Consider the following 144,179-nt stretch of genomic DNA (forward strand, 5'->3'; position numbering starts at 1 on the left):
GTCACTGGCTGGGTGCCCCCACCAGTCATTGTTGGGGGGGGGGCACTGACACCAACCCACTATACCCAGGCCATTCAGGAGTCGAAAGGACGTCTCGTGGCCCAGGAAAACCCTGGAACTGCAGCTGGGTACCTCAGCCCATTGCTGATGCCATTGGGGGGACCACTGCCACTGACCCCTATACCAGGGCCATCCAGGAATCAAAAGGACATCTCGTAGCCTAGAGGAACCCTGCCTCTCTCTCCTCGGATCAAAGGAGCTTTGACGCTCGCCAGAGCACCTCTTGTCAGGTTGCAAAAACAAGCCGGCAGCAGATGAGCTCCACAGCTCCTTTCCTTCCATATTTCAGCTCCCTAGCAGCTAATACTAGTAATAAAAGTCATTAAACAGTAGCAGCACTAATACCAACTAACGTGCATTGGTCCTTAAGGTAGCAAAAAAACTAGGTCTGAAAAATAAAACTAATTATCGGAGCTCTGGACTAACGTTCTGCTCCGGGCGCCAACAGTTCCTGGTACTTCAAAGGCTTGTGGTTCAAACTGGATGGCAAACAGCAAAGCTTTCCTCAAACCTGTAGCATAAGTTGTCCTTGACTGCTTCCATCTTACTCACTGCTGCTGCCACCATGGTGTGTGGCAGGGGGGTGCTTTCCAGCTGCCATTAGAAACAGCCGGTGAATAGCAATTTAGATCAGTGGATCAAGAAAACTCAATGGATTGCTTACTGTTTTACTTTAAAATCATCTTCCTAGCCAAAGGTGAATAGACATTAGCTATGGCCATTGCATTTTTGTAAAAAGGAAAAAAAGTTGCAGAAATTTCTACCAATTCCCTACCCCTTCAGTACTTGGGAGGGCCCCCAAAAGGTGCTGGTACTCAGTACCTGTAAGTACCACCATACAAAACATGTCCTGGTTATGGCTACTCATTGATGAGAGAAAAGTACTCCACATCTTCTCAAAAATGGCCTTTGTCCAGGCAGCATCTCCAGGCCAGGCAGAGGATGATAGACAGACAGACGGATAGGTATCCCTACAAACTGGTTTAAAGTTAATAAGCCCTGCTTGAAATGAAATACTAATGGTTCTTCTGTTGTTCCAGACATGAAAGTAATGTGGCCAAAAAGTATCAAGCATTTGGGGGCTGAGCCTTGACTGAAAAACATGCCATGAAGGGCAAAGCTGCATGTTATGTTTTCCTCATACCCTCCCTGGCTCTTCATGATCAGATGTGCATTGAACATTCTGTGCTAAGAACTTTAATCCTAAAGGGGCCCAGTTCAGAATGAGGTCACAGCACATGCAGAGAGAGGGCATAAACCATCACCATGCCATTGTTCATACTTGAAAGAGCGCCAGGATTGGTACTACCTACCCCACTGTGGAAACCACATATAGCATAGGTGTCAAACTCGCGGCCCTCCAGATGTTATGGACTACAGTTTCCATCATCCCCTGCCAGCATGATGCTTGCAGGGGATTATGGGAACTGTAGTCCATAACATCTGGAGGGCCGCGAGTTTGACACCTGTGACATATAGTGATGGGCTGCTTGTAAGTTTCCCCAACAGGGCAAATAGCACCCCCTAAAGGTGATTCAGGTTGGGAAAATGGTCAGTGGGGAGGTTAAGCACTGTAACATCCCAATCCAAATCTACCCATATCTGGCTGGAAATTAAGTGCCCAGGATATAACTCATATTACACATCCTAATGACATGAACCCAGACAAGGAAAGCATAACCTATAGTTCGCTATCTAAAATGGATATAACAGAATTTTACATGGTTTATTGCAAAACTGAATGAGAAAAAATGGAAATTATTTATCCTGACCTTTAAATATAAACTTGTGTATTTTTAAAATCTCTTTGATGTTTTCCTAGTTGGGAAAAAATAAGACAGGAGAATAATTTGTCACTGAATTTGTCTTTTTTTAAACACACACACCCCTTTCTAAATACCAAGAGTAGATTTTTGCACAGCCAGCAGGGCCATAATGAGAAAATCCAGATCTGTTGCAGCTCCTTTTGTGAGCTTCCTCATTGAGCTTATGGTCCCTGTTTAAAGGGCGCATGGTGAGAACATGTGCATGATGACAGACAGCTCATGTACTGACAGCTTTTGGCAAAGCTGCATTATTTCACAGAGGACGCTCCATCTGTTACTACATTCAGCCACAGAAACTGACCTCGTAGCACTAAGAAGCCCTGGAAGATTAACATTTAACAATGCTTTCAGCTTTAGCCTGTATCATGTTTCATCTTTCAGGGGACAGACATATAAGGGAAGGGGGGGGGAGGCAGAATGCCATGAAGTGTACTAGCTAGCAGTTTCTCCCATTCTTGCTAATGTAGTCTGAAATCCTCCCTCCCCCACCCCAGCTGATTCAATAATCTAAGAAAAATCTGACTCCTCCCACTTCCCATTTATAAGGGAAAATGTACTGCCTTTCTGAGGGTTTGCGTACACAAGCAGTGTTCAGAGATTGTTATCTAAAGGCTGTTTCCCCAAGGATATTGCTCCAAGACTGTAAACTCTGCACACATTAGGAATTCTCTTTGGCTACCATGTGCCAGCCACAGTCTAGTTAGTATGAACTCTACAGTTCAGAAATGGTAATGTTTCTATTCAGATGCAAATTGAACACTATCAAGCTTAGACTCAATAAGGGCTGGGGGAGACCAGCTCTCTGCAGAAAGTTGCCATCCCTCTTCTGAGGCTTCTTTTTTAAAAAATATTTTTATTGAAATTATAACAACAATATATGAGTCCGACATCTGACTCCGTTCAATTTTTAAAAAACATTGCTTACATAATATAACTCAAACATTATACATAAATTTCCTTGCAATCATTTCTAACTAGTAAAATTAAAATTTTCTAACTTATAAGCAATAACCTTGCTATTTGTCTTTATTTGGCTTTACCCTTCCCTATCCTAATCAATGCATAAATCCCTTTTAACTTACTTAATTATCTTACATATAAACTATTTTTATTTCAGATAGGTATTTTTCCTCTCACGGTTTTGCTAGAAAATGGTTATCTTTCCTTTAATTCTTATATAACGTTTATCTTTTAAGGTAGTCTAGGTACGGTTTCCAGACTGTTTCATATTTTTCGGGAATCTCTCTTAGTTTCCACGTCAATCGATTTCCATGGTTTCCAGTAATTTATTCTCCCATTGAAGTAAAGTCGGTGCTTCTTTATCTTTTTGAGTATTTAAGCTTCTATTTACAGTTCTTGCTGACAGTGTTTATCATGTAAAGAAAAGGTTTTCATTCTGTTTAATTGAACATCTTCAGTCCAATCCCTGGCCAGAGAATTTCTGGTTTCAATAAAATTTTTTTGTTTTTTAGTATTTTTGTTCATTTTCATACAATTTTCACCCAATATAATTTTATCTTTCACAATTCCACCACATTTGGATAAATGTTCCTCTATCTTTTCTGCATCTCCAATACTTATCATGTGTTTTTTATCGATTTTGGCTAGTTGGCTTGAAAGTATTTAAGTACCATCTGTTAAATAATTTTACAAAATTGTCTTTTTTATGTTCATTGATAGAGTGAACTTACTGTTCTTTCCATATTTTACCTCAGTCCGGAAGCCGTAATGAAATGTTTTTTCCTATATCTTTGGCCCAACTGATCTCATCTCTTTTTTGACCACTTCCTGCTCTGTTTTATTTCTAAAAAGAGTTGCTTGTATATTTTACTTATCTTTTTTCTTACTATTTGTCACGTTATTTATAATGTCAAATTCATTCGGTTTATTTTGGAAGCCTAATTTTTTCAGATCTTTTTTGAATACTTCTGTTAATTGTTGGTGTGTAAACCAATGACATGGTTTACCGTTGTTCAGAATCTCATCTCTATTTTTTAATTCGTAACCTGCTGCCGTTTTTTTTAGAATTTCTGTATATGTGGGCCAATTCCAATCTTCATTAAATTCCCGTATTCTCAGAGCTTCTGCTCTTGATAGCCACCCCGGTACATGATCATATATTAATCTTCTATATTTTGTTCATACTTTGTAAATGGGAGACCTAATTTTATGATTTTGGAATACTTTTTTTTGTATTTTACTATCGTCATTGGCCCATCTATAATCGTGCCAACCTTTTGGTAGGTCATGTCCTTCTAGTTGGAGCAGCTTTCGATTTTTTAGAGTGATCCACTCTATTGCCCAAACCAACATATTTGTTTCATAGTAGAGTTGTATATCTGGGACCCCATTAATCCCCCTTTCTCTTTCGATCTATCATATTATTATAATTTATACTTTTAAGCTCTTTTTACCTTGCCAGATGAGATTTGGTGACTATTCGTGTCCATTTAAGCTAATGTTTTTTGCTGTGATCATAACTGGAATATTCTGGAATAGATTTTTTGTACATCAATTTTAGGGAGGATGATGTTCTGTAACTATGCTAACTACTATCCTTCCCGAAAGGATAGTTTTAAATTCTTTCATCTTTCCAGATCTTTATTAATTTTTTCCCATGTTTTGTTATAATTGTTTTCGGATAATGTGTAATTTTTTTCTCCTATCATAATCCCTAAATATTTGACCTTCTTTTCTACTTGGAACCCTGAAATTCTTTGTAGTTCTTCTTTTTCCTTCTGTGATATATTTTTTGCTATTATTTTAGTTTTTTCTTCATTAATTTTTAATCCTGAAATTTTCCCAAATTCCTTTAGTTTTCTAATTATTTCACTAATGTTATCTAATGGGTCTTCAACAAACAAAACTATGTCATCCACAAAGGATGACATAGTTTTGTCTTCTGAGGCTTCTTTCATCTTTTTTTGCTATCTCTAGCTGTGGGATTAAATTTAGATGAAGGTGTGGTGAGAATTGTGGGGAGGAACATTAACAATTTGAGATATGCTGGTGATACTATATTACTGGCAGAAAATAGCGAAGGCTTGAAATGACTTCCATTAAAAGTTAAAGGAGTGCCAAAGCAGAACTACAACTGAACACCAAGAAGATAAAAATAATGACTATTACTCAGCTATGTAGATTTAAAGGATCCCCACACTATCCTTCAAGCTAGGGTAAAGGGATCTTCTTATTTTACTTTGCTGCCACAATAAAAAGAAAAGAAAACTAGAAATCCCCCAAGCTGCTGGGACTGGTTTGAAGCATTAAGGATCCCACCTCACATGTACACACACTTGGTCTGAAGGGAGATGTCCTTCAGAGTCCTTTTAACAAAATGGAGAACTCAAAAAACTGGCTACAGGAATCAGTTACACAGAACCAGGCACACACAATCCTCTGCACATAAGCATGAGGCTGGCACAGGGGTAACTTAAACATAGAAAACAGAATTTATTTTGAGGAGACTAAAGAAAGGTTTCTTAAAATACTGACTCAAAGAAGGTTCTTAAACTTAATGGTTTCAAGGGCTTAAGATGTTACTTCAGATTCATATGCACACAGACACAGGCAGGTGTCTCTTAAGAGGAAGATTTAGCTTTAGACTAATAAATTCCCTTACACACAGAGACACTATTCCCCTCCCTTTCTCCAGCACCCACTGATCACCCAAACACTGGTCCAAGCCCAGGAGATTCCTGGCACACTTGGCCTCCCTCTCCCACTAGTCTTAATGAAGCTTCACTGCTTACTCTGGACTGGCTTCTCCCAGACTGGTGATTCTGGTGATACACACACAGAGGGCAAGAGCAGACTAGATAGGTCTGGGCAGTTTTAAAACAGCCAAGCTCTACAGAGTGCTTCACCATCTACACCCCAGTCCAGGACACTCCTCTCTCCAGTCAAGCATGCACCGCTTGAACTTGGACTGGACTTCATCAGCCAACTCCTGCTGAGACAGAATCCTTTTCTTCCAGAGCTGACAGACTCCTCAGACTCTGCTCTGACCTGATCTTCAGTCTAGACTGCTCTCTGACAGACTCCGATCTGAACTTCATCCTCCTCTAAGTGCTGTAAGCACACTAGCTCCTAGCTTTGGCCAAATGTTGTGGTCCTTTTCCCAACCAATCAGGTTGGTTCTCTGCTTAATGAGCCTTTTTCTCTTACTCTGGCTGTTGCCAAGGCCTTCCTCGAATTAGGCCTGTTGGCCATGCAACCCTTCAGGAGTGGGGCAAAGTTAGATTACAGTGTGCATATGCAGTCCTTTGAACATCTTCCTTTGCAGATTGAAGGGATGAAGCAAGAGCCCAGGTGATTTGAGAAAGGATTAATCCAAACAAGGTGAATGCCCCAGAAGAAGCAAACCAACAGCAGGATCTTCACCTGAGGAAGGCAAATGTCTCAGGAGGATGCTGGTCAGTTAATGGAAATAAGATCAGTTAACAAAAGCCATGGCAGAGTGTTTAAAATGACCTTGCAGGAGAGACAAGGATGGATGCAGTCTCTTCACTTCTCCTTCTCAACACCCTGAAACTATAGCCAGCTGTTAGGAGAAACAAGTGCTCTCTGGATCCAAGCCAAAGAGAAATAAAAGGCTTTAATTTCTGCCCTACATTGATTTACTGTGTGCATCTGGCCAGAAGCCTCTTTCATTTCACTAGCAATTCAGGCGTATAAGTTCCTGGGGCTCTCTGCTAGGAAGCTTCTCCCTTTTTCCCCTGAAGGAAGAATGGAGTTGAAAGGATCTGAATTTTTGCCTCTTTAGAAAATGTGCAGCAAATGCATTATCTATAAATACAAAAACCAACATTACAGTGGAAATAGCAACTAAACATCTGCTTCTTAGTATGTTTTTGTAACTGAGGAGTAATAGAAGACAGCACCAGGAAGCTTGGTTAAAAAAGCCCCTCTGCTTAATGTAAAGCCCCGCCGCCTTATCCCTACCATGAAAAGGCCTTGCTCATCCTTTGTTACAGGAGGCTGTGAACCCTGCCAGGACTGGTCTTGGCCACAAGGCATCTGGGGCAGTTGCCCCAGGCCCTGTGCTGTGGAGGGCCACACTGGAAGCCCCCACCACCTCACAGCCGGTGCCCCAGCCACTGCCCTTAAGCCCTACCACCATGGAGTCATAGTTGATTCCCGTGCTTCCTGAGACTCAAACAGTGTGTATGTGTGGTGGGGGACAGGGGGGGCAGGGGCAAGGGTGGGATCAACTGTTGAATGGTCAGATACATTCGTCACCCTACTCTTCCACACTGCCTAAGTGATTCTTGGGCCCCATCTTTAAGTTTGGCCCAGGGCCCTGGAACCTCTGACTACTGCTGCTTCTTATATGGTCCACTTCCCACTTTGTGCCTTATTGATCTGAAATGCAATCTTGTCCACACAGCTATGCAGATAAATTTGTGTTAAGAGCAAGGAGAGTGATTGATGTCTAACCATATGCATAAGTACACCCAGTTTGCATTTGCAACCATACTGTACCAGTACAAAAATTATTGCACACTAATTCAGCATTCCTATTCCTAGCCAGCGTCTTGTGATCTCAGGCAGCATTCATTCACAATGCCTCACATTCAGTCATATTTATTGCAAACATGTGGATATGAATGTGGAGAGATTTGTGATTGTGTCTGATTAGGTCATCATGAGTTGCACTGAACTGTTGCCTGTGAATTTGGCCCATGCTTTCCTGGAACTGTTTGGGAGGTAGGCTTTGATCTATGGACAGTGGCACTTGGTACTCATAGTTTTTAATACTTAGATTCTTGTTCTGTGGTTGTCATGTTGCCTTACTTCAAGGGTCACTCTTCTTAATGTGAGTAGAACTGCTTTCACTGTGACACTGATGCAACATTATTGGCTGTTCTGATGCATAACAATATCACCAAAGAGCTGCAATGTTCTTTACAGTAACAATGTTGCCAAATTACTAAAAAACAATGCCTTACACAGCAGATCACAAGATGAAAAACTAGGGGACTGTTAACAAAGGCACTTAACTGACACAGACATAATTCCCAGTGTCCTGGTCTGCTTTTGCCAATTTCAGTGTCCTAAGGAAAACATTTACCCGGCATATCTAAATGTGAGATTGGTAGAACTGTGCCACTAGATATCAGTGAGCACTTCAATGGAAGGACCAGAAAAAGGAAAATATGGGACCCCCCACAAAAGGCAAAAGGTCGACCCCATTATCTTTATGGTAATTAGTATAGCAACAGAGGTACTGCTCCAGGGTCTGGTTCGTACATTCGGTCTGGCTGTCTGATTGGGCGTGGTATGGTGACGTCACAGCCGACTCCACCCCCAACAATGAAAGAAAAGACTTCCAGGACTTAGAAACAAATTGCAGACCCCAATCGGAAATGATCTTATCAGGAATGGAATGCAGCCTATAGATGTGTTGAATAAACAGCTTCACCAAGGCAGGGGCCGAAGGAAGTGTGGCGCAAGGAATGAAATGGGCTTGTTTGGAAAAAAGATCCACCACAACCTACAGCACCGATTTGCCTTTACTGTCTGGGAGATCAGTAATAAAATCCATTGAAATGACATGCCAGGTATCGGCTGCAGGAGCCCCTGTGGCTTGCCTGGGGTGGACTTTGCTCCTGCGCACATAGGGCAACCCTGTACATAAGCCTCAATGTCCTTAAGCATAGTGCACCACCAAAACTGCCAACATAGGAAATGTAAAGTTTTCACAAAACCATGTTTCATGTTAGGCTATGGGACAGAGACAACTCTACTAGCTCTAGTTGATGACCTCTGTCTAAGCATAGGCAAAGGCCAAGCCTCTCTGTTGCTCTTTTTGGATTCATCTGAAACATTTGATACAGTGAACCTTCCATCTTATTTAGAGACACCCTGTTCGAGAAGTACATGCCGGGGATGTTTGTTGAACTGGTTCAAATCAATTCCTCATGAGCTGAACTCAAATGGTTGGTATCAGAATTCAGTTGTCATTGGTGTAGGACCAATCTTGTGGGGTTCCACAGGGTACAATTCTAAACTTCATGCTTTTCAATCTCTAAAGTCCTTAAGACAAATCATTCATAGTTCTGGGGTTGGTTGTTATTAATATGGTGACAATACTCAGTTCTATATATTCATATCCAAATCTCCTGATGATGCAGTAGAGATCCCGAATCACTGCCTGGCTGCTGTGGTTAACTGGCCAAAAAGTGAACAAACTGAAAGTAAACCCTCTAAAGAAAAAGGTAATGCTGGTGGGAAGGAAGAGTTCTTGAAGAACATTATGCTCCCCACTTCTGATGGAGTTCAACTGACTCTTGCTGACTCAGTTAAAAGCCTAGTGATTATACTGAATCCAGCTTCATTACTGGAGAAGCAAGTTAATGTAAGTGAAAAAACCATTCTGCCAACTCAACCTAGTCCATAAAATGACCCCTTACCTTGGCCAAGTGCTGAAAGTTTAAGGTTTAAGGATTAATATTCATTGCAGAAGAAACTGGAAGTCTCTATGAAATAAGTACTTTTTAATTTGGTCAGTTTTTGTTTTTATGGGTGTTTTGTATTTTAACTTTAAGTACAAATAAAAATTGTTATTGCAAAAAAAATGGTCTGACCTGGATTCATGCCACAATAACATCAGCTACTGTAACACACTATACATTGGTCTCCCCTCAAAATCAACTCAGAAACTCCAACTGGTCCAGAACACAGTGACTCCATTATTACTGGGAAGTAGACAGAGCATGCATGTTACTTGCATTCTGCAGATTCTCCATCAGCTGCCTGTTTGCTTCAGGGTTAGGGTATTGGCTGTCATGTACAAAGGCCTTCATGACATTGGCCCCTTTTATTTGCAGGACAGCAGCTTCCCTCCCTAAGCTCTGCCACAGAAACCCTGCTCATGTCAGAAGGGTCTTCTATGGGCAAATGGGCAAAATCAACAACAGTCTGTACACATGCTTTCTCCATTGTGGTTCCTGCCTTGTGGAATGGCCTGGCCAAGGAGATGAGGAAAGCTGCTACTCTTCTGGCTTTCCACAAACTATGCAAAACTGAACCATTCAAGAAGGCTTTTCTGCACAAGAATTGGGGTTGCACTGAGTAAAATGGTTTTACAAACTTGCTTGCATACATGATTGGGACTGTGGTCTATACTGTGGCATATAGCTTTTTGTAAGTGGGATCCTATTATGCAATTTCTGTACCATTTAATGTGTCTCGTTAATACTTCTGCTATGTTTTAATTCTTTTTCATGGTTCCAAACTTCTAAAATCCTAATGCATTGGTTATTGAATGTCTCATTTTATTGATTGCACTGACTCACTCTGTGAAATCTGCTTGGAGATCTTGTGGGAAAGGGGGACAATGAACAAACAAACAAACAAATAGAAATCCCATGGTCTTTCTTTGGTTTGGGAACAGCTGAATCTGACAAATGCAAGATTGTTTCCCTACAATTATTCTCTTCTAGAACACCACTAAAATGAACACCCATAGCCTAGGTCACCAAGTAGATCAGACAGACAGTTAGCTGAATATCAGCCAACTGAATCTTACTTAATTCCAGTTCTGCTGGAATTATCAGCAATCACTTTACTAGCACAGATTGAAATATGACAACTTTGAAGAAGAACATAGTTTTGTTTGCTTCCATTTATTTCTATAAGGAGTTAACCCAGAAAAAATAATCTGACAATGAAGTTGTTGATGGCACCAACAGTATTCCCCTTCCCTTTCTTTTGCAGGAAAAGTTAATGCCAGCCTTTTAGTTGCATTTGCGATAAAAATAGAAGAAATAATCGGTGAAAAATATCCCAGTGTAGTTAGGATCTGTTGAACAGTCTGCAAGATCCTGTTGAAACAAAACAGATATGATTAAGACATATCAAAGCAAAATGTTTTGTTCTCTTTTTCTCTGATTGACTTTGGAAACACAAAGACTTACTGGAACAGCAACCCGAAAATGATATGCACTGTCATATGCAGAGGCTACAGGAAGATCCCAAATGTGTTGGAACCCCTACAGAACAAATGGGGGGAGGGAAAGAGACAGAAAGAAATCATAGGCAACAAAACTGACACCATTGTTGACTTTCTTGTGATTACACCTATTTGATGCAGCGTACAGTAGTTTTCAAGCATGTGTGATTATGGCAAAAATTGACAATTGTGAAATTAATAGCCGCCCATGAAATCAACCTGGACATATTCTTACTGTATAAAGTGTGGAGCAACCTTATGACAGCATATGTTCACACATAGGGACATCGCTGGGGTTAGATATGATCACAGGCATTGTGAGTTAAAACAGGAAAAACTTTATGCAAGCTTAAAACCTGTCCCATTTTAGAATGTGAGTGCCAGCACTGTAGACAGAATATAGGGTAGCCTGATCCTTTGCTGTTTCAGGAGGCGAAGGCATTTACTCTTTGCTTTTGGGTGGGGGGGATGTTATTCATCAGAGGCAGGACATGCAAATCTGCTCAGTATAGGATGAACAATGGCTATCAGAAAAATATCACAAGAGACATGTGTTTTTAAAAAGCAGCCAACAAGAAGCCTAGAGCTGTCTGGTTTGTACCTTGGTGGGAGTTAATAATCATCTGTTCCTGTCTAACAGAACAACATTTTTATCCAAAATTTACTTCAGCTTTATACAGAACTTTCATTCAAGACTGCCTTCACATGGGGATCATTCCCCATTGTGTTCTCATTGTTCCTCAAAATGAGAGGTATTTCCAGAGGCAACAGAGGCTCAACACAGAGGGATTCTCCATTTTTCTCCCTCCCACTGACCATTTCCCCGCTCCCTCTGCTGGAGTGCTTTCTATCTGGCTTTAAAAATTGCGGCATGTATAGCTATGGTACAATGATGCTATAACAATGTATGACATTACTGGTTTTTAAAATGGCAGAAAGTCCACATGGGGGAGGGGTAGACAGAAGTTGTTCTGACTCTGCTGGCTGGGCTTTTCTGCAGCATTTACTAGGAGACTGAGGAAAACCCTTACTGCTCAGAACCTGATAAAATAGGGCTGCCAACATCCAGGTGGTGGCTGAAGATCTTCCAGGATTACAACTGATCTCCAGATGACAGAGATCAGTTCCTCTGGAGAAAATGACTGCTTTGGAGGGTGAACTCTATGGTGTTACAATCTGCAGAGGTCCCTCCCATCTCCAAACCCTGCCCTCTCCAAGCTCCACCCCCAAATCTCTGGGTATTTTCCAAGTGGGGAACCCTATGTTAAAATCATGAGCCCAGCCTGCATTAGAGGAAAGTAAAACCATCCAGGAAAAGTTACAGTGATTACAGAAAACAGCTTTCTAATAAAGTCATTATCTCCATCAGTCTATGGTTTCCCTCTTCTTTTGGTTCCACCCAGCTCCTTAGTTTTGTTTGAACAACCAGGTTTTGCAATGGGGAGCCCTGTTATTGTGTGGCATATTAAGATTTTTTTTAAAAAAACTTTTTTTGTCTTTTGCTTCATTTTCACCAAAGGAATTCTTTTTCCACACTAATTCTCCTCTAATACAAATTTTAGCTTTCTTCCTTTCATGATCTGTCATTCCTCTATCTCCTCTTCTGATTAGAGCCCCCCACCCCAAGCTTTCATTTTTGGTCTCAACTCCTCATATATCCTGGCTGGCAGTTGATAAAATATTTAATAATAGTATAGTTGCAAACCTTTGATAATATTATGAACAGAAGAAGGAAGTTAGTATTTCCCATAATCTATCAAAGCAGTAAAAGGATGCTCTTCCCACCCTTTACATACATAATAATAGAATGTTAATCTGCTTTAGTGGTAAAAACTGTGGAACAGAAGTTAGAATTTAACTTTTCTATTGCAAGTAGCGGAAGTGTCTAGAGATAACCTGAGTCAGGATATTCCAATTCCTTTAATTTTTGACCCCAGAATTCACACAATCATCCTGAAACTGGTGGCCAAGTTTGAGATTCCCAGTATTATTTTCTGATATATCTGCCACAAATGGACAGATAGATGGATATACAGGCTTTTTTAATTATTACAGATTATTAGTAACAGACATCCAAGTGATTTGTTATGATATTTGGTTTGGATCAAGGTCATATGAGGGTGCCCAGATGAATCTTTGTCCAGGTGCCTGTATTGTAGACTACTGGCATTTGCGGGCGTACTACCATCCGTGCCCGGATGACCCTGACCGACCCCCTGCTGCTTGCTGGGGAGCACAAGCGTTTTTGCCTAGGGACAGTACCTCTTGTCCCCAGGCTATCCATTTTGGTGTGTAGTCCCGTGGGGAAGCCAAAGCGTCCCTGCACAATAACAAGCTGATTCAGTAGGTCCTTAGCAAGCCAGGCACTGGAGGCAGCGACTGTTGCAGATCGCCAGTGTTGTAGCCCACGCCCTTCAATTTCTGGGTTGCCGCTGGAGTGTCCCAGGGGCGTAGAAATCCCACTGTGCTCCCAGAGGAGCAGGACTGGGAGTGCTCCGCCTCCCTCCCTCTGACCCAGAGAGGTGCCTTATTCTCCCTTACTCACAAAGCCTTCTAGGCAGACTGGTCTCGATAGGCATAGGAGAAGTGAAGCTGAGCTGGGAGCCCAGCTTAACAAGAACTGATGATGATGCTGGCATTTGTTTGGTAAACCTTCAGATGGGGTGATTTGTAGGAGATTTATATGCTTAAGGTTAATTTCCCCTTTGCACTGGCTTGGAGCTGTTTCTCAGGCCAGCCTACCTCTAGGGTTGGTGTGAGACAAAGAGTAGGAAAAGGCAGTTGGTGGGAGAGGCCATGTATGTTTTGCTGGGGGTGGGGGGGGGGTGTTTGTGCAGTGGTGCAAAAAAAAAAATCATTGTTTGAGTGGAAATTGAGTAGGGAAGGGTGGCCGCCCATGCCGGAGGGAAGCCAAATTCAGGTTTTGTCCCCTCGAACTTCAGTTTGTATATAGATACACTCTGCTGGGGTAGAGCCTTTGAAAGCCTTTGCAGGCTGGTTGCCTTGGCTGCCGGGCTGCGGGGAGCTTCTAAAAAAGCCTCAGCCTACTGCCTGAGGCGCAGGTGTCGCGAAGCCCGCGAAGCCGGTTGCGCCAGCTGCGGCTGGGGGGCTTTCAAAACCACCTCGCCTCCACAGCTTGTTGAGCTGAGGCGAGAAGCCCCGCTATTGCCTTGGCTGCCGGCTTCATGGCTTCATGCCTCTGTGCCTGCTACGCTGGTGTTTAAGTCTCCAGAAGCTGGTTGCCTTGGCTGGCCGGCTTCTCTTGAGGGCTTGTAAAAAAGCCTCGGCCTCTGGCTTGTTGGGAGGATGGCCCCGCTGCAGCCGCCGCCTTGGCTGGCCGGGTTTCTGGCTGTGTTTCTCAGCCCCTGAGGCAAGCTGTGTCTTTGAAAGCTCCACAGAAGCCGGTTGCCTTGGCTACCGGCTGCTGGGGCACCTAATTCCCTCGCCCTGCAGTCCCTGGCCCGGCCCTCCACAATATTTTCTGTTTCTTATGCGGCCCCATGGAAAAAATAATTGCCCACCCCTGCTGTATTGGCTCTTGGCAGCCCTTTTGGCAACAAAAAGCAATACCTGTGTAGTTTCCTGGAAGGATTCCCTCTTCTGGCGGGTTTGATGATGATATGAACAAGGATTTCCAAAGGTGATTTTGCATTGAAAGATAATCAATGGCTCTGTTGTACTTCAAGAAAAAAGGATTATATGAACAGCTGTAATGTCCCATTGTACCATTGAATGAATATTATACTTTAAAACTGAACTGTGGAACTAGCAGTGCCATTCTAAGTAGAATAATAGTCTTCCCAGAGCCAAACTACTTGTTATCTGTAACATGCTTCAGGCTGGGTGTGTCCTTTTTTTTTACAGACCAACAATGGCACCAGGGAACTAAGGATCCTAAGTGTGCTGGAGCCCCATTCTGCTCAAGAACATGACATGCAGAGGAGGGGATTCAGCATTCCCTCCCATGCCATTTTCCTGAGCAGGTCCTGGCTCAATTCGACAGGACTGGCAAGACTGAAACATCTTGCCAGGTGTATGGTTGAGGAAAGTTACAGTTTTCATCTTAGCTGGCCTCCCTAATTTTGCCTGCACTGGTTTCCCTTGTGACTTTTTTCTATTCCTTCCTTTCCCCTTTTCTTCCTCCCCATTATCTTTGTCAAGTTATCCCAAGTTATCCTTTGATTGGTTATCTCCGTTGTTGTTGTTTAATATTTAGGGCACCATCTAGAATTTTAAAATTACTAAAAAATTTAAGTATCATTTATATTATATTGTATACATTTTAATATTCTTGTATTTTATAATTATTAGCCACCCTGGGGAAAGGGCAGGATAGAAACTGAAAAAATGAACAAACGAATGCATGGATAGATAGATGAATACATAAATAAAGGTGGTGCCATTTATAGCAACCCAGTTACTCCGATATAGAGTCAAGGACATCAGAGAGATACAAGAATGTTTCTAATACAAAACTTGTTAAGTACAAAATTCATTGCAGACGTTATTAAGTTTAAAATCTAGGGCCAATCATATTTGCTGGATTTGCATTTAGCAGATGAAATAACATATCTCCTCATACAAAAAATTGTAATGTACAAGTAGAAAGTTCATTCCAATGTTGCCACTCAACTTTAGCGAGAACACCATTAATGGACTTGCCTATTCGTGAAAGCTGACCTGTAGCATTATGCAATTTCAATTATGCTGCTTGTGTTCAGTCAGAATCGTATTGCTCTGATCGCATTGATTTCAGTGGACTTAGAAGGGTGTAACTCATCTTAAGACTGCACTGACAATATCAGTAGCAAAATTACTAACTGGTTTTAAGGATGCGACCCAATTCTATTAAAGTTAATAGAGGTTTTGATATGAATGACAGTGAGAGTGAAAGTAAATTGACTCTTGATTTTGTTGCAGAATGTCTAACCTTTTCCATTGTTACAATATGTGAAGTCTTTGCCCAAACCATGACCTAAATACACAGTTAGCTATATTATGAAAAAATAGTTTGTCTATAGTTAAAACTGCCCCTATACTTACTTGATTTCCAGTGAGATTTTTACTTTGACGGGTGTGTATTTGTTAATAGGAATAAAATAACTATAATTTCCAGACCTAAAAAGAGAGTAACATCAAAAAGACTTAAAATCATTAAAAGTAAAAATATGTATGCAATTCACAAAACCGTACGTGGTCCAATGCACAATGTTAAGTTGATCGGACAGTTGAATGGACAGCAATGATGAACAATATCCCAGAACTGGGGACTGTAATAAGCTTCTCAGCTGTTTAAAAGTGCATTAGTGATATGCACTAGCAAGCCAGTTAACTATTTGAACAGAGAATAATAATGAGGAATAGTGTTTTATTGTTCACACTAGTCAGTCAATCCATTGCTAATTTGCTAACATCTGCACTAAAGTGCAGAATAACAACTTTGGAAAATCTTTCCTTGTGAAAATGTCACATTAACTTGTATAGATAAACCTATCAAATGCTCAATGACAATGTTTAATGAAGCAGAAACATCCACAGAAATTACTGGAGGATTTTGTGCTTCCTGAATGAAAGTAGATTAACTAAATTATGGTAAGAAAACAATATCTTTTAAGTTATAATAGAGTATTAGATGGATAGAAGTATAGAGTTGTGAGGAGGATATAAGATGTTTAACTGGAATGCTTGTTTTATATTTGCTCAATAAGTTTGTTGTATAAGTAGTATTGTGTTATATTGTTACAATTTTATAATGTGTATTATCTGTTAGAGGTTAATTATATCTTTAAAAATCTGAATAAAAATTAATATGGGAAAAAAAGATTATGGTAAGACTGACTAAAGTGGACCTTCTGGTTTTTCCAATATTGCCTAGATACAAAGAAAGGTTTTGGTGGTGGTGGATTAACCTTGAGCCCAACCCAACACACTGAGTTTTGCGCTCCATCAATAAAATCATGTTACCAACCCACACTGCAGATTTTTGCTGCAATAGCGATGATCAATTTTTTGCTGTGTCTGTAAGATCTGAATAGATGTCATTGTTGTATCAATCCCTAAAAAGGAAGAGAACCATTTTTGTCTAGATTATTTCTCAGAGTAATTTGACATTAATCATACTTTTAAAAAAAGTTTAAGTGTTAAAGAGTGGTTACATTTTACATGTAAAAGGGTTTAGCAATATAGAGTTGCCTACTGCTCAAGAAACGTGGAAGCAAAAAAACCCTGTGGCCTGATTTAAAAGCCACACTGGTGGGCACTTCCAGCTTTGTGGTCATGCATGCATGCACCATCAGTAGTTCAGCAATTCAGCTTTCGTCTCTCACATGCCAGTGATCGATTCCACCTCCTCAGCAGCACATCTCACTCCCTTTTTTTATCCCCTATAATTTGTTGTGCTCATCCTTCAAAAAGTAGTCCAACCCATTTCTTCCTTCCTCTTCTAGACTCTTACCCTTCGTGATCGTAGCTGTGCCCATCCCTGTACCCATGACAAATTACCAGCCCAAGCTACAGATTTTTAGTGTGTGACTGTTGCATGTGTAGCAACCAACAGCTTTTTAAAAAGACACTGGGCATGTGCCAACATTGCACAAGAAAGTTCATCTTGCTCTCCAGTGTCTGATGTAAGCCTGCCACACAATTTGCCATTTGCCTGCTTCCATCGTCAATTGCCCCGGCATTTGCTGTTGCTTCCCAGCATGGCCTGTTTGTTTCATGCATCAACACTAAGCCTTTCAAACAAAAAAGATGGGCAGGCACCAAGCCACTGACAAAAATGTTATGCATGCCCCACTCAGAGTAATAAGGAATGCCAGGTGAAGGACTTTATGTGGACTGGTTGCCTTCGGTGAAAAGAACACTGAAGGCTTTAGGCTTTACTTGATTAACTAATATGCATGTAGAGTACAGGTGAAGGTACAAAGGCAGAAGATCCACTATGACATGTTAGCTATATAGAGAGGGAAATCCTGCATTCTCCAGGTGTTTTTAACAACCACTTAAACAAATCTTTCCCCAATACTCAGGGACCAATAAAAGGATAATCAAGATACTTTACCATTCCTTTGGTCACATCAGCCAAACTAATAAAATGTTAAGCCTATAACAGTAATGCTGCAATGCAAGGGATGAGAGAGGAGTCCAGATACTAAATATGCCTCAGAAGGCATGGAATTTTGAGAGTAGCTGAAAAGCTATTTAAAAGAAAGAAGGGGGGGGGGAGCAGCCTAATCAAATCCCTGAGAAAATCTTTGAGGGGGGGTATTGAGTGGGAGTATCTCCCATGCCCCCCCCCACCATGAATTCTTCATGAGCCACAAGTTTTATCTTTCCCTGAAAAAAATGCATGCAAGGGAATTACGATGGATCAGATAATTAACAAATGCACAAGACCTTCTAGCAACAGGTGGTATATTCATAATCCCATAAACCAGATCTACAGATGTGTTAAAACTGAAGTGTTTTTAAGGAATTTTTAAAAAGAAAATAAACTCACAATCACTTCCAAGGTCAGGCTTTTCAATCCAGTTTTGTTCCAATAGTCCTTTTCTTTTATTTCCTAGAAGAAGAATGGATATCTATCTCCTTGAAGACAGCCTTCACAAATTGAAACAATTGTGTGACAAAAGCAAATGTGTGACAGACTTCAGAACAAGGTTCTATATTTCCAGACAGTCAATCCAGGACAGGTTTGTAGTAGAATTATGTTACAAGTTCTCTAAAGAGGGTGTATGATAGCCTTATGAAAAGACACTGTTCCCTCTTCTGCAGTATTTGGTAAAATTTATAGGGGCATGTAACTTTGGAGAGGGAGTGAGAATGTGAAAAGAATAGAGTAAATAGATATGAACACAACTTGGGGATAGCAACTGTTGACAGGAAAATGGCACAAACCGTTATATAGTCCACACAAACATACACCATACTAGTCTCCCATTTTTAAGTGACAGTCCCTCTGAATGTATTGTTGAAGGCTTTCACGGCCGGATTCAACTGGTTGTGGTGGGTTTTCTGGGCTGTGTGGCCGTGGCCTGGTGGATCTTATTCCTAACGTTTTGCCTGCATCTGTGGCTGGCATCTTCAGAGGTGTTATCACAGAGGGAAGTCTGTTACACACTGTGTCCTGAGAGACATACCCTTCTCACAGGGCACAGCATGTAACAGACTTCCCTCTGTGATACACTTCTGAAGATGCCAGCCACAGATGCAGGCAAAACGTTAGGAATAAGATCCACCAGGCCACGGCCACACAGCCCAGAAAACCCACCACAACCAGTCCCACTGAATGTTTTCTATTTTTAGAGACTGTCTGCTGCCTGCTGCCTGACCCTTGATTTATAAGGCATGTTCAGATCTAAGTGTATTAGTGAAGTGAACCCTTTAGCAAGTTTGTGGCGTAATAGTCCCAAAACACAGATTAAGTGAAAGGGATGTCAGGGAGACCATCACAATGCAGGATGAGAGATGGAAGCATACAAGACGAAGACTCCCTCAGCAAACATCATATCCCAGTTTGGCCCTGCATTTACATGGAGTCTACATGTCCAGGAAGGTTGTAGAATTTCTTTCCTTGGAGGTTTTTGAGAAAAAGAGAAGTCAGATACTGGAATGCAGTAGATGACTGGAACCATACAAGTATGGGTCGTTTACACTGTCCTTTTCATTGGATTTCCCCCTTCTCATATATTTTCCCTTGGGTATGTGCAGGAATGTCACCACCAAGGGAAATCTGTCTTCATTAGCAATTGCCACATCATGGCTCTAAAAAAAATCCCCATGGTTGTAAAACAAACTTTGCTGCAAACATGCAGCAAAGACCTGATCATTAGTAATGCAATCTTAGTTCATTATTTAACTTACTGGTACTCTCCTCCTTTGGCTTCATATTCTGATAATTTAGATCTTTCCTTACTGCCGGATGAAGTGGACAGCAGTAAGCTTTATGACATGGCAAAATACCACAGAAATTTACTTCAGGTATGACTGAAGTAGGTTTGGAGGTTGAGGACACTGTAGTATATCTGGCCGCTAGAAAAATAACACATTCATTAATCATATTCACATAATCAGAGTTTAACAAAATCAGTTTCTGTGTCAAAGCAATCTCAATACTACAACTTGAACACACACAAGCAAATCATGTTTGCATAAATTTGCTTATCATTAAATTCATTAGAAAGTCAGAAACAGCAGCAGAAGTAGCTTGTTCTGCTTCTGTTATCCATGAAAAAGTCCAACACACTGTGCAATGCACTGAAGCCTGGCTACCAGGTCTTAATGCTCCAATCTCCAGCTTCTGCCATTTTAACCAGCACTATTTGTTTATTTTTAAACTTATATTTGAGGATTCAGGACTAGCTTTTAAAATACAAAAAAAGTAAGCTAAGAGTTGATTCTGGACTTCATGGTACAATTTTATATACATCAATAATATTATTTATTTCAGTTGACAATTTTCAACCTCAGAGAATGGTTTACTGCACAGTACCTATAAGGGTGGTAGATGGAGGGTCAGTCATCTGATTAGTTGAATTGCTGGGAAAGGATGGTAAAACAAATAAAAAATTTAAACATCAGACATTACTACATCACAAAAGCAATAAGAGTCGCTATTTTATTTATCTGGTAAGTAAACTGCTCCATAGCAAAAGCTTTCAAAGTAGCAGCAATAAAAGCTTAATAGTGAAATTGTCATCATTAAATTCATTAGAAAGTCAGAAACAGCAGCACAATAATTAAACAGCACAATGTGCTCTAGATCAGGAATACCCAACTTTTCTGAGCCAATGAGCACTTTTGGAATTCCAACACAAGATGATGAGTGCAACCACAAAATGGTCACCATGGGAGGTGAAGCCAAACACAAAATGGCCATTGTCAGAGGTGGAACCACACACACTCACATAAAGTATGTCCAAGTGTAGTACAAGGGAGAAGAGGGGTAAATTGAAAAATACACAATGTGAGAGAATAAAACCAAATTGTGGTGGCAGCTGCCACCAACACAATGTCATTTAATCTGCACAACTGATTGAATTTCCAGTGGTGAATCAGAAGTCCTTCTGGGCAAGATTCCTACCTGACCCCACCTTAACATTGCCAGGCCTCCCAGTGTATTGGGACACACTACCTCCATCCTCTGCTCTTTTTGCCCACCACCCTTCAGCTGGGCAGCAGGATGAAATTGACCCATGAAATGAGCAGACGTGAGATTAGCATATCAGACACAATGGCACTGCTTCTACTGTCACCCAGAAGTGAGGACATCACGCTTCAGTATTCATCCAAAACTCTATGGTTAAATTACAGAATTTGTACAGCATCACTCTCAGCATGAGGACATCACTTCTAGATCAAGCTGAAGTAATATCATTGTTCCACAGACCCTAATGACTCCCTCAAACTATGAGGCCCCACCTTTTTGGCTATGCCTGGCAACCCTACCCTATTCACTTCCTACAAACACTTGGCAGGCACACTAGGATCAGTGGGTGCCATGACACCAACAAGCCCCATGTTGGGGGCCCATACTCCAGATCAATACCCAATATCAAATGCTTTATAGTAAAACACGTATTTGACTTTCCTCAGGCAAGAAGGAAGGGCAGATGATCATTTTGCAAAACTAATTTTTTTAAATGTCAGGATGACTACTGAAAAGATTGCCCCTGGTCAGAGTCAGTCTTTCATCTATATAGGACTGGCAGATCTTAGAGACAGGAAGCTTTATGCAGGAGCAGATATTCTTTCTGACACCATATTGCTTATTTATACATTACAGAGAAAACAGTTTTAGTTCAGGAACCTCACCCTGAGTCTTGCATACCAATCACACTATAATGCATAATCCTCAGTTCCCTTGGGCTCAGTGACCTAGTAGGATCACAATTGTGACATTCCATTGAGAAGGGGTTTGAACCTTCCCCATATCATTTTCCCAACCTCAAACAGTTCATGTGGATGCTATTCAGTCTATTGGACAAGCCGACAAGTATGCTCAATGATTTTTCCAAAAGACCAGATGGTGCACACTCAGAACCATTGCAGGTCAGGAAAATGGCTGGGGGGGGGGGGGGTTAAGCACATTCTTCATGCATGCCAGAGGTCTGATAGTATAAGGCAGAATTTTGAATCAGGCAGCACATTATCCGAATCAGGTAGAAATTGAGAACTTGCAAATTCAGAATGACTGTGACACAAGACACAGGGTGGGGGTCCTGGACTCAGTCTCTGCATTGTGCGTATTGGGACTCTAACCATTTAGGGCTTTAAAGGTCAAACCCAGAGCCTTGAACTATGCCCAGAAACATAAAGGTAACAAATGTAATCCATGAAGCACAAGTACAATATGATCCCTCCTGTTCATGCTCAACAACAGTCAAGCAGAACTATCTGGATAAGTCTTCAAACCCCATGTAGAGCACATTGAACTAATCTAGAAGTCAAAAAGGCATGAATATCAGTGGCAATCTAGAAGCTTCTGCAAGTGTCCAATTCCGACTCCAGGCCCATAAGACAAGACAGTGTTTGAAACAACAAATGCTATTCAAGAGTACAATTCCACCCCTTGAGGCTCTGTCAATTTCCTTAAGGCTAGATAAATTACGACACATTATATACTTTAAATATGCTGATATCTTCCCAGAGTATTTAGAACAGAAAGGAATTCAAGTACAAATGTGTAAACGAATAGCAGATAAATCACTTGCCTGTATTCAGAAGAGACAATGTCTTGCTCTGGTATGCTAAGTACATAAAGGGTGGACATCGTTGTAACACTGAAATGAGACATTTATTCCATAGATGGATAGCCAGGATAGAGCTCAGAAACAGAACTGGAAAAACACTCACTAATTTTTAAAGGTTGTGTCATAAAGACTTCAGATTGCCTGGATAAACCCATGTTAAACTGCAGCAGAGCACCTTTCTGGCCAGGTTTTTTTAATCTGTCCAGGCTTTCCCATGTGCTTAGCTAACTCCTGATTTTCAGTGGAGCCAATCCACAAGCACTGAAATCTATTTGGGCATAGTTCTTCTGCACATTGACCTGCCTGTGCATTTTTACAATTGTAGAGTCAGTTTATTTTCTTGCACACAAGCCTTCAATAATAAGGATATTGAAGGGATGGTTCTGTCATCATGAGTCCCAGCATAACAGCATGCCCCCACCTTTTTAAAAAAGGCACTAAAATACTGCTATATCACTGGACTGTTGTCACAATAGGCTTAGCAGGTTCTCTGAACTCACAGCCTTCATGGGGTGGGGGAGGAGGGCAAGTCTCTAGCCTCTTTTCTTACAGAAATAGAAGGGGGCATATCTCCACAAGGGAAAGGAAATACAGACTCACTTTTTTAAAAAAAAGGGAAGAAAGCTGAGAATTCCAAGAACCTGCTAGGCCTATTGTCACAATGCTCCGGTGATATATCATTATTTTTGTGCCTTCAAAAAAGAAAGAATTCATTTTCAGAGTGGGCAGGAGAAGAGGGTGTGATTCAAAACTATCCAGTCATTTCTGGAGGAGGGTGGGACAAAGAAAACCAACAAAAACATTATGCCCAAGAAGAAAGCTGACAAAATAAGATTCCAAAAAAAACACTGAGGCAAAAGTGGTCTCAAAAGAACCAGAAAAAAACTGAAATAAAAACTAAAGGCACAAAAAGGCATGCAGAAATCAGGGCATAAACTGAAGCACTATCATGACAGAACTGACAAAAAAAAGCCCATGCAGAAAAGTCCTCCATGTTTATCAGAGGATAGGGACACCTCTGTGGTAGAGCATCTGCTTCATATGCAAAAGCTCTCAAGTGCAATTCTTGGCATGTCCAGTTAAAAGGACCAGGTAGCAAGTGATGTGAAAGACCTCTACCTAGATTAGTGATGGCAAACCTTTTTGAGACTGAGTGCCCAAATTGCAACCCAAACCCTGCTTATTTATCACAAAGTGCCAACCCAGCAATTTAACCTGAATGCTGAGGTTTTAGTTTAGAAAAAACTAGTTGGCGCCCTCTTCCTCCGCCCCACCCGCTTGAGCAGGGGCCAGCCTGCTCTAGCCTCCAGCAAGTCCCGCGCGCACTGCTCTGTGCCTCTCTAGCATCTCTGTCTTCTCTGCACCCCCCACCCTCAGGCAGCAGCCACCCAGAGCACAGGCACCAGGCCCACCAGCCGAGTCCTCCCTGCTCGCTGCGGAGCGCGCACGTCGTGCTCAGTGGCCCAGGCCAGCCTAGATGTGTGTGTGTGGGGTGTGTGTGATTTTCCGACCCCCACATGATGAACTCTGTGTGTGCGTGCCCACAGAGAGGGCTCCAAGTGCCACCTCTGGCACCCGTGCCATAGGTTCGCCATCACTGACCTAGACTTTGGAGAGCCACTGCTAGTCAGAACAGACAGTACTGACCTCGATAGTATAAGGCAGCTTCATGTGTTTCATGCATTCAGGTGCACAAGTGACACAGAACCTCTGCAAACCTGCAATGGATAACCCCTGGTAGTTCTTGGGGATTTGAAGAAGGGGAGGGGGAAGAGTCCAAGTAATGGATTCCATGCTTCCAAAATCCTAGTCCAGATCTTTCTCCCCTCTCCTTGCTCACTTTCTGCACTTTTGTGTGCATGCAGAACCAAGAACACAAGAGCCTGGGAAGCTCCCATACAGACTCTGAGCCTTGACCTCCATTTGTCACCCTCAAAATCCTTGACTATCATTGATTTAACTAAATGGGTATTTATTATTAGGATTAAACAAAAATATCCCATTTTTCTCCCATTCATTTGAAGCAGTGAAGCAGTGCAGGAAATATTTTTTAAAAACTTGTTTTACCAAATCTGGGGTATGAATGATAATAATTTTTAAAAATTAATAGAAAATAAATTTGATTTAAAAACAAACAAACAAACAAACCAAACACCCGATTAATGTGTTTCTCTTACCAAAGTGCCATAACAGCAACCAAAGCAATTACAGTTATCTGGAAAATCCTGGTGCTGGTCCATGACTGCTTCTTCACTGGAAAACATACCTAGAGGTAGGGGGGTAGGGAGAGCAGGGATGTGGGCTCAGAACAGCAATGCCTATATGGAGAAGTCACTGCACATTTATAAAACCTCATAAAATATTTTGTCCAAACACACACTGACACCAACATTAAGATGTTGATATCTGCTGTGGTGCAAATAGTTGGAAGAACAAACAGGCTAGCACTTTTGTATGTGTCGAAACTGCTGTGGCAAAAATGATTGCATTTTCCCATACTGGGGTAAACCATACTGTGATAAACCAATATGGATCCAATCTGTACTGGGTTGTTTTTGAAGAATCCCAGATCCATCATTTTTACTGTACCTCACATCTGGGAAGTTCAGAGACATGTACATGGTTCTGTATTTTATTCTCATAGTATCCCTGTGAAGTAGGCCGAAGAAGAGTGACTGCCCCGAGGTCATCCAATTTGGTGACTGTGAGGGGATTTGATCCTTGATCTCCCAGGTTCTTGAGCAATACTCTAACCACAGGACCATACTGGCCCACAGTTGCATGCACAGAACTCTTCCCATGTCTACAAGGTTCCTAACAAACATGGTCTGCTTGATCATGGTACTTGGTTTTTTAAAAAAAGAGGCATTTCTCTGTTTTCTTTGATTTTTGGTTTTACCTGCAGCAGGTGGTTAAGAATCTAATTCCCTAAACCAAGCTGTTTGTCTAGCATAGGTGTCAGCTTTCTTGCTCTTTCTGCCTCTTAAATAAGAAGTTAACTTGTGATCAGGGATAACATGTGGCACTGTGGTATCTTAGTAGAGTTAAGTTCCTATCCAGATGAAAGGTTGCTCCAGAACAAGTTATTTTCAATGTACCTTCTAGTTTAAGATACTGTTAATGACAAAGGAAATACTTCCCTCAGAATTGCTACAACCTTTCTAGGAATACAAATTCTTAGTTTTGCTCACCTTGCCAGGTTTTGTGAGAACTGGTTTTCGTAACAGTAACCAAGAAGAGGCTTGGCCAAATTTCCTGAAATATAAAATATTCCTTACTTTCCTAATAATCAGAGCAAGTATTAAGGAGGGAGGGAAATCCTAGGAAAATGGGGACAAAAACCTCGCAAGTAGAGAAAAAAGCCTCCCTAAAGTTCACTCCAGTAAATGTTTGATAGAATTAATTATCTAAAAAGTAATTGAAAAAATTGCTTAGAATAATAAAAATCCTAGATTTTCCAGTGAAGCTGAAGTGCATACCAGAATCCGATTCCATTCACTTCAAATGACTGAAGAATGTTTTCTCTCTACTCAGCCTCCAGAAATTATTGGTACCTCAGTGCCATGTTGTTCACAGTGATACTTATTTAAACCGTCTCACTGCATTTTAAATTCATAATATCCCAATTAAATAAAGCCCTATGAAAATAAGCCAGTAATAATCAGAAATTGCTTTTACAATAATTCTCAAGTCCTCTTGGCATTCAGGATGTTGTCCAATAATTTTGTGTTGAGTAGAAAATGTAGGTACCTCAGTGAGTTCTTTTCACTGGCTGTTGACTTTGAGCTGTGTATCCGTTTCTGCGTGGCAAGTTTTTTATTCCATGATTCCAACTGGTCTATCCTAACTTCAAGATTGTTTGTTAATTTGCAGAGCTGCTTAACAGCACCCACATTCTCCATAAAAATTTGGTCCTGCAAAATAATACAGATAATTCCATTAGTAAATAAAATGTGGCTATAGCAAGGAGCTGAATTTGTTTACTAAATGACTTGTGAGAATTTTTTTATCTTATTGCTTAAGTAGCAGATCCTCTTCCTTTTCCAACCCTACCATATTGTATCACAAGATTTGTAAACTGTCCTCAGTTTCAGAGGTGGTTTGTCAGGCACAGAGCCCAAACATAATTTCTGTGGGCCAAGTCCAAAAATATAATGCAGGCCATTCCCTAACTACCTTCAATATACAAGGATTCCATGATCTTATACTTATAGCATCACTAGTTTCATATGGAAAAAAATACTTCTGAAATGACAGACAGTAGGCTTGCCATTGAATCTTCACATCCATTAGGCAGGGAGCAACACTGTTATGTCATTTACGGTTTGTACCTAGCAGTGACTCATAAGGCTCTAGAAATTTGCTCATCTGTATGGAGATGTGCCAATTTCTAGAGCATTGTGATTTCATTTGTGTGTGCAGACATAAAATGATATTGAAACTTCATGCCATTGTGCGATGTTGCTCCCTGCCTGTGCCTCTTGTTCCTGCTGCAATGAAGAGGTCCCACAGGGCCTGGAACCTGGAAGGCAAAAGCTTGCCCATCGCAACCTTGCAGGATAGCAACCCTAATTTGCAGCTCAAAAGGTCATTATATCTATATCTCCATTGCCCAAACTTGGGACTCTTCATGCAGCCTTGGTAGGTGCCGGTAAAACACTTTCAGAGCTCTTTGGATTCAAGTCTTGGCCTATATTTCCTCACTACTACCCTGAAGACAGATTGAGTATATATGACACAAATATAACTTAATTCAAAATAAATAGTCAACCACTTTGCACCACCTCAGTTCCATTGTAAACTGCTAGACCATTTGTAAAAAAAAATCTTTCTACAGTAAGCAGGCAGTGAGCCCTTTGTGTGAAGGACACAAAAACCAACTAGACAGTATCATGTGCCATGCACATTAAAACATTTGTTTTGAATTAATGTTGAATCTCCACACTAAATATATCACAGCAGACATCTGAAGTTTTCCAGTGTTTGCCTCTACAAACTGTTTCCTAACATCAGATCCAGAATCCCCCAATCACACTGTTTGTTCTGTGCACATCAGATGGTGCAAACAGGCTTAGTTGAACATCTAACTTGAAATTCCAACACAAGGGACGAAAGACAGATGGAAGTGCTGAATCCCTTATGGTATTTCTGCAGTGGAAGTCAGGGAAGGATTGTGCTGCTGTGGGATAAATGCCACTGTATAGATAGCACCAACTGCAGGTCTTCTTGTAGAACTCCTCTGATCTTTCCATTGTTTTCTCATTTATGAAGTAGATCAATACATCAAGCCCTGAAAGAGGGTTCATGTATGAATAGTGAGTGAATATGGGTTCTATTTAATCACACATAAAAGCAGTTATGGCTTGTGGCTATCTAGTGGCAGGCACAAAAGCAAACATTTCAGTGCACTGTAGAGCAACACATTTCCGTGATGTCCAAATGTAGATGGTATAATAATCTAGGTTATGTTGGCTGGCACAAATTCAGAATTACAAACTAGAATTTGTAGCCATTGTTTTATTATTGAAAACATTTATAGGCTACTTTTCTTTAGTTGGGCAAGAGCATATGAAAAAGTCTCCATATCGCCATACTCTTTATTATGGTGCATTTTATAAAACTACTGTCCAACAGTACCACAAAACATGAAAGCTCCCATTTAGACTTTGCATAATATTGGTACTGTTTCATATGTTGCTAAGCTGCTGCACTATGTTGTAGCTACACAGAACACCATTGTTAATGATAAACAGAGATTTTATTTTTAATCCAGTGATGCCCATAGCGTGCTGCTGCATAAGTTACATAACATAAACAAAAACCTACACAGTGTGACAAGCCCACACAATTAACTAACACAAGATTTTCTACAATTTGTTTACTGAATAGTATCTTTAAGGCACATATGGTTGAAGCCATGAAATTGATTTTATGTCCTTGTGTTTCATGTAGAAATGATACGAATCTGTGGCCACTTCCAATTTGGCTTCAGAGCTAGTCTAGTTCCTCATAAAATTAGATTTGTTTGAAAAGATGTCCCCCTAAATCCTGAAAGATCCTATTCATATCCTTTGGATAGGGTGAAACCTCGCATTAGCATCTAATTTAAAAACCTAATGAGCAGAAAAATTTAGTAAATTTTATCTTAACTGACAGAAATAAGGTTATCCCTTCTCCCCCATGCAAGAACCCCCTCTATAAAAATCTAGAAGATTAATTTAAAAATTTGCTTATTTTGAAAAGATGGAAGTTGCCTTTTACCTTCTTCAATAAATGTAAGGTCTAGCATTTTAACAAAATTCACCAATGACTCTGTTGAGATCACTGGCAAATCTAATACTTTATGCCAAGAACACGAACTCTGAAAGGAGTGCTTTGAATGTGTGTTCCTGCATGGCAGGGGGTTGAACTTGATGGCCCTTCTCGTTTCTTCCAACTATGATTCTAGGCCGCACTGGAATTGGCACCATTGCACAGTGGCAGTGCTGACAACATCAGTCGTCCTCTCCGCCATCTCTTGCTGGTTGTCAGTCATGAGCTGACAGCCCTAGGTCAAGTTGGCAATCATAAAGAAGTACACTTAGGAATCTCGAAGGCTTTCATGGCCGGATTCAACTGGTTGTTGTGGGTTTTCCGGGCTGTGTTGCCATTGTCTGGTAGATCTTGTTCCACAGCAGGTTAAAACTTAATCCATCGAAGACGGAGATCCTCTGGCTTGGCCGGGGGGGAGAGATTGGGGAATTCCAGCCGCCGGTGTGGGAGGGGGTCACATTGGCGCCGACCTCCTCCGTCCGCAGGCTGGGGGTCCACCTGGATTCGTCTCTTTCAATGGAGACCCAGGTGGCCCATACAACCCGGGTTGCGTTTTTCCATCTTCGACAGGCCCGACGGCTGGCTCCCTTCCTCTCCAACGCTGACCTAGCCACTGTGATCCATGCAACGGTCACCTCCAGGCTAGACTATTGTAACTCGCTCTACGCGGGCCTTCCCTTGCGTCTGATTCGGAAGCTACAACTGGTCCAAAATGCAGCTGCACGTCTGCTCACAGGCAGTGCCATCTGGGATCATATCCAGCCTGTGTTGCACCAGCTGCGTTGGCTCCCAGTGGAGTTACGAATCATCTTCAAGGTGTTGGTGTTGACCTTTAAGGCCTTACGCGGCCTGGGACCCTCGTACCTTCGGGACCGCATTACCCCATATGTCCCGAGTCGACCTCTGCGCTCAGCAGAGGCCAATTTACTGGAGATCCCTGGCCCCTCAATGATGCGGCTGGCCTCCACTCGGGCCAGGGCCTTTTCAGTCTTGGGCCCTGCCTGGTGGAACACTCTACCACCAGCTGTCCGGGCCCTCGCTTGGGACCTTGGAGAGTTCCGTAGGGCCTGCAAGACCGAATTGTTCCACCGGGCCTTCGGAGAGACCAGCCGCTGAGGGTGCCCTGCTTTCATCCTCCCCCTGCTGTATAGGGTCCCTAACATCATCGGGACCCATCATTCTTCTTGGGAGGGTTGCATATGGGTTCGTGGGATACTGTTTTAGAATGAAAATTTTAAACTTTTATATGTTTATGTTTATATATGCTTTTATATTGTTCACCGCCCTGAGCCCTTTGGGGATAGGGCGGTATATTAAATCAAATAATAAATAAATAAATAAATAATGTTTCACCTGCATCTGTGGCTGGCATCCTCAGAGGTGTATCATAGAGAGAAGTCTGTTATACACTGTTTCCAAAGAGAAGTATGTTATACACTGGACACAGTGTATAACAGACTTCTCTCTATGATACACCTCTGAAGATGCCAGCCACAGATGCAGGTGATACGTTAGGAACAAGATCTACCAGACCACGGCCACACAGCCCAGAAAACCCCCAACAACCAATACACTTAGGAACGTTCTCCAATGTTAAAACCCCGTGCCAATAAATCAGCACAGCAAGAAGAGATGGTACACCATTTCTCCCTGTTGTTCTAATTTTCTGTTGGTGAGGAAGTGTTGCTTTTTGTTTGTTTTTGTTTTTTAATTTGAATCAATGTTCTACACTGGAATCCATCACACTCACAGTCTGACAGTTCAATCCATTTCACTGCCAAAGGGCTCTACCACCTTCTGCATGTCTGGACATAATGCAGAACTCATTCAGATGAAAACTGTCACAATCCTTGGCTGATTACTCACCAGTGCTCTGGCACACAGTGGGACCAGAAGCATGTCGGGGCAAGAAATCTTGTCCTGACGCATTTCCTCTATGTGGCATGCTGAGAGAGGAGGCACATCGGGGCAAGATTTCTTGTCCTGACACGTTTTCTCTTGCCCCACACATGCTTCTTGCTTTCCACAGGGAAAGCGAAAGCACTTCTGGTGCAACTTTTCATGCCAGAGTGGGGCAAGAGTGGGGAACAGCTGGTTGTGGGTAATCGGCCCTTGTTAAGTTAAAGGGTAAGAGACATGAAGGAGTTCCCCCCCCCAACAGAAAGACCCCAAAATCACTGCGGAAGGCAAACCATTTAAACTGCCTTTCCTTGAAGGATTCCAAAAGTCAGTATAGACTGTGATACCTACATTTGACTTGTGGAAATGAGATGAAACAGCCTGCTCACAATAATGTCAGCCATCTAAATCTGCTAAAAATATGCTCATCTGATTTGAGTTTGGTGGTTCTGTTCTTACCTATCATTCTACGAGGAACCAAAACAAAGGCCAGAATTTCTCATCTTTTAAAGGCAAATATCAAAAACTGTACGCACATTCAATCATGAACTTTGGTTTCATGACACTGAAAAAAAAACTTTTTTGCAGTGCTGTAGAGTACCTTATCAACCATGAGGAAATTATCAACTCGCTCTCCATTTTCACATACAAAGTCTCCAGCCTCTCTTATGGCTCTTGGCAGAAGTTCTTGAACTTCCTGGGCTATCACTCCTACTTTAAAAAAAAGGACATCTGCATTATCAAAAATAACTTTAATGACTACAGACTACAATCTATACTCTCTCTCTCTCTCTCTCTCTCTCTCTCTCTCTCTCTCTCTCTCTCTCTGGCCATTTCTGCACGGGCCACGCTGCGGGGCTGCGTCGGCGTAAATGATGCCGACGCACCCCCCCAGGACCGTTCGCATGGATGGTCCCGGTAGGAGCGGGGAAGACAGCACAGCCTGCACAGAGGCTGCGCTGTCCCCCGAACACCTTACCATCCCTCTGGCGTGTCGCATATGCCAGGGGACACGCCCCCTGCCCTGTGCGACAGCTCTGGAGTCGCAGGGTGGAGGGGCGTGTCCCCTGGCCTGTGCAATGCACTGGAGGGACGGTAAGGTGTTCGGGAGACAGCGCAGCCTCTGCACAGGCTGCGCTGTCTTCCCCACCCCTACCAGGACCATTTTATTTTTCCTGTTCGACTTGCTACAGCTCTCACTTTCAGTTTTTGGGCAGCTCATGCTCATTTTCTACTGCTTTGGGCAGCTCAAGCTCATTTTCTGCTGCTTCAGGATTCTCCATGGAGTCTGCCATTTGCAGAATGTTTCCACAGATGTTTCCTCTGCTTGCAGCTCACCGGCCTGCCATTTCAGTGTGTAAAGTACATGAATCAAGTTAGTTTTGACAGCCATTTCTGTGCATGTGTCATTTTTCCTTTTTCATTTTTAATGAGATATTTTTGAATCTACACAGACTTTATATGAGAATAGGCTGCAATCCTAATAGCTCTGACAATATTTCATTGAAAACAAAAAAGAAAGAAAAAAGACATATGCATGAAATTTGCAATCAAAACTAACTTTATTCATGTACTTTACACACTGAAATGGCAGGCAACTGAGCTGCAAGCAGACAAAATGTCTGTGGGAATATTCTGCAAATGGTGAGTGGTACGGAGCATTCTTAGGCAGCAGGAAATGGTGGGTATGAACTGGTCAGAAAATGGAAGGAGAGCTGGGGGAGCAAAGGCAGCCAAAATAACCATTTTCCCTTGAAAAGCTTTCTAGCACGTTATGTGGACAAAAAAAAAGCTAAAATGATTCTTTTTAAAACATCTGCAAGACATTTTATCAGTGTTGTGCAGAATGGGCCTCTCTCAGTTTGTACACAAATATTATTGTATTTGTTTCTAGGGCCATTTCCAGATCTGAGGGCCTTTAACAACATGCCCTCTGATGAGACTCCAGCTCCACTATGGCTCCTCACCAGGGGCATATCTGCCAGAGGGACATGTCCCCAGGAACACACCATCTAATCACATGGGGGACACTGGGCCTGGGCCGTGCTCACCGGCTCTGGGCAGTAGACCTGGGTGCCTCACCGGCTCCAGGCAGTAGACCTGGGCACCTCGCTGACTCCGGGCAGTAGATCTGGGCATGGGGGGGGGACTCAGATTTTGCCCCGGGATCCACTTTCCCTAGACATACCTCTGCTCCTCAAACACTGTGTTTGCTGTTGCCACAGCTGCTCCTTATGGGAGTTGCTGGCAACAGTGGCCATGCCTGCCCTAACAATGGCAGCAGCTGCCTTCTCCTCAGAGGTGCCAAAGGGGTGTGTACCACTGCCTTGTCTGTCAATGACACACATTTTCCTCATGAGTTAAGAAATCTGTTTGCCCAGCTTGGTTCACAATGGGTTGAGATTGCACAGGAATAAAGCAACTAGAATTTGTGCCCCACCCCCCACCCCTTGGCCAAGAATGCTGATTGATTCTTGACAGCTGACTAAGAGTGTTGACCCTCAAAGACAAGCCTATTCTTCACCAGTGTAAATCATCTTCATCAGCATGTAATGTCTGTTTGTGACCTTAGGGTGGATTTCTCCCACCCATGGCTCACCCTGCATCTCATGCATCTTACCATGTGTATTTGAAAAGCAAGGCAATGTTACATTATTATTACAGAATGAGAGACCAAGGTGTTTTCAGGGCCATTCTGCCTGAGATACTAGTTGAATTGAGTGGATACCTGTTTCATGGGTCTGATTAATTCCCATAACAGATGCAAACTCAGGCTTGTAGTCATATTCAACCAGCCTCATTTGTGCTATTCTTCTCAGCTGCTGAAGTGTATCAACCTAGATCACCAAAGACAAGCAATTTCATATTAAAATATTTAATATATTCAAGGCATATCAAGGATTTAAATGGGCACATACTTTTGATAACTGGCATGGCTGAAATTATTATCCTTCTTTTAAATTAACTTGTTTTCATTTTTACTCATATTCCTTCTTGGATTTTGGGGTGAAGGCAAAAATTGGTCCATTACCACTTGTCACAGAGACAAATGCCAGCAAATTAAATGCCATATGAGCTCTCTGTTTTGCGCCTTTTGGATCAAATGGTCTGTCCCCTTTTAAAAGGTGATAAATGTACACTGTTTTTAAATAAATGTATCCACCTTTCCTTATTAAATTCACTGGGAGTTAAAAAACAATTGTAGAATTTCTTCAGAGATTTGAGGGTCAGGAAATGTGCTGGTAATGCTCCAGGCACTAGATAATAGGCAGTCTGCAAAGTGGTTTTCTTTTTCCTTCACCAAAGCTGAACAATCCAAAAACCTGCAGAGTTAAGTTTACCACAATTATTCCCAGGAAAGGGGGTTATGTTTGTTTATACCTGCAGTTGCAGCACAACCAACCTGGTCTGCTAGTCTCAAAATGCAACAGGCCTTCACCCTTAATTGAGTTATTCATTTTCAAGATACACAATACTTCCAGGAGTAGGATATAAAAGGTAAAAGACATGAGCAGAGCAAAGATTTGGACAATACAGAACCCGAACCAGAGCAAATGAGTTGTGAAAACAGACACGAATGTAAGGCTCACATATGTCATGCAGTTAGTGATATTAAAGGTAAATATATTCCCCTGTGCAAACAGTTGGTAATTACTGAGCCATCTTAACCACTACGCCATATTGAAAGTGATGCTGTTTCACGATGGGTGATAATCCACCCCAAAACAGCACCACTTTCAATGTTGTTTAACTGGGGACCCCAGATTCTTCCTTTAAGGTGGATTTAAAAGAAGAATTTGGGCTCTCTAAACACCATTGAAAGTGATGCTGTTTGGGGGTGGATTCCAGCATCACAGAGGCTGACTGGGGGGAGAGGATGGGACGCAAAACTCAGATTTTGCACCGGGGAGGCGCAGAAGGAACTGCCAGCTGCCGGCTGGGAGTCCAGCTGGTGGGGGGAAGGGGAGGGCAGGGTGGGGGAGTCTGCTGTCCCCAGCCTTGGACAGCTGCTTTTATAAGCACTAGACCGGGGGCGGGACTTTGGGAGGCATGGCCATACCCTGGGGTGGGTGGGGGTGTGGCCCCACCCCCGACCCCCCCATAAAAAATCTATACCTACGTCCCTGAGCCCAGGAGGATAGCCAGACGGAGGCAGCAGCAAAGGGAGCACCCAGCAGGGGAAAAAAACGCCCGTTTGTGTTGTAAATACAAGTAAAACGGGGGCTCGTGCAAAATTAACTGGAGTACTTCAACTCGATTCCTTAATGGAAATGGACAGCAATGCAAAGGGAGAAACAGAGATACAAACAAACTGTATGTATGATCCTGGTTCTACCCCGGGGTAATTGTGGCGTACAGAAAACGCCTCTCTCACACACACTTTCTCCTCTTTGGCCATTGGTTCATCTATCTTGATTTTAGTCTTCAAGAATAATGAAGTAGACATTCTTCAAACAAAATAAGCATTTAGAGCGTTCCCCCCATCAAATGAACATCATTACACTTATTTTATTTATTTGCAAGGTTTGCATGATGCCTTTCTGCTCAATAAAGCACAAATGTAATCTTCCACCCAGATACCATGCTAGTTTCAGCAACTTAAGTTGTCATTCTTTTTTTTTACCATCAAGTCCCATCTGACCTATGCAGCCCAGTAGGATTTTCAAGGCGATACATTCAGATGTGGTTTGCCATTACCTGCCTCTGTATAGTGGTCCTGGACTTCCCTGGTGGTCTCTCATCCAAATGCTTATCAGGGCCAACCCTGTTAGCTTCTGACATCTTCAGAGATCATATTAGCCCTGGCTGTCCAGGTTAGGACAGCTTGCAATTATAGAAGCTAAACTTTGGCTCCTTTGCAGTGTCACAACGTCTTCACAATCCTGACTCAAAACATGTTTGTGTGCTACCTTTATCACAATGTTCATACACACATGTGTGGCTCTGGTGCCAATTTAACAAGCCTTCATTGGTCTGCTTTACTCACCTCTTGGATATTTTGCTTGGCTCGATGGTCAGATGGATGCATGACTGCCCCCATCACTTTCATGTTTCCACAGACAACCAAGGCTTCATCTGGTGTTTCTGAGTTAATTCCTACTCGACCATGACAAACAACAGAGTCTGGAACATGTCCTTGCTGCCACAGCAGATCATTATCATTCTCAAACTGTCCAGGGTTTGAGGCCTGAAAATGTCATATGTTAAAAGAGTGCAAATGGAAAGACTGGAGACAAAGACTAGACAGAAACACCTTTCTTAGGGAATGCATTTGAATGCTTCTTTTAGAAGTGATAAAAATCAGTCAAATAAAATAACTTCACAAAAGGGAGCTTGAACATGCTGCAGCACCTCGTCTGAGCTGATGGGACACATTAAAGAACAAGAGTGGGAAAATGGCACAGAATGTTTCCTGCCATGTGCTATGGTCTCTATCCAGACTGGGGCCTCCCACTGGCAGCTATTTATAGGGTAAAAATACTCCACAGATCTGCTCACAGATCTCCCACTTTCTCATAGGGTTTGCCCAGAGAAGTGTGAATTGGCTGGAAGCAAGCCACCTCAAAGTGGAGTAACTCTCTCTGAGGAAGCGACAAAGGGTTTTGAACTTGCTGCATGCTTCTAAATTGCTCTATTTGTGTATTGAAAATAAAAGAAGTCTCCAGCGATCTATCAAAGGAAGGCATTCGGAATTTCTCACCCTCAGGGAAGCAGAGTAAGCATGGAATAGAATGTATCACCCTTGGCCATTTGGTAACTCCAGTCCAAATTAGCAGTGGAATAATTTGGTCTTTTCTTAGTCTAATTCTGAAACTTGATATTGGGTGCTGGGAGAAAAAAATAGAGGTGTTCCCGAAAAAGGTGCCAGAACAATAACCCTAGACCTGGTTCTGAATCATGGTAGGGGAAGCCTGCCCGCCACTAGTTTGTTTGGATGGATGGGAACTATTAAATGGTGTGGACAGACTGATTCTTCATGCTAGGAATGAGAGCAGGAAAGCAGAGAGAAAGAGAGGAGACACCTCCCTCCCTGCCACAGCATAGGGTTGCCAACCTCCCAGGCAATGGGTGAAGATTCCCTGGGATTGCAACTGACCTGCAGGTGAAAGACATCAATTCACCTAAAGAAAATGACCACTTTAGAAGATGGGACTCTATGGCATTACACCCTATTGAAGTCCCTCTACTCCCCGCCCTCCTCAAGCTCCACTCCCAAAATCTCCAGGTATTTCCCAACCAGAGCTGGCAACCCTAATACAGCAGCAGCCAGGTGAGTGAATGGGTTGAATGGAAGGGAGGATTTTTCCCCCTAGCAAACCTGATGTTTGAACCCTGTGGTGGCAATATTTAGCAATCTCTACTCCAAACTTAATAGATCAGAGGCAAGCAGTGAGGGTGTTTGCAGGTGCTACTCTTCTTGAAGCGATATTTCCAAATTTATTTTAACAGGAACAGCAATTCATATGAATTTCCAGTTTGAATCTAGGGAAAACTGTATCCAGCAGGTCAAAATTCATTCAAGAAGCTGCATGCCTGTCTTTTTTTTTTAACCCGGCTCTACCATCTGTGGTACACAGAGCCAAACACACTACAATTAGAGCATGATCTGATATGCCTGTTAACCACAATTCAGTTGGTAGATGTCTAATCTTTCCCATAATTGCAAGCAAAGCAGAGCTCGAGTTTTGCCCTTACAAAGCTTGCTGGTTTTTGCTGCACCAAGTGGGGTAAAAAAAAACTGGCTGAGATTTTATTCATAGCAGAAATATGAAAGAACAAAGACATTCTAATTTGTTTTGACTGTTTTCTCCAAGGACCTCAAAACATTATACATGACTTAACCCATTTCATCAGATTAGCCCTGTGGGGTATGTTAGAGTGAGGAATAGTGGTCAACCCATGTGCTGGCCTTTGTCTGTATAATAAAACTGATTTGAACTGATTTGGTCATCCCAGGAGCTTCATGGTCAAGTGTGGATTTGGGGGGTCTGATTTTGACAGAAAAGCAGGCTAGTATGTGCATACATAAATATCAAAATCCCAAATCCAAATCCTTTTGGGATACAGAGTTTGTTGGGAATGTAGAAACCTTTTGCTCTCAACAGGCTTCATGGAACACCTTTTGTTAATATTTTGAATTCATTTAATAGCACATTTTTTCATCATTCAAAGTAATTCACAGACAGTATTTGAGTAATCCTCACAACAGCCCCACAGGGTAAGTCTGCTTTGTTATCCGTACATTGCAGATGGGGGACTTAGGCTGACTTGTTTGTGGCCAAGATAAGATTTGAACCAGAACCTTCCTAGTTTCCAACTCATTTTCTTAGCCACAGTGTTCCACCAGTCCCTCTCTGGGAAAGATTTGTTAATTTCTTTATGCTGAAATAATATGCATTAGGACCTACCCTGACAATGATCTTTTCAGAGACATGAGCAATCACCAAATGAGACTGGTCTTGACTGACGGCGTATAATCCAGCTACCAGCTTGAAGTATCTAAATCAATTTATTTTAAAGTTAGATCATTATTATAGACATATGAATTACCGGTCCATCTATAGCTAAAAAGATCCTGTTGTTTTGTACTTTGTTTGAAGACACTGTATTGTTATTTTTGTTCATTCCTCATCTACTGAAATACTATTTTTATTTCATTCAGTAACGTTAGCTTCATTTATCATTCTCAGTACTCACTCTTTTTTTTACCAGGCTTGACTTTTCTACATATTTAGGTTTATTTTCTAATATGTATTTCATAGCAATCATGGATTAGATGCATTATAGACACAGAAGTGACACATAGATGTGTGCTTCAAAAAGTTTTGTAATAATGTGAGATTCAAATTAAACATAGGGCAGTATGTTTCATTACTCTGATTTTTTTGGAAGTGTTCTTACTTGTTCAGGGTTGGGGGTTTTGGCGGCGGCAGCAGGGGGGAGGGGGTCTGCCTAATTCAGGAGCATTATTTTAATCTTTCTTCCCCTGCTCTCCCCCCCCCCCCCACACACACACCCCACTCCAACAGGAGGAGTGGGAAGGGAGGAAAGGCTTGCCATGCTGGAATCATCCCTACTAGAGATTCCCCTTGCCACCGGCATCAGAGGCAGCAGAGTCCACTTGAAACACTCCCCAAATGCCAGGAGGTGAATTTTTGCTACTCCTGGAATTTCAACAGTGCTTTGTGTCGCCTAATTTGAGGAATAGTTTCTGCTTGGGTATATCCAAATGCACACAACTAGTACATACCCAGAAGCCTCCTAGTATGCTTCTGGGAAAGGATTCTTTAAGGTCTGGAATGCTGATATTCAATGCATTCAATACTTGTAAGCCATAAAGGGACTTTTGCAAAGTCAGGGCTGATCTCTCCCAGTGCAAATAGCAGATAGGGAGACCAGCAGAAGTATCACAGATTGTACAACAACTAATTTCAGGTTACTGGAGATTTGTTATTTCATTTACTTCATTTATACCCCTTTCTTCCCAGTGGGAACCCCAAAGCATTTTGCTCTTCTCCATTTTAACTTCACAGCAGCACTGTCAGGTAGGTTAGGCCAAGAGTAGAAGCAAGGCTGGTAACGATAGGTCATTTTGGAGGACATTAATTCATAGGGTTGCCAAGAGTCAGAAGCACCTTGATGGCTCTTAACAAACACACACACACGCGCGCGCATGACTAGCCCAAGATCACATAGTGAACTTCCATGGGTGAATAGGATTTCACACCTGGATCTCCCAGATCCTACTCCAGCACTTTAATCACTGCACCACACTAGTGTCAGGACTACAACTCCCAGCATGCACCAGTTCCCGCCGTCCTGGTCCCAAAGCGGGAACACGACCACCAATGAGAGCCAAGGATGGGGGAAAGGGGAAGAGGTGATTAGATCACTGCCGTTTCAAACCTGCAATAAATGCTGGAACCAAGGACAGGCTCCTCAGTTCCAGCACCCTGTAGCTAGGGCGAGCCAAATCAATAAAGTTTTCCTTCTAAGTAAACTTTGTCCGAATGGTTTCAGTCTTACAACTAGGACACCAGCTCATATAGCTAGAACCTCAAATGGAACCTCAGGCAAAGAGCATCTTTAGAGTCCCTCCTCTCTTGGTCCACTTTTGAATTTCTGATGCTTTTCCAGCCCATTTCAAAACTCTGATGCACAATTCATCTGTATCATTTGTCCATCAGATAAATGACTAAATTTGCACACTATAATCTGTAAATGTACAGATGTGAAGAAATTGAACAGTATACTCACATCACGTGGAGTAGTATTAAAAGAGAGTTACATGAAGTCTTAACCCCTAATCCTTCATTTGTTTGGGTTATTGAGTGGATATCTGAGTAGATTATCCCCCACAACCCTGTCTCTCTAGAGATGCTTCCCCCATTCCAATCCAGCTCTCATAGGTCTCTCTTAAATTTTAATAAGCAGTGCAGATGAACTTCTATGGGACACAGAAAAAGAACAGGAAAGATAACAGAGAAGATTAAGGGTTGGGGGGGTTGTTTTTGTTCATTTTGCAGACAAGTCAGTCAACTCATGGCAATCCTGTAGGGTTGTCAAGGCAAAAGGTGATTCAGGGGTGGCTTGCCATCACCTGCCTCTGCGTAGCAACCATGGCAATTCTTGATGGTCTCCCATCCACATACTGACCAGGGCTGATCCTGCTTAGCTTTCATAATATGAGGCTAGCCTAGTTATTCAGGTCAGGGCAAAACTAAAGGTACAAAACTTTAAATGTACATACAGACGAGATGTAGTGATCAATATGTCTTCCATCACAAACATATTACCTTTGATCAGGGTTAGGTTTTCCTTTCTTTCTCATATTATTTCCTGTAGTTTCACTAAAGTGCAGTCTTGCCAGTGTTACTTTGGTGACCTGGTCTTCTGGCAGATCAACTCTATAAGACAAAAGCAAAAAGCAGCACAGCAAAGTACTGATTCTTATCTCACCCATAAAATGCCCAAAATGTCCTTATTTGAGGCAAATACTCAGACCTAAGATGAGCAGAACAGTTTACCACTTCTAACTATTTTTTAAAATTTGGGCATGTTCCCCTTAAAATAATAGTAAAAGACTCTGCTCTCCCGCCTTCTCAATCATTATTGCACCTCTCCAATATTCAGCAGTTTTAACATGGCATTTGCGATTAGGTATAACAAGACAATTGTGAGATAAGGTCAGATTTTACTAATGATCAGTAGTGAAATGTAAACTGTGAGTAGCCATTCATGATAAACACTGTGTTGAGGACTTGAAGAGCTGGATTTATGTAGAGTTTGGGGTACCAGATTACCTATTACTTATATATTACTTATATATATTAAGAGTACAAACACTCTTTGGGAGTCTAAATCCTAAAAGACTGTCACTCTGGCCATAAACTAACATGGCCTTCAGGTTGGCCTAGTATAACATGTAGAGCACAGGGCTGTTCTTGAGGATGACCCAGAAGCTGTAATTGGTTTTTTTAAAAAAGGCTGGCAATCAGGCTTCTGTCTGGGATTGGATGTTTAAAATGAATAAAACCTGTGTATTGTCGAAGGCTTTCACAGCCGGATTCAACTGGTTGTGGTGGGTTTGCCAAGCTGTGTGGCTGTGGTCTGGTGGATCTTGGTCCTAACGTTTCACCTGCATCTGTGGCTGGCATCTTCAGATGTATATCACAGACGGAAGTCTGTTACACACTAACAGTAGCAAAATGAAAGAAGCCATTTCCTGAACAATGTCTAGTTGCAAGGACTATGGAAGCCACTGTTAGCTTTCTAAATGCAGAATGCACTATTATATCAAATATAACACTTGTTGAGAACATCCCCCCCCCCCCCCACTTACTTAAATAGATAGAAAGGTCTTTTGGTTCGATCAGACTGAGATTGTTCAACTACAATCACTTGATTGGGTGCTTCCATCTGCCATAAAGAAACAAGAGAATTAAGACATAATTTGAGAACATTTTCAAGAATATTTTTAAACCCTCCTATCTGAGGATATCAGTCCATTAGAGTGCATTCTGAAGAGTGCATATGCAAATTTTAGGACATTGTTTATTGGGGATATGCAGAACCATATCAGATGGAATTCCATAAGTAGAATTTGGTCGCTTGGAACAAAATGTCAATATGAAAAATACCAAACATTTATTACATTCTCATCCCATATGTCCTCATAGAAAACCAGGACAGCTTATATCAGGAGTTATCAAATTTTACCATCAAAAATATCATATGAAAATGGTTCAGCACAAAATAATGGCTGTCCTATGGGCCTCCTGTAAGCTTAAAGGCTACATACGGAATTGAAGTGAGGTCTCCTATAGACTGTACCCTGCACATTACTCAAACGCCATGTTAGATATTAAGATGGTACAGAGACTTTCAAAGATTATACATTAACCCATCAAATGGAATCTTGAGGATAAGTTCTCAAGTTCTATCACCTTCACTTCCATCTGCAGGCTTCTGACAGTATTTTAATAACTAAATACAATTTTTGCCAGGGAGAGGCTGCCAAGGGTAGGGAAGGAGGCAATGCTGATGACAGGGGAGAGAACAGATAAAAGTAGTTTGCCCGGTAGGTGGGAAGGATAGAAGCAAGCAAACAAAAGGAACAGGCTGGGGGGACTCGCAAGAAAGTGGAAGAGGAAATAGTGGGAGAAGGGGGAAAGTCCTTCAGGGTTTCTCTTTTGTATGCTCTATTTGTCTGTTCATTTGTGAAAGTCGGTCCAGAGTGTTATAAAGGCATGGCCGAAGTGTTGTGAACTCAATTTGGTGGTTATGTCTATCTATTCCCATAACTTAAGGTGGCGAGAAATTATGACCCAGATCATCTGGACTTTTGACAAGGGAACAGAAAACCAAGGAGATATGTGGGAGGGTAAAATCCACTAGAAGACATGTCAATGTTCTTATTGGAACAGGATCATGAGAACAAGAGAAATCTATTAGAAGAGCAAGTCACTATAAACAAATGTCAGGTAGTAAAAATCAAGGAGCCAAGAGCATGGAATCAGTTTATCTGTACACAGTCTGAAAGAACACGGAGAGGTGTAAGGCTGGCAGTTTTTGCCAATGACAGACAGAAGCAGACTGAGTTAATATACCAGAGCAAGGCCTGAAAGCTCAGTCAGGCATCACCTTCTCACTGAGTGCTTCCTGAAAGAGCCTGCATTGGTGTTTGAAGTCTTGTGCTACTGCACCACTGGGAATCACTTGATGGACTCTGACATTGCTGATGAGCAAAGCTGAGTGCCTGAAGTATGTGGAGCAGATCTTTAGAGGGTTATTGTTGACTGACATATGGATTGGACTATCTCCAAAGTTCAATTTGAAGGTGCTGTTTATTCCTAGAATTTTCTCCCCACAATGGGTCACTGGCTCAGGTAGACTAGGTGGAGCTTCCATGGCTGCCTCAGTCTTGTCCGTGTAAAAATTTGTATTAGAGTCTAGAGACATTGGGTTTCCTCCTCTTTGAACTCTGTGTCCAGTTTGCTGAATGGAACTATAACATTCTGAGTATCATTTACCACCAGTAGTTCCCTCCCACTTCTATTCAAATCAAATCCATTTATTTACAGACTGCAACCAAACCATATACTACTTTTGTCTTTGAATAATTAACCTCCATGGTACTGGCAGTGATGAGTAAGTGAACATATAGCTCTCATTAATCCCACTTCTGTTCCTTGTAATTACCTTGAATTAGTGCCATGGTTAAACCATCACATCAAAACAATTACAGTCAGTGGCACAACATCTGCTTTGTGTGCTGTGGGTCCAAAGCTCAACATCTAGTATCCGCAGTTGAAAGGTCAAGTAGTAGGTGACATGAAAAACCTCTACTGGAGATCCCGGAGGCCACTCACAGCCAACCCTGATAGACCAATCATCTGCTTCAGCATAAGGTAACTTCATGTGCTCATGAATAGAAATCAGCACTTGGGAAACAGAAGAGGGACTTGTTGACCATTTCCTTAGCAGTAAGAGGCTGGCAACTATAACTATTGAGAAGACAATGTACTTAGGAATATGAAAAGATGATATACTTGCCTTAATTCCAAAAGCCTTTAAGTAAAAACTTTCTATAGGTTTCAGTCCCAAATTGGTTTTGACAAATTTTGGATCTCCAGCAACACAAATGTAGACAGTGATCTGGAAATGGTTTTTCTTCTGACAAACAAAAGCATCATCAGCTGCTGAAAAATTAAATCCTTTGTCTGCAACCACATGATATCCCATATCCGGGCTACAAAAACAGAAGTAATTTCAAAAGTGAGTGGAATAATATTCCAGCAATAGTAGTGGATCACATCATTAACTTTAACCTATGAGGTAACAACGAATTCTTACAGTAGCTTTTAATACCACTCCCAAATGGATATGTATTTGAAAATCATCTTTTAAAAGTTCAGAGTCATTTCCAAAGTTATATGCAGAGAGTCTTTCCCCCTTTCCTGTTTTGTCAGGAAATAGAAAAGATTCCAGCCCATTTGCCATGCCTCCTGGCAGTGGAAAGATGTGTAGTAAGATTATCCTATGCTAGCAGCAAGCTGCCCTTTTCTACCACAGACGGTAAACTTCCGCATCTTGTTAAGGCGATTAAATGGCTTCTGCGTTGGGACACAAGAGCAAAGCTGTAATTCTCTCTGGTGTCTCTGGAGTAATTGTAACTGGTTCCAACCACAGGGAAAAACAATATCATATGAAAACACTTTTACAGGCATTTCACATATTGTAAACTGAAGTCATGAATCACCCAATAAGGGTATGTATTATAGAGAGCCACAAGAGCTCCCCATAGCATATCCCCATATATGTAACACCTGCTCTACCATATACATTTGCAAGTACTATATACTACAGTTTGGGTCCTGAATACAATTAACCATATAACTCTTTCCTTGCACACGAGGTAGTATAAATTAGTATCTCCTCCCAAACCAACCAGAACCAGTCATCTTATATGACAAGCCACTTCTGAAACTCAAAAAGGATTGCCACTGAAAATAAAATGCAAAAGCATCCCACTGGGCATATGTAACACATGAGACTCCAGAGGCGTAACTCCAAGAGGACGGAGGGGTGCGTGACACACCGGGGAAGCGCCCCTGTGGGGGTGTGGCGAGGGCTTTCCGGGACAGGGCCAGACGGGCGTGGCAGTGGTGGAGGATGCACCAGTGCACCAGGCGCTTTCCCCCCTCACTCTGTCCCTGTGAGACTCACACTCAAAACAGTTATTTGGCTCTCAAAAATTGGGTTGGAACCAACAACTACTTTCTGCTACGAAAGAACAAAGTCTTCTTCCAACAGAAGGTGTCATTTCCTTTGGAGGAAAGCTTCTTATTTAGCAGAAAGGGGTCACTGGAGCCAGCCCTTGGTTTTTGCAATACTTAATGTAAAGTAATTTAGCCCTGAGCGTTATGAGTGCACATCAGACTACCCTTCCACCAACCAGTGCAATACAGAAGGATGTTCTATAGTGCTTTTTTATTACTGATTGTTGTTGGGTTTTTTGTTGTTTGCCACTGTATTTTTCTCAAGATTTGCCTCTGTAACATTAGATTGAGAAGTTGCTTCATCGGAGGCATCACTCAGAAATAATTGCTGCTTTGCATGAACAAGAAATCCTAGCCATACAGTTTTGCTAACTGTCTTAGATCATTCACATGCTTCTGCATTTCTTTAGAGAACAAGATAGAGTGCTGTTAATCAGAAATATTATCCATGCTATTGTTTATTTGATTACTCATTGTGAGATGAAGGAGAAAGTGTTGCCAGGTTCCCTTTCAGCTCTTCAGCCTCTGAAGTTATTTCAACAAATCTCAATTTAGTGAAACCCTAGAGGATATAATTCAAGAATGCAGGGATATTTGAGATGCAGACAGGTTTAAATGTTGCCTACTTCTACTTTTTAAGACGGAGGACTGACTGGGGGGAAGTGAACTCAGAAGGAAATGTCATACAGCCATTTATTTCTTACAGCTGAATACATAATTCTGCAATAATTAACCGAAGAAGCATTTTAAATATTGTCATGTAAATTAACAAAGAAAGGTGTTTTGCATTTTAATTCCCATCCCCAAGACAGATTCTGGAGAGGATGTAGAATTCAGCTTGCAAAAGATGCCCTGTTACTGATACCTTGCAAATTCATTTTGAGCATTGTTACTACTCATGTAGGGATCCAAAGCATATAACCAAACATGAGACACAAAATGCATTTGTTTCCCTTATTTCTGCCATTTCACAGAGGGGCAAAGATGTCACAGTTCTTCTTGAAAGAAGCAATGAATTAGCTATCCAGACAATCACGCCTCTCTTTGCATGTAAGTAATACATCATTCCAAAAGCTGCAGCACAAGATACCAAGTCTTCATTATATAGAGAGCTATTTCGTTCATAAACAATGATCTCTTGTCACATGACATTGTGAAAACCCTCATTCCATACTGCCAATCAAAGGCAGTTCTTTCAATTCATCCTTTCTCTTGACTGTTAGAGGTTAGAAGGGTTTAATGTATGGATTTTACGAAAGATATATATCAACTTTGTTCTCCAACAGAATGGTGAAAAAAGAGCAAAAAAGAGATTCATCCTTTCACTAAACTTGAGTACACAGAGAGAACTAGTTCATAAATGGAAGATCAATCATTTCTGAATTTATAAAGGGTGTGATGAAAAGAATATCTGATTTCCAAAATATAAAAATAAGTGAAAACAAGGCTTTAAAAATCTGTATTTTAAAAGATTCTGCATACACACAGATGATTATTTTTGAAACATTTATAATCCTACTAATTAAAAAAAGAGATGTAACAAAGCCACAAATAGAATGAATTCTGAAGATATGGATTGCATTTTAATTTACTTTAAAATTATTTGTTTCATATATATAATAATAGCGTTGTCCTCCAGATTCCTGAAAGTATGTTCAGATTATTGTTTCTAAAACAGAGAAAAACAAGAAAGCAGAACCAAAAGAGAGTTGCAGCATGAAAGAAAGAAAGAAAGAAAGAAAGAAAGAAAGAAAGAAAGAAAGAAAGAAAGAAAGAAAGAAAGAAAGAAAGAAAGAAAGAAAGAAAGAAAGAAAGAAAGAAAGAAAGAAAGAAAGAAAGAAAGAAAGGGGATGATACATTTCCAAGAAATAAAATATCTTATTCATAAAATAGGACATTAATATAAGAAATAACATTGACAACCTACACTTAACAATAACTACATTAAAAATAATTTAGACGTGGTATTAACAGATATAGAAAACTGTACTGTAGAATCATCACAAATCTTTATTTGCCTATCTATCTATCTATCTATCTATCTATCTATCTATCTATCTATCTATCTATCTATCTATCTATCTATCTATCTATCATCTATCTATCATTCATTCCTTCATTCCTTCCTTCCTTCCTTCATTCATTCATTCATTCATTCATTCATTCATTGTTTCGTTTTCTATACCGCCCTATTCCCAGAGGACTCAGGGTGGTGTACAACATAAAACCTATTACAACCAAACAGGGAGCATGATTGATCAATTACAAATATACAGGCTTTAAAAACAGCAGATTAATACGAAGAACAACATTTGAAATCGTTTATGTACCTACAGATGATGAATTAGGAATATGTTATATAATATTCAAATTCAGAACACAAACAGCAAGAAATACTGTATAATTTTAAACTGTTTTAAACATTAGATTAAAATTAATACAAAAAAAATATTCTCTGCAATTACTGGGCACCTGGTAGATTTCTTAAGCTGGGGCTATCTGATTAGGATAGATGTTAGAGATGTAAGCAGCTAAGAGCAAAGCTGACACATATTTTATGGGTATGTCCAGTTGTCATGCCATTTTGCTTACCTAATTTAACTCTGCTGAGCAGTGAGAAGAAAATTATGGGAAGGGGGCATCATCAATATTAGACATGAAGCCAATGGTCCGACCACAATATTCTAGAAATTGACCAAATCTCTAAAGTATTTACCAGATTTGAAAGATTCCTAGTGTTGGGGAGGGCAACAACATCACTTTTGAGACTTTACTCAGAAGTATAGTCAAAGTATCAGAAATGCTTTTCCCTCCCAAGCTCTGCCTCTAAATAGCCATTGGGAACCCAAATCTAGATTGAAGTAATGTTAGGCCTTGTGGTCAAACAAAGAGTTGCCTTTAAGAGAAAAGAAACAAATGTGAAATATCATTACATTTTGTTTGGATATGTGGATTTATTTGGACATTAGCATGCATATATGTTAGGTTATATAGTATGGCATTAGCTGGTCACTTCGGGGCTGGGCAGTCTCTAATTCACTATGAGAGATTCCTTTTTGCCTGCTTCTTACTGTATCAGAAAGCTTATTTAAATAGCTTATTTAAATTAAGCTTATTTAAATAGATGCCAATGAGGCCCTAACTGAGGGGTAGATATGAAGCTAGCAATAATGTTGGCCTGATGCTATTAGTTGCTTCTGCACAGGGGTTATTTCTTCTGCTATGCAAATACAAAGGCATCCTCAGCAGGAACAGTACCTCCACATGGATATTTACTCTGTGCTTTCACCAAACTAATTTCTTGCCCACCATTCTCCCATCTCCCCTCAACACTGGCAGCCTTTTTATCTTTATTCATTATTATTATTTATAGGAAGCAAAATGCTGTAGTAATACCCTCGTTACTGATGATTTTTTAAAAACCGTAACAAACCTGCCAGATGGGGAAATGGCAGCCGCTGTGAGCAGGAGGGTACAAAAATCCACACCTTCCCCTCCACACTTTTGCAAACTGGCTTTTGGTATGATCTTACAGAAAAGACTGTACTGGTGCAGGTTTGAAGAAGTTTTTAGCAGAGCCAGGGAAAATCTGGAAGGTTAGTGGACACATGATAATGCTGTGCAGAAGCCAAAATTAAATATGCTGTTATTGGGGGCAGATGTAGAACAAAAGATCTGTGCAGAGTGTAGTTTGGTCTATTCATAGTCATAGAGCAGCAATATTACAAAAAATAAAATCAACAAGGAAGCAAATAATACACAGTATTCATATATCATGCATCAGAGATTTCTGCACTCTGCTAGCAATATAGCAGAACTTCACCACTATATTAAGAGATAATAGTATCTTTATTAGCTCACGAGCACTTAACTAAGGCATCATCAATTCGAGGAAGCCTGGATAACAACAGCCAAATCAAGTGGCTCATAGTATCCCTACAGAATTCCCAGTGAAATGAGCAGTTGTCTCAGTGGCACCAGAATTACATAGTAGGTCCTTCACAGGACGGTGTTGAAATCTCCCCCTTAGCAAGACCAATAGGAGAGCATTAGTCAGGTTCTTGAAAAAGCCCAATGAATTTAAATATGAGTTAGATGTGGAGCAGTTGATGATCCTATCCAGGTCTTTAATGGCCTATATGCACTTGGGGGAAGGTTGATTTCATTTTGTAACTTGATATATGTGAGTCATTGACAAGTCAAATTTTGATCTGCACAGAAGCAACCAATGTCAGCCCTTCTAGTTCAGACTGAATGTCCATTCAGTTCAGCATCCTCTTTGCAAATGGCTAACCAAATGCCTCTGGAAAGTTCACTAACAGGGCTTGAACGCAACAGCACTTTTGCCCATCTTCTTGTTACTACCACCAACTTACATGAAAATCAGCTTGAAGGCTAAATGCCTTTCTCTGTTCTCATCGTTTAGTATACAAAAAAAAGCCTTGGGATCTACAAAAGATTTTTGTCAGCAGAGCACAACTTTCTCATCTCTACCCAGTGGTGGAATTCAATCTATTCGTGCCAGTTAGGTAGAACTGGTAGCTAATTTTTTATCTAGTTCAAAGAACTGGTTGTAATCCCATCTCTGAGTCCTTTTGGAACAGGTTGTTAAATTATTGGAATCCCACCACTGCCTCTACCCTCCTGCTGAGCCCAAATCACACCCTTCCTCTTGTGTTTTTCCCCTGTCAGGTCTAACGATTACTATGGAAGTGGGCAAATTCTATCCAGGAAAATTCTCCAGTTGCCATAACAGCAATCTAAAGCACCCACACCTCTGTGAGGAAGTAAGACAGATGTTTTTTAAATGAACTAAAAGATGTCAGGAGATCAGGTCATGGATCATTCAAAATCACACATACAGATAGACGTAATTGACCATTAATATAGCAGGAATATTGGAAAAACTCCCACATGAAGCTATGACAAGGCACCAGATGGAAGACTGAAAACAATTTCCAAAATAATGGTACTATGCAGATAGAGATAGAATTAAGGGAGAACAGAACTTACATAAAATCAGGAAAGTCCTGTTTTAAACCACTAGTAACTGGTAGAAAAAACTGTTGAAAGAGCCATCAGATCATCTCTCTTCTATTAGCAGTGGCGTAGTGGCTAAGTGCAGGTGCACTCTGATCTGGAGGAACCGGGTTTGATTCCCAGCTCTGCCGCTTGAGTTGTGGAGGCTTATCTGGGGAATTCAGATTAGCCTGTGAACTCCCACACACGCCAGCTGGGTGACCTTGGGTTAGTCACAGCTTTTCGGAGCTCTCTCAGCCCAACCCACCTCACAGGGTGTTTGTTGTGAGGGGGGAAGGGCAAGGAGATTGTAAGCCCCTTTGAGTCTCCTACAGGAGAGAAAGGGGGGATATAAATCCAAACTCTTCTTCTTCTACTACTAGATGTTTAACAATGATGGTTGGAAGAGTTCCATCTCTCCCAATTTCTCCCCCCCCCCTCAAAATCTGAACTGTTGTTGAACTGTGTAAACCATACAGCCAGACACTACAGAAATGAATGAAAACAAATTAATAATTACCTTGTTCATTAGTTTATCCATTTGGTTTTTGTTATCCAAATGACAGAAACAAATACGGCTTTTCATTTTACATTTTCACTCATTTTTAACATGAAAACACAGCTGTATTTTATTTGTCTGAGACGATTTTGGTTAATGGGAAAGGTACAAGTATGTCAGATAAATAAATATTTATTGTTGGTTTTATTAATATAATAAGCCTGAAATGTTTAGTGGAAACTGAATTGTCACTTCTGTTATTTTGGCTTAGCTAACAATCATCCTCTGAATAAATGTTAAATTAGCCCTCTGAAAATGATAATCCCTTTTTATTTTGAGATCTTAAATTATCAGAAATTTGTCATTTTAATGCATTTTAATTTTATCCAATTCTCTATCTCTATCTGTGAAAACAGAAACAAAGGAAAGATTTTGGATGAACAGGAAAACCATTATCCAGTGTAAAGTACATTCACCAACAGCATGGCCATTGGCCACCACTTGAAACCATCTGACAACTTTATACAATATTTATCTGTCAGTCCTTCAACCAGTTCTCTTTAAACCCAAGGAATGCTAAAAGCTGTTGGGGGGGGGGGGGGGGTTCTAGGAAGAAAGATGCTATTAGGAGAGGAGAAGAGAATGCTATTAGGAAAACCAGCAAATCACAGCTATAATCAATGCAACAATGAATATTGCTGAATGCTTAACATTAACATTTTACCAATCTGGCATGTGTGTAATCTCTGCTTGTTGAAGGATAGATTTATAGCAGACACTTTTTAGGTGTTTTGCTATTCTCTCTCCCTTTTTTTATGAGCCATAACTAAACTGGATTGTTTCTTAGTTTGCCGCAGAGGCACTGCAGTGTCAGCAACATGACTTCAGTTGGCATGGAATCAGTGGTGGGATTCAGCAGGTTCGCACCACTTTGGCAGAACCGGTTGTTAAAATGGTGCTTGTAAACAACCAATTGTTAAATTATTTAAATCCCACCACTGCATGGAATGTCTTAACTGTGCCAACCATGACAGGTAGTAAAAGACTGGAACATCTTGCAACTGCCTCACTCCATGAACCCAGTATCAGGCAGCATCTTAAGTGAACTTACCTGATTTTAAACCCACTCCACAGTTTTGGCTACACTCAACAAATCCAACAAATCTTTCTGAGGTCTGTCAATTTCTGTTCTCTATTTGTGGCCTTAATTTCCAGGATAACCAAAGTGGAAAGAGGCGGGCCAAACAATCTAACTGCTTTGAATATGTAGTACAGACATGTGTTGCATCTTGTCCACAAGAATATACATATTATGCCATTTATTTCTGTACTATTTCATACCACCTGAGATCATAACAAAGGGGAACAAACATGATCAACACTTACAGTTTTTCGTAACTGTGGTTTAAAAGGCTGCTCCAAGTTGATATTCGATATGGTTGCCATGCCAGAGACTGAAAGTATTTCTCAGCAGATGCTACATTCTGGCCATCTCTGTTGTATTCTTGCACAGTGGAAGAAGAGTCCTTAACTGCCGCTACAAAGATACCAGTTCCTTAGTCAAATGGATAATGGCTGGTGGCACAGTGCTGCCCCGTTGCCCACTGAACCACACAGACATCTTAGTACTGGAATACTATTGTGCAAGAGCTTCAGCTAACAGGACATAATATTGCTGTGCAACTGTGAAATTATTTTCATTCATGCACAATTAGTGGAGACATCCAGATAATATTGTTGGCAACCAGCAATATTCCACTGTTTTCCCTCTATCTTTTTCCAGTTTTGTGCTGATTTTTTAACATAACACACAATTGCAGCCATTTCCAGAGTGGGCAGTCAAAGTGGCATCTGGGATATTTCCCCCTCATTTCCTGCTGAGGAAGAGTCAGCATGGCTTTTGCAGAGGCAAATCCTGTCTTACAAACTTACTAGAGTTCTTTGAGGGTGTAAACAGTCATTTGGATAAGGGGGAACCAGTGGATATTGTCTACTTGGATTTCCAAAAGGCTTTTGACAAAGCTTCTCACCAGAGACTATTGAGAAAACTCAGCAATCAAGGAATAAGAGGGGAAGTCCTCCTATGAATTAAAAACTGGTTGAGAAACAGGAAGCCAAGGATGGGTGTAAATGGGAAGTTCTCACAGTGGAGAGATGTAGGGAGTGGTGTTCCCCAAGGATCCGTTTTGGGACCACTGCTCTTTAACTTATTCATAAATGATCTGGAAGTAGAGGTGGGTAGCATGGTGGCCAAGTTTGCGGATGATACCAAACTATGTAGGGTGGTGAGAACCACATGGATTGCGAAGAGCTCCAAGCGGACCTTTATAAATTAGGTGAGTGGGCTAAGAAATGGCAAATGCAGTTCAATGTAGCAAAATGCAAAGTGATGCACATAGGGGCAAAAAATCCAAACTTCACATACATGCTACAGATATCAGTGCTATCAGTCACAGACCAGGAAAGGAATTTGGGCGTCTTAGTTGATAGTTCCATGGGAATGTCAACTCAATGCATGGCAGCTGTGAAAAAAGGCAAACTCTATGCTGGGGATAATTAGGAAAGGAATTGATAATAAAACTGCAAAGATTGTTATGCTCTTATATAAAGCAGTGGTGCGACTGCACTTGGAGTACTGTGTTCAGTTCTGGTCGCTACATCTCAAAAAGGATATTGAAGAGGTAGAAAAAGTGCAGAGAAGGGCAACGAGGATGATTGAGGGACTGGAGCACCTTCCTTATGGGGAGAGGCTGCAGCATTTGAGATTCTTTCGTTTGGAGAGAAGATGTCTGAGGGAAGATATGACTGAAGTCTATAAAATTATGCATGGGGTAGAAAATGTCAACAGAGAGAATTTTTCCTCTCTTTCTCACAATACTAGAACCAGGGGGGCATACATTGAAAATGCTGGGGGGGGGGGGAAGAATTAGGACTAATAAAAGGAAACATTTCTTCACGCAACGCGTGATTGGTGTTTGGAATATGTTGCCACAGGAGGGTGATGGCCACTAACCTGGATAGCTTTAAAAGGGGCTTGGACAGATTTATGGAGGAAAAGTCAATCAATGGCTACCCTTGTCCCTGCAGAGCTGCACAGGGCAGAGAAGGTAAGTTGGTGACCAAAATGGAGACACCGTAAAACAGTTCAAAACGCTGTTTTTGAAAAGACTAACACATTGAGTAAGTTTCAAAAACAGAAACCACCACCACCACCACCACCACCACCCCCCCGGCAATGGGGGGAAAGTACGGTGCTGCCTCATTGCAGAGGCAGCAGCTGTGCGAACTGCGCCCTGGAACTGTTTTTTTACCGTTCCAGGGGTGCTGTCTCTATGAGACTGTAGATAAGAGTATAGGAGTACCATGTTGTATATATTCTACATGTCTAAATTGAACACTCTTAAGGCTTTTCATCTGTGTGTTTTACTTACTTGGTCCTGCACTGCCAGTACATGTGAGAAGTTCAAGGGAGTCCTCCAATGAACGCTTTCTCTTTTTAGACACCAAGGAAAGGCTGCGGGGGGGGGGGGGGGGGGTAGGACCATCAGTATCAATAACAAAAACTGTAAAACAATATCTTAAAGATAATCCAAAAACAATCCTTATTCCTTTCTGAAGGAATTCTCCTCCCCCTACCTCCCCTTCCCTTGCATGGCATCCCACCCCCTCCCTCCGCTAGGGTGGTTGGGCCATGTCCAGATGCTAGGCCCCTCCCCTCCCTCCCCTCCCTTGCATGACTCCTCTTTCTTTCAAGATTAAATATAGTTCTAAAACTATGTGCTCCATCCAGGTGAACTCCTTTTCCAATGATTTTCCTTTCAATGCAGTCCTGGATACAGCCCCTAGGGCTGCATGGAAGTATGAACACAATGAAAGGCACTCTGACTATCTGCAAGACTTGCTTTTTTGCAAGACTGAAGCATTGCAGTAGTTAGTGAGTCATAGCAAGATAAAACAATCTTTCCCTCTCTTTCCCAGGCAGCCCAATCCAGGGGGCAGCAAATCCCCCTCTGGAACCAATGTGCTCCTGCACCGGTGGAAATACCCTTTCTGCCAGTGCAAGGGGCAAATGCTCCAGCAGAGCGGTAACTTACCTGGGCAGCCGACCTGGAAGCATCCTCCCTTGCCCAGGCCTGCTGGAACAGAATGCTGTTCTGGTATAGCTGGGGGGGGGGGGCGTTCTGGGTGTGGAACCCACCTTAGTTGGCCTCAGGAGCCTAATCGGCCTCCATGCACTGACAGAGAAATGCCACAATTTTGTTTACTTTTCTTTATTTCCTGCTGTGGAGGATTTTCGCCCTGCTTTTTAAAAAAAACCTTTTGGACTTCCCCGCCATGGGAAAGCCCTTTGGAGGGGAGGAGGGGAGGTGGCACCAGAGTGGTGTCATCTCCCACCCACCTGACACCTGTGGATTGGGCTGTTGATTCCTCTCCCCCTTTTCCACTCTTTTTTCATTAATTTCTCTGTCTACCTAATTTTTCTGTGTCATTTTCAACTCTTGGGCCCTTTCCGCACGGGCGGAATATGGCGGCCTGGGGACGGCAAAAACGCCGTCCCCAGGCCGCCATTCGCACAGGGGGCACAGCTTCTGCACAGCTGCACCACCCTCGCGCCACCCGACCAGCGTGAAGCCGGCGTTTCCAAACCACGCTTCCCCAGCATGGTTTTTTGGAAACGCCGGCTTGGAGCCGCTGCCGTGCGAACGGCAGCAGCTTCCAAGCACCTTCCCCCCACCACCACCAGGCGACTCACCAGTCCCGCGGCCCTCCGGCGCGTTGCCGAGGCCTGGGGACACGCCCCCTTTGCCCTGCAACCCTGGAGCGGCCACGCAGGGCAGGGGGGCGTGTCCCCTGGCCTCAGCAATGCGCCAGAGGGCCGCAGGACTGGTGAGTCACCCTGACGACGGCACAGCTCTGCGCCATCGTCCCTCCGTGCGGAAGGGGCCTTGGTCTCAACTCTATCTCATCTCTTGGCCACTTAGAAAGTACACAATAGTAGTATAGTAGCAAACCTTTGTTAATATTACAAACAGAAGTGGGGAGAGGTAAAATTTCCCCATAATCTAACAAAGTGGCAAATGGATGCTTGTCCTCTCCTGCATGATAATGGAACATTAATCTGTTTTAGTGGTTATACATGTGGAACAGAAGTTAAAACTCCCATTTTAGGTACTGGGTTGTTACCATTATTATTGTATTGGTGGAGGATGTAACAGCCCTTTCTAACAGCTGCTCTGCAAAATGACAAATGACGTAACTATTTTAAAGTCATCAAAATTAGATTTTTAACAAATGTGCTAACTAGTCTTTCTCCCCATTGGGTACCCAAAGCTGCATTGTTCTCCTGTCCTCCATTTAACCCTCACAACAACGCTATGAGGTAGGTCCAGCTGAGAGTGGGTTACCCAGCAACCTTCTATTGCAGATTGAGGATTTGAGTATTAGAGATACATGACAGATTGTTTAAATCTTTCTATTACATGTAGCCTACAGTGAAGATCACCCGGTTTGGAGTGTTCTGGTTGTCTTCATTTTTGCCACTTCAACTACTATCATCATTCAAGAACTGAATGCAAGTTTTCAAACCTGTAGCATTCTTTTCTGATGAGTTATGACTGCCAAAAACAGAGCCTTATCTGCCATTGCAAATAGTTTATTGGGGGGGGGGGGTGGTATTCCCATGTCTTTCAGGTTAGTCCTGGAACCCCCCACAATTATCCTGGACAATTTAAAGTCTCCTAGCTTTGTTGTCTGATGAGTTATGCCTGCCATAAATGCTCCATTGATATGTATATATTAGACTGGATGAAATGCCTGCAGTTAAAAAAAAAAGGAAATAGGAAGACAGAGCAAGTAGGCTTTTGCCATGCAGTCAAATATTCTCTTTCCTTTTCCCCATTATACTTATAACTATTATCAAACTATTGAAGCTGGAGCACGATTAGCACCACAGCAATGAATAAATAAAGCTAAAGCAAAATCCATCCTGTCACTCTACAAAATTAATAACTGCTGCTCAGCCACCACAGCAGCCAAATGAAGAAAAGAACTATTTGGGGATGCTATCACCACCTTGGGAACTCCATCCAGTTGGAGAGGTGGTATAGAACTGTGTTATTTAATTTTTTAAATCACAAATAAACCTGTCCTAATCAGAGAGGGAAGTTAACCCAAAGGCAATAATCAAATCAGCTTTCAAATCTTGGGAAGAAAAACAGAAACAATAAACATTTAAATACTGCCACCCTGTGGAGAGATGTACATGCCAACTTCACAAGTCTCTAAGATGCTACAGTTTAAAAAATATTTCACTGCTAACGTTCTTCTCAAAAGGGACTTTAACTGGTTAAGAGAGAGATTAGGAACACTGTGGGGAACTGTTACTATGGAGCTGCATTGTTTGACTGACTCTTGTTCTTATGGCCCATAGCCCACCAGCAACCTGATTCCTTACAAGTCAGGATTCATAATCACCTTTGCCCGCCAGAAGTTCTACCATAGCCTTGTACAAGAAAGTCCTAAGATCATGATGTCCTGAAAAATCAGCTCCCCCCTCTTTTTATTTTGTAACATCTGGCTCACACTGTTGTATATCAATGAGTTGGTCCTAATGCCAACACCTGCCAACCTCCAGGTGGTGACTGGAGTGTCCTGCTATTACAACTGATCTCTAGGTGACAGAGATGGGTTCACCTGGAGAAAATGGCCACTTTGGAAGGTGGACTATGTGGTATTATACCCTATTGAAGCCTCTTCCCTCCTTAAACCCCATTCTCTTCAGACTCCAGCCCCAAAATCACCAGGAGGTAGCAAACCTAATTTTATATAGATTGTGTTTTTGGCTTTTTTGGCTCTTATTTTTAGACTATCACAGCTGTAAGCGACTTGTTGAAGGTCCAACAGAGGCCCCTTCTACACATGCAGAATAATGCACTTTCAATCCACTTCCACAATTATTTGCAAGTGGATTTTGCTATTGTGCACAGTAAAATCCAGCTGCAAAGTATATTAAAGTGGATTGAAAGTGAATTATTCTGCACGAGCAGAAGGGGACAGAGTCATTCTTCTGAAATTTAAATCCTAGTAATTTTTCTAAGGGTTTTTTTTAAATGCCATTCACCACTTACTTCTTTGAATTACAATATAAATTTTTTTACCTTGGGTTGAGAGAGTCTCTTAAAGCTGGATGAGAATAATTTGAAGAATGGTGTGCAGAAGGCATAAAACAATTCCGGAGAGTTACAGTATTGCTTGTCTTCAAACTACAATCTTGATGTGCACCACAGACTTCCCCACTGGAATTCATCTTAGAAGAAGACTCCAAAAACATGCATGGAAATGTGCTGGTGCATTCTATGGAAGGATAAGATAATGATGGTTGCATTCCATTACAGCAGGAAATAGGGTAATGTGCATCTGAAATGAAAAAAATAATGCACCATTCATCGTTAGTGTGCAGTATGAACACTGTAAACAAAAACAGCTGCAACAGAATACCAAGAAATTGGGGCCATTATACCCACCTTTGGACTGTGGTGGTGAACATGGCTCTGATCCAGAGTCTGGTGGTGAATCTGGTAGCTTGCTTGGCCTGGAATTATAGCCAGTGGATAGTGAAGAGAAGAAAGACTTTGGTGGCTACCAACAATGTAGTTTTCCATCGTGATAAAATGTTGTATGTTAGTTTTACAAGATCATGTGAATCTTATTTTGGATAGTCACCAAGTATACCCAATAATTAGATGTTAGCATAACATTAATTAGAAATAATAAACACTGCAAGTTTATTAAGTTACTGGTTAATGAGAAGTGAATATAAAAGCAGTGTTCTCACTCATTCCTTAGCCCATGAACTGGGACTGCAGCTCCCTTAACATTAATCACCATCAGTTTTCTGGAATTATGTGTTCCTGTAGAGGAGCAAACAGTGAAAACATGGCTAACATCTCTGCATTAGCAGTGTCCCATTAAACAGAAGCTCAAAGCAAATAATCCCCTTCTGCAAACCCTTTGATTAAACCTTTTATTTTTTTTGTTTGGAAACATTGTAAAAGATTCCAATTTTGGCTATTTGGCTCCCTTTCAAATAATTACATATTTCTGTACAAAGAGGCTGTAAATCCAATTGGTAAAAAGAATCTTCATACCAGAACAAAACTTGAAATTTCATACTTCAGGTAGATTATACTGGGATTTTCTGTGTACAGGTATAAATAATCGAAACAAATAGAAAATAGCAAAGAAAATGGTGTGTGTAGCTTTTCATACTTACCGATTTCCAAATACTTCAAGCTCACTACCTATAAATTCTTCTAACATATGAGTATCTGCAATTGCATCCTCTGATGTTCCAAGGACATCCTGTCCTACAAATGTAAAGTGTGAATTTAGTCTGTGATTTCTTTCTCGATTCATTTACTTAGATTTTTAGACCAGCAATGCTCTTTTTACATTTGACTTTAGCACCACCACATAATTTTGGCTTCAAAAGAAAACCCATAATTCCCAGTGGAAAGCTATGAAATCTTCAGCAAAGAAAGCACTAACAGCTTGCTTTGGAGCATTTTCCTTCATACACCAGGGATCCAATACACCTATCTGCCTCTTTCACCTCACTCAAGAAGTTCACCTGCAGAGACATGCAAATCCATAACACAACTGCTCTCAGTTCCAAAAAACCATGTTGCTTTAGCTCTGCATCATTTCACTCCCACTTCCCACAAAACTCCACTGCCTTTTTTTAGCCCTTCTCATCCTGTTACAACTCTCTCCAAGAAGTTCCTGTATTCTGATGTCCAGCTGAACAACTTTTACTCTCACTTACCTGTGCTTTGTACTGCCTGTTTGCCTACAAAGTCCACTCATTCACCTCATGTTTTCCCTACACACATATGCACTGCAGTGCATGCCTTGTCAGCACCCTAACCAATCCATGCTTCCTGTTTACCAATTCCCTTTGCACACTCTCCTGATGCATTATCCTCTATTTCTGTCCTCTCCTGCTGGCACTGGGGCTAGAAAAGGGAATGTCGCTCAATGTGTTCAAATGGACCAAGGCATGCCTTGGGGATGAATCAGGGATGACCCCAGCCAGACACAGAGGGATGTGAATCTCTCTAGCAGCAGGTGTGGGATGGACGCTCAGTGAGCTTCATGGCCCGGTAGGGATTTGAATGCAAGTTTCAAAAATTCTAACCACTACTTCACTCTTGTTCTCCTCACCCTACATGAGATTTTCAGTTTTCACAAGAAGAGAACTTCTTATTGGCTTTCTGGGAAAAGTATAACCAGCAGACCAGTTGTGACTGATGAACTTCACATCTCCCCACACAACCTCTTTCAGGGTTATCTACTATTAAGGTTTCTTTTCCCTCCAAAGCAGAAAGCAGGGGTATCACTTGAAGGTTTATTGCTTTCTTACTTCTTCGTTTCTGCTTTTGTTAATCAGAATATTTCATACTGGGTTTTTTTGTTCCAAATATAAATTAAATGCAAGCTGCCTTGTGGCTCTTTTTCAATAGAAAAGAGAAATGTCAGTGTTTTAAATAAATAGTAAGCAAAGACTCAGAGCATAAGAAAATGTCGTTTCACCAGTTGAAAATAATGGTTCCCAACTATTGTGAAAGTTATAGGGCACAATCTGATAGAAGTAAAACTCTTAAACTTTTACTGGTTGCCAGAGAATCACGATGCAAGTAGCTAAGTTTCTGTTCCCTGATATGAAATTATGGGCCGAGATCATGTCTTGTGTATAATTTATCTTTATAACCTCCCATCCTTCTCATTGTCTGATGTACTGTGTGCATGTTTTTGTTAACGGCCATCAAGTTGCTTCCAGTTTATGACAACCCTGTGAATTAATGACCTCTAGTACATCACATGAAGATTCCTATGCAACTTATAATAATTAATAACTAAGAATTCCTTTTGTAAATTCCAGATTATCATATCATCATTAAAAATCAATTGTAAATAACGCAGTACACCCAAAAGCAAAAAAGACTCCTCAGAACCAAAGAAGACTCAATTGTCAAGTCCTTTTGAAATAAGTACATTGACATACTGTGGAACATCATTAGAAAAGGGGTCTATCAAACTACCTGCAGGAAGGCACTTCAAAATTCAGGAGCAACTTCTGGAAAACTGCATAAAAACTCTCATAAAAGTTAACGTTAACAAGCTGGTAATGCCTGGAACAAAGTGTCTCCAACTAATCTTAAATTTCAAGGAGACTCGTATTATTTATTTTCGACCATCAATGTACTTAGCAATTCCTGAAAAGTAGAATTCTAAAAATTAACAATGGATAAATACAGTAGTTTGAAATATATTTGAAAGATGTTTAGGACATTTAATGATTTAATGTACATGAGCAAAGTGTCTTGAAGATCAAGCTCTTAGAAGATCAAGCAGTATTTTCAACGGTAAATAAACAGCACCATTTTGATTTTACTTGGCACAGGGATTAATCTGTCCTACGCAGACAGGTGCTATCTAGATTGTGCATTACTCTAAAAGAAACAATGCTCTCACACATGGAAGGGGGAAAGAAGGTATGGCTCTACAGCTGTACAGAGAAAAAAATACAGTCAGCAATTAATTTATCCACCTGGCATGAAGGAGGTAGTAACGTTGCCACTCATATCTGACAGGCATTGTGACAAAATTGCTTCAAAGTACTAAACTGACAGAAGCAGAATAAGGTATTTAGGGTGCCCCTTCTCCCTGTGTGACCTCAAGGGAGGGGGAAACGAAGTTTCACTTACCTGTTACTGTTCTTCATTGAGTGTCTTCTAGGCAGGAATGCATGAGGACTACACAGACTGACTACAGAGATCTGATCAAAAGGCTCTCCCTCCTCTCCTCCAGAGCTGAAAACAGGCTGGTTTCCCTCCCAAATAGTCACATGAAAGGAGGTGAAGAGAGCACTCCATTCTCCCTTCGCCTTTGTGGAAGAGCACTATTAGAACAGACAGTAGACCACATGAGGGAAAGGACAGAGGGATGCGTGCCTGCATAGAAGACACTCAAGGAACAACAGTTGCAGGTAAGTGTAACTTTGGTTTTCATCAATGTGTCTTCAGTGCAGTCCCACATGGGAGAGTAGCAAGTTCAGGTGCCATGGAGGCAGGTGTGGGCTTGTCATCAAAATAACAACAGTAACACTGCTGTCCCAACAGCTTCGTGACTACTGGAGCCCACATCAATGGAGTAATGTCAGAAAAATGTGGTGAAAGCAGATCAGGCTGCTGCCTTACAGATGTCCCAAAGGCCGGCCCTGGCAAGGAAAGCAGCTTGGGCCCTATTGGAATGAGTCCTAACTTGAAGAGGACAATCCACCTGGGCACTGGCACAGGGTAACCTATTGGCAGAAATCATTGATCTAGAAATGGTTTGAGAAAAGGCAGCTTCACCCTTCTTGAGACCCTTAAAGCAGATGGTTAAATTCTTGTAGAAGTCAAATAGAGTACTTTCTTAACATCAAGTGTGTGGAGTGATCATTCACCCGTCGACTGGATTCTTGGGAAAACACCAGCAGGGTAATGTCCCAAGAGATATGGAAGTGGGAAACTACCTTAGGCCTAAATTCTAAGGTAGGATGTAGGAGTAGACTCTCCATTCTTATTTGGTGAATGGAGAGTCTACTAAAAAAAGGCAACTTTCCTACTCCCCTGGTGAAGGTGATAGCAATTAGGAAGGCAACTTTATAAAGCAAAGTGACAAGTCAGATGTTGCCAGAAGCTCAACAAATTTATGTATAATCTGTGACAATACCCAAGACAAACTCCGAACAGAGAAAGAGGTTTAATATTGAGTAGAGGTTAGTTAAGCATCTCAAAAATCTTTTGGAATCAGGGGCTGAAAATGCCAAACAAGAGCAAACAAGTATATGAAATGCAGAAATTGCAGAAAGGTGAACCTTGACAGAAGTGGCTAAACTGGTATCTTTTAAATACAAAAAATGTCAGATAAAGTACAGGTTTCAGACCATGTACCTTGGGGCTGAGACAAATGGACAAAACATGACCAGTTGGATCCATAGAATTTTTGTGTGATGGGTTCATGATGCTCTCAACACCTGTGCAACCCTGCATAAGTCTGGCATATGGACCGAGTCAGCCACACTGTTAGGTGTAAGGAAGAGACGTCATGGTGGAGAACAGTCACTTTCCTGAGAAGGAAGTCCTTTACCAGGAGAACCTGAAATTCCTCTGAGTTATCCTGAAGAGGGTGGGAAAGAAAAACCTTTATTGGCCAGTAAGGGGCTATGAGGATCACAATTGACTGGTAAGAGACCACCTTTGCTATTGTCTTGTGTAGAAGAGGGAAGGAAGGGAAAGCATAATACAGGTGACCCAATCAATGCATCTGAAAATATCTCCCAGAAGCTGTTCTCCATTCTCACCACAGAGCAGAAGAGGGGGCATTTTGTATTGGTTTATGTGGCAAATATACAAGGACATCCTCATTCTTTGAAAAGAGGAATCAAGTACTGAAGATTCAGGGACAATTTGTGAGAAGAAGACACCTGCCTGAAGAGGAAGTCCACAGTAGTGTTGCTCTCTCCAGCCACATGAATGGCCCCCAGGGAAATGTTCTGTGGTATGGCCCATCATCATAATTGCAAGGCCTCTGCACAGATGGATCTGGAACCTATATCCCCTTGTTTGTTGATGTAACATTTGGCAGTTCTGGGTTGGGAAATACTTGGGTATTGCGGGGGAGGGCTAGAACCTGGGGAGGGCAGGATTTGGGGAGGGGAGGGGAGGGAAGGGACCTTGGTAGGGTATAATGCCATAAAGTCCATTCTCCAGAGCAACTATATTCTCCAGGGGAACTTATCTTGGTAGTCTGGATATCAGTCATAGATCTCCAGGTGCCATCTGGAGATTGGCAATGCTACCATCTGCATTATAGAATAACTGAGTATAAAACAATATTTGTACGTTCCTGACCTTTCCCTTTTTTAGTATTTATGAATTGTTGGCCACAATCCAGTGAAGCACTTTAGAAGCTCAGATGAGCTGTGGCTAGAAACTGAGTGCAAGGAGCTAATTGAAACAGACATGAATAACAATTACTAGTTGCACTTGCAAAATGTGTTGGGATTGGAGGTACCAGCATTGATGAGTTTCAGCATGCCCTCATCAATCAGATTCACAACTTTCAAGCTTTCCAGAATCATCACTATTGATCATAACTGTGCAGCAGTGACAGGAGTATTTTCTACCACATTTGGCTACATTAGAAAGCTGTAATACACAGTATTATGTGGGTACTACTATTGGCTGTACAAAGGGAAGGCAGCATGGTAAAACTCAATTTCTTAAAGTTTTGGAAGCTAAGATTCCTCAGTAATATGCACCTACCTTGATTCCTCTTTTGTATGTGGTTGTTACAGGTAATTACATGAGTGTAAGGGGCACTAGATGTGATCAACAGTCAGCATGTACTGTGTCTACCCATTCTCACCTGAAATGGGAATGGGATGTCTTTATTTTTAATAAAAAAAAATGGAACATGCAGAAAAGGAAGGACCATTATCCCTGTTGCATTCAGAAAGTGAGCTAAAAGGCAAGCAAGAGAAGAAAACTCTTAAAAATGAAACACTCAGCTCCATTTACCGTACCGTTCTTAATCCATTAAATTCTTACCTTCAAAGAACTCTTGAAGGCCGTCAATTTCATCCAGTACATCCATGGTCAAGGAGAGAAAAAAAGCAACTTTCCCAAGGACTTGGAGCAGTCAAACTTGCTCACGACAGTTCATTGGTTTTCCAAGATAGCTATAAAGCTGTTTGAAAATCCATTGCCTCATCCTAACCAGTCAAACATTGGCTATCTAAAATGGAATTCCACACTTTCAAATGTCAAATTAGGCCACAACTTTTGGGCAAAACATTGCTTCTTACAGCTATAGAAAACCTTAGTAGAAGATTACTTCCTTGTTTAAAAGACCTTTACCCCTCAAGTTTATTTTATACAACATGTGCAATTAAACACAAAGGTTACTTGTTCTCTAAACAAGCCTTCCTCTCAAGTTCAATATACAAGATTTTTTTAAAACCTACCTTTAAAATACAACTATGTTATCTGGTGTGTCAGTCAGTTTATATATAATACAGAGCTCTGGGCCGATCTTTCAGGATGCATGTTTAACTTGTTCATAGTGGGAAAATGGGCTGTTGTAAGAATCCAACAGGAAGAATTCATTCTTGTATACTTCTGTTTCTTTGCAAGATGACCTCAAATGTTACACAACTGTTTCTCGTTTTGCATTTATAGTAGGAGTAACTGTGTTCTCAATTGAAATTGAAATAGCAAGACCTTTCTGTTCTCAATTGTGTTCTCAATTGAAATAGCAAGACCTTTCTGTTTAGGTAGGCATATTGAGCAGTGACAGACCTATTGCACAAAGGTTGTATAATGGAGTTGAGGCATACATAATTAGGCAAATAGTTGTTTCACACAGCCTATAAAGGCTTCAGTTGTTTCACACAGCCTATAAAGCTCAGAGTTTAAAATGTATATTTTGACTCGTTTTTTTAAAAAAATAACTATTCTTTCTAGACTACATTAGAATAAATGTGGAAACTATATTGTTGTTGAAGCCTAAGATCCTGCTTCCCCAAATACCTTGCTGCATAGATGAACACTCTCTAAATTTTGGGTGCATTGGGACACCATCAGGTGGACACTGCCTCAAAAGTAAATTGTGGTATTCTTTAAGCAACCGAAGGTAAACTTTCCCAACACTTCCAGTAAGCATATTTTAAGCTGAAGTATCTTCCACAAATGTTCATAACAGATTACAATATACACTTCTCTTTATGTATAATATGTATATATTTTCTGCTGAGATAGCAAAATGATTAAACTCCACACTCTGTTTATGTTGTCAAAGGAGCTCAAAGAGAGCATCAATACGGAGGTGGTTTTGAGAAAAATGAACAGCAAATGAACAGCAAACAGCAGAAGATTCTGAAAAATGATCATTGTTTGCACCTGCAGTTTCAGAGTAAGTGCTGTACTTTCAAGCCTGCTGTACTTTCAAGGAGCAGCAGTGGCGTAGGAGGTTAAGAGCTCGTATATTTAATCTGGAGGAACCGGGTTTGATTCCCAGCTCTGCCGCCTGAGATGTGGAGGCTTATCTGGGGAATTCACATTAGCCTGTATACTCCCACACACGCCAGCTGGGTGACCTTGGGCTAGTCACAGCTTCTTGGAGCTCTCTCAGCCCCAACTGCCTCACAGGGTGTTTGTTGTGAGGGGGGAAGGGCAAGGAGATTGTAAGCCCCTTTGAGGGGCTTTCCCCACTGACAGAGTTGAACTGGTTTCTACCTAGGTTCGCCTCAGTGAATCCCCACTGCCACCGAGCTCAACATTGTTTTGTCTCAGTTTTGTCTTGTCGCAGTTATGAATTACCCTTTCCTGCCGGAACAAGGTTGATACCGCTTCGAAGTGGGGAAGCATCGAAACAACACCTCATCCGTTCAACCAATCATGAGCTGCTTTTGTGGCATGCGCAGAACGGGACAGTTGTGGTGGGCAGAAAGCGCTTGTAACTGTAAACTGTAAAAACTGTTTTTTAAAAAAGAACACTCCCGTTTCCCGCCATAACACAAGCGCCAATCACGATCGAGGAGCGAAACAGGCACCAAGATGATCCTGCCCACTTAGCTCGGTTCCAGGGGGCCAACTCAGTTGCTGTGGGGACAGCCTGGAATCACCCTCCACTGAAGGGAACTGAGTCGACCTTAGCTCCCTTCTGTAGTGGGGAAAGCCCCCAAGTCTCCTGCAGGAGAGAAAGGGGGGATATAAATCCAAACTCCTCCTCCTCCTCTTCTTCTTATAAATACAGGCAGCCCCACAGCATCTGTGAAGCAGCACTAAGAGAGATATTCCCCACACAGAACTGCATGTGCAGTTGCTTCCCGTCAAGAGCCAATTTTCACTGCTATCAATCACTTTTTGTGCATTTGGAGAAAATGATGGAAAATCAGAAACCCACCTTCACAGCAAACAGAAGTGCAGCTGTGTCACACAAAGCAACCTTCCCAAAGTTAAAGCTATTATCATATGTTCATTTTTGCAAACTGAGGCAGAAAGGAACTACACTTGTTTTGTATCAAGTATTACTGCAGCACATCTCATTGTTCAGCATCAGTTTTGGTACTAGTTGGCTCATTCAATTATATTTAGCATTTTTAAGGCAATACCTTAACCAATAGAAGAGGAAGAACTAAATATTAATAGTTAAGTCAGCCAAATCTGACTTAAATTCAGTGACTGGAGCGGTGGATAGGCACAACAGATCTTTCTAGAAACCTGAAAAAAGCCCCATGTTTGCAGGAACAAAATGTAAAATCTCAATCTATCTGTATAATTAAAGCAGCACCTGTAAGCAAGAGATGCCCTCAGTGGTTGTTGCTAAGCTAAGAAACTAGGCTCAGTTTCTATGAGTCAAAAGGCAAGGGAAGAGGCCAGGGCCATTTCCGTTCCTAATTTGGTATTTGAGAGAGGACTTATTGGGGCCAGGCCTGAGTCCCAGGGTTGCCAGCTCTGGGTTGGAAAATTCCTGGAAATTTTGTGGTGGCGTCTGAGAAGAGTCTGAGTAGGCCCGTCATCTAATGGGACTCGCTGCCCTCCCTCTCTCCCGGGGTTGGCGGACGCCTCTATTATTGTTATTGCTGTTTTAAAGGTTTTAGTAATTTATTTATAATCATATTTTATGTTGTACACCGCCCAGAGCCCCTTGGGGATGGGGCGGTATAAAAGTCCAAACAATTAAAAAAAATAGAGCCAGGTTTGGGGAAGGGAGAGGCCTCAGCTGAATACAATGCCTTAGAATCCACCCTCCCAAGCAGTCGTTTTCCCCAGGGTAATAGATCTTTGCTGTCAGTAATTCTGTTAGTATTCTTGGAGATTTCCATGTCCCACCTGGAAATGCGCAATCCTGACCCTGGAAACAACCTCTGGGTACCGTAATACTACCCAATTTGTATTACTCAACTAGGCCTGGTTGTTTGCTACTATTCAAGAGCAACTATCCTATAAAAGCCAATGAGGTGTAGCAGTTAGAGCTTCAGAAAAGGGTCTGTGAGACCCAGGTTTGAATCCCCATTTCACTGTGGAAGCTCACATACTTCCAGCTTAACCTACCTCACAAGGTTGTTATGCAGATCAAAAGGCAAGGTGAATAAAGCTGCTTTGGTCCCCACTACAGAGAAAGTTGGGATATAAATTAAGTAAATAAACAATAAAAATAGCTGAAGATGGAAGGCCAGTAAAAGGTAGTGAATGACTGAGAAGGAGAGAACAAGGCAGGGAAAGCAGAGAGGACGCGGGGGTTGCCAGGAGAAAGAAAAGAGGAAATAGTTATGATATAATTATTATTTTCCTTTTCCCCTACTTTTGGCAACCTCCATATCCTCTCACCTTACTATGTCTCATTCTCTTCTTCTCAGTCATTCACCAACCTATTTTTTACTAAACTTCCATCTTCAGCTATATCTACTTATCTTCTTTATATGTAACCTTTCTACACATGGGGAACTAATCAACTTACATCATTCTCCTCTCCTTTGTCCTCCCAGAAACTCTGTGAGTACATTAAGTTGAAAGTAAATGACCGGCCCTGCATCACCTCATGCACTTCCATGGCAACTGGTGGTTTCAGCCTGGGTTTCCGAGACTCTAGGATGAAGCTCTAACTGCTACATCATTCTGGCTTTCATTTGGTGGCTGTTGTTGAATAGTAACAAGCTGCCAGGCCTAGGTAAATCATGCAAGGAGGGTAGTATCAAGTCACCCATTTGATGCCAGGTGAACCCTGATGTGTCCTCCCTCAAAGGTCAAAAAAAGCCCTGGAAAGGGTCCTGCCCCCGCAACACCCCCCCCCCAGCACTTTTTACTGATGAAAACTAAATCTAGAATTATGTTGTTTCCAAGCAACAGCCACTTACGTTTCTTAAAGATAAAGGCACTCTTTTAATCATTTGGGGTCTTTTAACCAATATATATATATACAAACATATATATAACCCATATATAGATACATACATACATATACATACATATATACACACATATGTATATACACGTACATATATTCATATATGCCTATGAATATATACACACACACACACAAATTTAAGTATCCTCAGATTTGGTTGTATTGACCATTAGAAAATACACTTGGGACCCTAAAAGGACTTGAGGGAGGCATCTCATTTCCCCTATCTTCACTATTTCTTCTTTCTCTTTCCTGAAATCTCCCATAGCTGTCTCCCCCTTTTTTTTTGCTTCCTTCTCTCTTTTATTCACCCAACAGCTAACCTACATTTATCTGCCCATTGTCTGCCCTCCCCACAGAAGCCTCTACCTAGGAAAACTATGACCTAGTTCTTATTCTGCATTGCCTATTTATCAAAGACAGATTCCAACAAGTTTTAGTAATGACAATACACAATATAGAAAGTTATTTCCATGATCTGCAGACAACATATTTCAAATATTACAGGGCTCAGGTTTTTGAGCTTTCATTTATTAAACTGAAACTCTACATTAAAAATCTCCAAAACAGAAAGAAAACACAAATACTGAATAGCATTTATTTAAATGTGCATTTCTCAACTGCAAATTACAATCACTAGTACACCTGAAAATGCTCTTGTATTTGCTTTCAATGGAACTATGTGCTTCATCCACACACAAGTTCATTTTGTTGATCTGCAAGAGTACAGAGTGCAATTTTCACAAAAGAAAAAGCCTTGGACCCGCTTGGAACTAAGTATCAGGTGACAAGGATATTCCGTCGTTTCGAAGATATGTACATCTATGAAAACCTAAGTATGCCTCTAGATTACAGCTCCTCTTTGAAGTATCCCAGTTTTGCCAGTGACATCTCTTTCCTTAGCTGCATAACCTCCCAAAACATCTGATCCACTGCACAAAAGGAAGACAGAAAAAGGACACTGCTGAAACAAAATTCATTTCATTAAAGGCTTTCTCTGCTGAATATGTTCTTTGTAACTACTGCCATACATTCCATCCTTCTACTAGAAAACACCCGACTTCCACCATTCTCCTTACTCTTGCCCCAAAATATTTAACACACTGAAGTTTTCTCAGACATATATAGACACTCCAGAAAATGCTGTTAATATTGTACAGCTCATATTGAATCAAAGAAGCATTGTGTATCTGGAATAGGATTGCTTACACTACGGCATTTTAGCAACTCCCGGAAAAAAAATGGGAAGGTATAGGGAATGGTAAGCACTGACATGTTTAATCTGGAACCAAGATTTTTGTAGAGAAAGAATACATTTGAGTTCTTGTATATACATAAAGGCAATACTTTTAAAAGAATTCAGCTGACAACCTCAAAAGGAGCTTTGCCACAAACTCAGGTCTAATGCATTTAGCATTAGGAAAGCATTCATCTCTCTGGAAACTGCCAATACTTTCACTGCCAGAAAAACAATTTTCTCCTAGGTCTCATTATTTGCACTGAAACACCCTGTCAAATGAGACCAGGGCCCTGCAGGACTTATCTCAATTCTGCAGAGCTCTTCCACCAGGTCTATGGTTGAGGGAAGCAACAGTTGAGTTATCTTGCTGGCCTCCCTCGTGCTTTTCTTTGTATTCCCTTTTTTTTCTTGTTTTTTTCCTTTGTTTCTTCCACTGGTATATACACACCATGTTGGACTTAATCCGGGGGTATTTTATTGTTTATCTTTATATTGTATTCCAGTGGTTCTCAACCTTCCTAATGCCGTGACCCTTTAATACAGTTCCTCATGTTGTGGTGACCCCCAACCCTAACATTTATCCATTTTACAGATGGAGACCAGTGATGCAGAGAGTCTTAGGCGACCCCTGTGAAAAGGTTGTTCGACCCCCAAAGGGATCACGACCAACAGGTTGAGAACGCACCAGGGGCGATGCACTAGGGGCACGCACAACGCACCAGGGGTGACGCACGAAGGGTTAATCTAATGTTGATCTTGATCCCTCCCACTGCTCCACCTCAGCTGCTTTTAACTAAAAATAGAAAAATACAGAAAGAACCATTAACAGTTTTTACAAGAAAGTAAAAACTATGGAAGAGTGGAGAATAATTCAGATCAGGGCTGTGGTACAGAACATGGAGTTTTAACATTTTTTTTTCACAGCGAAATTCACACACTGTTAGCTCAGGCGAGGTGGGGAAGTCTCTGCTCCCCCCCCCCCCCGGAATTACAGCACAGAGGTGTGTGCCAATTAAATCAGGAAAGTGATACAGGGGAAGGATTAAAAATTCACCCACTCCTACAAATGGCTCTGTATGGGGGCCTACAGTGGCTATCTACATCCCACACATTTAGAAAGATTTTTCTTACCATTTGCAGATAAACATTTTTAAAATATAGAACCTCAACAGTGAGTCACACTAGAAAGCCAACAATCCATCCTCTGATTCCTTTACCACACAGTCTCCCCAACAAAAAAGCAAATGAACTTCTTATATAGCACACATTAATATTCTAATTGTTTAAAAGTGAACACCTAATATACTTCCTATGAAAATCTTTACATTTGTTAATAATTACCAGATATAAAACACCAGAGTATTTCTATTTGCAAAAAATCTCATAAACCCTACTTCAGATTTTGACATGTCTTTAGCAAATCAGTTTGTTCTTGTCAGCTGTATGCTGATTTTTGGTGTTTCCAAATCAAGGTCAAAGTGAGCCACAGCCTCAGAGCAGATGTTAGTGATTTACAGTTATTAAGGACACAAATGTCTAAGATGTATTGCCAATAAGAACACAGGCAGTTGGGAGGTGATGGAATCCTCTAATCTACTGACAAGAGGCGATTTTGTCCTGCAACATTTTGTTAATGGTGATCAGGAAAAAACTAATTTCAGTCACTACATTTGTACTAGACGCAAATCCCGGCTTACCATCTTGCTGCTTCACAAGCCCCTGCTGAATATAGCGAATGTATGTAAAGAAGTTACATACAGATGTGATCTAAAAAAAAAGACATGTACTATTTTAATTTGAACTCACTTAATACCTTGAGTTACACAACTTTATGAAATACAAGCTCAGAATTCCATCACAGGAAAGCTTATTACTTACCCGATATCTACAAAAAGGAGAAACATAGTAGTAATTGCTTGAGTCTCCCAACTTGATTCTGTGCTTGCATATTTTACTTTGTCCACTAAGAGCACATTTCCTGTGTAAATGAAAATATAATTAAATCTACATAATTAAGAAACAGGATAATTTAAACAGTGAATCCTCCACCTGATTTTGCACTGCTATTTGCAGCCATGATTTGCAATTTCAAACCTACTGGATAATACCGTTTTCACACCAGTTCCCCATTATGCTCGTTGATTCCAAAAACTTTTAAAGCGCTTCAGGGACAACCTCAACTGTCCTTGATCTCTGTTATACATTTGCCTAATTTAATGTGCTGTGGTTAGGCTAAATGTATCCTTGAACAATGGTGCTCAGGACAGCCAGCTCCTCAGCTGTGAAATACACTTTTAGATATATTTCCAGTGATGGGATTCAAATAATTTAACTACCAGTTCTGGTGGTGGGATTCAAATAATTTAACAATTTGGTTGTTTACAAGCACCATTTTAACAACTGGTTCTGCCAAAGTGGTGCAAACCTGCTGAATCCCACCACTGGATAGTTCTATCTCATGACCAATATTTAAGAGCAACTGTGCTACCCACTGCCCTCAGCGCTTGACAACATGAGTTGCCTGCTGCATATACAGTACAGAAAAATCAATGGTGTCCCTTCATGAAGCGTACTACAAACTTTATAGTACAAATCACACAACTAAGTTTTTAAAAACTGACAGATAAACCTTGATTTTTTTCTTAGTGATACAATACAAGAATACTTGTCAAAATGACGAAATCAGAATTTTAGATGCAGTCCTTTTTTTTTTACTAGGACATATGGACTTATGAAACTGCCTTATGGGTAGTTAAACCACTAATCCATCTAATTTAATCTGCTCTAAGAAGCAGCTCTTCATCCTTTACTGGAGGCAGTAAAGCAGGGGTGGGCAGAACATCACTTGGGAGTAAACAGTCACACCAAGCAGTTAAAATAGCAGGACCACCCTTTCCCCATCAGCCTCTCCTTCTCCTTCATGTGGGCACTGCTGTTCCTTTGCTCTGGAGGAGAAAGGAGTGTGCTACTGACTTTTCCAATCTGCATTGAAGCAGCTATTTGCCTTTTCCAGGGAGAACACATAAATGTATTTTTTTCCCCTGCAACTTAAATTACAGTGTGGGGAAACATTTTGCTTTGGGAAGAGGCAAGCAGAGGCAAGATTTCCCTACCCAAGCATGACAGGTCTGCTCTGAAATGCTGTTATTTTATGCCATTTGGGGAGAAGTAGCTCCCAAATCATTTTAGGAGATAAACAGAGGCCCACTCCACACAAGCCAATAAACACAAATAGAAGGGGGGGGGGGCATTGAACAGATCCCACCCGTAAAGCAAGTCTGCCTCATGTTATTTCCCCCAAACTGCTTTCAAGTGAACAACCAAGCAGGAGGAGCTTTATTCAAATGAGCTTTCCTTTAAAAAAATTGTGGCTTACATCTGCATAGCCACACAGGTACAAATGGTCGTATTGTGGTATCATGAGACGTCAGCATGGCTGTGGGGGTTCATTTGTGCATGCCTGCATAACCACACATTGGTGGGAGATCAACTTAAAAAAAACAGGCATGCCTCCGTGCGAAGGCGCAAGAGCAACCCACATTGTTTCAATGGGCTCCAATCGCCTGCCTGCACAAATGCATGCGAACACAAAAACAGGAAAGCAGGTTACTTTATCCCGACTGCAACCCGTTATATATTTGCTGTGCGAAGGGGCCTAAGTTATTCTTAGAGACATAAAGTCTGCCCTCCCCCATGGTCCCCCACTGAATCTGGGACCTTCAACATGCAACATACATGCTCTGCCACAGAGCAATGGTTCATGGCTGATGAGAAGTATTTGCCTAAATATGCATGAAAACGTTACAGAAGTTGCATAATCTTTCTCCAGTCCCATAGAACTAGACCTACAATACTTTACACCTCAATTAACCTGTGCTGGAAAATTCTTCTTAAAAAGAAGGAACTATTTTTACATAGGTTACTATTTATTTTAAATTTTTGCTCTTGTTCCATGGAGTTCAATAGACTGCACAAGTCTACTTTGGAGAGCACAACACACTCAAACCCAATCCATATTCCTACTCTGCCACAGTGGCTGCCATTAGCACTGCCACGCCTACAGATGCTCCCTGCCTTAGTTACCACAGGACTGTGGCCAAAAGACTCAACTGCAAAGGGAATGATGTGGCTTTGACACCCTTTATAGCATTCTGTGAGCTTTCAGGAATGGCCAAAACCCATGTCAACCATGTCTTGTTAAAGGCCAGAATTAACGCCTGTCATCCACATAACAGGGTTCCTTCCATTAACACCTACTTTGGTCCTCCACATTCAACTGCAGAAGCTTTCACAAATCGAACAGGTTGCAAGCCAACTGGTTCAATGCTTAACGTGTTGTTTTCCACAGCCTCCAAGACAGCAGATGCCAACTGAAAAAGGTCCACAAAGAGAATTAGCAGTTTTGACACCACAGTTGAGGTTGCCTTTGTAACAGAGAACATTGCAATGCTCTGCTCAGAAATTCTCACTACATAGCAAGTTATTCAGGATAAAAAGCTGTCGTGCAGTGGGTAAGGACATAATTGGCCATGCAGTAAATCATTCTTTTTCAGCTGCAACCTATCCTTTCCAACCCCCACCCTGCAACTGAGATACTGGTCTTCTATATAGCTTCATTGTACCTTTTACTAAGACAACATAAATAAGAATTAGGAGTGCTTGGAAAAGCACTATTATAAAACCTCACACACTCTGAAAACATTTATGAACAGTTTCTTAATTCTACTTATCAGGCACATGCATAGTCCAAAGGAGGCCAATTCACATTCAGAACCCCCCCCCCAAAACATTCTGGCCAAGAAGCCCCGGCTGGAAAACAATAAGTAAGATTTTGTAGACTGAGCAGAGATGGAGCAAGGGGGAACTGAGACTACGCCACTGAGGCCGAGTTACAGGTATCAACTCAGTTTAGTGCTCAGTCACTCTTTGGAGGCAGCCTTTCTTTCCTAGAAAATACTCAGGTAACACCTTCATCCCAGCTAGCACAACTACTTTCAGAAAGTCCCACAAAGAAGAAGAATTTGGATTTATACCCCACCTTTCTCTCCTGTAAGGAGACTAAAGGTGGCTTACAAACTCCTTTCCATTCCTCTCCCCACAACAGATACCTTGTGAGGTAGTTGAGGCTGAGAGAGCTCTGAAGAACTGTGACTAGCCGAAGGTCACCCAGCAGCAATGTAGGAGTGCAGAAACACATCTGGTTCACCAGATAAGTCTCTGCCACTCAGGTGGAGGAGTGGGGAACCAAACCAGGTTCTCCAGATTAGAATCCACCTGCTCTTAACCACTACATCACGCTGGCTCTCCAGCTCTGCTTCTGTGGCAATGGTGAATTCTCAACCATACCCAATAAGCGCACTGCATGTTACAGGATTTTGCAATCAGACATGCAACAGAAGGCATCAGCAGCCAGCTGGAAATGCTGGGTAGTTCTTCACTAAGGTACAGTGTAGCTGGTCTCCCCAAGATGCTTTGCTAGCACAGGAATGAAGAAATGATGTGGGATGGGCAGGATATCAGCAGAAAAGCCACCCTAGATTACAATGCTAGGCATGGGATAGATGACTCTGGCACAGTTTCTACACCTGATCCCACTTCTCTCAAAATAGTGCTTACATTTCTGTGAAACCAAAGTATTTTGGGAACAAACACCAGGAACAAACACCTATGTTACTCTATTTTTTGTCCTCAAGTCACAGCTGATTTACAGCAGAAATTTTTAAATTGAACTATATTATTTAAATTGAACTATTAATTGAACTATATTATTAGTATTATTCAAATCTCATACAGTCACAAGGACAGTTTTTGCAAGACGTGTTCCCTAACAAGCAAGAATGGTTATTGAAGGTGTGGAAGACTATGAGAATGATGGGCGGTCCAACCCAGATGAGTGAGGGGGAACTCCATGGTGGCTGGAGACAGCATGGGGGAGGTGGCACCACACTGTCTCCAATGGAGCCGCAGGTGGCGCAACAAGTACCCGGGAAGAAAAACTCCACTGCCACCCAGAAAAGCTCCATTGAACAAAATTTCTTAAGCCATGTGTTTTTGTGGCATAAGTCAGAGTGCTGTGCCTGGGTATTGTTGGGCTAAAAGCCCAGTAGAAGCCAAGTAAAGTTGGCTCCACCCCTGGGAATGCCCCTGACTTATTTACTCCTCCCCACGTTGGTGTTCAGATTTGGCTGCCACGGTGCCCCTTTCACCAGCTGGGAAAGGACAAATGCTCTGGTACGGGCCTCTACCACTCCCAGAAGTAAATTCGGGCCACTCCATCTGGATTGGGCGGCAAGTTAATTATATTTCAGCAAGCTAGAAGTATTGAGTATGTAGATATAAGTTTGGTTCAATATTGAGAGGTAGATTTTTTTTATAAATGTTGCAGTCAATTTTTGAATGGTATGTAAAATATTGATGCTACTGGAACACGGAGTTAAAATATTACTGAGTTTGGATTTTGTATCTTATTTTTGTATTTGTTGGTAATTAACATCATGTAATGACTTTAATCCAAAGTTTCAGTGTTTAAATCTTTACCAACATTTAATCATCTGACATAAAAACAAAGACTGGGATTTGATGTGTTGTATATAATAACATGGCTTTTTTCCTGGTTCTCCTTCCTGCCAAAGCTCTGGTCACTAAAATGCTTCTCCTGAGGGTCCATTTGGAAGACGTGCTTGATGCAAGCAATTTATGCCCATTCACAACTGTGTCCTCTGCAACTGTGCCCTCTGCTGGTTCACATGGCTGTCTGGGTCACTGTCCTTAATATTAAGATGGACTATTAAAAGATTAGCTTTCCTAATTCCTCCGTCACTTACATCATCAGTCTAAAATAACAATGCAGGATTTTAAAACATTACCTCACTTTTTGAGAAAGTTAAACACGGGAAGATATCTTCATGGTAGATTTTGTCTAGGAAAGGGCACGTCCTGTCCATAGTGGGATCATCCTTCCAGGATCTGAATTCATTATACAAAGCTAAGTCAGCCTAACATAGAAACACAAAACCGAAAGAGTCAAAGTTTATCAACCTTCTAAGCAGCACCCGTTGTACCACTGTCTCCGTATTTCAATATCTAAGCTTAATCAGCACAATTTAGATGGGCTCCCATTAAGCTGTAAATGTTTCATTCATTATTGAAATCAGTGTTACTTTGGCTGAATTGCCCAACTGCAGATTCCAGACTCGGAGTTGCACAGCAGCCATCCTTTCCTACTACACCTAGGCTTTACAAAGAACTTTGGCAGGGCTTACTGGTTAGCTTTTTCGCTCTCCTAAAATCTTGATACATTTAGCAGGAACCAATTTACATAACTATGCAGGTAAGAAATAACTTTTTAACACCTCTGATTTTCTTTTTAAGCATATGGGGCAGCAATATTGAACAGGTAAAAATTTTCTTAATTCATAATTGGATTAAACCATTTTGTTCATATATCTGATGCAACCAAAGAACTTTGAAGGGAAAATGAAAGAAATGCCTTAGTTAAACTTCAAATATTCAATGCATACTTCACTAGATGCTTTTTTCCTATCCATTCTGCTGAGTTCAAAATTGTAACTGGAATCTATTCTAATTTCAACTTTATTAGGCATTTATGCAGACGAAATTGCTAGCTGCCAACTTCATTAAATTAATGTAAAAACTATTCTTGTTAAGTCAACATGTTTATTATACAAATGAAACGGACTTCCCCTGAACAGTCCATTACCATGAAGGGCCTTTCTCCTGGCAGGTGTAGGGCATCTCTATGGGTTGTTCCTTTCCCTTGCTTAGGAGGCAGGACTTTACTGGTTTTTTCTTCCACTTCCTCTTCACTCCCCCCCCCCCCCACCTTCAACTGCCAGTAACGGATTGACCACGCAAAACATGAACATGCATTCAGAAAACAAACTAGGAACTTGGATACAAACACATGAATACACATCCACTTAAACCTCTTTTTTTTTTAGCCTCAACTGTATAACCAACTCTGACTCATCCTTCCGGTAGACAACCTCAGGGAGGGCTGAGATGCCCTACGCCTGCCAGGAGAAAGGCCCTTCACGGTAAGTACCAATAGACCGTTCTCCTGGAGGCGTAGGGCATCTCTATGGGACATATCAAAGCAGAGTCCCGCTCCCTGGGTGGGAAATTAGTCTCCGGAATCATGACTCAACATCCTGGTGCCGAAGGCAGTATATTGCTCAGCCCAGGATTGAATCTTGTAGTGCTGTACAAAAGAGGACGTAGAGGACCAAACAGTGGCTTTACAAATGTCCTCTACCGACACCTGATAGCTTAACGCCGCATTAGTAGTGGCACTCCTGATTGAATGAGCCGTAATGCCCGAAGGCACTGACAGGTTTGTATTCTTGTAAGCCTCCGCGATGGCTAACTTCAGGTTCGCACTGATGGAGGCAGTGGACATCATCTGGCCAATATTTGGATGTGACACATTAATGAACATGCATTCAGTTTTCCTAATGGCTTCTGTCCTATGGATATATATCTTAAGAGCTCTATGCTCGTCTAAAGTATGCCACATTTTTTCCCTGTCCCCCACTGGGTTGGGAAAGAATGTAGGCAAGGTAATTTTCTGCGGCATGTGAAACCTGGAACAGACCTTAGGCTTAAAGGTAGGGTCGGTATGGAGTACGACCCTGTCAGGGTGGAATTTACAAAGGTTGGAACTAATGGACAATGCCTTAATCTCTGAAACCCTTCTAGTGGTTGTTACTGAAATAAGAAATAGTAATTTCATTCTGAGCCATCTGAGCTGAATAGATTGCAATGGCTCGAAGAGATGTTTCGTGAGTCCAACTAATACGGTGTGTAGATTCCACGAGGGAAAACAGTGCACTACCGCAGGCTGAGATTGACTCACTCCTTTAAGGAACCTCCAGATATCCCCATGGTCTGCCACTGGATATCCCATAGATCCCAACCATACAGTGGAAAGTAAAAACTATTCTTGTTAAGTCAACATGTTTATTATACAAATGAAACGGACTTCCCCTGAAAGGGTTATTTCCCTACTTTTTAAGCAGCATGAGGTTTTTCAGCCATGGAGATCAATTACTTCATTCATACCATAAAAACAGGTCTCTTAGACAACTAAATGCTAGAGGACAGAGGAAACTGCAAACATCATCTTCTGCACAATTATATTGCTAGCTGAAAGCACATGTGTGGAATAGATATTATGAAGGGGAACGTGGAAGTCATTGTGGCATGTTTATAATTTCCTCCATGTGATGAATGAACAGTCATATGGAAAGCCTGCATGCATGAATCAAACCTTTGACGAATTACCAGCTTCAGTTCTCAAGCAGCTGTCTGCTATTCACACAAGGATACATATTGCTCTAATAGCACATTTTTTCCACTTGTCACAACTTCAGTTGAAAAACTGCTGAGGTGCTGCAGCCGTATCCACAGAGAGCTGAGTCAGAACTCTATGGCTTTCCACATGAATACACTCCAGGGGACAGTGAGGGGGCATCCCGTGGGGTCTGGCCACAATACAACCATCCCTCCTCTTTTTTAACTCTTCCTTTTTCTTCATTTAAACATTTTTCTTCATTTTGTCTAAAGCAGGGGTAGGGAACCTGCGGCTCTCCAGATGTTCAGGAACTACAATTCCCATCAGCCTCTGTCAGCATGGCCAATTGGCCATGCTGGTAGGGGCTGATGGGAATTGTAGTTCCTGAACATCTGGAGAGCCGCAGGTTCCCTACCCCTGGTCTAAAGGCTTTCATGCTTTCCAAAATAACTTTATTGACACAAAATTGTTACCCATGAGTGGCCATTTCTGTAACTAGGATATATTCTGGAGTTATTTAACAGATATTTCTATAGGCTTTTAACTGTTTTAAAAACAAGATATCTTAAGTCAAATCAGAAACAAGCGTTTGTCTAAAAGTTTTTGATTAGACTCTACTGCATTTCCAAGTTAGCCTAACTCTTCACTTTACCTGTACAATTACACAACTGCATTAACAACTAATTATTTGGAAGCAACCACATGCTGTTGTAATTGCACATTCCCTAGAGGTCTTCCAATGCACTCTTACCATACATTCCATTATTCAGTCTCCACAATTATCAAAGTACCTCTTTGCAGTCTTTCACAATTGGCTGTACCATGGCGAGGTCCTGGTTATTGAGACCCATTGCACTGCTTGTACTCTTGTTCCTCGTATGGCCTTTTTTGAAAGTAGTCTTTCCACCAGACTCAAGTGTTTTTGTCGGGGAAGTTGGGGAAGTTGACAACACTAAGGTTTTCAGTGCTGCTACTTCAGCTTGAAGGACATCAATCTAAATGTTAAGAGAAAGACCACTGATTTACAACCTACACAAAATTGATGAACTGTGTCCAGTTCTGGTCGCCGCATCTCAAAAAGGATATTGAGGAGATAGAAAAAGTGCAGAGAAGGGCAACAAGGATGATTGAGGGACTGGAGCATCTTCCCTATGAAGAGAGGCTGCAGCGTTTGGGACTCTTTAGTTTGGAGAGGAGGAGGCTGAGGGGGGATATGATTTTGTCGGGGAAGTTGGGGAAGTTGACAACACTAAGGTTCCAAAATTATGCATGGGGTAGAAAATGTTGACAGAGAGAAATTTTTCTCTCTTTCTCACAATACTAAAACCAGGGGGCATTCATTGAAAATGCTGGGGGGAAGAATTAGGACTAATAAAAGGAAACACTTCTTCACGCAACGTGTGATTGGTGTTTGGAATATGCTGCCACAGGAGGTGGTGATGGCCACTAACCTGGATAGCTTTAAAAGGGGCTTGGACAGATTTATGGAGGAGAAGTCGATCTATGGCTACCAATCTTGATCCTCCTTGATCTGAGATTGCAAATGCCTTAACAGACCAGGTGATCGGGAGCAACAGCCGCAGAAGGCCATTGCGTTCACATCCTACATGTGAGCTCCCAAAGGCACCTGGTGGGCCACTGCGAGTAGCAGAGAGCTGGACTAGATGGACTTTGGTCTGATCCAGCTGGCTTGTTCTTATGTTCTTATGTTCTTATGATGAGAAAGGATGCATTTGTTTTTATTGTAATGGATTATTTGTGTTGAGAAACATCATGACATATGATATTGCCCCAGAAGTTCTACAACAGGAATGAAGTATGGTATAGGTACATGTCCAAGACCAAAGAAGACTTGAAAGAGTCACAGTCAACAAACCAGTGGCAGGGCTATAATCCTAGGGAGCAACTCTGCAGCAATTCCAGTACCACTCAAAGAACTCTGAAATCAGTCACATGAAATTTAAAATGAAATTTTACAGTTATTTATTTAGATAGAATCATAGAATCATAGTACATAGATGTATTTTAGAGTTATGAGTTAAACTAATTATAGCGATTAGGGACACCACAGAAAAGACACTGTTGTTGTACAGCATTGTATAGATGAACAAGCAACAAAGAAAAACTAACATTAGCCCCACAAGAGTATACATTTTCAAAGGATCTCCATGTGTGTCCAATCTGATTTGTCCCATTCTCTGCCACCTGAACTTGAGCAGTTTTCCCTACTGCTTCATGGGTGAACTTCTATGTAAAGCAGGATGCTGACAAAACACTAGGTCCTAGGAGGACATGTTTGAGCAGTATTCCCCAGTACTAATAACAGCAGGTAAACCCTCAGAGTTTGGGAAATCCCTCTTTGTGCAAAGTGTTCCCAAAGTGAACCATTGTATTATTATTATTAGTTTATTATTTTATTTGGGTTGTATGCTGCCCTTCTCCTGACAGGCTCAGGGCAGCTTCCATCATATAAAAAAATAACAATTTAAACATAGATGCAGCAAATATATCACCCCTGCAGAGATTCTGACCCATGGCAATTTTATACTTTAAGTGTGTGTGACCTTTCCCAGAACCAGAAATAACTGGAGCACATCTTAATTTCAGAGTTGTTAGAGCACAACAGTAGAACCAGTGTGTGACATAGTGGAACTGGGCTACCAGAGAGAGATGGCTCAGTATTAAAGCTCTCCAGGACAATAACGCTGCAGGATATCTGCCAAGGTGTTCATTAGGGAGCAGAGTTGCTGGTACATCAACAGAATGTCCAGCCTAACTAGGTCTCAATCCCAACACATATATTCAAGGCTGGAATTATCGTCCCAATAGAAGTCTCCAGAAGTAGTGAGTTTTTTTAGACAATCAGTTCTGATTCCATATTATACTAATACAGCAGTAAGATTCCAGCTGAACCCAAATGGGCTAAAATCAGTCCCCAGTGTAAACTACACAGTGAAGCATACCAGATCAGCTGCTTTCAGATCAAATTGTGGAGGACAGCTACTTTATTAACTATGATAACATCCCTAGTTACAGACTGAGATAATAGATTCTGACATCACTGAAGCTGGAAAGAAAATGAGACCCAAATATTTTCTCATGCACAATAACCATAATCATAGCCCCACAATGCTGAGACTCATTCAAGGTCCTCTACTGTATTCCTTGAAATCCCTGTTTGTTACTAACACTGGAAGAATGAAAGCCTCTCACAATCCTCTTATTCTTTAGGAGCTTCCTAACTCCCACTTATGCTATTGAAACGAACATGCCTCATTCCTCTGCAGAGAAAATCAAGTATCTCTGTTCCAACACTGGTAAAAACATATTATCAGGCAACTCTTTCCAAAGCTGTGGTAAACACTGTGAAGATGGGCCAGGTCTATAGCTTTCTGTCCAAGAGACTTGTCCATTTGTCTCTCACTTGCATAAGATTAAAAAGAAAAACTTACGCTTGAGGCATTATTTCCCTTCAAGAATTCTCTAGCTGTGAACAATTTTAACAGAGTTTACTACTTTCAACTTGCCATTGAACAAGAAAGCGAGAAAAATCTCTAATGGCGAAAGCAACAAGAAAGAAGCATTCTAAATAAAATCCAGAATGTTCAGATGAGACTACTCTCCAGCACTAGCTGTGAGCATAGCCTGGAACTTCCCACATTGTTCAAATACTTACATAGGTTACAGGGATGAGAATTCAATATGAAGTGGTTCTTCTGAAAATTAACATCATGGAGAAATACTATGTACATAAATAGAAGTTTCTTTGTAAACTGCTTTTGCATCTAAAATATATCAACATGCTTCTTTAACCTTCACAAGCTCAAACAGAGGTCTGGGGGCCTTCAGGGAGATCATACTTGAAATTATAACTCAGAGCATGCATGTGAAACTCTCTGGAACCCAGCCCACAACATTCATGAGCAACTTTGCCTTAAACAACAAGCAACCAAAACTCACTTTTCCTTGTGCTTCTTTCAACTGCTTCTCTGCTGTGGCCTGCTTTATGTTTGCTTCTCTCACCATTTTATGCGCTTCCTATAAAGCAAAATGTCTACATTATATTATTAACACAAATATCCTGAAAATAGTATTCGATGACAATAAAGAATGTTATTCCTTTGTTTTTTTAAAAAACAACTGAGACAGGAAGCGTTCATTCAGGGTTACTGAGTGCTGGTCACATGACATATGACCCTTGTGAGGGAAGCTACCTGGAAGAAAACATAACACTGGAACTATAATACAAGAGTCTGATTCAGATAGAAACACCACTTTTTGGCTTGTTTATGTGGGAAACCATTAAGTTGTTTGAAGAGGCTCTCCTACAGGCTTTCAGATTTCATTCGCAACACCGTAACCTCTCTTTCCAGGAATGCATATGCACTTCAACACGATCTGAAGTCTCCCCACCTGTGGAGTGAGCGGCTTCCTTTTTTTACAAGCTATTTTTCATACATGCATTTCGAAGGCGAAAACACCCAAGTGCTATGCAGAAGAGCCTCCACGTTATTACATTACACCAAAGTGTTCAAACGCACCTCAAATAAACTAGCAGTAAGTTCTTCCAATTCCTGTCCAAGTTGGTCACGCACTTTAGAAAGTCTTTCACATTCTTCATCTTTTAACTTCAGCTCCTACAAAAAATTGAAATTTTAGTCCAATAGTGCAAAAACTATGGCATTTCAAAACTTGCAGAAGTCTGTGGAACAGTTAAAATTACCAAATAAAGGCTTTTCACAGCCATCATAAAGACTACTGGTGCTGGCAAATAGTTTTGGCATGATTACACACTTTGAGGCATCTAAATGTCTAGCCACAGACATCCAGGAAAACAGCCAATCCTCTCACAAGGCCCACCTGGTATCACAAGAAGGCAAAAAGTATCCTGCAGCAGCAGGGATCAGTGCAGCACCAACTGTTCCCATCGCAAGCTGTCACAAGGTGATGTGAAACCGTCACTATGGATTGCTACACCCCTGCTCTTAAGATGATTCTGCATGCAGTAAGAAGAAGAAGAGTTGGATTTATATCCCCCATTTCTCTCCTGTAGGAGACTCAAAGGGGCTTACAATCTCCTTGCCCTTCTCCCCCTTACAACAAGCACCCTGTGAGGTAGGTGGGGCTGAGAGAGCTCCGAAAAGCTGTGACTAGCCCAAGGTCACCCAGCTGGCGTGTATGGGAGTGCACAAGCTAATCTGAATTCCCCAGATAAGCCTCCACAGCTCAAGCGGCAGAGTCAAACCTGGTTCCTCCAGATTAGAGTACACCTACTCTTAACCACTACGCCACTGCTGCTCTCTTAAGCCATTCTCCCCTCTCCCACCTCTGGTGGATTAGCTGGCACTGAATACATCATCCAGCAGCCCAATCAGGGATGCAAATGGTTATCTTCTTAGTGAACCATGATTTACACACAATGGGTCTAGGCAGGTACCAATTAATGCCACCCCTACCAATCATCCATGCTACATATGGGCAGAACAGACACTGGACCTCCAAAACAGCAGTTATGTACAAGTACAAAATTACATGGAACAAGGAAAGTTGGGTTTAGGGTGGCTAGATTAGCTCTCAAAATGGCAGCTGAGCTATGGGGAAGGAAAAATGAAAAAAATGGAAGCTGCCTGACATAGAGTCAGACCAACAGCAGCTCTCCCGGGTCTCAGGCAAAAGTTATTTCACATCTCCTGCTACCTGACCTTTTAATTCAAGATGCAGGGGGCTGAACCTGGGACCTCCTGCAGATTGCCTACTGCTGTGCCATAGTGCCCATCCCCTCCAGGTGGCCCGGCTTACAGCATGTAAAACACAAGTATCTGTGCTCTTACAGAGATCATTGGTCAAAGCAGTCCATTGCCAGTTGTTGCAGTTGCCCACAACTCTAGATGCTACTGTCCCCATCACTGTATTACTTTTGTCATTGCTGCGGTTGACTAGACAATGGATCCCAAAGAGCTTGTGCCCGTCCAAACAGCTGCTGTTTCTTGCAACACACTTAAGTCAGAATTCTATTCATATTTTTGTATATCTGCACAGTCCGAAGCCACAAATTGATTGAGTAAAAGTGAAATAATCACATTTTTAAACTGCCAACACAGGTACAGCTAAAAATATACAGCACTAGAGGGCAGTGACAGACCAATCCCAATGTAATTACAAGAGAAGGCTGCAGATAAAGTATTCTGAATTCACTCAACAGAGAGCAGAGTAACTACCCAAAGAGGTAGTAACTACCCAAGAGTAACTATCCAAAGATATAACAAAGAAGGACAACGATACCTTGGGGAGCCACCAAGACAATCTCACAACAAGCCATAAGGCTGAGTATTATTACATCACCTTCCTTCCGAGGATGGCAAACCTCTTTACTAAAGAATCTGTCTCAGCAGAATTGCAAAGTGGCAAAGTGTCTCATTTTCAAAACACACAAAGCAGAGCAGCATTGGCCAAGGAACACACTTCAGGCTGTAATCCCTAACACACTTCCTCTGAAAGAAACTTATTTACATCAATAGGGTTTCTCCAGACTAAGCAGCTTGAAGCTTGTGACAGGAATAATCTTGATTTAATAGCAAAGCTGGCAGAAAACAGCAAGCAAGAGGATTGTTTTGTTCTCTTTATGTGTGTTCCTAAAATTCCAATGCCAGTATTGTGCAATATTTCAACCATGTATGGTCACAAGTGATTTTTACGCAGAAGAAGAAAATAATGTATCTTGGCTTTGTTTTTAAAGATTTGCTTCCAGCTACTTCTAAAATTAAAAAAGTCACAAATCTATCATGTATTTAACCCCACCCTTCCTTCAAGAATCTTAGGACAGAGTAAATGTTTCTTGTTGCCTCCATTTTATTATCACCACAGATTTGTGAGGTAAATTAGGAAGAGAATGTGACTGGTACAAGGTCATCCAATGAGATTCAAGGCTGTGTGAGTTTTGAACTTAGTCATGCTTAAAACACTCTAACCATTACACTGAGCATAGACTTAACACTATAAGCAAGGAAACACAACTTCAAAATATCAAGAAATAAGAATATTTATCATCTAGAAAAATGAAGCAGAAGGCAGACAAGGTGATCTTCATGAACACTGCCAATAATATAATGTTCTTAAACTCTGTTATTTAAATTGAATAAAATAAAATGCCTGTTAAAAATTAATATTTAAACAGTTAAAATAAAACATTTACAGGGTAGTGGGTCTTTTTTTTCTTAAAACATCAAAGCAACCAAAATTGTGTACAAGGGAAAGTGGAATATTTGAACTCACTGGGCAAACTAACAAATATGTGCACTGTTTATTCTGCTTCTGTTATTCACAGGGAGGGGATGTATAGAAGTGGCACACCTTACACCAACCTCTGAAGAAATAAATCTCATTCTTATTCCCTTACTTCACCAACCAATCGCTACCTCCCCAGTTTCTGAGATTCTAGACACTGACTATCCACTTTTTATTTGAGTATATTCACAGTGAAAATTTCCAGCGATGTGACTGGGGAGGGCGAGTTTGGTTTTTCTAATCAAAGCTCAGATTCTCAGGAAGCCAAACTTTTTGCCCAATGCTATAATTCTGTACTTGCGCAAAACTGCAAATGATAGATGGCCTTCGTCCATATGCTACAAATACAAAAATGTGCAATATATATTGACTCTTACCCTTTGAGCTTTAGCAAGTTCCTCCTTCAATCTTTCATAACCCTTCTCTCTCACTTCCAATACAGATGGGCTCCGCAGGTGAGAAAGACTGTCGGTGCTAAATCCCAGAACATCTTCACTTCCTTCAGCAAAATCTGTTAGTGCAGCACCCCGCAAAAATTCTCTCTCTGCATTACTGCTTTCCTTTCGGGAATGATCATGTTTGGATGATCCACCTTGGGGTCCAGAGGTAGAACAAGGTACGGTTTCCGTGACATTGATGCTAGGGGAGAAAAAAAGCATAATCTCATTTAGCAATGTCTATGCCAATAAAAGCTTGCTGCTTCTTCATTTAGCAATGAAACTTTCACAGTTGTGGCCAATTGTAAAGCATACTTAAAATAAAATCCAAACACACAGACTTTGTGAGTTAATTACAAAAATGTGTTCCATATCAACAGAAAGGCAGTGTTGCACAACCAACCTGATACCTGCTGTTTCTGCACAGTTTAGGTGCCTGGGAGATGAATAAACAGGTTGCGTAGGCAGATCAGAAACATTCAGAGCACTAGGCTGAATAGGCGTCGAGGAAACAGCAGAAGGATGAAGTCGGTAAATAACTGTGGGTGAGGTAGTTTGTTCACAAGTCTTAGATTCATATACTCCCAAAAGATCTGGAGTAGTGGGTGAAGCTAGATTTACTTCATGAAAACCTTCCAAAGTGTCATTGGCCATAATAAACCACTCATCATATGGTAACCCTAAAAAGAAAAAAAATGAATTGCTGCATTAGGCATTTTAGCCATTCTTGAATGTCACACAAGAAAATGCCAAAGTGTTACACAAGGATCGCTTGCAGTCTAAGCCAAAACTCAGCACATTTTATATCACCAGCTGGCAACTGTGTGCCAACTTGAAATACAAAGGCAACAATGGAGGAGGGTGGCACTGCACTTCTAACCTTTCTTTTAGAGAGTGTAACTCAACCCCTTCAAACAGTCTGGTCCAGACAGTTAGCTGCCACCTGATGCAACTCCCCACCCCCCACCTCCATATCAAATATGTCTTGAGGCTTTAGGTGTTTTTCAGTAATATGGGCAGCTGCATTTAGAAAAAAGACTTGGAACATACACTGAGAGGATGTAAACAACTTATTATAAACTAGCGGGGCCCGGACATGTGTTGCTGTGGCTTATTGTGGTGAAATGGGAAAGGAACAGTAGCAGCGAATCAATTGCAGAGGCCAGCAGTACGTGCTCATGCAAACACGCAGCCTGTTACTGTGCAATGTCAGTGATGTATGTGCCCGCATTCCTTGGGCGGGGGGAATGGAAAGGCACCCCTCCCACACATCTAGGCTGGCTGGTCATGATCCTTTACCTGGGAGTAAGTTTGGTTGGTGGCAATGGCTGTCGCTTCTGAGGAAACCCTCTGAGGGGCGCGACGCAGCCATTCAACATATGTCATGGTTGCTGTACCGAGCTTACTCCTGAGAAATGCGTGCCTGGTTTTCTTAACTGTAACCACAGTATTCAGGGAATCTAGGGTGCTTGGCCCTTGCATGTTGCCCCTCACTTCACTCCCTCACTTCTCTTCCCTTGCATGCCACCCCTCCCCTCCCTCCCTTCCCTTTCCCTCCGCTAGGGTGGGTGGGTCATATCAAGATGCTGGGCCCCCTGCCTCCCCTCCCTTGCATGCCACCCCTCACTCTCTCCCTTCTCTCCCTTCTCTTCCCTTGCATGCCTCCCCCTCTGTCCCTTTCCTCTCCCACCCTCTCTTCCCTTGCATGCCACCCCTCCCTCCCTCTCCCTCCCTTCCCTCTCCCTCATGTGTATGTGTGTGTATGTGTTTCACTTCCACTCGAGTTACTGCCCATGTGCTGTTTCCACTGCTCCTATCTGGCCATCTGAGTGACCATTCTAAGCTGCACGAACATTCTAAGGGTGACAGTTACACACAGGCAGCAGTTACTGAGTTATACTGTCATCAACAAAAACACTGTTAGTTTTTTATATATATAGATGACATAATGTTTACAGCACTGCAAGTAAATATCTATCCATATTTTACAGTTGTGCACTGTCCTACTGTTCAGCCAGCAAACACTAGAATGAGGGGGGAATAAATTCATAACCTTCACTGAAATAAGACAATCCCAATAACGGAGAAAGAGTTCCATCCCCAAGTGGCATTCATTCCTCCCTGTTTGAAAGAAGCATGTTAGTAGTTAGTGACCCAATTGTGCATGGAGCACCTTCAGCAATTCTCCTGGCCCAGCAGCACCATTGCAGTGGGGTTTACTCATATTTCCCACTACCTGCTGTGCAGCTTGTCTCCTACACTTCAGGCTCACTCCCCCATCAAACACAAGATTCAAAATTGTTAGCTTTTTAAAAGTCCTTTAAATGTAATATCGATATTCTTCATATCAATATTGTGCAGGCTGCTAGCATTGTTCTGGGGGTTTTTTTTAGGGAAATGTTGGTCATCAATCCCTGCAAGGAGTGAGGGGAGGCAGTCTCCCACAACAAACTTCATGGAAGAGCAGAGATTTGAACCTGGGTCTGCCAATTTACATTTTGACCTCCAGGAGTGTCTATCTTAAGTTTTACAAGCTGTTTTTACATTTGCAGACATAAATGAGAGACCATTTACACATAGTGCAAAAGATACCCACAAGAAAAGGAACGTCTTTCTTCAAGATACTGAGATCCCTATTAAAGTGTCAGGAAGTTATCAAAAAGGAACCAAAACAAGCTACAATTTACGCTTTAATTCTATCAACAAAGTGAAAGTTATGAGATGTCAATTACTCATCGCTTGTTCACATTATCTAATGCCCCGAGATAACCTCTAAAACATTCTTCAGATTCAGGGTTGACAGAAGCTGCAAACTAAGGGAAGACTCTATGAATAACAAACAGGCTGGACTTGTCTCTGAATAAGTGATATTACAGACATCTTCAGGTCAGCAGAAACTAAAGCACAGTCACCGAGGGTAACACTGGTGGAAAAACTAATCTTACTTTCGTACAAAGGACATATACCCATACATATTCAGAATAGTGGAGACACCTAGTATATAAGTCCATACTACATTTGAAAATCATACACTAAAATCTTAGGAGAGTAAGTATGGTTGCTTTTAAAACACAAATCTTATACAGCTCATAACAGAAACCAATCACAGTCATTCTCATTATGTCAACAGCAATTGTTCCACAGACATACAACTTTTCTCCATTTCCTATCAACATTAAGTGTTCCACATCCTTTTCTAATGCACTATGTGTTAATTCTTTTTTTTTTCATTTCTAATATATACTAATATATACACTAATATAAACCTGGACCTGGCCCACCCATCCTAGTAGGGGGAGGGACGGGAGGGGTGGCACACAAGGGAGGGAAGGGAGGGGGCCCGGCATTTGGACATGGCCCACCCACCCTAGTGGAGGGAGGGGAGGGATGGAGGGGTGGCATGCAAGGGAGGGAAGGGGAGGGGGCCTGGTACCTGGACATGGCCCACCCTTGCGGAGGGAGGGGAGGGGGAGGGAGGGAGGGGTGATATGCAAGGGAGGGAATGGAGTGAGGGGTGGCATGCAAGGGAGGGGAGGGAAGGGGGCCCAGCATCTGGACCTGGCCCACCCACCCTAGTGGAGGGGAAGGGAGGTGAGGGAGGGGTGGCATGCAAGGGAGGGGAGGAAAGGGAAGGGGGTCGGCACATGGCCTTGGCCCACCCACCCTAGCAGGGGGAGGGGGAGGGGAGGGAGGGGTGGCATGCAAGGGAAGGTGAGGGAAGGAGGGGTGGCATTCTTTCCAACCCAGTTTTATTATAATGTCTTGCCAAGCTGTGCTCCTAAAACATATGATTAATTGAACAGTGTTTCTTGGGGTTCCCAATTCACTTAAGCCAGGGGTAGGGAACCTGCGGCTCGAGAGCCGCATGCGGCTCTTCTGCCCTTGCACTGTGGCTCCACGAGCTGAGTCTCCGGCCCCATCCTTGCCCGCCCTGCAGGCAGCAGGGCGGGCGCACCAACTGCCCATGGTCGGCTGGGCAGCGCCACAGACTTCCCGTCTCGCCCGCCCCGTTGGAGCGGGGCGGGCGCTTTCCCAGCAGCCTGCGAGGCTGAGCCGCCGGCTTCATCCTTGCCCGCCCTGCAGGCAGCAGGGCGGGCGCATCCATGCGCTTCTCAGAATGAGCGGAGTAAAAGGTTTAAAAAGGTTTTTAAAAACCCCTATATATATAGTGTTATCTTTATTTTAAATGTCAAAAATTATTTGCGGCTCCAGGTGTTTTCTTTTCCCGTGGAAAACGGGTCCAAATGGCTCTTTGAGTGTTAAAGGTTCCCTACCCCTGACTTAAGCCAAAGCATTCAATTTAGGGCTAGATATTGTATTTTTACATACACAGGATTAATTGCCATGGACATGGATTGTGTATATACAGCAAAGCCTGCTAATATCATAAGGAAACCCTAACCATCTCTTTTCTGTTATTCAGAGCTAGATTCTGTATTCCAAGTGACCCAGATTCCATGCATAACTAATTTACAGTACAAAGTACATACCAATAAGGAATCAGCTAAGCAAAACCCCACATTTAAATCAGCACTTAGTGTAGCTACCCGGAACATACAGCTTCCAGACTTACCTCACTTCACAGAAAAACAAGATTTCAAATACATTCTAAGCAAAAGAATGGCTCACTCACCTCTTAATATCTTCTGGGTAGAGGGGGATCCACAAAGCCCTCCTTTATTTTAATATACCCAAGGAAAATTCTGGAGACTTGCCCAGAATCTGTCAGATTGTTTAATCACAAATCATTGTACCCAGGCCAGCACACAGAGACAATAATAGTTTGTCCAAAAAACTAGCCTTGATGGATGGTCACTCTCTGCAGTTGCTTTTTTAGTCTATCTTTTAAGTTCTTATGTACAACTAACACACATATTTCTTTTAGTTAAATATTTATATACAGTCTAGTATATTAATACCATCTTTCTAGCAAGAGTTGGGGTGGGGTGGGGTGGGGATATTACCAGCATACATGCATTCATTCACCACCACTCAGAATTATGCCCATTAACTAATTATGTCTCATCTTGTCAGTAGCTAATGCACATCTCTGCCAAATGGAAATCCCTTTCAAATACGTATATATACATTTGCACTCTATGGAACTCATTGTTTTCTCCAGGCACAGAAGTATGATTTGCAGTACTTCTCAGCATAATTTCTGTAGCAGAACAATACACACAGAAAGCCGCAAAAGCTGATACTTTCTGAAAACAATTTAAAGTCTCAGCTCTTAAAGCTTGGTACAGGATGCTGTTTTGTAAGTTTCAAAAGTTTTCATATCACCACCCCCAGAAGCTGGCCCAGTAAATGACTACTTCGTACTGACATGAAAATCAGAATAAGGTATTTGGGGAAAATTAGATTGCCATGCTTTTAAAACTGTTGCTCTCAAAGAAATCATCTCTAATACAATTATGTTTTAATGGCTGCAGTATCTTTGTAAAAGGAAAAAAATGCAATTGCACATTAAAAATGAAAGGCTGACTTTCCCCTTCCTCTAGATACCATTGCTTTAGATCTTTGGCCTCAACACTTTCACTAAAGCCAGATACTTCTTGCATAGACAATCTGGGGAAAGACAGCATTATGTTATTAGGGTTAAAAAAACAAGTAACTTAAAATATACAGACCTACCTACTACAGCAAGGGGCAATAATTCAAAGGTAGAGTATGTATTTTTCATGTCAGAATATTTAGGTTCCAAACACTGGTATCTCCAGTTAAAGGATCTCAGGGAACAGTTGACAGGATATTTGGTAATCAAGTAGACAATGTCGAGCTAAAGGAACAAATGCTCTGACTTGATATAAGGCAATTTCATAAGTTAAACAGCAGCAGGGCCTTTTACAGGCTTCTCCTTATTTCTTTCCACTGCCCCCACCCTTGCTTCAGGGACATAAAATAGTAGCATACCTCCAGGTGCATGTCTTAGGTCAAATGGTTCTCAAGCAAGTAGGAACTTCACTAGCACATTGAATCAAATTACAATCAACGCCTCAACCACTGACCTCAACAGTTCATTGTAGGCAGATCACTACCAAGAAGTGATTAATGGGGCATAAAACTGGCACAGCCATAAGCCAAAATGGCCTAAGAGACCAAAAAACAAGCCAGCAGAAAGAGCAACCTCAGCTGCTCACAACTGAAGTGTACAGCTTATCCAAGGCATCCCCGAACAGCATCATGAGGGCAAACTGCTATCCATCAAAGTCCCAAAACGAACATTTAAAGAATACATCTGTATCTGCCCTTTAACAAGATTTAATGCTCTTGAGATCTAACATCCTACCTTTACATCAGTGCAGAATCACAACAAATGATCAGGAGTCTAAAATAGCTTTATCCTGAATAACCCAAAGTTAAAATTACTAACCACAAACTCCTCTTCTTCCCACATTATCATTGCCTCTACTTCACTCTCAACTTGCTTAACAGCTACCAGCTTCTCAGCCCAGATACAAAATACCTAGCGAAGGTAAACAAAGAAACCAATGCTCAGTGCATTAACGGAGCATGGCAGCACCACCAAGAGACTGGGGTTTCCACATAGGTTTTTTCATTGGTTCTAATCCCATATTGCTTCAGTTTATCCCCTGATCCCTACAGCTATTTTTGTGCGTTGGTCTGCCCTTCCCCCCAGTTTTTTTTCCATTTCTTTTGAGGCTACTACCACCTCAATCTTGCCAATTTCAACCCAACTTTTTTCTCATGCATAATTTTCTGTCTCATCCTACCTTCCCCCATGCACTTCTACCTACTTTTCAATGACTGGACCATTGTTACTGTCAAACCACTCCATCTCCTGAGGCCCCAGAAAAAAGAGTGGTTTCATTATTATTATTTTTGTAAAAAGGCTCTAAAACATCAATACATTGGGATACTGTTGTAATAAGCAGGTTCTCTGATTTCTCAGCTTTCATTTTGAAAAAAAGTAAGTCTATAACCCTTCCGTTGCAGAGATACAAGTTACAAGATACAAGAGATACAAGGGGCTATAGACTTACTTATATATATTTGTACCGTATTTGTGTGTTAAGTGCCATCAAGTTGTTTACAAATTATAGGGATCCTATGAATGAATGAACTCCCAAACGTCCTTTTGTTGACAGCCTTGCTCAGGTCTTGCAAACGGAGGGCTTTGACTTTCTTGGATTGAACCAATCCACTCCATGTTGGATCTTTCTCTTTTCCTTCAACTTTTTCTAGCATTATCATCTTTTCCAAGGATTCTTGTTTTCTCATTAACGTGACCCAAGTATGATAGCCTCGGTTTAGTCACTTTAGCTTCTAGGGGGAGTTTGAGCTTGATTTGATCTAGAACCCACTTGTTAGCCTTTTGGTGATCCACAGTATCCATAAAACTCTTCTCCAACACCAGACTCCGAAGGAACCACCTTTCTTCCTGACAGCTTCTTCACTGCCCAACTTTCACACTCATGCACAGTAATTCATACTATGGTATGAACTGTCTTGATTACCAGCAATGCATCCTTCTATTTAAAATCTTTTCCAGCTCCTTCAAGGCTGCACGTTCCAGTTTTAATCTCCTTCTGATTTCATGATTCCAGTCTCCTTTTTGATTTATAATGGAGCCAAGGATAAAAAAAAAACTTCAATAATTTCAGTTTCTTTATTATCAACCTTAAAGTCGTATAATTCCCCAGTAGTAAAATTGTATAAAGTTGTGCAATTCCTCAGTGGCTATATGTTTACTTTTTTAAATGAAAGTTGGGAATTCAGAGAACCTGCTTCATCTACTATTATAGCCATAATACATCAATATTTTAGTGCCTTTTAAAAAAATCAGTCAGTATATCAATATTAGTATAAACAAAAAATAAAAAGGAGGGTGTTATGAGAGCACCAATGTAACAGCACCCTCCCTAGAAATCCTGGTTATTTATAGAAAAAGAGTTGGTTCTCATATTCCACTTTTCTCTGCTCCATTTCTCTCGAAGAAGTTTACAATCGCCTTGCCTTCCCTACCCCACAACAGGGACCTTGTGAGGTAGATGGGGCTTACAGTGTGGGGAGAACTGTGACTAGCCCAAGGTCACCCAACAGGTTCTTGTGGTGGAGCAGGAACTCAGTTCATCAGACCAGTTCACTGCTCATGTGGTGGAATGAGGAATCAAACCTGGTTCTCTAGATTCAAGTCTACCACTCTCAACTATTACCCCATGCTGGCTCTCAATCTGTAGAAGCTAACTCCACAACTGTGAAAATGTGCAAAAGAGCCCTGCCCAAAGTCATTCCAATGCTTGTGGATTGATTCACAAAAAAATCAAAAGTAAGCTGAGCATATGGAAAAGCCCTGAGGATTTAAGAGAGAATGCTGATGGTGCAGAGTCAGTGAGATAGAACTGGCATATTATAACCTAATATTGGCTACCTCTTGTACCAGACAAAGTGAATTTGTCTGGGATGCAGATATGCAATCTGCTTACTTCTTCAATTATACTATGTACTATTAAAATATGCAAAAGCATTGATTTTTTTAAAATCATTAAAATCCATCTAATTGAAGGATACTAAGAAGCTTTCATACACAGTTTTCTACTAGTGAAAATGGCAATAGTCTCCTGCAAATGTTGCTCCCTTAAGCGAGAGTTTAAGTATTTGGCATCCACTGCAAGTTAGACACACAGTTATTCATTAAAAGTGTAATGACTAGGATTAAATTATTTATCTGCCTTTATTCTCAACATAGTATTAACCTAACTCTGCCTCCCCTGAAAGGAAATAAGACAAAAGGACAGATGTGGCCATGCACAGAATACATAAAACATAGATGAACTGTCAGAACAAAATGATATGGCAGCATAATTCTGCTTCTTTTTTCAGGATATGACCCTCTCCTCCTTGTTTCATGTATAATAGATGTATCTACGATAGTGGGTAATGATATTCAACTGCATATATTATCCTTTCATCTGTGCCAAAATTAATTTTCAAACAAAAGACCCAAGATTTTCCTCCCTGAATATATTTTCTCTTACGTTTATTCCAGAATTGAATAACTCCCGCAAAAAAGAGTGGATGTGAAGATTTAGGAATAGAACGGTTATACAGAAATAAAGCTGTGGACCTATTTTTTGGCAAACAATGTAGCTCCAGAAGTATTTCACATAGTTGTTTCACTATACACAAGCCACAAGGAACACATGATCATTTTATTTTTTTGCTCCAATTTAACCTCAGCTTTATAATACTTTTTTCTTCTAGGCGTGGTAATTCGGTATATCCGAATTTTTAAAAATACTGAAAATAGCTGTATTCATTTTTTTCCAGTTTTTATCAGCTTGAACACAAGCAGGGCTGATAAAAACTGATCTGAATAGCTCAGAATGTTGAATAATATGATATCAGCAGGTTAAAACAAGAATGAGGGTTCTGGGTTTGCAAATAGTTAAATAGTGCTGTGGTGTTTTGGTGGGAGTCAGGGTTGGCAAACACGCCCCCTGTCTTGTTCTGCTGTGGCCGTGCTGTTGGACTGTGCCTGAGTTGTCATGGTGCTGTGGTGTTTAATTCATGTGTTCTTCATTAGGTTTTGTTCTAGAGTGGCTTTGTTTTAAAAAGCAGAGGTGTGGATGTGGGTGTGGGTGTGGGTGTGGAAGGAAGGAAGGAAGGAAGGAAGGAAGGAAGGAAGGAAGGAAGGAAGGAAGGAAGGAAGGAAGGAAGGAAGGAAGGAAGGAAGGAAGGAAGGAAGGAAGGAAGGAAGGAAGGAAGGAAGGAAGGAAGGAAGGAAGGAAGGAAGGGCCTGCTGTTCTTCTGAAGGGAAAAATGCCACTTTCCCCCCTCCATTTGAAACAGTGGGAGGTGTGGGGTGGGGTAGGGCTTGCTGTTATGCCCAGCTGGCTCTGTGCTGGGGGGGGGGTCTGGTTAGGGTTTTGCTATGCGCCAGGGGCATCAAATTTCTTGCAGGGCTGCTGGTGAGTTTCCTGAAAGGAACAGCCAACTTCAGTGAAATTTGTTTAGGAGAAGCAAATGCTATGGGCACCCAACTGAAGGAGAACCTAGTCCCCACAGAATGAGTCCCCAACCATCCAAACTTCAGCAAAGTTGGCTGGTTCCTTTCAGGAGACTAACCAGTAGCCCTGCGGGAAATTTGGTGTCCCTACCCAGATCAAAACCCCCACCAGAGCCCCCAATAAAATTTCCAACACAGAGCCGGCTGGAAATAACAACAAGCCCCATTTAAGTTAAGACATTTTCCCACCATAGACAGTTGCTGAAGAGCCTGGCAGATTATTGGATCTGACGTGACTTCATTGCAGCCAATGGGTCATTTCTGGGTGTGTGTAAGCAGGTTGCATATTTGTCAAGGTAGAGGCACCAAATTTTCAGGGTGGCTTCAGAAGACCCTCCTGGTAAAAGCACCCAGATTTGGTGAACTTTGCTTCAAGAGGTCCAATTTTATGAACCTTCAATGGGGCAGGGACCATTTCCCACTGTCCCATGAAGCAAAGTTCACCAAACCTGGGTACTCTTACCAGGAGGGTCTCCTGAAGCCCCTTGAAAAATGTGCAGTCTGCTTGCACACATCCACAAATGTCCCATTGGATGTAATGGAGGTCAGTTCAAAAGGAGAATCTAGGGAAATTTCTTGGGGTGCCTGTCAGGGGTGTATTTTTAAGATAACAGCACCAAACTTGCAGGTGTGTCTTCAGGAGACTCTCTTGATGATACCATCCAGGTTTGGTGAAGTTTGGTTTGATTTTTAATGAGAGATGCGGGCTACCGCTTTGGGGGTCCATAAAATTGGATGCCATGAACCAAACTTCACCAAACCTTGGTGCTCTTATCAGGATTGTCTCCTAAAGCTACTCTGTAAGTTTGGTTCCCATTGGAAACAATGGAAGATGGGGGCATCCCTTTTGGTACTCCATAAAATCGATGTGACTGGGTGGTATCATCAAGAGGGTCTTCTGAAGATACCCTGCAAGTTTGGTGCTGCTATCTTACAAAGTATGCCCCCTATAGGCCAAAAACTGTAAAAACACCAAAAGTACCTAAAATTCAAATGGACCTGTATGTTTCTGGATTTCTTTTGAAAATATTGAGGCTTACCATGTCAGATATTTTGGGTTTTTTGGCTTCAACGATAATTTTAAAGCCAAATAAAACTGAATATGAATTTTACCATTTTTTTCAGTATTGCTCAAGCTTAAACACTACAACAGATTAGTAATCTCCATCTGAAAGGCATTTAACCTCCTATCAAGAGCAAGAGGACTCTATTCTATTATAGGAAAACCATGTATAATTAAAAACATAATACACATAATACATTACAATCTTGAATGGGACAAACATTCAGCTCAGGATAGGACTTTAGGCAATGTTTTCTTAACAGATGTTTAACTTCAGGAACAAATTTATGATCCTCTCAACAGTAACCCCACATTTAAGTACAACCACCACCATGCATATAATTTCAACCGTTCTTTTAGAAATGCATATGTTTGTGAAGTACCTTCAAGTCACAGCAGAAATATGGCAACCCAGTAGGGTTTTCAAGGCAAAAGGTGGTTTGAGATCCATTGACTTCCTCTGCATAACAACCCTGGTATTCCTTGGCCCTCCCATTCAAGTACTAACCAGGGCCAACCCTTCTTAGCTGTTAGGATTAAGCTACCCTAGGCCATCCAGGTCAGGGATTAAGAAAAGCAGAAAATAACAATTTCTTCAGTTGCCTCCAAACTCTTTTACTATATATATTATGCACAGCTCTCTGTACAACACATATAACATCCTGATCAAATAATCAAGACATCATCTGAGAGCATGCTAAGTCTATTGCAATATTATTTGTATAATCTAGTCAACCTTTAAGATTTTCAGGAATGCAGTGAAGAAGCAAAGGGTGCTAGAAAGGAAAAGGGCAAAAAACAGAATTTTAAAAATTAATAATAAATGGGTCAGAAGACCATGAATAACATCCACAAATGTTGCCGGTGAAACATACTAAATTCTGAGTAACTAGAAATTATTGTTACTGTGGGGTGTTAGCACTTGTTTACAGATTTGTTTAACTCACATCACAAACATGCCCACACAGTTACGGTGAAGTGGGATGGTGGTGAGTACTACAACTGAGAGGTTTCTAGGTGACTGGAGTAAGGATCAGCTGATGGTAATGTCTAGACCCCCTACAGGAAAATTACATATCTCCAGACAGACAATGAGGTATCTAAAATAACATAATGCAATTGTGGTATATCTCATGTACTATTTACTCATTTGTGCTGTATAATTCATGCTGTATTGCTGCCACAATGTTTTTGTACTCACTGTCCTCAACATGGGCAGCACACACGGGGCGGGGGGGGGGGGGGGGGCAGTCTGACAGCAAACAAGCAAGGTAATTCCAAGGTATGAACTCCCCCATACAGAAAACTATCAACAATCAATAGATCTTTATTGCTACATTCTCCCAAAAGGAGTGTAATGAGTCAGGACGGGGAGGAGGAAACGGAGGAAGAGAGAAGCATTTTTTTTAAGTAGAGAAAGAAACGAGCCTTTGGTTTTGCTGTGACCATAGCAGAAGAGAAGGCCCCAAGCCACACACCTTGACTCGCCGGGAGATGCACGCTTGCAAGTGAGTGGGATGCGAAAAAGAGGCGCAGGGATGCCCCTGGTAGGCGCTAGGAGACTCCGGAGGGAGAGAGGGATGCCCACAGGTACTGCTGGCGTGCCCAGAGGAAGCAGGCAGCAAGGGGGAGCGGTGGGAACCGAAGCTTACCTGCCCAGTCTAACGAACCCGCTCCCTACCGGTGGAGGCAACCAAGACGACAACAACGTCCGCCTACTCCACTCCTCCTTTCCCGGCTTGGTCGCTACAGCCGGAGGACCGGCGGGGGCGGGGCGCAGCTGCGCATGCGTCAAGAATACGCCGCCGTGGCGGCTTCTGTCCAAGCGGAACTAGACGGATTAAAAATTAGGTAGAGGGCCGTGGATAGCGCCAGGTACGAGGCTCCCGAAAGCTCCGTAGCTCCCTCTAGGGTCTGTACCTAGTAACTGTATCGTCCCGGGTGGCAAATTAGTTGTCGTCGCGAAAGAGCGAGGAGAATACAGGAGAGAAAGGGCAAGTAGTCCTTCATCAGGCAGAAACTCTGGTGGGAACACCGACAACCAGCTGCACTCATCCTGACTGCACAGCACCTTGTGACTGCTGGCACACACAGTCAAGAGGAGCGTAACTCCTCAGTTTGTAAGGAATGGCATCCAGTTTTGTATTCCTTCGTGCAGATATTCGGGATTTTAGGCAGATTTGTCTCCCAGGGGCTTAAAGGGACATGTATCAAATGAGAATCAACTTTAGCATTAAAGAGTTTGCTGTTGGATATCAAGCATGAGAGTTTCCTTGAATGTATGGGTAAAACCTGTGCAACTGCCTGCATATAACCTCTTGGCCCAATTACTCCCTTGCACTGCTAGTTTACATGTTTGTGTGGTTAACACTGCTTTGTCAAACACAGTTGACTCAATGTGTCTTTAAGGGTGCTAGGAAGGTATATGAAAATTGGTCACATTGGATAGTATGCTCCTCCAGATTTTCAATAAACAGTTCACACCTTCATACACGCCTTGTCTTTCCTAGGAAATACAACCCAGAAGAGAAGCACTAGGTGCACTGAGAGACTGAGGGCCAAATATGTGATATGAAATCCACCTGTCATGACACAGGTTCGCTACCTGATTCACAGATATACATTCTAGTGGAGACTCACCTTTAAGAAACCTCTCCATTCCTGTGTTGGGATGCAAGGGAGGAAGGGAAAATGGTTTTTGATCTGTCAAGCTAAAAAAATACAAAAATGTGGACAAATACCTTCTCATTGCTTTCTTTTGCAATCATTCATCAATTTACACTCCTGTTTTGGACTTATTTGCACAGTAAACCAAGCCTGTCACATTACTTATTACCCCAAAACCTTATCAGTCTTAAGGTACAACAGAGACAATGAAGATCATGTATACCTGATAGAATGTAAAAGGTAAATTGCACATCTCCGCAGTCTGGGAGGGGGGGAGATGTGTCTGTTTTGTGTTGTATATTGTTTTCAATTTCATTGGATTTGAAAATGTTATATTAATGGAACAGGGTATAAATATTTTAAAATTAATATTCATTAAAATATGCAGTCATTAGAAAAGGCTGCGTAAGAATATGCAAAATAATGTTTGGAGTATTGATCCCACCCAGATAGCAGAAATAAGAAATTCCCTTCAAGATGGGTGTATTTGGGATAGTTTATCTGAGTGTGATATAACACCAGGTAGTTCAGTGTTTCAGGCCTCTCTTAGCGTTTTTCCAATGCTGTGCTATTGACTACTTCCATAGCATCATTTTAAAGTAAGTTGTTAACTGTAATCTATGAATGTGTATCTGGCAGGATTCTGTGCTGCTTGAAAACTCTTGGGTCTTGAGAAACATTCAGCAGTTGCTGAGTCAGTCATTGCTTTTCCTCAAAGCTGCCAAGGTCCAATCAAGTAGTTCCCTTGCCCTGGAGCAAACAGACCATGGCCTTAATCCAAGAATTACTGTGCACCTGCTGCTACACTGAAAGAAGCCCCATCCTCATTTAAAGTACAATCACACATGCAGTAGGAAGCACAAGAAGGCTAAAACAAGACGGTAAATCAGTCTCCCTATATGACCATCTGTCAGTCCAGAAATATGTCAAAAGGAAAAACCTGCCTTTCTGATTTTCATGTGCACACCAATGGCAAGAAAAGACTCCAAAAGAGCTTTATGTGTAAATTTGGCCTAATAGTGCTGACCACCTTGTTGCCAGGTTGAAAGAAGTGAAAAATAGCCACCTTGGCTCAATTCAGAGATTGTTTCCTACTTCTTGCCTTTGATTGAGGTACCTGCAGTGGTGGGATCCAAAAATTTTAATAACAGGTTCCAATGGTGGTGGGATTCAAACAGTGGCGCTGCCACACACACGCACCTCCAGTCCCTATTGGGCAGGGAGGTTGCTTTAGCAACCCCTTCTCGGCACTCAGAAAAAATTAGTAACCACTTCTAGAGAAGTGGTGAGAACTGGTTGGATCCCACCTCTGGGTATCTGTGAGCAAAGATTGCTATTGACAACAATTGACAGGCAAGCTTACCTCATTCTTAGTTGTACAAATAAGTCTAATTTGCAGGGTCTGTAACCCATGTGTTAAGAATTGTCAAAGGAATTACTGGTATACTTGCCAACATTAGAAAAATAGTTAGGGTATGTCCCCTCCTATGGCTGAATGTTTTCCATTCACTGACCCCACCTTGAGCGATGTGAATAAAACTAGGTCCAGCATACTATACCTATTATATGCCAATCTAAACACAGAATTCAGTCAAGCCACACATTGACCATGCTGAATTGTTAATGTTAATCATTGCTATTCAGTATTTGAGACCATTATAGCTTTGAGTCCTAAAGGGATTCTCAGCTGCCCCTACCTCACTGTTGTACCTGCTGCCTGGAACCAAGCCAGCTCCTTGCCTCCTTTCCATTGCCCTATGTCAGATCCCCACCCTTCCTGATACTTCAGCATGTGAAAAAATGACACAGTTCCTAATTCTTCAGGTTCATCCATTCATTATATCTATATGCTCACTTTTCTCCTGAAGAACTCAGGACCCAAGGCAAGTAACTACAAAAGTATAAAATACAATAAAATTGTATACAGTCACATGATTAAAAACAAGCATTACTTCAAGAAATATAAAGTACATTGAAGCTGCATTAAAACCATCACAATAAAAATCCTCCTTTTGCCATCAAGTCACAGCTGACATGGCAATTCCATAGGGTTTTCAAGGTGGTTTTCAAGGACTTTTGGAGGTGGTTTGCCATGTCATGCCCCAGGTATTCCTTGCAGGTCTCCCACCCAAGTACTTGCAAGAGTTGAGGCTGAGGGTGTGTGACTGACTAAGGTCGCCCAGCAAGTTTCCATGGCAGAGTGGGGATTTAAACTTGGGTTTCCCAGATCTAGTCTTTATCCTCACTCTACATCAGTTATGAAACAATTACATGTGAGCTTTGCGCTTGATTAGCCTTCAGCCTTCTAAACAATTGCAGGTCAGTGCTATTGTGCCTATTGGGAAACCAGGAACATCTGAGTTTCAAGAAGAAGAAAAAGACGAGGAGGAGGAGTTTGGATTTATACCTCACTTTTCTTTCCTGTAAGGAGACTTAAGGTGGCTTAGAAGCTCCTTTCCCTTCCTCTCCCCACAACAGACACCTTGTGGGGTAGGTGGAGTTGAGAGAGTTCTGAAGAACTGTGACTAGCCCAAGATCACCCAATAGGAATGTAGGAGTGCGGTTCACCAGATAAGCCTCTGCCACTCAAGTGGAGGAGTGGGGAATCAAACCCAGTTCTCCAGATTAGAATCTACTTGCTCTTAACTACTGCATCACACAGAATCCCCTCTGAGAATATGAAGAGGGAATGCATTGTCAAAGTACCAATGTTTCAGACGGTTGGTGTGGGAGGCGGAAGCTATCATCTTATATGGCACCATGCAAAAAAGAAAAGCCGGATTCAAAAAGTTTGATGCAAATCATTTCAGCAATTCCTCATTCAAACCAAAGGTGTCCTCGTTTAGATAAGCAGTGCAGTGATAATTATAGATTAGAAAAGAGCCAGATCAGCAGCTGCTGCTTGCGTTTGTTCCTGGCTGTAACTGACAGCGGTCAGGAACTTGGCAAAAACAGGCTTCCAGAAGTGGAAAGACACGTTAACCCCTGTGCTTGTCAGTCCACTCCTCTGTGCGCTCCGGAGCAACTGAAGCCCTGGTAAGCCGGGTGCCTAAGGTGAAGAGGGGAACAAATGCTCCTGTGCTAGAACTACTTGAGGTCCATAGAAGATCACAGATCATCATCTGTGTTTGCATGGCCATTTAGAATTGTAGGTAAGTGCATACAGAATTGGAACATAACTTTACTTTGCTGCACCTGAGTTAATCTCTATTGCATTTTTAGAATGTCCAGATTTCATTTTGGCAAATTCTGTTTCATAGAAGAGCCTTGTTTATGCAGATCTGGCAGATTCTAGTCCTTCTGCGTTTAGATAAAATTGATGTTTTCCATTTATCTATACTTTTTCCATCACTTGTTTGTTGTTACATATTTATCTCACCTGTCTTCAAAGGAGTGAGAAAGACAGAGGGGTTGAAGGCCTCCCCCACTAATTTCATCCCCACAGCAACTCTGTTAGGTACGTTTGGGTGTGAATAGTCCAAGCAAACTTCATAACAGAATGAGGGGTGCTTAAAACTGGGTTCCCCTAGACACTTCAAACATCACTCCTCTATGTTTTAAAAGAAACATGGGTAGATGCCAAGAAAAAAGAAACTAGGGTGACCAGGTACATAATATAAGCACTGTACACATATACACACTCTTATGCATCAGTTTATCTAGCTTGGCAACACGCCAATAAAGTTTACATTTGAAAATAAAATTCTGACTATTTCCATTCTTGGTGGCTGTTTTTCATAATGAAAAAAATGCTTCCCATCAGGAATTGCTACCTCTCAAATGCTTTTCAAAAACACTGCATGACTGTTTCATTAGGGTGAGTTTATTTGGTTACCAGTTCAAAGGGGAAGGGTAATGTTTTTACACTGTCTCATGAGAATGATCACTTTTGCTTTAAAAATCTTTGTTCCCTCCTTGGGATGCACTGAGAAATTCAGTAAATAAGTGGTCCACTGCTAATACTCTTGAGGAACGGGACTTATGTGAACTGAGGCCCAAGGGGCAATCCTGCCATTCATTATACATATGTCTAAGTTCCACACAGTTTATTTACACATGAGCAACTAGAACAAGTCTGCAAGCAATGTGTTTAGTACTAACACACACACAAAAAGAGAAGGAAAGAGAAAATAAGTTTGGGTGCTGTGTGGTTTCCGGGCTGTATGGCCGTGTTCTAGCAGAAAATAAGTTTATTGCAAAGCCCAAAGTGTATGACAAGAACTGCACTTCATAGCCTTGTTATGTGACTGCTTGTCTGTCTGTCTGTCTGTCTGTCTGTCTGTCTGTCTGTTGGGGCTATATTTAAGATATTTTTCCTTCACCCAGGCTCCAATATACTGCCAATAACAGCCACACTCATACACTTTCTAACTGTCAACCTCATAGTTAGCATAGTTAGTACTCACAAAATGTTTCATTAAGAAGACCAATTTGTAGAGTGCCTTATCCTAAGAATTACCCATTCCTCTACTGCTGATTGCACATGGGAAGTCACATTCTGAGCACACTGGGGGGGAAAACAGACCACCAAGCAGTAAATTATGGCATAGCTGCTAATACCTTGGTCTTCTGCCATTACTGGAAGTTGAATAAGGCTTTGTGAATACATGAAACCGCCTGGAATCAGATCACTGGACTATCAAGGTCAGTAAACTCTGGCTGACAGAAGCTCTCCAGGATCTCAGACAGAGGTCTATCAAATCATTTGCTTCCAGATCCTTTCCCCTGGAGATTCCAGGAATTCAACCTGGGACCTTCTGCATTCAAAGCAGGTGCTCTACCACAGAACCAAAGCCCCTTCCCCATTCTGGGTGCATTCTCTGTAAGCAGAATTGCCGCATATGGAAAATTTGGTGTCATCAGTCTGGGGACACTGTGATTTTTTTATGGCACATGTTTAATACCATACAGCCATGAAGAACAGCTTGAGAAAATATAGAATGAAATCACAGCATTCATGCAGCCAGTTGCGAATATTATGCTAACCCAGATCATGCTGGCAGCTAATATATGTACTGTATATGTACCAGTCAACAGTCTGCATAAAATGTGATTGGTTTCCTGTTGTGTTTTGACCTTCTATTTTTCCAGAAGCAGTCATCAGAGAAGATGACAGTCACTTATTCCAGTAAAGTTGCAAATGCTACCTTCTTTGGCTTTCATAGACTGCTTCTCAAATGGAAAGGAAGCATCTACAAACTGCTATACAGGGAATTCCTTCTCTTTGCTAGTCTTTACACAGCAATAAGTATACTATACAGGTACATCTTTTTCACTTTTGTGAAACATGTTGCCCCTCTGGTGTCATATGTGATACTCATTGCAATTTCTCCTTGGGTTGTGATTGATGTGCCCAAAGTATCAAGATTTGTCCAATACCATTTCTATAATAGCACATCAATCATATAATATTGCTACAACAGTAGAGCAAAAACAAGATCATTTGTACAATCCTCATGGTAAAAATCAAAGAAATATGCACTTAAAAATTATGCCAATGAATTATATCAGAGAGAAATACATGAATTGTTGAGATGGCTTCAAACTGTGAATCCACCTGGATGTCAGCTCTGAGTATGGTGAGTTGCAGTGAAGATTCAGTCTGCTTTAAAACTGAATATGCACATTAGCAGTACAATCCTAAGCAGAGTTACATCATTCTGAGTCCATTGATTTCAGTGGACTTAGAGTAAAGCTCCACTTTGGATTCTAATGTGAATCAACTCTATGTTTATATGAGATTTCATTCCAAGTTATTTGAGCTACAGCTCATCAGAAAGCTATATTATTGTAGCCACTGTTATGGACACAGTGAGTCACCAAACATCAATATCAGCTGTGTAGAGGACCTTTTCCATCAGTGCCCTCCCAGTATCTCTGACAAGGCCTACCACTCTGTGCTCTGGAAGTTGTTATTCCCATTTGCCCAGAGAAGCAGCAACAATCACAGTGCCAGGAAGATCAACTAATGCTGCTAGGGGCGAGCAACAGCCTGAGTTCAATCTGACACCATCAATAACACCTGGTATCCTAAAGACATATAGCTTAAAGAAGACGTTCCTTTCTCTTGGCTTCAGAAATTTTCTCAGACCAGCAAAATAATATGGCTCAGAAAGTATGCTCAGATGCTCAGATATACCATTCAAAAGCTTGCAACATTATCCGAACAGGTTCTGGTGGGTTTTCCGGGCTGTATGGCCGTGGTCTGGTGGATTTTGTTCCTAACATTTTGCCTGCATCTGTGGCTGGCATCTTCAGAGGTGTATCACTGAGAAACCACACCTTTGCATAGCAAGTTCCACCCAAACACTTAATGATTGGTTCCCCACCCTGGGACATGGACAATATACCACACTAAACTTTCCCTTCTCACTTTGACACAGTGTGAAACAGACTTTTCTCTGTGATACACCTCTGAAGATGCCAGCCACAGATGCAGGCGAAATGTTAGGAACAAAATCCACCAGACCACGGCCACACAGCCTGGAAAACCCACCAGAACCATTTGAATCCGGCCGTGAAAGCCTTCGACAACGCATTATCAGAACAAACTATCAACTGATTTTATACTGTGAATCACTTTGAGAACTATCATAGTTGAAAGCAGTATACAAATACTATAAAATAAACAGGTTGCATTATACAAGCTGAATGTGTTTGAGTGGAGGTTGATGTGAATATGTAGTTTGCAGCAGCCACAGTCCCTACTATTACAACCTGCATAATTTATTGTTCCCGTTCCTCTATTTTTTGCTAGAGGATTGTGTAAATGTGCTTCCTTTTGGATGGTCTGCATTACTAATGTTATATTGCTAATATACTGGTTTTTAAATATTGCTATAGCACATTGAACATTGAACCTATAACACATTTGAACATGTTTTTATCATCCATTTGATTTTGCTCATCACAGAATTTCCCATTCATTTGCCTGTCTTAGAAGTACAAGGCCTGTCAGCTTCCTTATCACCTGCCATGTTAGGAGTAAATATAATGCTGCATTATCCAGGTTTCCCATTCACATTTTTAATGTTTAACCATTTGCTCCTTTTATCAAACTCATTAACAAGCTTTTATTTTTTTCTTACAGATTTTTTCTTACAGGAAGCCAAAAGAGATACTTTGAAAAACTTTCATTATACTGTGACAAATATGCTGAACAAATCCCAGTAACTTTTGTGCTTGGTAAGGTCATGTTCTATGGAAACTAAACCCACAACATACCTCCATTAAGAACCTTTCCACTGATTTTCCAGGAGATAGTATCTTAGGGAAAAACAACACATCAACTCAGCAAATGCAGAGAGAGAAACAGCAGACAGGACAAGACAGAGCTTGATCCTTTGTAAATCTTTCTTAGAAATGCCCTGCAAGGTTAATAGAGATGGGAATCCCCTATGTCCTTGTGGTGTTATGCTCAAATGTAGAAGGCATACTAGAAACTAGTATTCTGCAATAAATCACCAGCATTGTTTAATATTAAGATACCCTGGTTACCTGAAAGGAAGACCAGGAATGCCATCAAGAAAAATAGGGCATCATATTACATTTACAGTTATTTCTTTTTATTTCTTTATTCATTATGGAGATACATATGCCACCTCTTCAGACTAGAAGCTGCTTACAATTAAAACAATAAATCATCTATATAAAAAGAACAGGCCATTAAACCAAGCCCTGGGACATAAGCAGCATACAATACTATCCATAAAACAATTTTCAGTCCAGAAGCAGAACATTTTATTAAAAAAAAATTAATAAAAGCCTCAATAAAAAATGGGGTTGCCAGCCTCTGGAATTACACTTCATCTCCAGACTACAGGCATCCATGATTCCCCTGGAGAAAATTGATGCTTTGGAGGGTAAACTCTGGTACTGAACCCCCCTGAGGTCCCTGTCCTCCCCATATCTCCAGGAGTTTCCCAACCAGGATTTTGCAACCCTACCCCCCTCCATTTCCCACCAGTAGCTAAGAGGGATCTGGCAACCTAAAAATATGTTTTGGTCTGGTGCCTACAAGACAATAAAGAAATCACCAGGCAAGCCTCAAGGGAGGCAAATGTATCAGAGAAAAGGTGCCACCACAGAAAATGCCCACTCCAGATTTAGGTTGTAATGCAGATTGTAATGCAAAAATGTAGTACACTGTGCAGATTGCACAAATCCTGCCCTGATCTTCCTGTTGTTCATCCTCAAGCATACCGTGTTTCCCCGAATATAAGACAGTGTCTTCTATTAAATTTTGCTCCCAAAGATGTGCTATGTCTTATTTTCAGGGGATGTCTTATTTTTCTGTGTTCTGTTCGTCGGGCATACTTCCAAACAAAAACTTTGCTATGTCTTACTTTCGGGGGATGCCTTATATTCTGCACTTCAGCAAAACCTCTACTACGTCTTATTTTGGGGGGATGTCTTATATTCGGGGAAACAGGGTATGAAGCAGCAACTTAGGGCATGCTAAATCCACTATGAAAAATCACATTGCACCAGTGAAAATTCTTGATTCAATTGCACATCAGATGCATCATGAGCAGACATCAGTGTTCAACTGTGGCCTCCCAATGGCTGCTTAGAGTCCTCATGCAACCACAGGGTCCATGGTTGCACTCGGAACATGAGAAGGGTCAACAACACTAGTTTGTCTTGGGTTACTTCCTGGCAGGGGTATGAAAACCTACCCCTTGTCACAAAAGAGACAGCAAATGGCATGGAAACAGTCAGGTACAGCACCCACATACACCTCATCTCCATGCTGCTCACTGCATCTCCCACCTTCATCCACTCCTCCCCTTTTTCCTGTCTCTTGCTCTTGACAAATCTGCAGACTCATCAACAATGCCTCCAAGGTCCCCTGAATCCACCTCACTTTTCTTTAACCAAACTATAGAGGGGCAGCATGGTTTGGCAGGAAAAGAAAGAACAGTTCCTTTAAAGGGCTGCGAGGAGGAACACCATGTGACAGCAAGATTTGGCATGCCATTTTGAAAGTAAACACTACCTTTCCCTCAGTGGCAACAGGGGGAGAGTGTCTGCATGGACTCTACCCCATATATTTCTCCTTTGATCTGAAGACAAAGGCTTATTTTTTCTCCAGTTAAGGGAAAAGGCTCAGGAATTGCATGAACTCTGACTGAAATGAACATACTGTCATGACTGTTTTTAAATATGTGTGTTAGCCACCTTGAGCCTAACCTTAGCCAAGGTGGGCAGGAAATCAAGTCAAATAAAATAAAAATAAAATAAATGTGAACATTATCCCTTAATATAGGCACTTCCTTCATTCCATGGTGGGAAAATACACCTGAGGAACTAGTACTAGTTTATCTGAGCTCCCCTATAAACAGATACGTTGTGTTAAAGGCCATTTGGCTTAGACTTGAGCAAGAACTAAAACATTTGGTAAAATTTGGATTCTGGTATTTCTGGTTTTAAAATTATGAAAAACAAAAAAACCCGGAATATCTGATTTGTAAAACGTGGAAATATTGGGATTTCTCAAAAAAAAAAAAACACCAAAATTTGGCTTTCCTGAAAAAAAGCAAAAAGATTCGAATCCATTTAACATTATGGGAGATTTTTTAATTTTTTTTATTTTCTACCTGTAGGGGGTGCATTTTTAAGATAGAGGCACCAAACTTGCACGGTGGCTTCGGGAGATTCTCTTAATGAGACCACCCAAGTTTGGTGAAGTTTCATATAGGGTGCCTGTCAGGGGTGCATTTTTTAAGATAGCAGCACCAAACTTGCAGGTGTGTCTTCAGGAGACTCTCTTGATGATACCATCCAGGTTTGGTGAAGTTTGGTTTGGGGGTCCAATTTTATGGACCCCCAAAAGGGGTGCCCCCATCTCCCATTGTTTCCAATGATTTCTAATGGGAGATGCAGGCTACCACTTTGGGGGTCCATAAACTTGGATGCTCTGAACCAAACTTCATCAAACCATTGTGTTCTTATCAAGACAGTCTCCTAAAGCTACTCTGTAAGTTTGGTTCCTCTTCCTTGAAAAATGCACCCTCTACAGATACCCCAGAAATCACCCAAATTCTCCCATTGAACTGACGGCTCCATTGCAGCCAATGGGGAATTTCTGGACGTGTATGCAGTGAGCACATTTTTCAAGATAGAGGCACCAAACTTTCAGGGTGGCTTCAGGAAAACCTCCTGATAATAGCATCAAGGTTTGGTGAAGTTCAGTTTTGGGGAAGGGGGTGCTATCGGTCCTCAAAGGAGTGGCTCCAATCCCCCATTGCCCCTGAACCAAACATCATCAAAATTGGGTGCTCTCATCAGGAGAATTTCCCAAAGCCACCCTGCAAGTTTGGTTCCTCTACCTTTAAAATGCACCCTCTACAGGCACTCCCAGCAATTCCCAATTGGCTACAATGGAGCCAAGATAGAAGAATTTGGCAGCCTCTTCAGCATCTATCTATGGAGGGGGGAAAGTAAAAGGTTACTTTTACACTATTAAACTATTTGCAAACTTAGAACCTTCACTCTTATTTGAACCTGCTAATATCCTATTAAGAAGGAAACTGAAACCCTACTGCACTGAATTAAATGAAACTCTAACAAACTGTTGCAAAGCCCTTTACAACCAGCCTTTAATTAAATCTAACAATTTGGAAAACTGTGGCTCAAATATAGAGAACCCAGAAATATTACCACCTTTCTCAGCAGAGAAACAATCCCACCCAAAAAAACCCCTATAAACTAATGTGCGGAGACCCACAGACCCTCCCAGCTCCCAACAACACCAGAAAAACGAACAAAAACCAGCAAACACAGAACCAGCAGGAAGGGAAGCCACCAAAAAATTTAGAAGACCCAAATTCATGTAAGTTTTACAGCAAGAACTGTGAATCATTTTGTTTTCTTTTTATTTCCAGGGTTTTATGTTACATTAGTAGTGAACCGATGGTGGAACCAATTTGTCAATTTGCCATGGCCAGACAGAATTATGTTCTTAATCTCCAGTACTATTGAGGGAAGAGATGAATATGGCCGCTTACTTAGAAGAACTTTAATGCGTTATGTGAATTTAACATCCCTCCTAATCTTTCGTTCAGTGAGCACAGCTGTCTACAAAAGGTTTCCAACTACGGACCACATAGTGGAAGCAGGTAATGTAAATGTCCATTATTTTTCACCTATGTCTCCATTTCTGTCCAAGTCAGGTGGCAATAACTGAACTGTCTTTACTGTGTACAAATATGCTGATAAGGCATAGGAATTTTCACAGACAAAGCCAGCACTTGCAACCTTGTTCTGAGAAAGGCCAATCAGAAAATGGTTGATTTAGAAGGATACTAACTCACCAGCTACACAGCCATAACAAGTTACAGCATTAGTAGACATTAACTTCACAGGCAGATACAGTTTCTTTAAAAGCCTAGATTCAAATGCAGGAAAACCATCTGTTTTATTTAAATGGAGGCCTACATAATACTCTCTCCATACCCCATGACACCCTAAGACTAAGGCTGCCAACTATGAGTGATGAAATTTCTGGAGATTTGACAGTGGAACCTGAGGAGGGCATCGTTTATGGAAGAGAGGGATCTCACTGGGTTATAATGCCATAGAGTCTACCTGCCATGCAGCTATTTTCTCTAGAGCAGGGGTCCCCAAACTACGGCCCGGGGGCCAAATGTGGCCCCCTGAAGGCATTTATCCGGCCCGCCAGGCATGGCGGCGATGGCTCCATTCATGTGCAGTGGGGGCTCGAGGGAGAGGAGGAACCAGCCCCAACGGCTGTTGATTGCAGTTACATGAGGGCACCCCCAAATCTCCATGAATTTTCTGACCCAGAGTTGGAAACCTTACACGTGGCAACGCCTGCTCCGCCCTTCCCTCTCGGCTACTCCATGTGTTGCTCTCAGGCTTTCTGTTCCGCCTCACTCCCATTGGCATCAGCCAGGCTGGCGAATCGCTCGCTGGCTGCTAGGGAGGAAGGACCCAGGAAGATACCTAATCCTGGGTTAGATGGAATGCTTCATTGGGAAAGTTCTGCTTTTTTTTTTTACAGGGGAAGGTATTCCACAGCCTCCCCAACAATATTTGGAGCCCAGCCTGTACTTGACATACTTTGGTCACTGTTCTAAAAATAGACCATGACAGAAAGGCTGAAAGGTGAAATCCAACATTTTACAATCATTTGTGCATAGGAATTCGTTCATAGTTTTTTTTAGTCCGGCCCTCCAACAGTCTGAGGGACAGTGAACTGGCCCCCTGTTTAAAAAGTTTGGGGGCCCCTGCTCTAGAGAAACAAATCTTTATATTCTAGGGATCAGTTGTAATTCCAGGAGCTCTCCAGGCCACACCTGGAGGTTTGCAATCCTACCTAATCCTTGTGTACAACACTGTTGATGTAGGGGCCAGTGGCAGCAGACCTGTTTTCAGATCATAATTCTTGCCTTCATTGTGAACAATAGGTGATCACGATGGTTTAAAATTCTAGTTAATATAACTTTTTTCAAAGAATAGACTGGAAAAGAAGCTAGGAATTGTGAATGGAAAAATAGCTTCCCGCCTCCTGATAGTACTCTGGGGAAACCCATAGTCACATGTCATGGCTATAAGTTGGAAAAAACAAAAACATGTTGGGAGCCTGTTTTATGACTCTGCATCTCACCTAATTTGGTACTTAGTTGTGATTAACTTGTCCCATTGATTTCAGGGGAACTTGGACTTTAACAATCTCCTTAATTATTTTGGGGCAACCAAGGTCTCAATTGTTAATAACCATTCTATTTTCTAGTCACTGATCTGGGAGCTAGAACTATCTGAAGCACACATGCACTGTGTTGTCAGGTATGCTGTAAAATAAAATTTGTATCTCCAGGCAGCAAGAGCTTCACACAGCATATGTCTTGTTGTTATGAGGTCACTGGTGGGGCAGTGATGAGAAATTAATATGAATGGCATTAATTAATATGAAATTAATATGAATGGCAGGGGGTTTTGACTGCTCCAGAGTACCATGAGATAGCAATGTGATAAAATGTGTATGAAGTCCACATTGCAATTTTTTTCTGCTTTTTACAACAGCAGCTTTTAACCATGCCTTGTTTAATTTGAGAGGGCCCTCGGGGACAGGATAAAACTGCTTCAAATAAAGCTGTATCCCAGGTCACAGGTTCCCAATGATCCTATGTCATGCAGAGGTTGGCTTGTTAGACTTTTAAAAAGAACACCCAAGTTCAAACTTAATTAAGCAATGAAACTCACTGGGTAGGGTTGCCAGTTTTGTGTTGGGAAACACCTGGAGATTTTGGGAGTGGAGCTTGAGGAGGGCAGGATCTAGGGAGGGGAGGGGCTTCAAATAGTGTGTAATGCCACAGAGTCCATCTTCCAAAATAGCCATTTTCATTCATTGATCTCTTTCACCTTATAATCTCAGGAGATGTTCAGATAACACCTGGCAATTTGTAACCTTATCATTTAGACAGGGGTGTAGCTAGGGTAAATGGAGCCCGGGGCAAAATCTGAGTTTTGCGGCCCCCCCCCCCCCATTTGGGCAGCATCCCTCCCCCACCACGACCAAACAACATTTTTTGCACCAGGTCATCTCAAAGTCACCATTGCATTATAGAACATGGCCCAACACACAAATCTGAACACACCCAGGGCTCCCTAGTTTAAACAACATTGAAAGTGATGCTATTTTTTGAAGGCAGGGAATCCACCCTGAAACAGCATCACTTTTAATGTTGTTTAAACTACAGAGCCCAGATTCTCCTTTTAAATCCACCTTAAGGGGATACTCTGGGCTCCCTAGTTTAAACAACATTGAAAGTGATGCTGTTTCAGGGTAGATTCCCCACCCCAAACAGCATCATTTTCAATGTTGGTTATTGTGGGTTTTCTGGGCTGTGTGGCCGTGGTCTGGTGTATCTTGTTCCTAATGTTTCACCTGCATCTGTGGCTGGTATTTTCAGAGGTGTATCACAGAGAGAAGTCTATTATACACTGTGTCCAGCCTTCTCTTATAACAGACTTCTCTCTGTGATACACTTCTGAAGATGCCAGCCACAGATGCAGGCGAAATGTTAGGAACAAGATCTATCAGACCACGGCTACACAGCCTGTAAAACTCACAACTACCAGTTGAATCTGGTTTTTGAAAGCCTTCAACAATACTTTTAATGTTTTTTTTAATCTAGGGAGCCCAGATTCTCCCTTTAAATCCACTCCAAAGGAGGTGGATTTAAAGAGAGAACCTGGGGAAAATTTGAGGGTGCCTGTCAGGGGAGCAATGTTTAAGCTAACAGTACCAAACTTTTAGGTTATCTTCAGAAGACTCTCCTGATTAAGCCACCCAGGTTTAGTGAAGTTTGGTTCAGGAAGCCCAAAGTTATGGACCCTCAAAAGGGTAGCCCCATCTACCATTAGCTCCCATTGGAAACAATGGAGGATGGATCACCCCTTTTGGGGGTCCATAACTTTGGACCCCCTGAACCAAACTGCACCAAACCTGGGTGGTATCAGCAGGAGACTATCCTTATGATACCACCTAGGTTTAGTGAAGTTTGATTCAGGGGATCCAAAGTTATGGACCCTCAAAATGGTAGCCCCATTTACTATTAGCTCCCATTGGAAATAATGGAGTATGGGGTCACCCATTTTGGGGGTCCATAGCTTTGGACCCCCTGAACCAAACTGCACCAAACTTGGCTGGTATCATCAGGAGAGTCACCTGATAATAGTCTGATAGTTTGGTGCTGCTAGCCTAAAAACTGCACCCCCTGCAGGCCAAAAATGGGAAAAACCCTGAAAAATAGAAAAAGCCACTAACGAACCTGCAATTTTTGCGCCCACCACAAGGTGGCGCCCGGGGCACTTGTCCCCGGATGTCCCCATGGTAGCTACGCCTCTGCATTTAGACATATTTCATCTTTTTTTTCTTTGTTCAAGAAACTCAGGATGGCCTCTTGCCCACTCCAGTAATCATGTAAGGCTGGTTAGGACGAGAAAGAGGGATTTGGGTGACTTTTGATTAATCCCTCTTTCTCATCCTAACCAATCTTACATGATTACTGGAGTGGGCAAGAGGCCATCCTGAGTTTCTTGAATAAAGAAAAAGATGAAATGTGTCTAACTGATCTTTCATTAACTATCCCTAATTTAAGCACTGGTTAATAAATATGACACTTGAAGACCTAGTATGGAGGTGGTAAAAGGAGGCTGAAAGGAAGGACAAAAAAGAATCACATCCAGGACCAGGATGCTTAGAAATTATTTACATCTACCATAATGTTAGCTTACAGTGATAGTGAACCTTTTCGAGACCAAGTGCCCAAATTGCAACCCAAAACCCACTTATTTATTATGAAGTGCCAACACGGCAATTTAACCTGAATACTGAGGTTTTAGTTTAGAAAAAACGGTTGGCTCCGAAGCGTACGTTACTCGGGAGTAAGCTTGGTGGCAGTCGGCTTTGCTTTGAAGCAACCGTACAACTCTTCCAACAGGTGAATCACGACCCTAGGAGGGTTTGCTCAGAAGCAAGCCCCATTGCCAGCAACTGAGCTTACTCCCAGGTGAAGGATCATGCTTTAGTTCTTTGCATGAAAATCAGTGGGGCTTAACAGGGTTACCCATCAACAGGTTCCCCATCACTGGCTTAGATGGAATGAATACCACAGATTAGGAAAGGTACCACCAAGTATAAGAGGAGGCCTGTGTGTTCAATGAACAAAATCAAGGAAACCATAAAAGGCAAGAAGGCTCCTTCTCTCCAGGAGAGAAAGGGGGGATATAAATCCAAACTACTACTCCTACTCCTCCTACTCCTCTTCCTCTTCCTCTTCCTCTTCCTCTTCCTCCTCCTTTAAAAAGTAAAAGCCTTTCCCAAATAAGGTAGAAAAGAAGAATCACAGATTTTGGCAAAATAAATGTAAGTTAAAAATAAATTTCCCTATGTGGAAAGGCTAAGGAGTGTGTGGGGTTTTTGTTTAAAGAAATGACAGTTTTCAGCATGACAGAGGTTTATAAAATTATGCATGTGGTGGAGAATGTGAATAGATTGATTTTTTTTATCCCTCTCACATTATGCTAGAATTCACAGGCACCTAATAAAATTGATGGACAATAGGTTCAGAACATACAAAAACAATGGTGTATTGGCAGGAAATGGTGCCCAGGGCACCAGTGAAATTGTGCGCGCGCACACACCCCACACACACACACACACACACACACACACACACACACACATACACACACTAATTGCAGTGGGAGAAGCAGTTGGGGGTGAACAAGCGGGAGAGCAGCAATGGAGTGCCAGGCAGGACAGTAATGGCAAGTGACAGGGGGCAGATCAAAGAGCAGCGGCAGGCAAGTCGGAGAGCCATAGCAACGATGGGGGGCTGGGTGAGCAGGCAGGAGAGTTGCAGTGAGCAGTGGGAGGGTTGGGCGAGCAGGAGAAAAGTAGCGGGAGGCTGGGGGCAGGTGAGAGAGCAGCAGCAGGTAGGCAGGAGAGCAGCAGTAAGCAACGGGGGCCCAGGCAAGAGGACAAGAAAGTAGCAGCAGGGGAGCTGGGCAAGCGGGAAAGCAGCAGTGGTGGGGGGAGGCAGGTGGAAGATTAGCAGCAAGAGGTCGGGGCTTGAAAGGACTGGCCAGACTGCTGAGTGCACCTGTCTGATCAGTGGGCAAGTGCCTTTGCTGCCGCTATGACCCACCTCCTGCTGGTGCTGCCCCTGCCCCCACCAGGCCCTACTTGCTGAGTGAAAAAACTAGTCAGGCTGCTGTGTGCTGCCAGTGGGCCCTACTTCTTGTTCTTGGTTCTGGAGGGGAGGGCGGAGGGAACAGCCAAAAGGTGCCCCCGCAGTGACTTCCAAAAGTGGTGCCCAAATCAGGACATCCCCTGCCCCCCCAAGATACGTCTCTGGACAAAATGAAATACTTTCTCATTCAAAGAATAACTGCTATAAGATGCAGTGATAGCTGCTATGTTTAGATGGCTTTAAAAATCATTAGCTATATTCATGGTAGATAGGTTCATCAGTCATTATTGGCCATGATGACTAAAATGAAACTTCTATATTTAATAGCAGTATTTCTCTAAATATCAGTACTAGGGGACAATTAAAGGAGGAGGCTTTGGCCTCCATTTTCTGCTTGTCGACCTGATTGGCCACTGTGAAATAGAATGCTAGACTAGATGGGCCATTGGTCTGATCCAACACAACTATGTTTGTGTTCTTAGCATTCATGTATGTGAATACTTCCAAAGATTCAGAAGTTATTCAGTCATTTTTCCACAAGCAACTGTTTCAAAACAAGAAATAAAATAACAGAAGCCAGCTATATTTCTTTTTAAAACAGGTTTCATGACAGCAGAGGAAAGGAAACTATTTGATCATCTTCAGTCTCCCCATCTTAAATACTGGGTCCCATTTGTCTGGTTTGGAAATTTAGCATCTAAAGCACGAAAAGATGGAAGGATCAGAGACAGTGTAGATTTACAGACACTGTTGAATGTAAGTAATAAAAAGCAGCAGAACATTATAAAAATACTTGATACCCAAGGCTGAAATGAAAGGCAAAGTATAGTAGTGGACAAGGACTTGGTACGCCTGGGTTCAAACCTTCACCCAGCTGGGTAATTCTGGGCCAGTCACGCTCTCTCAGGCTAACTCTCCTCAAAGGACTATTGTTCTGAAAACAAAATGGAGGAGATGGGTACAATGTGGTAGACCACTTTGGGTCCCCATTGCAGAGAAAAGCAGGATATAAATATCTTTATTAATTAAATCTCAGCATGCCATAACAGCAGATCAGTCAGTGATATTAATACATGACATTATTCTGGATAACACATTGTACATTTTATTTTATTTTAATTTAGGAGATGAATAGATATCGTTCATGGTGTAGCCTGCTATTCGGTTATGACTGGGTGGGAATTCCACTAGTGTACACACAGGTAATGATTGCAAATTTCCATGATTTCCAAAGTTTGAAAACATCTTGGGTGCTGAGTTTAAATTTCAATCTATATTTAAACATGATCTATTTAAAGTGATCTATTTAATTTTTAAAGTGATATATGTCTCCTCCTGCCCTTCAAATTCCAAGAGGTTTTAGGGAGGGAAGGGGAATGGAGAACCATTCAGCTGGGCCAAATCACTTTTGTCCAACTTTGGAGTGGTCCACCCTCTCCCATGATGCATTTGCTTAAACTAGCATGTGAGTAGATTTATTTGTACGTGGCCAACAGGAGAACAAAGAGATATGAAGCGGTCTGTAGCCCTCAAATAGGAGCAATGAAAACCTGCAATAGGCAGATGCGTAATTAATGCCCCCCTCTTTTGTTTTGGGTTGAAAAATAACTTCTCTTTTCTGTTCAAGTTATATTTGATGGCAATTAAATATCAGAAAATATATTTTAAAATATTACATATCTCAGTTTGTATCATGTTTGGTATAATCACTGTGTATTTTTAAAAGTGTTCAAAATGTTATGGCTTTTGGATAAAAGGTGTTCTGATTAAATATGAATTTATTAATAGCAGTATTTGAATGCAGTTTATTTATTTTAGGTTGTCACACTGGCTGTATATACCTTCTTCTTTGCATGCCTGATAGGACGTCAGTTTTTGGAGCCTGATCAGAACTATCCAGGTCATGATTTAGATCTTTACATTCCAATCTTCACATTGTTACAGTTTTTCTTCTATGCTGGATGGCTAAAGGTAAAGTGTCTTTGCAATTATAGGTGACTATAATTTTTTTCTAATTTATCTCAGAAAACTGATAAGAGAGAGTAATCCAAGTGAACAGAAGTGAAAGGGCTCTTGGTTAATGCTGCTGTCCATATTTTTACTGTGTTCTACAGAGCTGAAGTAACATTGGGTTAGATCCTACCAGTGCTTGAGCAGAAGCAGCTCTGAGGGGAAAACATGGGTGGGGATTGTTGCCTGATTCTCCCTGCTCACTGCTGCTGCTTATATGGCACTTCATCCAAGAGTGTCCCCCAAACCGCAACAGAGTTTCTTGAAAAACTAGGAGCCCCTGGAAGACATAGGAGGCAAGAAAGACCCAGGTGATTTCCACACAGCAAAAATAAAATGTCCTGCATGCATTTTAAAAGGTCTATGTTAGCTTTTTTTTTTTTAGTTTACACACAGGGCCTTTCCCCACTCACCATTTGGAAGATCTTTTAAGATCTTTTAAACCATGTCCATTTGACTCCGCTGCTTTTGAGCATGGAAGCGAGCTCCCCACAGCCGTTTTCGCTTTAAAAACCTCACTTAAATAATGCGCGGTCGGAAATGAGCATGCCCCAAGACCACGCCCTCAAAAAAAAAAAGGAAAAATGACATGCTTGGAATCACTAGACAAAACAAACTTTTATTTTACTTTTCAAATGGAAATCGCATACAGATGAGGTCCAAAAAGGTTCCTTTGTGGGGAACCTTCAGAGAATCTCTGCTGCAGCACACAAAATGGCAGGCGCAAGTAGCTAACGTGAAAGTAAGAGGTTTGGATAGGAGAAATAAAGCATTCCTGCCTGCTTTTGTTCATTCAGCAGGCAGGAAGCTGTTCAACACGGGTGCTTGGGGGGAGGGGGAAGATCACTAGTTTAGCAATTTGAAAAATAAAATGTTTTGAAGATGTTTTGAAGGGGAAAGCTGTGTGAACATCTTTCCCAAGACACTTTTTTGAAGTCCCCAAGACATTTTATTTGTGCTGTGCGAAAATCACCCCAGTTGTGCAAGATCTTTCTGCTTGCAAAATCAACATAGCATCTAGTAGCTTACCCAGTGAACACAAAATGCCTTTCTGCACAGGAGTGCCAGGACAGCTCTATGCCAACCATATTTATTACAAGGGGTTGAACACATTTGTACTGCAGATAATGGACACTACAAAATGTTTGGCATTTGGCATTTTTTGAGAAAAAAGCAGTGAACCAGAAATACTGCAAATGCCAAACATTTTGTAGTGTCCATTATCTGCAGTCTATTCTCATATATCTATTCTCATATATATCCTATTATTATCACTGCAAGTTTGTTTCCTGCCACTTGTTAAACAAGGGAACTATGAATGTATGTACATAAACAGACTTCCATTCTGCCCAATGAAGAGTCCTGTGAAATGCAAAGAATGAAGATTCTTGCACCAGTCTAAGCCAGGGCTACTTGAAGTCGTCTACTTAACAAAATGCAGTCTTCACAGTGGAAACCATGAGAAATTGTTTCTATGCAATAGTGCTCTGTAAACCTTTTTCCACATGTGACAACTCAGCTGCATGGAGAGTCTTCATAACCAAGAATGTGTGGCACAGGTGTGTAGATTTCCTCTCATCCAAAAGAAAATCACAGTGCAGAGTTTGTATGGGTCATCTATTGCCATAACCACTTTTTAATAGCTTGTTCTCAGAAGCAGCCAAATATCTTCTACATATAGAGAAAATAAAAGAATATTAGTAACTGCCATATAGGTTTTCAAGAACAGAAAGCAATAATGACTGCCCCTCAATCAGGGGCATAGTTACAGAAAACAACATACAGGGCAAGATGTTAAATCAGCATTCCCCCCACCACTCCCGTCCCCACAAAAAAACCTCTGTCGTTCCTTTGAAATTCAGTTGAGTGTCCTTCTAGCTGAGCAAATCTGAGACTGAGGTTCACCCTCCCTGACCTTGTCCCTCCCCCAGACTCTTGCCAGCCTCAGCACCGCTTGGCTGGAAGAAAAGTAAACTGAATTTTAAAGAAACTGCTCCTTTAAAATTCAGCTCACTTTCCTCCGAGTGGCACCAAGGCTGGCAAAAGACTGGGAGTGGAGACAGGGACAAGGCTAAGGGCTACACACTCCTTCTCTGGCCTTGTCCCCTGCCTTCAGTCTCTAGCTAGTCTTGGCACTACTTGGCTAAAAGAAAAGAAAGCTGAATTTTAGAGGAACCACAGGGGTTTTGTGTGGGGGCAGCAGCAGGGGCAGTGGTCAAGGCACGCCCAGGTACCTGGTGTTCAGGATTAGGGTTGTCTCAAATCTAAGCTGCTACATAGAATAATATCCACCACCCTATATAATTTGGCCAGGAAAAAAAACCAGGATAAAACTTTTCAGATCTCCACATGAGAAAGAGAAGTACATACCATAGATTCTGACTGACAGGAATCATTCAATGCATTCCTCCACTTCTACCACTGCTAGTTCACTCTGACAGTTTCCACAGCACAGAGACCTTGTCATAGAGCAATCAATAGTTTGAATATGAGCTAGTCATTAAGTGGTAGAGTGCTGAAGTGATAGAATGGATTGTACACATTCAGACCACAGATGAGGGATTTCATTTTCCTACAGATAACACTTGCAGTTATATAAATGAACTGATTCGGGGGGGGGGGGGGGGTTACATGGTGGGGAACTGAAAATGCGATTCTTTTCCACCTTCAGTCTAAAGAGACTATCCTACCACCACAGGATTCTGTCAGCCTTGTTTTATACACAAATAGGTTAGGCTCTGCAATGACATTAAAATGGAATGCAGACTTCAAATGACACTGTGGAGGGCAAAAATGTTGTATTTTGAGAAAAAAATTCATTTGTGGGAAAAAGAATATAAGTGTTAAAATTCACCTTATCCTTTGTAAGCACAGTAAAACAGACAGTTTGAAATCATTCATGGACAACCAGTCATATATATAGGACAATGGTTCACTCATATGAGGAACTGCTAATCCTGTTCTATGTTGTCCTGACTTAGAGTATAATCCTGTCTATTGTTGCAGCCAGAAATCCCAAAATAGCACTTAATTGTTCTGTGTTGCATTCCTTTTAGAGAATGATACCATGTGCCCCATGGCAGGCTAGCCAGACCTCGAGCCAGTGCAAAGTTTCCCCCTGTAGTCACTCTTGAATATATATTTCATATTTCATTTCTCTGGCTGGCTGTTAGTTCACTAATGTCTGCTAAGCAAGTTGTTCCAAGGAGTCTTGTGGTTCCATTTCTATGTTAACAGTGATGTAATTTTACATGAAATCATAGGTCTTCCTAACACCAAGAAATACTAGCTTGTCTGCTGAGAAAACCACATCTAATTCCTCATTCATTTTTGAAGGTTGCCTCCATCATATAGAAAGTAGGAAGGTCCAATATTTAAATCTTAAAGAGCATGCAAAAGCTTCTGCCCTCTTCTTCCCAGCCTTTATTGTATTTGTTTTAAGCTCATTTACTGATAAGGTAATAACACCCCACCTTCTAGGTCAGAGGTCTTCAAACTATGGCCCTCCAGATGTTCAGGAACTACAATTCCCATCAGCCCTGCTACTTGGCCATGCTGGCAGAGGCTGATGGGAATTGAAGTTCTTGAACATCTGGAGGGCCATAGTTTGAAGACCTCTGTTCTAGGTGATCAGCGCTCTCAAACAACAGTGGAGGTAGCCAAGTTTCTCTCAATCACTTTAAGGATGTGTGACTCAAAGTGCAATACTCTGTAACTTTTAACTTTTAACATTCAATGCCAATAAAGGTGGTGGTGCTGATGTTTTATCTACAGGGTGTTTTATACCTCATCATTTTGCCACACATATCAACCACGAATCCGAGCAACTTTTCTGTTGGTGATAAAGAGATGAAAAGTTTTCTATGATAGGTCTGGATTGGGAAATACCTGAGGATTTGGAGGTAGAGGCTGCAAAAGGTGGAGTATGGGGAAAGAAGGGAACTCAGCAGGGACGTGAGGTCATAAAGTCCACCCTCCATTTTCTTCAGGAGAAATGAACTCTGTAGTCTGGAAGTCACTAGTAATTCTTGGAGACCTCCTGACTCCACCTGGAGGTTGTAAACCCTTTGACCACAAAAAAATTGGAAGATAACTGGATCCCAACCCTAGGCCACATCTCAGGTTGTTTCTTTCACACACTAGAATGCAATAGAATATTTTGAAATGGCTTTGAGACAGTGAATACCAATACAATTGATCTTCATTGGCTTCAGCACTAGGCCGTACACCCATATCTTCTGTGTGAATCTTACTACAGGTTGCTGAGCAACTTATCAATCCATTTGGTGAAGATGATGACGATTTCGAAACAAATTGGTGCATTGATAGAAATCTGCAGGTAAGATTACCTTGCATCCTTTATTGTTATTCAAATGCTATAACCTTTCCTTTTATACATAATGGTATCATGTAGCCTCTAAAATGGGACATTACTTAAAACACAGAGTGGGTCTTTCATTTTCTCATCTTGACCATTTTTAATTTACTATAAAATATGTTTTCTGTGATTGATAAATATGTGATACTAGCAATAAAGTCCGTTGTACAAACAAATACAACAGGCTTTTAAAAAACTGTTGGTGGGTTAATAATGCCCACCAAGAGGGTCAACCCCTTCTGCCTTTCCTTCACTCTTAGCTCCATGTCACCAGCTCTCTCCTCCTTCTCCTCCTGAATGCTTGCATAGGCATGCAAGCCTATAGTGGTGACTGAGGGGAGCAACCACTCCTGCCATTCCTCCCTCCCTCAACCCAGTGTCATCAGCTCCCTCTTCCTTCTCCTCCTGTTTCTGAACACCTGTATTGCCGTGCAGCAGTTATGGGGAGCAGCTGACACCTGTGCCTGCTCCTCCTCAGGCAGCTGCAGATGGTACAGTGACTATAATTATTCAGCAGTAGGGGAGAAGGGTGAGTGTGCAGAGAGTAACCACCACATTCTGCTGTTTTGTTTAGGTTGTTTTGACCCATTCTGTGTAAGCCCTGCCCCCCAAGCTGTGTATGTGTAGTGATTGGCTGGAAGTGAGTCATCGCCACCATGGCTAGCCTTTTATATAATAGGATTATATATGATGAAACAAATAACCAGAAATTTACAGTTGGAAGGTATTAAAATTTATTTTAATTAATTCCTGGTCCTCTTGCAGGAAAACCAAGCCTAGTCTAAGTCATATCTAATATCTACTTGCCTAGCCTAGTTTTTGAGCACATTATTGATACAGATTATCCTTGTTGTTTCATTGCTGACTCATGGTAAAGACACACTTATTTTCCCTATCCTTTGGCTGAAGAGATCTAAATTGACAGAGATCTTTGATCTCCCAGGCTGGACGGTTTTATTTTAGATGAAAGCTATTGAGGGAGGGTGTGGAGAATGAGAATCAAGAGTTTTTAGCAATTCCCACTCAACCCCCATGTTATTTCTGCAACTTAAAGTGCTCCTCAAAAGCTGCTGGGTTTTTTTTCCTTCTTCAGGACAAATAGCAATTGGGGACTAGTCTATATTGAGAAAACAGTGCAGAGAGGAAATTGTAAACATCTTGCCTTTCCCAGCAGAATGTTGACAACCCAATTCCTGCTCCTTGACCTATGGCTTCTTTGATTTAAAAAAAACTGGTATAAGATCTTGATCTTCAGTGTCATGTCCAGCTTGACTTTCAGGGTTCATCAGCCGGTGGACTGTGTCAGTTACCAACTTGATGTAAATATTCCATTATCCACAGGATTAATAAGTTGCACCTCATACCCATGTGTCAGCTTTATGCCACCACTCTGTCTATTTTCCAACCCCACCTTATCTTCAAAAAGAATTTCAATCTTCACCACTCTGATTTTGCTTCCTAATATCATAACTAAACTGAGTGCTGAGTTATTAGAAAAGCTGCAAATATTTCTAATTCATAAACATTATCTTAGGTATCACTTCTGGCTGTTGATGAAATGCATATGAATTTACCAAAAATGAAAAAAGATATTTACTGGGATGATTCTGCAGCCCGCCCTCCATATACACTAGCAGCAGCAGATTACTGCATTCCATCTTTTCTTGGATCTACTATTGAAATGGGGTATGTGGTTCTAAAAGTTCTTTCCAAACATGGTCAGAAACTATTCTTCACCAACTCAGCTTACCAGATCATTAAAACACATTCCAATGAAGATGCTTTTGTTAGACTTTAAGGTGCCACTGGATTCCTGATTCATTTGATGTAGTGTGAAGGAGCTGGCAAAGGCCATATTTATTAGATGTCATGTTTTCTGGGATGTTTCTGGATGTTACATCTCAAAATATGTGGAAAACATTCTAATTCATATTCATGATTCTAGGTATCACTTTATTCCAGAATAAGCTATCAGAGTTCACTTCAATAGATGTATGAACTTCAACCACCCCTTGCCTCCACCACCATTTTCTCTCATCTCCTTGCTCCTGCTGGGCCCTGGTACACACAACAAGAAATCATGCAGTATCTTCTTCCTGTGCCTATGTTGTTCAGTTTCAAGGAGGAGCAATAGTGATGTGAGGAACAGCCAGACTGCACTTTCTTCCTTTGCAGTTTTTCCTGTTACCTTTATGACATGTGTACAAACCACAGTGATAGCAGCTCCCAAGTAGCAGGGATGACATGAAAAGGGGGCCATAGACAGGGCCAGATAGATGGAGAGCTTAAATGAACAAAGCTGAGGTGTTGAAACCCATAGATCTGTTCTGCTGATGGCGGTTGCTTTCTCCAGTGCAAGGCCCTTCCCCCTGATGGATTCAGGAGGCTGTTCTGCTGGAGACTCTCACATCAAAGGAAAAGCACCATATTTAACAGAATAGAGCCATGGAATAAAAAATGAAGTAATGAAGATATAGTTGACAAGGAAGAGAAAGATGAGTGTCAGGAAAGAAAGTCTGGGTTTGTCAGTGCAAACATGCTGGGTGAAAGAAGGAGTGAAACATATCCAAATATGTTGTAATCCAACCACAAATTATGCTTACACAAATTGTATTAAAAAGCAATGGCCTTTGTACATATACTACTAGTTGCAGATTTACCATTGCAATGTATACATTTGTTAATATTCTGAAACTTAGGTCAAATCACACTTCAGTTATGACTGCTGCAAGTGACTTCTATTGATAAAACAAAGGTTAAAAGTAACAGATGTTTTCCTATATTATTTTGTAGTCTGGCCGATAGCCAGTTTCTCCAGGGAGACAACTGGATCTGTGATGATGACAAACCCAAACGGCAGAATTCAATGCTGAGAAAAGTGAAGCGATTTCTGAGTGTCCGTGAAGAATCCCCCACTCCAACCAAGAGGGCCTACCAAAGGCAGTCAAGTGAGAATTCAGTTTTTTTCCCATCCCATGAGATGCAGCACATTGGCAATTTACAAGAAATGCACTCTAGAGCAAGACTTTTAAGCTCGAACAGTAGGAAAAACCATGAATGGCATGATAAGAACTTTAGGATGCCTGAAGGCATGGATCTAGGGATCATCAGAGAAACTAGCAAGAATGAACCCACAGAGGTATGCTATCAATCCAGTCTGGATGAAAGCATATCCAAAACGGACTCATTGGTCTCAGAAGATACTGTTATTGTAACAAAGGACAATGAATCCAAATTGGATCCACAAAGAAGCAATTCCACTAATGTCCTGAGAGAAGAAGTTTCTGGAAGTCAAAGTGAGTCAGACCCCAACTTGAAAGAAGTTAAATTGATCCTGTGTGGGCCAGACACCACCCCTGCAGATTCTCCAGTGTCTCCTTCAGAAGTTGATTCACTTCATATGGACTCAGAACTAGTGGATTCGTGTACAAGCATAACAGACAGAAAACCACCTGACTTATTTCAAAGTGCAGAATCTGACATTCCGGATAATCAACTATGGGGATCTCAACATTTTCATATACACCCTATGGTATCCAGCACAAAAACTGCACCTGTTTTAACAGAGTCTGGAACAGCCTTTGGAAAAAGCAGTACAAACACTGAAAGCAATCCAGTGTCTACTCCAGTTGCTGTAAATAAATCTGACATCTGTAATTTACTAGAACAATTAGATACTAAAGAAACAGATATAATTGAGTTTAGTAATGAGAAAAATAAAGGAAATCTCTGACAAATCAGGAAATACCAAAGTCTTTCACTGTAGACTCATGGAATTCAGAATATTTATTTTAACATCTCACTTATTCAGTCATTCCTTTTTGCAAATACAAAGTATTGACGATATACGTTTTCATTGTCTGAATTTTGGCACAGCAGTTCAAAATGTTGTTAAGTACCATAGCAAATGTTATCCATATTCATTCTGTTTCCAATACCTACTCCTGAGTCAAAAGTCTAAAGATCAACAAAAGTTTCACATTTGAAGTTTTTTTGCTTAGAATTTGCTTAGCCTTTCACTTCAAATTCATCTCTCCCTTCTTATCGCGTATGGTTAAATATTGGTTTCTTTCACTACAAAATCACTAGTTTGACATTTTATAAAAATGTTCGTTTCTATCCAGTTCATTTCTATCCAATCATTTTAAATAGTCCTTTTAAATTTGAAAGAGAATGTTCTTTCTAAATTAGAACACTAAACACTCTTCATGGTCTTCTACAATGAAGGAGATTTCAGCCTGATTTAAAAATGTGCAGAAACTTTGAAAAACAGCACCCATTTGCATAGATACTATGCTAATTACTCATATTAAATAGAATAGTTGGTTTCATTTTTCTTAGAATGGTAGGTTCTTCTGACCTACCATTCTTACCTTCTTCTTTTTTCATTCATTCTCATTTAGGACCCAAAACTTGTCACCAATATCTTGACTTTTTTATTTTACTACGTACAGTTTTGAGAAAGCCCTGCTGATCTGATCAGGGCAAGCAGGGTAGAAACTGGAGATGTTCCTTCACAGTGTTTCCCTTATCTCAGTCATCCCCTCAAGATGCTATTTTTTAGTAGGTAGAAAACTTATCTTGCCTATATGTTTTTCTTCCTTATTGGGTAGGAACTTTGACAGTGCAATCCTAAACAAAGTTGTGTCTTTCTAACCTCATTGCAATCTGTAGTATTAAAAATGTGTAAATTCTGTTTAAGATAGCATGGTAAAACTGAGAAAATTATGGGAGGGAAAGACTAAAGAACCACTTTCCTCTGCATGACATCTGTAATTAAATTTATCATGTCCCCATAGCTGCATTAAGTTTTAAAGGTCTGGCAATCAGTCATGACTTTCCAGGCTCAGTCCTTAGTAATAATTCAACAATTCTAGAAATCTTCTAGAAAGGAAAAATAATCCTAATAGATTGTCATGTTATTCCAGCATAAACTTTTGCAATCTAGGGAGTAAATGACATTTAACATTCCTTCCAGTTATCTGTACAGATAGTTTTCTATTGTCATCAAAGTGTTAAGAGGTCACAGACTAGAATGAGTGTCTACAGTTTTCACTGCTTTTGTGGGGGGAGGGGGGATACATCTAGGTGCTGCTGACTGTATGTGTATTTGTTTTGAATACATCTCATCTGCTCTGGGGAAGAGATTGGATGACGATTCAGCAACTTGCTGATACCATGTTATATTTGCAATAAGAACCTCCTGTAACACCATGAAAGCCTTCTAACTCCAGATACCACTTCTGGAGTGTGCTAAGGATCAAGATCAAGCTGTTTGCATGGAGGCATTTTGTCCCCAAACCAGGGAATCTTCCTAACTTTTATTTAGCAAAATATAATGGAAGCAAATCAATTAATTAACAAGAATGCTGGGCTGAACAGCCACAAAGAGGCTGTGCTGGTTATTTTTCTCTGGCTACCCCTTGGCAGCATTTATTCATCATTCCTTTATCTAATTCTTTTGAATCTGAAAGCAAGCATGGTAGGTTGCCAGGCAGCTCAAATAATGAAGCATAAACTACAGGAAGATAAATGAACAAACTTTTATATAATCTGGGAAGATCTTCTTGCTTGGTTCTCCTTCTGCTTGGTTCTCCTTCTGCTTTAAGTAAGATTGTCCTGTATACAATGATAATTCCTTTTGCTATGCTTCCTGCCTCACCAGAGATCCTTAGTCAAACCAAGCAGCCACACTGGTGAGTTCAGTGACATTAGGACAGAAAGAGCTGTAAATCAGAGCACACAGCAAGTGCAGTATAGCTCCTCACAAACCCTAAGAAGATTTCCACTCCATTTGGTTTTGCCCCTTTTAAGCCTCACAACAAAGAGCAGTTCCTTTGTATAACACAATTAAGGTCTCCCATTCCCCTTTCCCACAGCATAAAATCATAAAGGAACACAGACCAAGCAAAACAATTTGCAGCTGGAAATAACCTTGTTAAACAAAGTGAAAAACAGGACAATTCCAAAGGTAGGTTTCTTTATCAGTTTTAATTCATGTGTATAGTGATTCGAAAAGCAGCTCTAACAAGCAAAGGAGATATTGATATGCAACTTTTGTGAATTGTGAATTGATATCTCTGAACAAGTTTGACCTGGTGAAAAAGATCTTAGAGGGAACACAAATCTATAGTTGAAAATGGGAAGTAGATATACAAATTAAGTGACTCTTAATTTGGTTTAGATGATTACCACATCCAAAATTTAAAACCAGCATCAGCCTGAATATACAGGTTGGTTTCGGTGTGTGTTTTTAATTGCCTCTCTTGAGTTGACAACACCTGCAAGTGTTACATGCTGGATCAAAAACAACTTTATCATATGAAAAAGAGTCTTTGCCTCCTGACAATGCAACACAGGGTTCCAAACAAACCAGCAGCAATGAGAGCAGAATGGAGTACCAGAGACACCTAAATCACACTCAGACTGACTTCCAAATTGGCTGTATGATTTCATAATTTTTCCATGTTGCAGTTGTTGGTTCAAGAGGTCATTCTTCAAGGAGCTTTGGAGCTTCCAGTCACTGATTTAATCAATAAATGGACATATCAACCAAAAATTCAGAGAAAGAGCACTACAAAAGCTGACTGCAGAATGTCAAGATTTCTTAAATTTTGTCTCCCTAAAAATATTACATATTATATATAAAGCAAGATTAAAAGTATCGTGAAAATTTCTATTTTCATATATTTCTAGTTAGTCCTATAACTCTTCAGCAAGTTTCTTTTAAAAATAGGTTTTGCAAATCCAACTCTGTCATTTCCACGATCAAAAATGCAATAAAAACTTGACATAAATACATCTCCCAAAATCCATGTTGGTATATTGCCTTTGCCAACAGCCAAAGCCTGAAAACCAGAGATACACATCAGGTCTTCTGCTGTGCCTTCCTGTGGTGCAAAAACAAAAAAATTCACTTTTGTGCTGAATTTCCTTGTGCTGAGCCAAAACAGGGGCATATGGTTGGTTAACAGATAGAGGTAAATTTGAGGTAATTTCACAGGAATTTGAAATGTGAAGGTGTTCATGGAGGAAGAGGGAGCAGAGGGGCAGCTAGGGGAAATGGAGCCCAGTGCAAAATTGGAGTTTTGCTGCCCCCGCCCCCCCCCCCCCGTTCATTTGTGGTTTTTGTATTTTTTAGTGTTTTCAGTTTTCGGCCTGCAGGGGGAGCAGTTTTTAGACTAGCAGCATCAACATTTCAGGGTATCTTTAGGGGACTCTCCTGATGTTACCTCACAGGTTTGGTGAAGTTTGGTTCAGGGGATCCAAAGTTATAGACCCTCAAAAGGGTAGCCCCATTTACTATTAGCTCCCATTGGAAACAATGGGAGATGGGGCACCCCCTTTGAGGGTCCATAACTTTGGAACCCCTGAACCAAACGTCACCAAACCTTGCTGGTATCAGAAGGGGACTATCCTGATGATACCACCTAAGTTTAGTAAAGTTTGGTTCAGGGGGTCCAAAGTTATGGACTGTCAAAAGGTAGTTCCATCTACTATTAGCTCCCATTGGAAACAATGGAGGATGGGACACTTTCTTTGGGGGTCCATAACTCTGGACCCCCTGAACCAAACTTCACCAAACTTGGCTGGTATCATCAGGAGTGTCACTGGACGATATCCTGAAATTTTGGTGCCACTATCCTAAAAACTGCGCCCCCTGCCGGCCGACAAAGTAAAAAACTAAAAATATCAAAAATACATTTTTGCTGCCCCCCGCCAGGCGCGGGCCCGGTGCAAAACATACCCCCTGTCCCGTGGTTGCTACGCCACTGAGGGGGAGTCTTAAAAAGAATTTTTTTCCTGTTGCTGAGGCAACCAGGTCAACATTTCTTTTCCCAATCCAATTGTGCATACTTAACTAATCAGGTCATACTGAATGTGCATACAGATATGCATTGAACTAAATGCAATGGGCAGTACTGGATCCAAATGCAGATATTGTCCTATCACTTTCAATGGGGTGTACATTTGGTTGCACATCTGAATATGTATTTCCATTCCCATTCTGCCCCAACTGGACACTTGGAGCCATGCAAGTTGAAAGTCTTGGCATGCATCAGGATTCCCCCTACTGCTATCAAGAAGCTTAATGTGATTGGCTAGGTTGCACTGTGATGGCATCATACTCACCATATTATTGTTGATTAGTTAGCATCAATGAGGGCCAAAATACACATTTTGACATGTGTTAGACACCAGTGCCCAACCCAACTTATAGTGGAACATTAGAATGGGGACCTTCAAAACTATTAAAAACATCTTCTTCACCACACATGGCTTCAAATACTTCAGAGGAGAAGGAGGAATTTCATGTTTCCATCCCACACAGTTTTCACCAGCTGAAATGTGCTCTGGGGATGAATGCATTGTGACAAAGAAAGGGCCAAATAGCCCCTCATGGCTATTTCTACTGGGAAAAAAGTGCAAAGAAAGCCCTCATCCCCCCCTCACAGCATCTAGAGCTGTTTGAAGCAACATTTATAAAGGTTTTTAAAGGTTAATCCCCACTCTATGTCACAAGCTAGGTCAGGTGCCTGTGTTCCAACAAGTGTCAAACATACCATGTATTTTGACTCTTGAGTCAATAAAGCTCTAAATGTAACTTTGGAAGAATAACATTTTGGTGCTCCAATGAGGTGTTTAAATGGAAAGATCAGTATACTTTTTGAGGACATTTTTCACTTTAATAAACCACTTTTCAAGTTGAAAATCACTAAGAAAATTCAGCGTGGCACAAATCTCCATTGCATTCAAGGTTTGTGGGTTTGAGAATTTAGATACATACCTTGATTATATACTGCTCTGATGTTAATGTGAATTCTTTCCCTGAGATGGTAAAGGTTATCTGAGGCAGGCTGGATAGTCTTCGGCAGTCTACAACATACTGTAACACAAATAAATTTGTTCCTTGATTTGAGGGTTATGTTGCTACTTGAACAAAAGTATCAACCTTATTAAATGCTACACTACTTTGGGGCATTTGAGGAACTCACAATCAAGGCACTGATTGTAACAATGTAGAATGTTGCATGTGTTTCTTTAAAATGAGAGGTTAGTTGTAGAAGGAAGGGGGATTGAAAGAGAGATGAGAGAGTATGGTGATTGGTTGTCACTGGAGAGTGCCTGTAAAGAGTCAGTTGGTGTTAAATTGGGAAAGAGGCTTTCTGTGCTAAATGTATAGTATTATATGGAGTGCAGAATTGCTAAAGAAATATGTAGAAACCACACTGGCGTAATGCCCATTGGGCAAGGTGGGCAGCTGCCCAGGGCATCACCTTGTGGGGGGCATCAAAATGCTGGGTTCGTTTTTGGGTATTTTAGTGGTTTTCCACTTTTGGAGACCCTGAAAGCTTTGAGACTGTGCCTTCAGAAATTCCCACCCACCCCCACCCCCCCCCCAGCCTGCAACCCCATGGACAGCAATACTGAAAACTCAATGCAGAACAAAGATTCTTGGGCAAATTTCTAGGATGTCCCTGCAGGGGGTGCATTTTTGATGTATCGGCACCAAAATTTCAGGGTATCATCTGGAGATGATGGCACCCCCCAAGTTTGGTGCAGTTTGGTTCAGGGTCCCCAATCTCCTTAGCAAAGAATGGGGGATGGGGTACCCCCTTTGAGGGTCCATAACTTTGGACCCCCTTAACCAAACTGCACCAAACTTTGGGGGTACCATAAGGAAAGTTTCCAGATGATACCCTGAAATTTTGGTGCCACTACATCAAGAAATGCGCCCCCTGCAGGAACATCCCAGAAATTTGCCCAAGAATCTTTGTTCTGCATTGAGTTTTCAGTATTGCTGTCCATGGGGTTGCAGGCGGGGGGGGGGCATTTCTGAAGGCACAGTCTCAAAACTTTCAGGGTCTCATCAGGAGACTGCCCTGATGATAGCCCCCAGGTTTGGTTCAGATTGGTTCAGGGGGGCCAAAGTTATGGACCCTCAAAACTGTAGCCCCCATCTCCTGTTAGCTCCCATTGGAAACAATGGGGGATGGGGCACCCCCTTTGGGAGTCCATAACTTTGGACTCCTTGAACCAAACCTAACCAAACTTGGGGAGTAGCATAAGGACAGCCTCCTGATGATATGCTGAAATTTTGGTGCTGATATGAATAAAAATGCACCCCCTGAAGTCACCAATGTCCTGGTGCAAAAAAAATTTTGGTCGTGGTGGAGTGGCCACCCATGGTGGGGAGGCATCCAACTCAGGTTTTGCCCAGGGCTACAGTTTGCCCAGGGCTGCCTCGTTACGCCCCTGAGAAACCATGAGAAACTAGAAAAACTAGTCAAATCCTACTGTGTTTCCCCAAAAATAAGACACTGTCTTATATTCATTTTTGCTCCCAAAGATGCGCTATGTCTTATTTTCAGGGGATGTCTTATTTTTCTGTGTTCTGTTCATCGGGCATGCTTCCAAACAAAAACTTTGCTACGTCTTATTTTTGGGGGATGCCTTATATTTCTCACTCCAGCAAAACCTCTACTACGTCTTATTTTCAGGGGATGTCTTATATTCGGGGAAACGGGGTAATAGGTCTCAGATGTAAAGAAGTGACAAAGTGGATTGATGTGAAGTGAAAGTCACCTCAGCAGAAGGTTGTTGCCTCAGATTATTTTATTTATTGTTAAATTATTCCTTGAAAGCTTTAAGCAAAATAACATATATACATAAAAACTTAATTTGTTAAAGGCAACCTGAAATACCACACTAATAATTTCCTCAGGACCATGTAGCCCTTTGAAACTGCTTTAAAACTTGGACACACTATTTCAGGAGAAATTATAAAGGGGTTTGGAATTAAATTCCTGGTGGTAGCAATATATAGGTAGAGAAAGGAATAAATAAACATTATTTTTCAGCTATATTTATTTACAAAGAAATAAGAGAGTGGGCACACTGATAATCCTGTCCTCTGTGATAAACATGTCCTCTGTGGTAGGCAGACTTGACAGTGCAGTCCTATGAGCTACTGAGCTTACACAAAAGGCATCCTGGCATTGGTGCACTGTGCTAGAATGATCTAATCTCTGTATAGTACTTTCACTCAGGACCTTATTCTTCAGCACCTTTCTCCCCTCTACACTATTTTGAAAAGTCAAGTACTCCCAGGTTTGGGCTCTTGAAAACAATGGGGGAACGGAAACCCCCTCCTGGTTCCTGTGACATTTGGGGAGTGAGGGAGTTCCAGCAGTAAAATGGTGGTGTTGTCCTTCAGGATGCTGTATTTAGTTTGGCCTTGAATTTCCAAGCAGCACAGCTGTGCCAAGCGAAGTTCATTGTTCCAATTTGGTATGTCCCTGGAAGTAGCAATAAAGGTAGATTTCCTACCTTTTTTAACCTACAGGAGCTGTAGGTGTTGGCACAAAATTGAATGAGCCAGACAGAGTTCACAGGATGGGAACCCCATAGAGGTGTAGCTAGGGAAAATGGAGCCCGGTGCAAAATCTAATGGGTTTTTTTTTTTTGGGGGGGGGGGATGTTCGTTTGTGGTTTTTGTATTTTTTAGTGTTTTTCAAGTTTTTGGCCTGCAGGGGGAGCAGTTTTTAGGCTAGCATCACCAAAATTTCAGAGTATCTTTAGGAGACTCTCCTGATGATACCATCCAGGTTTGGTAAAGTTTGGTTCAGGTAGTCCAAAGTTATGGACCCTCAAAGGTGTAGCCACCATCTTCTATTAGCTCCCATTGGAAACAATGGGGGATGGGATCACTCCCTTAGGGAATCCATAACTTTGGACCCCCCAAATCAAACTCACCAAACCTGGGTGGTATCATCAGGAGAGTCTCTTAAAGATACCCTGAAATTTTGGTATTGCTAGCCTAAAAACTGCAGTCCCTGTAGGTCAAAAACTGAAAAAACACTAAAAAATACAAAACCCACAAACCTGAATTTTTGCGCCCCTCAGGTGCACGCCCGGTGCAATGCACAACCCCTGGCCCCCTTGTAGCTTTGCCTCTGGAACCCCATCACAGTCATACAAGACTGTATGTTCACCTCTCTTCTTCTTACATGCTGCTACTACTATAGTTGTGGCCTAAGTAATGTGCTAAGGGAGTTTTAGTTCCCTCCCCCATTGTTGTCATGAATAGAAATGATTCAAAGAAGGAGCCATTTGACCCATTTCAACAGGCCAAGTAACACCTCCCACTGCCCAAGTTATTTGTTTATGGAATTCACATATTGGATTCAGGGTACAAAACATGTCCTGTGAATTCCCTTGACCCTAACAAGAGTGCCTGGAAAGAACTGGCTTGGCATAGGATGGTCCTTCAGTAGCAATACTATTGGGGTAGGATCAGAGCAAGCCAATTCATAGGGCTAAGATGCCAGATAAGATGCTAAGATACAGAGATTGAAGATTAAAAGAAAAGTCACCAGGGAATATAGATAAATATAAATGGAATGGCTTCCAGAGAGATAGTTTAACAGCTTTAGGGTTCAGTTCATGGCTTCGTTTCATTTTTCTGTAAAGCACTTGGAACTTGTGAAATGCATTACAGGTCAAACTCCAGCACTGAAATGTTCTCAAACACATTACATTACTTCAACTGATATTCCTAACTTGAAAGCAATTTCAATATAACTGGCAACAAGGTCTGTGCTTAAGGTTACAGCCGCCTGAAGCACACCACAAGATGGCAGCATCTTCTTGCACCACAAGAATATGTATCCTCAAAAGATGGCCATTCTGGAGCACAGAATTTCCTTTAAATATAGAGACTACCAAAAATTATGAAATCTACTCAAACAAGAAAATCAAAAAGGTTGCAGAATATTGTGAGGAAATAGACTGAGTAGAAGCTGAAGGTGGAACTCTTCCTCTTATGGGTGAAAAAGACTTATTGTCACAACTTTCCAACAATCAGTGCAAGAATAATCCAGTGATGTGATTGAAGGCCACTGCACACAGGAAAAAATCTCCTCCTAGCCTCTATGCAAGCTCCAAGTTCCTGACCACCAACAATCATTTACAGTGGAACCTCGGTTTTCGTCAGTGATCCATTTGGAAACACCCGCCGAAAACCAAAACTGATGAAAACCGAGGTAGGCCGTTTGCGCAGGCGCAACGCAAATGACGTAGCAAAGTTACACCAATTGTGCAGGTGCAACACAAACGATGCAGCTTAGTTACGCAAAAGTTGCTTCGGATCCAAGGTGACCTACGAAAACCGAGGCAATACAACGGCTGGCGACGATCGACACTACCCAAAACCGATGAAATCTGAAGTCGTCATAAACTGAGGTTCCACTGTACATTCATCACCACTCTAAGCATTCAGTCCTTTGGCATACTACTGATAATGTCGTTTGTGGAGGGTTTGCAATGGTGTTCCAAAAAGCTGAATCCTATGCATGGGGAAATGTACTTGACCTCAAATTGAGAGGTGACATGTGTGGCCTTCTGAGATTTTCTCATATGTATAAAAAGAAGCCCAAGTGCATGTATGTTCATACACTGCTAAATGGTAGGAGGAATGTTGCCCACTTTTCAAACTGGGGCATATTGAGCCCAGAACTTTCATTGGTATTATACCAATTCTGAAGTGTTTTTAATATAAACCAACTAGTGATTAAAACAATTGCAATTCAGCATTAATTCATGACCAAATTACGATACAGATAATTTGGTATTGCCCCTCAGTTTCCAGAAATATCCCTCATCTTCTATCTTCTTCTGACTTTGAGTACTGATGCCTTTTTGTTTTCTCCTAACACAAATATTGAGTTGGATCCTATGAATCCATTCCATTAGCAGAAGTACTTTCTACTAAAAAAGAAGCCTCCCCTGATGCAAGGGACTTAGAGATGCAATATGTACTGAATTCAATCCATTCTCCCTAGCAGAGGTACTTTCCTGTACTAGAAAGGGGCTAAAAAAGTTTGTAGAAGCTCAAAGAGCATCTTGCATTAAAAGAAGGCTATTTTCACCAGTGGAGGGCAGTTCAACTAGGGCTGTGGTGGCGTACCTTTGGCACTCCAGATGTTATGGACTACAATACCCATCAGCCCCTGTCAGCATGGCCAATTGGCCATGCTGGCAGGGGCTGATGGGAATTGTAGTCCATAACATCTGGAGTGCCAAAGGTTCGCCACCACTGAACTAGGGGAATGGATCCATGGTCAATTAGCCTTAAGTCTATCCCAGACAAAGTAGAAACTGTAATCAAAGTCAGATTTATTAGGCACACTGAAGAACAAGATCTGCTGAGGGAAACTCATCATGGCTTCTGCCAAAGGAAGTTCTGCCTCACCAATCTTTTGGAGTTCTTTGGGGAAATGAACAAGAGAACAACAAGTTCTTTGAGAAAGTAAACTCAGAAGACATGGAACAGGTTTTGTTATGGATTAAAAACTGATTAAATGACAGGAAGCAAAGAGTAGGAATAAATGGATCATTCTCATAAGGGAGGGAAGTAAGCAGTGGGGTCACATGAGGATCAGTATTGGGGACAGTACTATTTAATTTGCTCATAAATGATCTGAAACAAGGAGTGAGTAGTTTGCAGATGACACAAAATTATGCAGGATAGTGAAAACCAAGGATGATCATGAAGAGCTCCAGGAGGATTTCCACAAATTGGATGAGTGGGCAACAATGTGGCAGATGGTAAGTGTATGGTGAAGTACACTGGAACAAAAAAAATCCCAACTTTATGTGCAGGGATCTGAGAGGGAAAAAGATCTTGGGATTATAATAGATAGATCAATGAAAGTGTTGACACAGTGCTGCAGTGAAAAATGGGGATTATTAGAAAAGGGATAAAATAAAATAGCTGTTGTTAGAACACCCCTGTGTGGATCTATGGTGCAGTCTGATTTGAAATACTGTGTGCAGTTCAGATCACCATATCTCAAAACAGACATCGCAGAGCTGGAAAAAGTACAGTAGAGGGCAATGAAGATGATTAGGGGGTTGGATAGAGCTGCCAACTGCCAGGAGATCCTGGAGATCTCCCATTGTTCCAAATGATCTCTAGATGACCAAGATCAGCTTCCTTGGAGAAAACAACTACTTTGGAGAGTAGAGTCTATCACATTATTCCCTGCTGAGGTCCCTCCCCTCTCCAAACTCCACCCACCCCAAGCTCCACTTCCAAAATCTCCAGGTATTTTCCAACCCAGAACTGCCAATCCTGGGGTTGAGGTATCTTTTCTGTAAGGAAATTTTGAAGAGTCAGGGACTTTTCAGTTTCAAAAAGATACAACTAAGGGAGGACACAATATAGGTTTATAAAATTATGCACAAGCTGGAGAGAGCTGTCAAATAACTTTTTCTCATTCTTCCAAAATATTGGAACTCAAGGAATTCCAATAAAGCCAATGAGCATTAGATTCAGGATAAACAAAAGGAAATACTTCTTTATACAGCAAATCATTAAAATCTGGAATTCACTGCCAAAGGATGTAGTGATAGCCACAGACAGCTTTTTTAAAGGATTATACAGATTCTTGGAAGATAGACCTACAACTGGCTGCTAGCCAAGTAGCCATAGTGATTAAAGGGAATCTACATGTTCAGAGGCAGTAATCCTCTGAATATCAATGCCAGGATGCAACATCAGGGGAAGGCCTTGGTGTTTAGGCTTGTTGGACCTCTAGAGGAACTGTTTGGCCATTGTGTGAGGCAGGATGCTAGACTAGATGGATCCCTGGTCAGATCAAGCAGGGCTCTTCTTATGGGATACAACTCTGTATACATTGGTTCACCCAGCATTAAATCATCACATCTTGTTTTTCATATACTCCCCAGCTCCCTCCACAGGAATGTTTACCTCTCCATATGGGTTCGGTCTGGCTCCAATATACTGCTGCAGTTTGATTATGTCTGTGAGTGGACCAGTAATGAGAGAAGTACCCGAATCTACAATGGCTTTACAGCCATCCAAACATAATGCCAGTTGTCCTTGGACTTTCACACTATGTTATGGGAAAGACAAGAAAGGAATACATAGGATATACTTTAAATGGGCTGTAAGCTTGTGGGAAATTGCATTTATAAAAGCAAGCAAAACTATGTAGTCAACCAAAACAATCTATTCTTCAAAAATGCTCAGGAGTCTTATGAAGCCTGAAGAACTAACAACATTTTATTTAAGCATGAGCTTTTGTACCCTGGAGCTCACTTCCTTGGATGCATTCAGTGGATCCTCACTATGCAAACATTTATGAAGGAGATATAAAAATAAACAATAAAAATAAACATCCTCCTTGCCTTCCCCATCCTAGTCCTTCTAATGACCACCAGTTTGAATCTATTGGAGTAGACAAATTTCCTGCTGATTTCAGTGATTTGTGACTGAATTCTTTGTTTATTATCTCATGGAAGAATTCCTTGAGTTCTTTCAGGATCTGTTTATTTCTTCAAATAATTGGCTGAAGCATATGTAACCTGCTGTTCCTAAACTCACACTCTTGCAGGTCTGGCAGGCATCTGTCCTTCACTGCTGACATACCTAAATAGGATGAGGAGATGCTCTAAGTCATCTGAAAGAGACTGGTCTTTAGCCTCCTTCATCTGGTATGTGTCAACAAGAGCTCCATGTGTCATTTCAGATCAAGAATGTATTGAGAAGACTCAACAAAATCATGTCACCGACAACAAAATCATAACACTGACTTACATTTTGCCTGCTGCTCCCTGAGCCAAATCATCTATGTAGAGTTGAACCTAATTTATAACTAGTTCTATTTCTTGAACCTAATAACCAGTTCTACTTCTTGAACTTAATTAATAACTAGTTCTACTTCTTAAACCTATGAAGGAGGCTAAAGACCAGTCTCTTTCAGATGGCATAGTGAAAAAAGAGAATGCTCCCACATCCGTCATTCTTCGATCTCTACTCTAAGAACAAAGGATCATAAATCTTTTCCCAGGCTTATCCAGCTCTGCCCAGGATGGGCTCTAATCTTGCAAATTACAAAGCTAAATGCTATACTCTAAGACTACATTTCCCACAATGCTATATCTTAAAGGGACAGCTCTACATCATCTATCTATCTATCTATCTATCTATCTATCTATCTATCTATCTATCTATCTATCTATCTATCTATCTATCTATCATCGACAGGCAGGCAGGCAGGCAGGCAGGCAGTGATGGGATTTGGCAAGTGCCAGTCACACAATCCAGTAATGAAGGAGTTAATTGTTGCATGCTAATTAGTTAGTGAGGTCAGAAGTCAGTGACCAGGTAATTGATACCTATTGGTTGGGTGGGCTGCATGCAGGTCTGCACGTAGGCTTTAGATATATTTGCTGCACTCTGCATGTGGTCACTTCAGCCTGTCTGTAGCTTAGTAGCCATGTAACAGTCTAAGCAGCAAGCTGGCTGTTGGTGCTAGCTAGTAAGAAAGATGTTTATTTTTCTTCCAAGTTACCCTTTTCCCTGTTAGTAAGTAAACTTTATTTCAGATAAAGCAACTGGTCTCTGCCTCATTATTTCATTAAATCTGCTAATTAAGTATTTGTCCACACGACAGACAGACAGACAGACAGAACTGTTTCACTGAAATAACTGAACCCTGTTTGGGCTGCACATGCTCCCTTTTCTGCAACCTGACCCCAAGGTTTCTGTATAAGTATACTTACTTGTTCATTTCAATTTGCCAATACTTTTTCTCAGTGACTTCAGCCCAGTGAATGGGTCCTTTGTAGAGAGAATGATCTATGCCTCCTAGTATCAATTCACCTCCATCTTCATTGTTATCTTCACTAAAAACAAAGACAAATGTCTGAAACCTATGCAAAAAGCTTGTGGGAAGAGTTAGCGAAGCATACCTTCTCTAACTTGTCTTTCTCTTGGCATTCCCCTATACACCCTAACAATTATTTGAGGGGCATTGGAAAATTCTGGCAACCAAAATGTTCCATGGAATGGGAAGGGGGCTACAGTGAGGGATGAAATTGTGTGAAATCACCAGCTCTCTTCCACCAACAGTGGAGTAACCTCTTTTCCAGCTAAGAGAGAAGGAGAAGGGGATGTTGCCTGACCCCACTCTTCACTGCAGTCCCCCATGCTGCAGTGTGCTGTGCCCAGGCCCTCACCCATGGATTTTCAGAGCACACTGGAACTTCTGGGGAAAGGGCAATGCGAGCACAAGCTGCCCTGCCAATTCCTTCTGCAAGCTTTTCGATAGAATCCAACACACAACATATAAATGAATTGATTAAATACACAAACAAAGCATACAATCATTATGTCACATGGAACTTAGTAACAGTGAGATCCACTTTGACCTTCTAAGATATTAATATTGTCTTCATGTATTCTAGTAAAAACCCATGACAGATAGATTATTAGAGATGGCAAAAGAAACAAAGCATTAGCTAGGACAAATTAATATTTGGGATTACAAATGGATTTATTTTAAGATTTGAGTAGTCCAGACAAAGTTGGTGACATTGGATAAATTTACAATTGAATGATTTAATTTCTCTGCAATCTAAAATGCAACAGTTGGGTTGCATTCACAAGTTCAACAAGAACAAAGGCAGCACATTTTAGTTGGAATGGAATTGTGACATTTTGTTAAAGACCCACAGAAAATTATTTAGAGATTACAGCCCTGATCCATGGATTTTAGTGCCCATCAGTAGGTTGCATATGTGCCATAGGAGCTGTGCTGTTACCTTGTGAATATAGGGGCTGGGGCATGGATCCAGTTTTTCTCAACAAGCGATCAGTGCTGCTAGTTAAAATGGGAGATTTGAACAAGTGGATATAGGACAGTTTATCACCTGTAGCCTCCTTTTGGGTGATCCATGGATGGGAACCAGCTTCCATGCATGGACCACCCTGGATGAATCATGGAGAAAATGCAATTGAAAATGCAAGGTACAGCACACAGTTAAATAAATGCAGAAATAAATGTAGCCTTCCTGATTAAAAGTTTTGTACACAAAGAATTCCTGCACAAGGAATTCCTTCCTTTTTCCTTGGGCTCCCTCAGTGAAGTGAATGAGGTGGAACTCTGTGACCAAAAATGTTCTATGCCAGCTAAGGAGGAGAATCTTGAAACATACCTGCCAGTTTAAGAAGACCAGGACTGAACTTTTGCTTCATGTCCAGCTACAGTCTCAGTATGGTCAGAGGCACAAACCTTTTGGCAAGAATTAAAGAGGTCTTGCCCATGGCTCACAACCTGAATAAAATAGCTGGGACTAGCCCAGCAGTTGGAGGTGCTCAGGGTTGTTGCTATTTATCTTAAGTTATATTTTGGTGTTGCTTATAACCCACTTTGAATCCCCAGCAAAGAGAAAAGCAGGATAAAAATGGATAGATAAACTGGAGCCTCAGCCTACATTCAGTTTTCGTCTTCTGTCAATCTTCTTGCCAACCTCTAAGGTCTTTCCAGAATTTGATCTCCAGCTATCAGTTCCCCTGGAGAAAACAGCAGCTTCAGAGGGCAGATTCCATACCATCACATCCCTACTGAGCTCCCTTTCCTCCCCAAACTCCACCCTCCTCAGGGATTGTCCCAAAAGCTCCAGGAATTCCCCAACCTGGAGGTGACGTCCTTATCAATCAAGTATTTCTTTAAAACTATACTGAGAAAATGATAGCACTTCTTCTCATTGTATACTACTGACCGGTTCAAGATGAATGAAAACACAGGCTCTTCTATCAGCTCTTGTTTTATTATATTGTCAAATACGGGAAGTCCACTCCCAACTGCCAAAGATGGATAGCCCAATCCCAGGACTCCATCAAACTGGGCAAAGACAAACGTAACGCCAGGCTCAAAGACAGACTCGCCAAAGTCCTGAGCCTCAATGGAAATGTTGCTGATCTGTTCATTTATTTGCCAAAGAGAAACAATACAAAAAGTGAAGAATCACACTGTTGCTTTGTGATAGGTTATTTATTTTGTTCAAGGCAATTATTTTTACAATTAATATTTTATTTATGCTGCAAAGAAAGCATCATCTATTGTAATGGCAAAGTGTTCATTCCAACTTCAGCCCTAAAGAACTGTGCACAAAAAAGGGCGTGAGGGTTGCCTGTTCCACCCAATTCCTGCTCTCCGCCCCCCTTGCTACATCCCGTGCTTTTCTAAAGGGTCCCCTGACTCTCAATGGCTTTTCAGTGGAAATAGGAGGCTGAGAGTGAAAGCAGCAAAAATCCACTCTACAAGCCTTTGGGAGCTTTCATTTCTCAATCCAAGCCAATTTTAAAAAGGACATGTATTTTATTTTGTCCCAGTTGTGCTCTAAGGGGCACAGGACAACATACAACTTTGAAAACTGGGGGGGGGGGGGTGTTATTATTAGTATACAGCGTCTCTTTGGTACAGAGCATATCAGTACTCTAGACAGGGAAGCAGAACTAGCAGGCCAGATAGATCAGTTGCCTCTGTATCCCTCCTGTTGTTGATGCTGTTGCTCTTTACTTACTAGGGTTGCCATCTC

The 144,179-nt window shown here is 41.5% G+C and overlaps 3 protein-coding genes across 7 annotated transcripts; 1 reads left to right on the forward strand and 2 right to left on the reverse strand.

Moving 5' to 3' along the window:
• Nucleotides 1–10,497: 10,497 nt before the first annotated feature.
• MYRFL (myelin regulatory factor like) lies at nucleotides 10,498–64,876 on the reverse strand. The gene is made up of 25 exons (XM_048499177.1): nucleotides 64,675–64,876; nucleotides 58,876–58,969; nucleotides 58,127–58,194; nucleotides 57,761–58,019; nucleotides 54,035–54,117; nucleotides 51,990–52,140; nucleotides 43,860–44,055; nucleotides 41,647–41,723; nucleotides 40,601–40,711; nucleotides 38,213–38,303; nucleotides 35,791–35,991; nucleotides 33,532–33,640; nucleotides 31,405–31,517; nucleotides 26,343–26,506; nucleotides 25,784–25,847; nucleotides 24,770–24,858; nucleotides 22,554–22,622; nucleotides 20,333–20,379; nucleotides 19,705–19,872; nucleotides 18,341–18,403; nucleotides 16,811–16,898; nucleotides 15,886–15,960; nucleotides 14,413–14,521; nucleotides 10,808–10,882; nucleotides 10,498–10,714 (listed from the first exon to the last, which is right to left on the reverse strand). Exons 2-25 carry the CDS (start codon nucleotides 58,920–58,922, stop codon nucleotides 10,628–10,630), a joined length of 2,604 nt encoding a protein of 867 aa, XP_048355134.1. The 5' UTR covers nucleotides 58,923–58,969; nucleotides 64,675–64,876; the 3' UTR covers nucleotides 10,498–10,627.
• A 4,202-nt stretch (nucleotides 64,877–69,078) lies between these two features.
• LOC125435183 (RAB3A interacting protein) lies at nucleotides 69,079–99,784 on the reverse strand. 2 transcript variants are annotated; one of them, XM_048501299.1, is made up of 11 exons: nucleotides 99,641–99,784; nucleotides 87,296–87,572; nucleotides 86,833–87,094; nucleotides 83,713–83,808; nucleotides 83,132–83,209; nucleotides 79,963–80,166; nucleotides 76,725–76,853; nucleotides 74,116–74,228; nucleotides 71,737–71,836; nucleotides 71,556–71,625; nucleotides 69,079–69,550 (listed from the first exon to the last, which is right to left on the reverse strand). In XM_048501299.1, exons 2-11 carry the CDS (start codon nucleotides 87,544–87,546, stop codon nucleotides 69,468–69,470), a joined length of 1,386 nt encoding a protein of 461 aa, XP_048357256.1. In that variant the 5' UTR covers nucleotides 87,547–87,572; nucleotides 99,641–99,784; the 3' UTR covers nucleotides 69,079–69,467. The 2 variants fall into 2 exon arrangements, with proteins under 2 accessions (XP_048357256.1, XP_048357257.1); XM_048501300.1 differs by lacking the exon at nucleotides 99,641–99,784 and adding an exon at nucleotides 99,467–99,607.
• A 3,860-nt stretch (nucleotides 99,785–103,644) lies between these two features.
• On the forward strand, nucleotides 103,645–127,504 carry BEST3 (bestrophin 3). 4 transcript variants are annotated; one of them, XM_048502334.1, is made up of 10 exons: nucleotides 103,645–103,807; nucleotides 105,747–105,916; nucleotides 107,746–107,840; nucleotides 111,542–111,775; nucleotides 117,981–118,135; nucleotides 118,504–118,581; nucleotides 119,198–119,350; nucleotides 123,648–123,728; nucleotides 125,302–125,453; nucleotides 126,561–127,504. In XM_048502334.1, exons 2-10 carry the CDS (start codon nucleotides 105,765–105,767, stop codon nucleotides 127,498–127,500), a joined length of 2,040 nt encoding a protein of 679 aa, XP_048358291.1. In that variant the 5' UTR covers nucleotides 103,645–103,807; nucleotides 105,747–105,764; the 3' UTR covers nucleotides 127,501–127,504. The 4 variants fall into 4 exon arrangements, with proteins under 4 accessions (XP_048358291.1, XP_048358292.1, XP_048358294.1 ...); XM_048502335.1 differs by lacking the exon at nucleotides 105,747–105,916; XM_048502337.1 differs by lacking the exons at nucleotides 125,302–125,453; nucleotides 126,561–127,504 and adding an exon at nucleotides 124,342–124,376.
• The last annotated feature ends 16,675 nt before the right edge of the window (nucleotides 127,505–144,179 follow it).

This window comes from Sphaerodactylus townsendi, linkage group LG06 (assembly GCF_021028975.2).
Source record: "Sphaerodactylus townsendi isolate TG3544 linkage group LG06, MPM_Stown_v2.3, whole genome shotgun sequence".
NCBI classification, from domain to species: domain Eukaryota; kingdom Metazoa; phylum Chordata; class Lepidosauria; order Squamata; family Sphaerodactylidae; genus Sphaerodactylus; species Sphaerodactylus townsendi.

Excerpts from the sequence above, each read along its gene's own strand:
- MYRFL (XM_048499177.1), bottom strand. The coding sequence starts at position 58,922 with ATGTTAGAAGAATTTATAGGTAGTGAGCTTGAAGTATTTGGAAATCG. Across the intron at positions 19,873-20,332 it reads TCCATCTACCACCCTTATAG|CGGCCAGATATACTACAGTG; the intron begins GTACTGTGCAGT and ends TTATTTTTCTAG. Across the intron at positions 15,961-16,810 it reads AGCAAAAATCTGCAGTGTGG|GTCTGGAAATTATAGTTATT; the intron begins GTTGGTAACATG and ends CTCTCTTTTTAG.
- LOC125435183 (XM_048501299.1), bottom strand. The coding sequence starts at position 87,546 with ATGGCCAATGACACTTTGGAAGGTTTTCATGAAGTAAATCTAGCTTCA. Across the intron at positions 71,837-74,115 it reads GTTGAATGTGGAGGACCAAA|GAAATGTGCTCTTAGTGGAC; the intron begins GTAGGTGTTAAT and ends TCATTTACACAG. Across the intron at positions 71,626-71,736 it reads CTCCTTTTTGTAGATATCGG|ATCACATCTGTATGTAACTT; the intron begins GTAAGTAATAAG and ends CTTTTTTTTTAG.
- BEST3 (XM_048502334.1), top strand. The coding sequence starts at position 105,765 with ATGACAGTCACTTATTCCAGTAAAGTTGCAAATGCTACCTTCTTTGGC. Across the intron at positions 107,841-111,541 it reads CCCAGTAACTTTTGTGCTTG|GGTTTTATGTTACATTAGTA; the intron begins GTAAGGTCATGT and ends TTTTATTTCCAG. Across the intron at positions 119,351-123,647 it reads TCTATGCTGGATGGCTAAAG|GTTGCTGAGCAACTTATCAA; the intron begins GTAAAGTGTCTT and ends ATCTTACTACAG.